Consider the following 144,179-nt stretch of genomic DNA (forward strand, 5'->3'; position numbering starts at 1 on the left):
GATTAAAATCTCCCGCAACAATAAATGCAGCCTCCGGGTGAGCAATTTACTGATGGTCGCATGAAGTTCGCTCATAGCAAGCTTGGCATCAGCACCTGGAGGAATATAAGCTGCCGTTATAATGGTGGAAGTGAACTCCTGTGGCAGATAAAACGGTCTACATTTAACCATAAACATTGCTTATAAAACTGCCAGAAAAGCGCAAACCAATATCCAAGAGCTCATGCCAGGTGTACGATATTAAGGCACAGCTGTTCTGCACGAACAGACCCGAGATGAGCAAGAAAAACATAACTGGAGAGACACTGAGCCTCGCAATGTACACGCGCCGCCATCTTTGTCTGCTATGTCTATTGAATTGAATTTTATTGTATCCAATAGTTGTTCTTGATTTTATAACTGTAATTTCGCAAGACAAGAAAGTCACTCTTTTACCAGTCTAACTTTATTAGTGGTCAAACTTGTTTATTATTGGCTGAACAAAACAAAAGGTGTGTTTGAAAATTAATCATGACTCACAACGAAGTTCTCTCTTGCTGCTTCTTTTACCTTCTGAGAATAATTGCACATCTCAAATTTAATTATTGACCTCATGGCTGAAACCTTCAATAGGTTAACAGAGAAGGTGAGATTTTAAATGACCAAAAGTAACTTTTAATTGACAGAAAACATCAGAGCTGGAATTTGTATGATGATTAAGGCTTTAAGTTTTCTTAGATGCACATGTAAATGTGGTAAGATCTACAAGACTCTGCAGTTACTTTATATAGGTAAGTTATGTAATAATCAGTTTATGTAAATCAGATATTTGCTGTTTAAAATGTCTATCAAGATATGTTCTTGTTTTAAATTTATAGTAACTATTCCCTTAATTCACATCCTCAACTATGAGGATTCTCTTTGTAAACATATTAAGCTTATATCGGATGTTGTACATTATTAGTAAGGGCTGTTCACTCATTATTTTGTCTGTTTTGTAGGGGTGTGTTAGCAAGATAATAAGGACACCAGCAGTCTGTTGCAGCAGCTGAATGTATGTTTGATCAGAGCATAAACTCAACACTACTCCCTTTGTTAAGTCTCTGCAATGTTGTTACAAGTTAGTTTCATGCTAACTGTTCAATTGCACCATTGCTACAACTTATCTAATAATCCTTTTACAAAACAGATGCTGGTATTATGTGGGTCTACTCAATGCTTATTAGAACTGTGTTGGACCCAATTAGGTGAAGCAGCTTTCACCTTGCTTCTCACTATTGGTGCAACCTAACCAAGTAGTTTTGGTGCCTAAACCTAACCAAGTAGTAAGGTTTTCTGATAGAAAGAGCTGAGGACAAACTTTATGATGGTACTTTTGTTTCATATTATTATGCAATCAAAAAATAAATTTGAGAGCAAAACTATTGACACTGCAATCATTTTTTTTACTGCAAGTGAAATCAATTTGTGATTTAAAATGTATTAATGAAAAACCAAACTTTTTGCTGTTGAAAACGGAAGGTTTTACTTTTGAAACCGAAAGCTTTGCACCTTTCCTATAGAGCAGGTCTAGACCGTACACTTTATAATATTATTTACAAAGACCCAACAAGTTCCACCATGAGCAATCACTTGGTGACAGTGGCAAGGAAAAACTTCCTTTTAAGAGGTAGAAACCTCGATCAGAACCAGACAATGCAATGCAGACAATGCAGTAGACAGAGGTGCATTATGGGAAGTCTCCCGGCAGTCTAGGCCTATAGCAGCATAATTAAGGGATGGTTCAGGACTCACGCAAGCCGGTCCTAACTATAAGCTTTATCAAAGAGGAAAGTCTTAAGCCTACTCTTAAATGTGGAGACGGTGTCTGCCTCCCAAATCCAAACTGGGATCTGATTCCACAGGAGAGGAGCTTGATAACTGAAGGCTCTGGCTCCCATTCTACTTTTGGAGACTCTAGGAACCACAAGTAACACTGCATCCTGGGAGCGCAGTGTTCTAATGGGGTAATACGGTATTATGAGCTCTTTAAGGTATGATGGTGCCTGACCATTAAGAGCTTTGTAGGTGAGGAGAAGGATTTTAAATTCTATTCTGGATTTTACAGGGAGCCTGAGGAAAAGAGATCATATTTCTCCAATATTAGCTCCTCTGCACTGGCTCCCTGTAAAATCCAGAATAGTTTATTTAATATCTAATAAATCTCTTAATAGTCAGATTCCTGCGGAATCAGATCCCAATTTGGGTTCGGGAGGCAGTTTTGTGCTTTCTCGTTTCTCTCCTTGTGTCGCTTTCAGCAGGTATTTCTACCTCCGGAGCTGCAGAGACTGGATATGTGGTTGTGGGCCACCTGCTGCCCCTGTGTTCCTGCTCGACTACTGCTACTACAGTTGTTGTTATTGGTTCTGTTGCTATTATTGTCATTATTATTCCTATGACTGTCATTCCTCCTATTATTATTATTATTATTATTATTATTAAGACGGTGTAGTCCCTCATTCGTCCAGGAGTGTTCCATTGTAGAAAAGGTTTCAGTCGTAGTCATCTGGACACTGTTTTCAGAATCAAGACGTTTTGGCTCCCATCCGGAAGTCATTCTCAATTCGAAAGAAAATCGAGAACTCAGAAATTTAAGCTACTCTGTGTTGCTTAAGCCCTAATCAGGCCTATCGTTTTATGTTTTTCTATTGTTTCAGAAAACAATAGGCATGATTACTGGGCCATCATGGAAACAAAGAAGGTCAGTTTCAGGTGAAACTAGGCAGGGTAAACAGCACTCAAAAAGATTCCTCCCTGAGGGCAGGGCTTAAGCCGAAATATCTTGATTCAGAAAACATTGTCCATTATTATTATTATTATTATTATTATCATTATTATTACTACTGCTTTATTAATATTACCACTACCATTACATTATTGCTATTTTAAAATTCTAGGTGGAATTTGCATTCTATATCTCTGCCTGTTAAAAGGAAGTTTTTCCTCGCCACTGTTGCCTAGTGCTTGGTCATGGTGGTATTTGTTGGGTCTCTGTAAATAATATTATAATCAGTATGGTCTAAATCTTCTCTATAGGAAAAGTGTAATGAGATAACTTCTAATATGAATTGGCACTATATAAATAAAATTGAATCAACAGTCACAAAATGTTAACAGTCAACTCGTAATTCTTGGGGTGAATTTTCATCCCAAAATGCAAAAAACTGTAAGAATTGATTCTACAAAATTCATACTTGAACCAACTTTATTTAAGCACAACATAATAAAGTAAGGTGATCAAACAAGAACTCGAAACAACTTTTTTTTGTTCATACAACCAAAGATATTAATACAGGTTTGTTGGTTTGACTAGTCACTTTATGTTGTCTCAACTAGAATTTAGGTTAGTACAACTTCAAATGCCTTGTTGATACCACCAAAAAGACTTGTTGATTTAACTTTAAAGTACTGAGTTAATGCAACTGTTTAGTTAGCGTCACCTTTGTCACCCCAGCTTCTTATTTTAAGTGGAATGATTTCAGATAAAAATGCGAACAGCTAAAGATCCTTAGCTTGGCTAACTCAAGATTTTAAAAAGGCAGCAAGGTTATAAAGTATTTTAAGTTGAACCAGCTTGTTAATTTTTACAGTGGCTTATTTTGAAACTTTTCCCAAGGGCTAAGCCAATTTATAGGATAGGCTTTTTTCTGAATTTCTTTCCCCTGAGAGTGTGCAAAATGTATTTTAGTACCTAGAAATCCCTCAAATAAAATGTTTTTTATACTGTTAATTATTATTATGCAAATTCCCTAACACATTTGTAATTAATCAAATTAACAACAAGACTAAGTCTACAGCCACACTAGCAGCTCTGTGAGGCTATACTTACCTGTACGCACAGCAGAGCTAAATGCTGACATGGTCACAATGACAAAGGCTGTGTTCGATATTGCATGCTAAAGTACTGCCTACTACATACACAATCAGTATGTACTACATAATGTAACATCTAGTGCTAAACAGGGCAACAGGGAAAACACAGATTAGGAAGTAGAGTTGGTGCAGTTCACAGTATTTATTAACAAAGAACAACAGGCTTACGATGCACTGAGTCAGTCCAAACACGCAAACAAATCCAACAGGGAGCAGGCAGAAAATACAATGTCCAATAAACAGGCAAGGTCCAAGAAATCAGTCCAAAACAAAACAAACACGGAAAAATCACTGGACCGTACACCAAGTCAAACTAACAATGAGGGAGTGAACTAAATACTCAGGTGAGGGGAGATAAGACACAGGTGGAACTAATTAAGGCGGGGCAAACAATCAAAACTGGAGGGAAACACACTGACAGGAAGTGAAGTTACAGAGAGGAGAGGAGAGGAGAAATACAAAATAAAACAAGAAACAGACAGAAAAACATGAAACAAAGGAAAACAAATTAGGAAGCAGAGCAGGTCATGACATATAGACCTACTGCCTACTAAATGAATGAAGTATGCCATTACCAGCAGACTATTTGCACTGAAGTATACTCAAGCAATACTTCTTCTCTCCATTACGTGACAGCAGCACAACATTAGCGGTCCGAGCTACCGTTGAATGAAAATTGTTTATTACAAATGTAAGTAAGTAAACATTACCTCTTCCACTCAATGTAATATTTTCAAGTATTATTTTAAAGCAAATTAAGAAAAAGGGGTAAAAAATATTATAAAGGCTTTGTTTGTGGTTCATGTTTGATTTAAAGAAGAATAAAGAATTAAGGTAAAATAACTATTAAGATCAAATATGGGCCGGGCAATGTCAGCTGCTACCATCAGTATACTTTACTGAGAAGCAGAAGAAGAGGGATGGAACACCGTTCTTAGCGTTTGTCTCTGGCTATATACGTTATCTTGTAATGTTTACCTAAAGCAGGGCTTAACTAAACAGAATAAATATGATACAGTAGATAGAAATGTTGGCTGCAGTGGTCTTTGTGGGGCAAGAGGGGTCTGTAAGCGTAACTGGCCTGCTGTCTTACTAGCTACCCCACAGGCGCTTGTGGAACTTCTCAACTCCGAAAACGTTGGAGCACATTTTCATAAAACTGCCAATATTTGAAATCTACTCTGTTGATGTCTCGCCTCAAAAATTCTCAGAAGTTAATTAGTGATGAAATAGAATACGAAAATTGTAAAAAAACAAAAAAAAAACCTAAACAAACTACAGTGTGGTGCTAGAACTGTCTGTCTCCCAGTCCACCATTGGACAGTTTGAAGAGACGCAATGCATTTTGGGGCAGTTGAGTATGTGTAGTAATCTCACGCCGCATATTAAGAAATTCTTGCTAATCTAGTATACATCAGGGGCATTTCTCGCATACACAAAATCCATATACTATGCAGTTGGAACACACTACATACTCAATTTGACGTCACACAAGAATGTCATTAGCTTTGCCGGTATTTCGTCATAAACCAAAGCATTAATCAATTTGAAATTTTGACCAGATGATGACGTTACATGTAAAGTCAAGTGATCAAAGTTTTTACAATTCCTCCTGAGGGGGACATGATCATCATGTCTGCACCAAATTTCAAGGCAATCTATCAAATAGTTGTTGAGACATTTCTGCCTGGTCCAGACTAACAGTGGCAGACTAACCGACCAACATTGCCATCCGAAGAGCCACGCCGCTAGTGTGGCTAAAAGTCAATTGACGCGCAGTGAATTTGGGGCTTTTTGTGCCCCTTGGGATCTCCAGCCTTTGGATAGTTGCCCGCTTTGTCCATGCTGGTAATCCAGTGATGATTTCTTAGGGTGATACTTTGCCTTTTACCATAGTATTTAATGTTTTTCCCAAATGCAGTTCTTTAACTGTCAGGCTATTCCAAATTAGACACTGTATTGGCAGTTTAAAACCTTATTCACTTTATACTATCTTACATTAGACAGAATACTGTTTAAGGCCTTGTCTCTTTCTGCCTTCTGTGGACTTCAGCCTTCAGCTTCTCAGCCAATGTTGTCAAAAGCAAAGTCTTGTAAAGTCTGGAATTCAGCCCTTGACTTCCCAGTATATGATACAAGAGTCTGAGATGTTTCCAGTCAGGATGCTTTCTATTGCTTCTGTATAAAAGTTAATAAGAACTAGGCATGGGAATTTTCACGACTTCATGTGCTGTCTGGGCATTGTATTAATCTGTACCGAAGAAGGGGTAAAGGTCTGCAAAATATCAGATATGGTCTTAGACCCTCAATTACATTATGCATCACAATTTGTAAAATACAATCCAAGAAACCTACTTTGTGTGTATGAGTGCCAGCTGACGGGAAAAGACACAAGGACTGTGAGTGCAGAACTAGTAAAACAGGCACACGCACACATGCAGAAACAGGAAGTACAATACATGAAGCAAGAGGATTTGCACTGCAGCACACACATCTCTTATGAACAGGACAATAACAGGGATGGTTTAAAGCATGTGCAGAAAGTGACAGATTGAGTAAGAGGTGGATGTACCAGATGACCTCAAACATCGATTTTTAAAGATGCATGACTCAACTCCATATTTCTCTTTAGCAAAAGGGCCAATCAGAAACTGGGAGGACTTCGGTCCCTGGGTGAAAGACCTGGAGGATCTAACCTTACCAGGGAGGAGTGCTCTCTTGCAATATGTTGATTTGATGATCTGCTCACCAACAAAAGAGGCCTGTGAAAAAGACAAAACAAAACTATTACAGCATTTGGCTGATAATGGTCACAAAGCTAATTTAAGCTAATTACAATGGGTGCAACAGCAAGTGACCTATCTGGGGAATGGGATCACGGACAAGGGTAACCTCTATCTCCAAAACGTGTAGCAACAATCCAAACCATTCCAAAACCACAAACAAAGAAGCAGGTCTAGGAATGACCTCATACAGTGGAGTCCTAATAATACAGAGCTACAGGCGCCAGTTAATAACATGATACATGGAAAAGGACTGACTGCACATCAGAAGGTGACATGGACTGAAGAAGCTGACTTTTTAATGACTTAAAAAGAGCTCTACAAAATACACCGACATTAGGGCTAGCAGATATGACTAAACCATTCACACAGGCAGTTGAGGAGAAAAATGGCTATATGTCGTCCGTGCTCCTACAAAAGCATGGTGACAAAATGAGACCAGTTGCATATTTCTCATCAAAACTACAGCTGCAGCTGCAGAAAAGGCCATTATGGCATCCAGAGATTTGGTAGGTTACCAAAACTTGACACTATTAGTACCACAATCTGTGTCAATCATTCTGCTAGAACAGAAAACTGGTAATTTCTCTGCAGCAAGATGGTTGAGATATCATGCAATGTTGTTGGAAATGCCACTGAAGGCAGAACGACTTCTGCACAAGCAGCAGAAATAAAAGCACTCACAGAAGCATAGAAATTGGACAAATGAAAAATGATTACTACAAGAGTTCATAGTATGAAGTACAACGAATGTTTGCAATGTGCAAGAGTAGTCCAGAAGATGTGCATTAATGTAACACTTGAGTCAGGTGTGTAGATTTTACATTAATATAATGTATTGTTGTGATATAAAAAAGTTAAAAAGGGGAGCACCCACTTGTGTAGGTGCGATCTATTAATTATGGCAGATCAGATTTATAAAAGATGCTCATAAATAACTTTAATAAAGTCCTCGGGTCGCCACTCTTCTTAAAGAAGATAAATGATTAATTAATTGATAGTCTCAAAAAATCCCACTAAACTATCAAATTGGAACTCAGATTAATAATTAAATTAATAACTATAACCAAAATTACCATTGATAGTTTCTAGATTGAAGGATTTGGAGTTTAACATAGAAGAGGTTGGAACATTACTCACTTGTTTATTTATTTAAAAGATAAACAAGCAAAACACACACTATGAAGACTAACTCTAAACACTAAACTACAGAACAAAGGGTGTGTGTGTGTGTGTGTATCCGCATGTCTGGGTGCGCGTCAAAAGGAATGTGTGTATGAATTCATCTGTGTAGTGAGGGGTTAGGGGGTTATGAGTCGGTGCCAGTGGGGGGCCTTGTTTATGAGGCTGGCAGCAGTAAGGAAGAAACTGTTTTCGTGGCGTGAGGTTTTGGTCTTGATGGACTGCAGCCTGCTGCTGGAGGGGAGTGACGGAAATAGTTTGTAGGTTCACCCACAATCTTCTCTGCGCACCTTCACCTTCTCTGCGGAGTGAATGATACGCTGCAGTCTGCCCTTGTCTATGGCAGTGTCAGCAGCGTAACAGATGGTGATGGAGGAGGTGAGGATGGACTCGATGATGGCAGGTTGAACTTCTTCAGCTGCCACAGGAAGTACCTCCTCTGCTGGGCTTTCTTGGTGAGGTCCTGGGCTATGATGGTGCCTAAGAAGCATAAGGTCTCCACAGTGTTGACTAGGGAGTCACAAAGGGTGATGGAGGCAGGTGTGGCTGGGTTCTTCCTGTAATCCACAACCATCTCCACTGTCTTGAGAGCATTGCACTCCAGATTATTCTGACTGCACCAGGTCACCAGGTGGTCAATCTCCCACCTGTAGGCAGACTCATCCCCATCAGAGATGAGCCCAATGAGGGTGGTGTCATCTGCAAACTTCAGGAGCTTGACGGACTGGTGACTGGAGAGCTGTTGGTATACAGGGAGAAGAGCAGAGGGGAAAGAATGCAGCCTTGAGGGGAACCGGTGCTGGTGGTCCGGGAGTCAGGGACATGTTTACCAAACCTCACATGCTGCCTCCTGTCAGACAGGAAGTCTGACAGGAGGCAGTTTAATGCATGTTTAATGCATCGTCTACAGAGCTCTTGGCTCTGTAGGTGAACTGCAGAGGGTTCAGGAGTGGGTCTGTGATGGATTTGAGGTGTGACAGCACAAGGCGCTCAAAAGACTTTATTACCACAGAGGTCAGGGTGACGGGTCTGTAGTCATTAAGTCCTGTGGTCCTTGGATTTTTGGGAATGGTGGTGGAGGTTTTGAAGCAGACTGGGACATGGCATGTCTCCAGTGAGGTGTTAAAGATGTCTGCACACACAGTTCTTTATTTATATATCAAAAGCAAATTAGCCTTGAATAACTGAAAAGTCAGTCTGACAGCCAGTATCATAAAAATAGAATGGATAAAATCAATGGTTAGACTCGATTTAATCTAACATCTGGTGTGTAGAAACTGGGACATCGCTACAGCATTATTCACTGGCAAGGACCACACCGTCAATGGGATACATTTAAATGATTTATTGATGACACAAGATTGTGTGGGAAGCTTGACTCGCTGTTCACTTGGTTGGTTACTATGTGTGGGGGAAGCTTCGGTGGGGAATCCACCGTAGCACCCGGGCATCACGGACCCCCTTCAAGACCCTACAAGGGTGGGGGGAGGGTGCAGAATACAAAAGCAAAGAGGAGGATATGGGTTAAATAGGTATTTATGGAAGTGCTGGAAGGGGCATTGTTGTGGTGTGGTCCTGCTCCTGAAACTCTGCTAGATAGCTCCAATTAAGGACAACAACATCAATGGGATTCATTTAAATGATTTATTGATGACACAAGACTGTGTGGGAGGCTTGACGCTGTTCACTTGGTTGGTTACTATGTGTGGGGGAAGCTTTGGTGGGGAATTCGCCGTGGCACCCGGGCACGACGGACCCCTAAAAGCCTCCACTTATTTTAGACAAGAATGAGCAGATCTGAGATCTTTGAGATCAGAACGAATGAAGTGGTGATACGCTTGGGAGGACCAACGGCCCATGATTTGTATTAAATGCTCCTATCCTGAGGGAGTGACCAGAGTAATGGATGGGAGAAATGCTGGTGGAACCGGAATTGAGTAGCCACTTATCCAGACTTGGAGATGAAGAGAGGTTTTGACATGGTTATGCTCTGGGATTTCTGGAATTGCAAGTAGTTAGCAAGTGTCTTGAAAGGGTTCAGTGGTGAATGGCCCTTGAAGTAGAAGACGAGTGTAGGATGGCCAGATTTATTGGATTTGGTTCGTTTAAGGTACAATACTACGGTTTTGTCTGAGAAATGTGACAAGTCTGAAATGCAGGTGTGACAGCATGGGTCGAAGTGAGTAGAGGGTAGAGGCAGTGAATTTGGAGCATCTTAGGAAACCAAAGAAAGCCAGCAGAAACATAGGCTTCTAAGGTTTGAGCAACATAAGGGATGCTGAATCCAGAGTGGATGGTGTGGATGCAGACTGACATCAAGTCGGCTGTAAGGGGAAGACGGCGAGGATTTTGAGCTGGCTCTTGATGTTGGAGTCCTCTGAGAAGTAAGGTTATCTGAGGATAGTTAGAGGCTGGGCCAGGGCTGCCAGTTAGAAGTTTGGAGAACTTGATGGTGTGGGCATAGGTAATGAAACAGGACAAGGTGATGAGATCAAACGACGGGAAGGTTATGTTGTACTGGTTGTGAAAGTGGCGGAAACTCTTCCAAGCTGACGAGTAAGACGAGAAGGTAGAGGGCGCTAAGCTGTTGATGAATGAGTTCTGGGAGTTGACGATCAGGTGTATGAGGGTTGGATTTACATGTTGAACGCTAGTGCTGAATATGGAGGAACCTGTGTTGGATGAGTGTCTGCATGGGGGGCCAAGCTTCTGAACTTCTGGAATGAGAAACGAGAGAGAGAGTCAGCGATGGTGTTCGTATGACCGGGAACGTGAGCTGCATGAAGTACGTATTGGTGAGTAATAGAGTGCCAGGTTAAGCGCTGCATGAACGGCCTGATGGATGGGGTGTTGGAGCGACCCTTGTTTATCATGTTAACAGCTGCAAGGTTGGCGGAGTACATGAGGATGGACTTGTGGGACCATTCATGGCCCCACAGAATGGCTGCAGCTGCTATGGAGTAGATTTTGAAGAAAGCAGAGGAAGTGACCTGGCTTTCACTTGCAACCTCTGGAGACCATGCTCCTGCAAACCATCTTCCGTTGTAGAAACCCCCAAAACCGACAGAAGGAATGGCATGTACAGGAGTACAGACTGATGTCATGTGGGTGAGTCAGTTGGCCAGAAGGTAGAGCCAAAGACGGAGTTTGGCACAGCTTGCTCTGTCCAGGGAAATGGAACTCAAGAGTGATGGGATGGAAGAAGAAATTGACAGGTGGGAGATGAAGGCTCATCCTTGTGGAATAATACGTAAGGCAAAGTTGAAGTGGCCGAGAAGAGAGAGAAGTTGGCGTTTGGTGCAGGATGGAGCGAGGAGGAAGTTGGAGATCAGAAGGCTGATATGGTTGAGCTTTTCGAATGGGATAGAAGCCTGGAACAGATTTGTGTCAAGGGTGATTCCCAGGAACTCTAGAGATGTGGAGGGGCCCTTTGTCTTCTTTTCCTTTGACAGTGGAACCCCAAGGTCTGAGAAGACTGAAGTCAGTGTGACCAGACCCAATGTGGGTGGCGATGAGAGAGGGGAAATGATGAGGAAATGGTCCAAGAGATGGATGAGGAATGGAATCTTATGGTTATCCGACAAGATCCAACAGAGAGCTTCTGACAGGGTGTTGAAGAGTTTAGGGTTGCTTTTGAAACCAAAGGTGAGCCTGATGGCAAAGTAATAAGAACCTCGCCAGTGGACTCCAAAGAATTGCCAGAAGATCGGGTGGATGAGAAGAACTTTGAAAGCACTGGTGATGTCCGCTTTTGACAGCCACGACCCTTTCCCGGCGAGTTTGATGACAGTGAAGGCATGCTTGATGGTGGAGTAGTGAAGGGAAAAGTCTTTGCTCAGAATCAAGCTATTGATGGTGGGAATGGTACTGCCATGGGGTGCTGAAAGATTGATAATGAGACATTTCTTGAATGAGAGTATTTCCTTGTTGCAACGCCGAGGGGGCTGATGCGGAAGTTAGGAAATGAAGAATGAGTAAAAGGGCCAATCATGAAGTCTTCTTTGACTTCCTTGGTGATCGGGTGATTGACAGAATCTGGCTCGTGAATGGCAGACTTAAGATGTTTGCTTGAAAAAGACGTGAAGGTGGAAACCTTCTCTAAATCCCTTGATGAGGAACTGAGCAAAAGCTGAATCAGGATGGTTTTGGAGTGCTGCTGCTAAGGCTGGGATGTTAATGGGTGTTGAAAGGTGCTTACCTAGCTGCAAGGTGGCCTCCACCGCAGTAGGAGCAGACGTAGAGGAAGCGGCACGTGGACATGGTATATCCAGCCTCGTTGAAGTTGTTGCAGATGGGCCAACCTCCTTGGATTATGATTGGCCTGCCTTTTTTATCTGTACCTTTGTTTATAGGGAAGAAGATGGTTGGAGCTGACGATAGATGAGAGAAAGCTGAAGTTCTTGTTTGGGCTTGGTGTGGCTTAGCATGAGTGAGAATGGAGCAGGAAGAGGCCGGATGGGATGGGGCACTACACAGGGAGCATAGCAGGGCTGCACGAGCAGCGAAGATACAGCAATAGATTTCATTATCGAGTGTGCCCCAGTAAGTGTTCTCATTGAACTGTGGATAGGGTGAAGTTGCTGGTTGCCTGAGGAAGGGAATGGCTGCTGCAAGTGCTGTGGAGGAAAGCTGGGTGCCGGCATCTCGGTGCCAGACACTCCAGCTTGTGTGGGCTGGTGGGAGATGGAAGATCCTGGCATCTCAGTGCCAGAAGCCCCTGTTGGAACCGACTGCTGGACTCACCCGCTTCGTGGTCGTCTTTTGGATAACGTTAGCAGTGAGCAGGATCTCAGGCATGGAGGTGTCTCTTTGGGAGTAATCCTGTGATTCCTGATTTCATCCAAAAAGGTCTTTGTCAGATGGGGACAACGAGATGGAATCCATACTTGGATGAGCTGAGTGGCTGGATGGGATTGAGTTGGTCGTATATATGAACTGGAAGATAGCTAGCGTGCTCGATATGGTGTAGCTCGATCTCGGTTCAAGTGCAGAATACAAGAGCGAAGAGGAGGAGATGGGTTAGTTAGGTATTTATGTAAGTGCCAGAAGTGGCATGGTTGAAGTCTGATCCTGCTCCTGAAACTCTGCTTGATAGCTGATACAAATATCAACATACAAGTGGAAATGTCATAAACATATTCAACTACATTTTTAACACTGAGGCCTGGATTAACCTGATGTTTGAAGAGAAAATAGCATGCTACTATGAGAATTATGACTTTCATAGTATTCACTCATGTGCAATGAGGGGAAAGTGCTAAGTACCACTGGTCAAAAAATTAAGACTATTTGTGGTTTACATGTGTCATGCATATACTGTCTGGAAAGTATATGTAAATTTAAAAAAAATGCCCACATTTCTATTGTAAATGAGGCTGTGCAATTTGAGATTCTGTCCAGAATTCTCTTAAATTTAGCTTGTCCAAAGTACTGTTGTACATACAAAATCCTTTAAAAAGGTGACATAAAGGCTGCACAAAGATTCAGCATCATTATCAGCAAGTCCAGTAAGTGAAGGATACAGTTTCCATACTGGAAACATGGAGCTTTGGTAGATTACATTTAAAACTGAGGTAATGTTGTGCCTGCAGTAGGTTGTGAAGGGGCTATTCCATGCTGCAAAACTTGATATGCTTATTAAAAGATTTCAAGTTGTCATACTTGATACTGAACTTAAGAAGCTGTGACCTTAGCTCAAAATATGTGGACTGCGTTCTCAACACAGTCTCAGGTGATCAAATATATAGGATTAAAGCTGGAGTTGTGATGCAGACGCTCTCCAATTCTGATCAGGTTAGTCAGGATGCACCTGTCTGCTTATGATGCCAGTGCTGTCTAAATCACTTCAGTAAATATATACACATTGACATATTGACACATTGTCATTGACATATTGATATTTTCACTGCATACCATTGTTGTGAATCACTAGGAACAGATGAATTTGTTCATGTGTGTGACTTAAACTGAACTTTTATTCTGAAACTGAGCCATTGAACTCAGTTACCCACAATCCTCCAGACTTTACAACTGTATGTGAACTCTGCCCCTAGACCCAGCTTCCTGTTACCATTGGCCAGTCTGACTTGTGACCAGTGATGTCACCAGGTCAACAAAAAAACCCAACTCATGCCATTGTTCTTTCTCTTTCCTCCTGGCTTTATCTCCAGCACTGCTATGACAGCAGCATCTGCCACTGCCGTGTAATCTGCTCGGAGCAGAAACACAGAACCAAACTCTCTCTCTTACTGCAGCACTGCAAGAGCATGAGTAAGATACCTGCAGCCTAATTTAATTTGTGCCAGTGGTTACAACAAACAGTCGGCCAACAAGCAACGGGAGCAACTAGCGAGCTGCTAATTCTGAGGAATACAAAATGCGGAGAAATCATTTCCTCTGATCTGAAAATGGACACTGCACAGCAAAGCCTGCAATCCGAACCCCAATTCTTCCTTTACTGGCCCAGCCTCAACGGAACCGCCAGCTAAAGCACGCCAAAGCAACTTTCTTCCTTTACGGACTGGTAATGTACCTAGGCATTATATAGCTTCACATAATTTAACAGTGTACTTGGCTATGCACAGGACTGTTTAGTTTTTATCAGTCTACATGTAGAGGTTTTATTGTAGTGATATTCTTCCTGGTTAACGCAAGGTTATTATTGTAACTGTAACTGTTCTCAGCCACCGCTAAATTGATGTTAGTAACATTATGCTCCACACAGACACAGAGTCTTTGCATGCTAACTCCTTTTAACTTGGCACCATTATCCGACATAGAACACACACACCTCTAATTTGGCCTACACAATCACACGTGGCGGACAAAAACTGAATTGAATTGAATTGTAGCCACTTTCGACTCCAAAGTCATCATCACTTTTGCTGAAGACACAGCTGTGGTGGGCCTGACCTGCAACAACCTACTCCATAATGTCCGCAAGACTAAGGAGCTGATAGTGGACTTTGGGGATAAGTAGGGAAGGAACTATGCACCCCTCAATATCAACGGGTCCTCGGTGGAAAGGGTGGACAGCTTCAAGTACCTCTGTGTCCACATCATCGAGGGCCTGACCTGGGCACTGCATACTGACTCTGGTGAGAAAGGCAAGGCAGAGACTGTTTCAACTCAGATGCCTGAGGTAATTCCAGGTATCCCCTCAAATACTGAGGAATTTCTACTCCTGCACCATCGAGAGTGTCCTGACGGGGAACATCGAACAGGAATGCAAGGCCCTGCAAAGATTGATTTCGTTCTGCTGAACACACAACAGGCAGTGCTTTACCCTGCCTTTACACCAGGCACTGCAAGAATAAGGTTAGGAGAGTCATTAAGCATCCCAACCACCCGGATATGGACCCGATAGACCAGGAGAGGCTCAGCTTCTAACCTTACCATTCCCAGTATAGTATATAGTAGCAGTCCATCAAAGTTCTACATAGTGCAAGCTTCCTGAATGAGAGTTGTTTTGAATGTAGCAAAGCAAAAAATTTAGAGATGCTGGATGGGAAGAGCAGCAAAGAGATGAGAAAAAATGAGAAACAAGACGCCAAAAGAGAAAATACTGTATGACAGAAAAGATCCTTCCATTTCATAGAGATGCAACTACAGCTTATAGCCATGTTGTGTTTGATTTTTTGTTGGTATAACTCGATTCTATCACTCCTCTAAAAAAGAAGATAATAAAACAAAGAAGGTTAGCTCCATGGTATGACCCCCAAACCTGCAAATTAAAGCAAACGAAAACTTGAAAGGAAATGGTATTCCAACAACCTGGAAGAATCTCGTTTAGTCTGGCAAGACAGTCTTAAAACATACAGGAAGGCCCTCTGTAATGCCAGAGCAGCTTACGACTCATCATTAATCAGCACTGTAGCCAGGCTGACATAGCTCTGTTGAACCATGTATTCCTATAGCGCTCAGTAGTAACGACTTCATGAGCTTCTTTAATGATAAAACTTTAACTATTAGAGAAAAAATTCATCAAGTCCTGCCCTCAACCGGTGGCAACATGTCTTCAAACACAGGAACCTTGGAAATAGCTGTAGAACCTGATGTGTGTTTTGGCTGCTTTGCTCCTGTCGACCTTCTTCAGCTGACTTCGACAATTAATTAATCTAAGCCATCAACCTGTCTCTTAGACCCCATTCCAACTAGGCTGCTTAAAGACATTTTACCCTTAGTTAGCACTTCTTTACTGGATATGATCAATCTGTCTTTATTAACAGGCTATGTACCACAGTCCTTTAAAGTAGCTGTAATTAAACCGCTTCTTAAAAAGCCTACTCTTGATAAAGGGGTTTTAGCCAACTATAGACCTATATCTAACCTTCCCTTTCTTTCTAAGGGGGCTCCTGAGATTGCTGAGGGCAACAAGAAGTCATGCACACACACACACACACACACAGCTGTGCACACACACCAGCATGCTTCAGTGAATTGAAACAGTGACATTTGACGTGATGAAGTGGAAGCTCATTATTCTATCAGACAGGCAGTTATCTCTACTCCATAGTCATCATTAGTTCACCACATACTGTCCAAATGGTACTTACTGTAACTTAACTGTATGACTTGTCAAGTACATTATAGATATTTTTAGCAACAATATTAAAGACGATAATGAACCAACCTACTTCGTGGTGGTGAATATTGGCAACTTTCAAATACTAATTTGCCAAGTCTCTTTAGTCATTGTATACATACAGCTAACCAACATCATAACATGAACATGCAATTTAGTAATGCAGGGTTATTCTGTTTAATGAGTACTTTTAATATTCAGAGCTTCAATCGCTTTCGCTCTAAAAGCTCTAATTAATGTTTTTTATATTAACAATGGATCAAATGACTATGATGTGAAAGGGCTCAACAGAATTATCAACAACTCTGCAGTCCCCCCTCAGTTCTATGGAGCTTTATGGAGTATTTCAGATCACTGTATTGGTTTTACAGCAAATATGTCAAATCTGTGTGTTTGATGTTTAGCTTGTGGCGGAGTTCTGCCCCTAAGTGGCCAAAAAAAACTTTGTGCTGCCTTTAGTACATTTGTCTAATAATACTTTGACTTAATTAGAAGTAAAAGTCAGAATTCATTCAGTTTAACATTGTGGTTTTTACAGTTATACTTTTACTTAAAGTGAGACTAACTTTTGAAAGAAGAAATAATACATTATTCCTTTTTCAAACAAAAACTTTTTATAAGCAATAAAATTAACCTTTGCTTAACTTAATATGCTTAAGGGTTTTATCGCTACAGTCATTCTGTTTACAAATGTTACTGTTGTTGTTTTTTGTACTTGAAATATATATCTATATTGCACATAGTATCTTAATGTGCACATAGTAGCTTAATGTTTGTCTACCTGTTGAGCTTGTTGTCCTTGTTTTTAGCCATATTTATGTTTATTTCTGTGTATGTACATAGAGAGCAACGAAAAACCTGAAACCATACATTTCTTGTATGTGTACATATACCCGGCCAATAAAGCGGAATCTGGTTCTGATACTTGGTCTGGTATGACCAGTAGCTTATTATGGTGGCTAATGCTAACTAAGGGTAGAAATCTTTATATAGATTTTGCTATGTAAATGAGACTACTGAGTCAATTTGTGCTACTGTCACGCTTCGTTTTTATCATTTGCCCTTATCAAATAGTTGTCACTTGTGGTTACAGTGGCCACTATAAAGCAAAAGTTACATATTCTTGCTTTAAGTAAATGACCTGAATCCTGAATTCCTCCACCAAAGAGGTAATGTCTTTGTGAAGCTTATATTTTTTGTTGAGAGTGTGTCAAAAATATTGGGATTAAATTTATAGGTGTTTTTAAGGTTGTGGCTTGTGGTGTTTTGGATTGTATTATACTGTTTGTGTACAGTCATTGGTGTTTTTTTGCACCTACTGCCTGTGCATACAATATCAAAGTGCAATTCCATAAATAAAGGTACACCTTTTCGTTGCTAGAATAAGTGGAGACCATCACAGAATTTATCAATCCTGCATTTGGATGATGTGCATTTACCCTGCATCTATTCTTTATTAGGGACTCTCATGTATTTAACCCATACAGCAACTGCTGAGCAGTGACCATATATCTTTAGTAATGTTTTAAATCTTTGCAGGAGGAAAAGCACAGCAATGTTACAACATAAAGCTTATATAGCTCAATGTTGCAACTGAAGATTGTTCACATGCTGGTGAATCTAGTGACAACAGATTCATATTATGTACAATTCTGCTCTCTAGTGGGCAATTGATAGAATGGCTGTTAAGCTGGTAAATCATTGGTGTCAAACTAAGGTGTCAGATATTCCCAATATTCTCACATAAATCAAAAGTATGCATGGGTCACCATAAGGGAATAATGTGAGGAACTTACAATTCATTTGAGAACTTTCTGAGAGAGAAAACAAATGTTTTAAAAAATAACACTCTCCATACTATGGAGTAATGCAAGACAGATATAAAGTCTTCTGCACAGCCAGTCAATTAGCCAATGTTACAGAAGTGACGTCAGTGTTGGTTCTGAGAGTCTCCTCTAAAAGGTGGATTAGTGACATATCCGCGTGAACTCTGAATTCATTAATATTATGAGTTTATATAGAGATAATGATGTATTCAGTATTCAGTATATTTATTCATCCTAGTTGGGCATAAAAAGTGTATGTAGCTGATCACTGGCACATCTCTTAATATAACACATAGGACTGGATAGTAACCAGTACTACTATTACTATATGGAAAAAGTAATAATACTGTAAAAGAGGCATTTGTAGAATGATAACACAATGTTGGGACTGACCCCAAATATAAGTAAGTAAAGTATAAGTAAAATTTCCTCAGGAAGTATGGCACTGCTGGTATTTTTTTAGCCATTTCATCAAACTCTGTGCTGACTTATACTTTTCTACCACCCCAACTGGCTGTGTGTTGATTATCAAAGGCCACTAGTTTCTCATGTGTGTCATTACATCTTTACTCACCAAGTTATTGCACTATAAAAGGCTAAAATCTGGCGTTTTTGAAAGCTTGTCTACACATTCATTTTAAACATCTTATTGTATTCAAAACTGGGAGCAACCACTTCCCCATGATTTAGGGGGAGACCAAGGTCAAGATCACTTTTTATTCTTTTGTTGTATTTTTATGTGATATCATAGCACTGTATTACTGCCCTCCACTTCCTGCAATGTGTCTATCTCTATTCAAATTATGATTTAAATAAACTTTTGTTTCCTTAATTCAAATTACCGCTACCACTACTATTAATGAAGCTCAGCGTAAGTTAAATCATATCATAATCATTAAATCATAATGTCTCATTCATCTCTCTCTCTCTCTCTCTCTCTCTCTCTCTCTCTCTCTCTCTCTCTCTTTTTTTCTTAATCAGCTGATTATGGGCATTTACCAGATTTTGCCACGATCTCCATCAGCCAATCATCTGACTGCTGTCAAACATTGAATCTGTTCTCCTCTCTGCTGCTGTCAGCTGTCATTTCAGTGTGAAATCAATGTGACCCTCCTCCTCCCCATTCACCTACAGTTCATCACATCCAGTGTCTGGGTTTGATCTCATCAGAAGTCCACTTCTTATCACATCCAGATCTTCAGCCATCCTTTCACCACCACCACCGGTGTCTAGACTCCAACAGGGGGGTATCCTACTCATGGCTTCACTACGCCCAAAAAATACGATGATGTCACGATGGGGTCTAATCACCAAAGACTCTTCACATTTCTCATCTTAATTGTGCACGTCAATAAAAATATTTATTCACTCATAATGAAGTCTCTCCTGATTGACATACATTTTTACTATAGAATGTTAAAGAACATGCAAAACATGAAAGACTGCAAAAAAAAGGTTGTATGAAGGGGTAGTATAACCTAGTAGGGAAGAATATTATTCATCGTCAACATAGCTGGAAACATGAACAGATGCAAGAGCCAAGTGGCCAAAGTATGCATGGGGCTGCATTATTTTACTGTGACAACTAAAGAGCACCCAAGCTCTTTACCAGCAGCATGTCTAAATGCAACTTCTTCTATCCTTCTTAGATACCAATAATACAAACACAAGTCATTAGTCTGCTGATTGCTGTTATGATGGTAAATGTTAAATGTCTCAGCTTTGAAAATGCAAAAATGTTCCAGATGTACACCCAGAGTTGTTAGAGTTGCAAAATAATACAACAGAACAGTTATACTGTTAATAATTGACACCTTGACACTGACAGGTGTTCAAGTGGGCCTTGAGTTAAGATTGTTTTGTCATATTTAAATGTTTGACAGCTGGGTAGCTCTTCTTTAAGAAAATACAACTTGCACCACAGGATTTGTGGAGAGCAGTGTCAGTGTGGATCTGCTATGGCAGGACACCTGGAAAGGACTCCCCTCTTGTATGAAGAAGGCCTTTTAAGTTTCTTTATATCATGGCCACTAACAATTCTTGATTATAATTGGCTGGGAGTAGTGGATAAAGTTCTAGTAACAGGACAGTATCCCTAGGACACAAGTAGTTGTTCGCAGTTCTAAACAAATGCACCATTATCAAACTGTAGGTAAGGACATCAAAAGTTAGGCTTATCTAAAAAACTCGGACCTAGGGTTATTTGTGTAAAAGTAGACAAATGTACAAGTATCTCAGTCAGAACCACACAAATTTAATTTACATTTTTTTCTTTCTGATATTTATGTGAATCTGGAAGTTCAAGGCAAACTGCCCTTTGTACCAGGTGGTTCTTAGGCTCCATGCCATCCATTACAATCAGAGAACGCACTACTTGTCAAGTAATATCCCTTGTTTGTCAAGTACACATGCAAATAAGAAAACCAGTATCTCTAATGTTCATTAATTAACAGGTTATATCTTGTTTGTTTAATTCGTACACAGAATTATTGAAACTACAGGTTGTGGTTTACAGAGGGTTATATCCTGTAACTATTTCTTGGCGACTCCAAGTGATAATGAGATGCAAAAAAATTATTGATCTCAGGTCCAAATTGTGTTCAGTGCAGCATGGCACAACTGTAACTTTAAACCCCCCAAAAAAAAATCAAAAAACAATAACACCATAAAACAATTTTTACTTTTGGTGTCGTCAAACCTATTACCTGCTGTCATCACACCTACTAATTTAAAACAGAGAAAAATAACCAGCTGCAACATGTTCCAGCGCCGGGATACATTCATTTAAGATGACATATTTATGTACATAGCTATATATTTCCGGGGTGATGTAAAACAGTAATGTAACAGACTGTAATTAAATAATCAACACCTGAGCCACAGGTTAGGAACTCAATTAACCTCTTTTTTGGGAATTTTTGCCCATTTGGCATACCCAAATGGAAAAGCTTATAATAGAAGAACTGTGAGGCCCAAATACATTTATGAGGCTTTATTTGAAAGGTAACATCTTTTAGTTTCTGAAAATGCTTGTTTATCATGTGGCTAAAACACATGAGTTCAAACAATTGGTCCTTGTCTATAATAGGTAATTTTTGAATAACAATAATTATGAAATGCGTGATGCCATAACTATGCAAATCACAACATACCTTCTACATCTTGTCAGCCACACCTGTGTAAAATTCCAGACCTGTAGGCCTAACCATATGGGAGCTAGGGAGTTTTTTGTTTGTGGTGGCACTGGTGTCCAAAACGAAAACAAGCATACCCAACAACATGGTGCAGGAAGAAGAGAAAATATTGTTTGTCAGTTAAAGTGCGGTCTTTGTTTGATGAACAAAGTTAGCAGACAAGTGAGCAATGGACTTCACATGATAATATCCACAACTTGGATTATTTTTTTATGAAAAAAACGTTTTGATTATTTTGATCGGTGGATCCTTACGGTCTAAAGGAATATATATAATCAAGGAATGGACACATAATCAGACTTTATGACCACTTCAAAGGTAATCTACCAGCTGTTTTATCAAGGCAAGAGGATCCACAAAGTCACCGTGTACCAAGTCACACATGTACATGCCTCCACGGCCAACCACGGGAAACGTGAGCACAAAGTCCCTGGTCTTCACCGTAATGGAGAACACTTCTCGGGACACAGTACCGGAGGGTGCCGAGACAACAACGTCTCCATCACGTCTCATAGGTCTACTCATGAAAGACTCAATCCGCTCTCTAGTGACAGAGCCCCTGATCCTCCTCAGAGTCATGCTCCATGGCATTCTACGAGTCCCGGGTCTCCTGTTTGTAAGGAGATCAAGTATCCATTTTTGACTTTGTCGATCAGCTCTGCTAGCATATCGTCATCCGAAAATGCATGTTGTACAAAGTCGCTGCATCTGTTCACGCCTTCCAGTGTGATCACAGAACAGCCTAGGATGGCATGGAGGGTCTTCATCGTAAGACTACACAGTCCTACAGGTAGGGGCCCGCGGTACGCAGCGATGGCAATAGCTCCAATGTCGACCCTCGGGTCGCTCAGGGCAGACTCGATCTCCTCTTCAGGGACCGAACCCCACCATTTGTTGCCCAGTGATCCTACGAATGACCCCCACAAAAGCAAACACTTGCATAGCATCTGCTCAGCCTCCAGAGCAGGGTGTCGGGTGGCATTGGTGTCAGCAAAATCCCACAAAGAAACCGGAGCTCTGCGGTGATCCACACCACGGTACCAGTCAAGGTCATCAAGCTCATCGTCCGTCTGCCAGTGATCATCCTCCCGTCGCCACAGGGTTGTACCGAAGCTCTCTACCTGTGGACTGGCTAACATACCCAACTTCAGAGTCAGTCTCATCTCCCCTTGTAGGATCATAGCTCGGGGATGCAGGGCAGCAGTGCGTGTTTTAGGAAAGGACCAGTGATGGGCTGAGGGCTCGGGGCAGCGCTGGGTTTTTTAAGAAAGGATACCTGTGATGACGGGAGGGCCACAGCGTGTCTCTTTGACCCACTGCTCGGGGATGCAGGGCAGCACTGGGTGTTTAGGAAAGGACGTGTGTGACGGGAGGTCTGCAACGGGTCTCTTTGAGAGCTGCTTCCATCACTTAGTCCTTGGTAACGTCTTCTCTGATCAGCGTGTCATACAGTCTGAAAAGTTTGTATTCAATGTGTCTCGTCAGTTTGAGGTTGTGAAGACAGGCCTTGTTCACCTGTGCAATTGTTTGTGTCAGTTTTTCTTTTGTTGCAGGTTCCTTTCCTATGGTTGTTTGTTGCTGCTGCTCTGCTGTTTTTTGTACGATGCTACCTCTGAGATAGTTTGAAGCCAATAGATTTAACACTGCCCAGTCCGTTGATGTGAGCATTGCTTTGACATTAATGGGTCCAAAAGGTTCCCCTTCCTCCAACTGGTAAAAACAAAGTTCATTCACGCTATAGTTGAACACATACCCCCAGACACCTCCCGCTTCTAAAGTCCATTCCTCCTTTAGCGTGTCAGCTGGAGGTGTCTGGATCCGGCACAGATACAATACCTGTTTCTTGGGTGCCCCCCCGGTGTTGAGTCAACAGTTCTCTTGGTCATCTTTAGTTTTTTTCAATGTTTCAGACTAACCCTACGTTCTTTTATTTTCATCAAATCCAATCATTGGCTCATGCTAACTCCACCTTCTCCTCTCTCATTGGCTGGGACTGGGAGGGTTGGGTCAGGGGAACGTCAAGGTCAAAGGTCACCATCCATCATTTTGGAGACAGATGTAGCTCAGGCTCAGCGAGTTGCTGCAGTACAGAACCTGGGGACAGGTGCAGCTCAGCAGAAACAGGAGATTGCTGCAGTGCAGAAACTGGATACAGCTGTAGCTCCGCAGGAACAAGAATCAACTGCAGCTCAGGCTCAGTGGGTTGCTGCAGCACAGGAACTGGTATCGGCCAGGCTGCCAACTGGATACCAGGAGCAGGAGCTGGACTGCAGACTGGGAAGACTGGGGACCAGGCAGGACTGATGACAGTTCTGTGACACTGATCAGCTGAGACTCTGGGACACTGGGCAGATGATTCTCTGGGGTGCTGGATAGCGGTGATAATGAAGAGCTGGGCAGCGGTGAGGACGAAGAGCTGGGCGGCTGAGAGGCCCGACGTTGGTGAGAGCCATGCTTCCTCCTGGAGGGCCTCCCAGCCGGAGGCTAGCAGGCTGGATGCTAGCAGGCTGAGGTACAGACTGGAACCCAGCAGGCCGGTAGCTAGCAGGCCGAGAAGCAGACTGGAGGCTTGGCAGGAGACAACATAGCAACTGAGACGAACTGACAGAATCACACCGACTAAATACACAAGTGAGGGAAGGATAATTAGACACAGGTGAAACTAATCAGAGCAGGGCAAACAATCAAAACTGGCGGGAAAAACACAAAGACTGGAAGTGAAATTACACAACACGAGGAGAGGTGAGTATACAAAATAAATCTGGAAACAGACAGAAAAACAAGAAACAAAGGAAAACATAACCTAAAGAGCAGAGCAGGTCATGAAAAATACGTTTTGTAGGAAACATAATGTTACCCAGATTAGATTTCTTATCAGCATAATTGGCAGGCGGACCAAAGAGTTTAAACTGGACTAAAGCATGACATGAATAAAAACCTAATATTGTGAGACATCCCTTAATTAATGTTTGAGATTTTATTTGATGTAAGCATTAAAAAGATATGGACCAAGTTTAGGCTAGGAAAAGATGGTGGTCTAAAAAGTCAACACTGACTTAGTAAGACAGGATGCAGACTTTTTCAACATTTAACCAAAATCAAAATCTTTCCCTAACCTGCCGTAATCAATATTTTTTTGAAACAATGGATCAAATGATGATGTATAATGTGTAAGGTGGTACCATTTAAACCACAGAAAATTATCAGCCAAGTATGAAGTTACCCATTAGAAGTTACACTGTGACACTCTTCCATCTCACTTAACAAATATACTTCCATTTTATCAAAATAACAATCAATAACAACTCTGAGAGACACGCAATGGGCATTAATTCACAAACCTGTCACATTTTTTTTCTTGCTTTTTTTCTGTGGCACACTTACTGAAGAGTGATCTCCACTGACTACCCTTTAAATTTAAACTCCCATCTTACATTTGCACTTGGATTGCACAGAGATCTGAGTGTAGCTACAGTTTGAGATGTCATGATATGGTCCTGGGAAAGAAAGCTTTCATGTATTCTGCTCACCTTGTTGGAACAGCCTTCATAAAGACTTGAAACTAAGAGAACTGGTCACTCTACCTGACTTTGAAGCTCTTATAAGTACAATGGTAAATGTATTGGTCGGTACTTGTCATTGTGCGTAGGTATTTTAATTTATTTCGACACGTTAATGTAAATTGTATATGTTGTCCTGTGGTATTTGTTGTTGTCTGTAACCTTTTTTATGTTGCTGTCTTGGCCAGGTTGCCCTTGTAAAAGAGGATTGCTGATCTCAACTGGCTTTACCTGGTTAAATGATGGGTTAAATAAAAAATTTTAAAAAAATCACAAAATTCTCACAAATCTCCTACTGTTCATATGTTGGAAAGTTATAAAAAATAACAAAGTATTGATCAAGGCCTGTAGTTTCGCAATGACCTTTCTGATTTCATCATGGGCATATAGAGCTATGGTGGGTAGAGTGAATAATATAAATGAACAAAAAAACAACAACAAATAAATTCTGCTTTCTTCCTTCTAATACTTCTCATGGACCCTACTTTAAAAACAATTTTTGTCCATGTTACTCACCTGGCCGGTGGTGGTGTACTGGTGACAGGACAGCTTGTTCTGAGGACAGAGACACCGTAACAGAGGTCAATCTTGTGTGTGGATTAAACAGATGGGTGCTTCAGTAGTGCTTACACAATGCTGGCATCTTGCGCCTGGTGTGAATTCCCAGTAATACGTTAACAACTTTACAAGGTGATAATATGGATATGTTTTTCAGCTTGTTCCACTGGCCCCAAGTGGGAAAATACATTAGTTCAGCTTTAACCGAGTGTTTTAGTAACCTAAACCTTACAACATACAGGAAACAACCACATAACCCAGGCAGTAATTACATCTCCCCAATAATGTTTTGGCACATCAAATTAGTAATATATACTGTAAACATATTTAGGAGACAGGTTTGAGATCACAAGCTGATCACAAGCAATCACAATTCATTTCTATTAGATGTTAATGCCTCTCTATTCTTCTGTCTCATATAGATGTCTTACCCCGCTCAGTCCCTCTCTCCCACAGGGTGCATGGAGCACTTAGATTGCAAAGTGCATAGATTAGCAGTTATGAGATGATAATAGCAAAGTGTGTGTTCATAAGAAGAGAAATTTAATAGGAAAGTAAGTAGTTCAGTAAAACTGAATTAATTATTTTGTCAGATCATAATCTAGTAAGGTTTTTAAGAAGCTGTAGACAAAGAACTTATGCCTATATAGTAAATGCATTTAAATAACCATTTTGTTGACCACTACACTTGTCTTGGTCAGAGATTGGAAGCAGGGAAATGGATCGAGGGAGAAAGGTTTTGTAGTTAGCAATCCTCCACTCTTCTTTCTACTATTCTACCATCTCGTCCTCCTTACTGTGGCTGTCAACTTCACTTCCCTGCACTGCTCTGTCTAATCTGAGTAGAAAGCAGGTGAGAAAGGCTGATGATGAGACATCTGACTGCATGAGCGGATGTAAAGAGGGAAGCGGAGGAGGAGGGAGAAATGGAGGCAAAGAGACAGAATACACGATCAGTACAACACCAAGCTAACTAAACCCTCCTGCCACTAAAACTAAAACAGGATGAACCTGACAGTTTTATAGAGTTCAGCCAATACAATTTGACCTCAAACATATACTGAGCAAAAAAGATATACTCAACATTTTGTGCAAATCTACCATCAGCATGTAAAATCCTGTTACTAAAATAACGCAACAATGTCAAGCGATGCGGTCTACCATCATGGTATGTAGAGCATCCGTTTGGAAACAACACGGAAGCTTTTGGCTTTTAATTTTAATTATCAGACAACAATTTTACAGGACAGTTCCTTTCTGATGGAGCCAGATTCAATATATCATCAAAATATTGATCCAGCGCTTCTTGACCAATATCAACAGGCATGAGACACGTGTCCTGAAACACACAATATTGCTGTCTGTCTATCACGTAGAAGCTCATCTTCACCAACATCAGCAGATGTTTCAACACTTTCTAAATTAGAATCCCAGTCTTTTTCTAAAACATCAGTATCCGGTTCCCTACAAAACCCATTTAACCATGCTTCATTAAACACTACATCTTTATAATGCACATTTGTTTATTTTAAGTACTGCAATGTCTCCCTTATGTGCATAATATCAACATACTGATATTCATAATGTCCTTTATATGTTTATGTTTCAATTTCACAGGCAACAAAGATCCTTCCATGTTAGAACGTTGCAGCAAATTGCTCTTTTGCACAATAATTGCTGGAACACACGTTACAGGTCCATGTACTCAATTTTGTCCACCTTTAGGTAATGCTAACATCATCATGAATTGAATATGTAACGCAATTAAATGTTGCTCTAAACTATTCAAACACGACAATTCTCTTGGAATAGGATGAACCTTTATCTAACTTATGACACGTGTAACAGATCTACAGCTGACCTCTAGCCGTATCCAACCACTGACACGGCATTACACAGTCCTTACTGCATTTGTGTAAATATTATTCAGTTATACATTTATCTGCAATTGAAGCCATTTCTTTCCTCTTATTATATTCATCGCTCTTACAATTTAAAACCTGATGTTTAAACAATCTATAGCAGATGCCACACACAAAATTGGCCCATTTTTTGCTTTAGCCAAAAACTGCTTGATAACAAAATGAAAGTGCGCTGACCTTTCTTTAATTTGTTGCATCCTCAATTTGCTACCTGCTATAACAAGCTTCTTATGCTCAGGCTTTCCATGATACTTTCTTGGACTCATGGCTTTTACATTTTGCCTGTGCAATGTATTTAACCAATATTTCCTTTTGCTCGTTTCCTTAAGTTTCTACCTATGCAACACATTTTGCTGATATTTCCTTATCCTCATTCCCTAAACCTTCTGCCTATGCAAGAACTTCAATTCTTCCTTTCTTTCTTCAAAGAACTTCTTCCTTTTCAAATACTTTCAAGTATTTATACTTTGTTTCAAGTATATTCCTTAATTTTACAACACTGTACTCTTACAACTGTGTTTGAGCCATCTTCCACCCCGTATGTAAATACATCCACTCCAAAAGCATTTGCTGTAGCCTAAATTTCTATTTCTGTGGCACAATATCCAACATATTTCATCTGTGACTTAATATACTCTGACATCGAAGCATATCCTTTTCCCACTAACTTCATCAGTTCTTCACTGTGATTCTCCATATTCTTATTACAGCAAATCTTATCTTCCAATGACTCTTCTGAGAACCACTGATCACTTGAGCTACTGCTCTAAAGAAACTATTACCTCGGATGGTAATAGTTTCTTACAAATATCATATAGTGTCTTACAAACATCACCTAAAGATCCAGACACTGGCGGTCCTTGTACATTCTGCTTTTCAAAGTCCACATTACATTTACTGCATCGTGATTTTGCAACTTCAGTGCACAAAGGATTCAATTTAAATGTGATTTGGTCCTTTGTAGAGAATGTACTATGCTGCTGTTCTGTTACATCTGTAACATCATCTTCAATATTGATTACCTTTTCAACTGGACTCAAACTCTCTACACAAAGAATACTAGTTTTTTCTTCACTTTGCTGCCTAATGTGCCCTCTGGAACAAGACGCGCCCACTTTGCAGTAACCATAACAACTCTGCATTTGAGGCTGCTGAACACAAACAACAGTCTCATAATGGTTACCATTGCAATTTTCCAAATACACTCCCTAATTTGACAACTGCCTATTCTTGCAAGTATATTCAAGCCAGCGATCATCATAGTATGTGAATATATTTACCCCTAACCAATCTGCTGCTGCTTCAATCTCCATTTCTGTCGCCCAACTGCCAACATAGAACATTTTTGACATACAGAGGTATTCAGCCATTGAGGAATACTCAATACACATATACACATATTATATAGAGTAAGGTCTAGACCTACTCTATAGGAAAAGTGTAATGAGATAACTTCTGTTATGAATTGGCGCTATATAAATAAAACTGAATTGATTATTGCACATCATTGCTTTCCTATTGCTTAACCACACCAAGTCTAATTTTTCTATGATACTTCTGTGTACCACTCACAGCTTGACTGACTGCTCTAAAAAACTGTTTCCATCAGCAACTATTTTCTCATTCATACATGGAACGCCTAACAGACCAACATTTGTAGAAACTACATCGACTTTCTCTGACTCAACATTCAATGTGCATAGAGCTTGTGCAACTTCATTACAAAGGGGATTAAACTGCAGTCTTTTACTCGTGATATCACTGACAAATAAAAGATCAGAATTAACTGCAGTAACGTCACTCCTTTCCAACTTCTTTAATGTACACGTTCCCATTGAAAACTTAGGCTTTTCACCTCTCTGACTGATGGTGCAGCCAGGTGTTGCCTGAAAACTAAACTTCTGAGGTAAACTACTTGGACCCAAGGACAAATTACTGTTTTCAGTTGGGCCTTAGTGAATGACACGAACACCAACAATCTCAAACACCTTCTGAGTTTTCTTAAGCACTGTTGCAAATTTGCATATGTGATCAAACACATGTTCAAGGCAACTAAAATACACAACAACACTCTTTTTCTCACCCCTTTTTCGTCTACCATCCCATCCACACTACGTGCATGGGAGTTGACCACTGTGTAATGTCCATCTTGACCAATGATTGCACATCTATTGCCATTCAATGTCAGAAAGCATGTTTCATATTTCCATATATTTTTCAGTCCTTTTCTTGGAGTGGTGTGCACACCTGCCTCAATAAGGTCTCCCTCAACCACAGCAACATCTCCAACGACATAGTCACCATATTCAAACTCAAATTTGTGTCCATCAATAACCGACTGTTTGGGCAAATCTGGAACACAAAGCAGCCATGACAGATCTTACAAGACTTCCAAGCCTGACAGAACTGCTACCCAAGCTCAGCTGAAACTTTGATGTCAATATTATTGTCTGTAAACACTGTCGCACTCTCTATGTCAGGATCAACTGGACCTGTCTTCACAGAAATGCTACTAATGGCATACGAATTTGCATCTAAAGACTTGATATGAAACATCAGGTCATTAAGGCATGTGTTGAAAACAGCCACAGATGTGCCAATATTGGATGCTAACCCAGATGCATCGTGTGTACCACTATCAACTACCACAACATAATCTTTATGATGAATAATGGCAATAACTACAACGTGGAGATTTAACAGACACATTCCATCTCTCAATAAATGTTCCTGCAGCTTTTCATTCATCACAGTCTCCTCTTCCAACAAACCAAAATCTCTGTACACTGGCGGATATCTACCTTCCACTTCCACTCCAAACACATTGTGCTGTTCAATCAACTTACACAAGTCCTTCTGTTTAACGTCACTTGCTTCAGCTACATAACTCGCCAACTTGCTGCCCTCTACACGTATGTCATCAACATCTGTCCCTTTCCATGTAAACACAGGAGCAATCGCATGTTTGATCGCAGCTGTAGCACTACATGCAATCGATGCATTCACATCAGAGGTCAATGGTGCAGCTCTGACATCATTCCCAGCAACAACAGATGACTGCAGTTTTTCTGAACACCTGCAAGAATTAGGGTTAGCATCGGTCTGACCTTTGACGGATGTTGGTGTGCGCCAAATATGAAGACCCTTCTCCTTCAGCATCTACAATAAAGGGAAAAAGACAAGAGCAACCAACTTCCATCATCATCATATGTATATAATCAGTAATGTTGCTATGTACTTGTCCGGCATCTCTGATGGATTACAATCCGAAAGGACGCAGTAAACTCACTATCAATGTGTCCAGAGGACGCACCCTATTTTTCTTGTAAACTTACTGCTGGCTGAGACAAACCAGTCCCTCTTCCTTCTAACAGCGGTAACTTACTTGTAGATAATGAATCACATCAGAAAATCTATCAACATCACTGATATCATATATTATTTACACATACATACACACTGAATATATGACTATAGAAAGGGTACCAACTAAAACTATTTATAAATGAGCATGAATAACATTGAAGAGTTGTTTTAATTATAACTGTGTAATTTTATAATTGCCTCTATATTTCCCTCCATGTCCACCTCAGCTGATGTGTGGTGAGCGCTCTGGTGCAAAATGGCTGCCATACAGCACCCATGTGGGTACTACACATTGGTGGTGGTTGAGGTGATTTTTCCTCCTTCACTGAAGCACTTTGATTATCAAAGATAAAGTGCTATATAAATGTAATCCATTATTATTATTGTTATTATTATTATTATTGATTTATACTGCATTACCAATGACAATGAAATAGCTTTGCATGCTCCATTCAAAAAACATTTGCGAAATCTGTGGGACATCCTTCACACCAAGTGCACTAACCTCCTCCTCCACTACCACTTTCACAGCAGTGGCAGGTGATGACTTTGTAGACACCTTCACTTGGTGTCACCTCCGCCTAGAAAAAAAAACAGTTGAATGAACTGCATGAATAAAACAAAACCATGTATTTTCATTGTTAATTGAGGGGGCATCTACAATAAGGGGGGGAAAGACATATTCAGCAACCGACTTCCATCCTTATCATCATGTATGGACAACATTGGATAGACGTATTACACATTTTGATTGTTTGGATGGTGGATGGATATGGCACGATGACCTCGCCCTTCAAAACCACTTTAGGAATGACTTTTTGAATAGGCGGTGATGTCCTGGGAGCAGCCTGTGGCTTTGGTGGTGTTGTCTCCAGTTGCTGATAAGCAGCAGCCCACAGCAACTGAGCAAGGATCGGCATCCCATAAGTATCACTCAAGTGAACCTGCAAAAAAAATTGATTTACATAACAGAAATTTTTGTCTCAATTTGTTATCTACCATGAACTGAACTTGTTATATTAACTACAAAGAAGTGTACATCAAAATTTTTCATTTGCCATGTCACAATTCAATTCAATTTTATTTATATAGCGCCAATTCATAACAGAAGTTATCTCATTTCACTTTTACTATAGAGCAGGTCTTGACTGTACTGTAATATTATTTACAGATACCAATGCACAATAAGAATTCCACCTACAATTTTGAAATAATAATGTAATGGTAGTGGTAAAATTAATATTAATAAAATAATAATAAAAGGAATGATAGTAATAGGAATAATAATCATAATAATAGTAATAAGACTAATAATAACAATGGTAGTAGCAGCTGTTGAGCAGGAACATGGGGGCAGCAGGTGGCCGACAATCACCAATCCAGACTCTGGAGGCAGAAATACCTGCTGAAAGTGACAGAAGGAGAGAGGACGAGAGACGAGAAAGCACAAAACTACGGGAGAGAGAAGATGTTTTGTTAGTAACATGCATTAATGAGATAAAAATGCATACAGATAGAGAGGGAGAGGAGCTTAGTGCATCAGGCAATGGCTCCCAGCAGTCTAGGCCTATAGCAGCATAATTAAGGGATGGTTCAGGCCTCACCCAAGGCAGCCCTAACTTCAAGCTTTATCAAAGAGGAAAGTCTAAAGCCTACTCCTAAATGTGGAGATGGTGTCTGCCTCCCAAACCCAAATTAGGATCTGATTCCACAGGAGAGGAGCTTGATATCTGAAGGCTCTGGCTCCGATTCTACTTTTGGAGACTCTAGGAACCACAAGTAACCCTGCATTCTGGGAGCACAGTGTTCTGTAATGGGGTAATAAGGTATTATGAGCTCTTTAAAATACAATGGTGCCTGACCATTAAGAGCTTTGTAGGTGAGGAGAAGGATTTTCTATAAATTCTACTCTGGATTTTACAGGGAACCAGTGCAGATAAGCTAATATTAGAGAAATATGATCTCTTTTCCTAGTTTTTGTCAGTACACGTGCCGCAGCATTCTGGACTCAACTGGAGAGCCTTAAGGGACTTATTCGGGCAGCCTGATAGTAAGGAATTGCAATAATCAAGCCTAGAAGTAAAAAATCCATGGATTTGTTTTTCAGCATCATTTTGAGACAGGATGTGCTTGAGTTTTGCAATGTTGGGTAGGTGAAAGAAGGAAGTCCTTGAAGTTTGTTTCATGTGGGAGTTAAAGGATAAATCCTATTAAAAGATAACTTACGGTGGTGTAGGAGGCCAGGGCAATGCTATCTAAAGAAACTATATCTTTGGATAATGTGCCTCGTAGGTGTTTGGGGCCAAGTACAATATCTTCAGTTTTGTCAGAGTTTAACATCAGAAAATTGCATCCAGGTCTTTATGTCCTTAAGGCATGCTTTAAGTTTAACTAACTGGTTAGTTTCATCTGGCTTGATCGATAGATATAATTGGGTATCATCATCATAAAAATGAAAGTTTATGGAGTGTTTCCTAATAATATTGCCTAAATAGCCTTTTCTACACTTCTCTATCTCTCTTTGTTGATTTGCCTTCAGATACACTTTTTTTGACACTGACAGCAATGAGGGCTACATTGCCTCGAAGCTTAAAAACAGGGATAACTTAGCAGTGGCGGTAGCAATGGGGCTAGGAGAAGGAGCTCTCACACCTCAGACAGCACCAGACCATAGCTGGGAGAGAGAATTGACTAAAGAGCAGCAGTTGGAGGGAGACCATTGTCACAAGGCCATATCTTGACTGAAACACAGCAAAGACAACGAAGAGAACTTCTTAAAAATGAGAGCAACCTTCCAGCACAGACAAAAGTTGATCCACAATCCTGAGCAATGCAACACAGTGCTTACAGTGCTCTGCTTGACCACCTCATGTAGTTTGCAGAGTGGAACCCCGATGAGGATGACGAGGTCCCAGGTAAATGATTGACATTAACCTGGTGTGTATCTGGCCACCTTTTCCAATTTTGACTTATTTAATTTATTGACATGGCAAATGGTTGTGTAGTCAAATAGTATTTTTATTGACAAGAGTCTTTTGTAATTTAATATTGATGTATCAAGTGCTTTTGTTTGGTGTATTTCATGCTGAAAGCAGCTGCTCTGCCCCCTTCTTCTCAGGTTGGGATAGTGACATGGCCTCACTGCTACTGCTGGTCGTATCCAAGATGTGTCAAGTCAAGTCATGTTTCACAAGGTCAGTGTGTCCTGATATCCATTTTTAGTCATCCAATAGGCAATAATATAACCCCCACTCCAAAAACAAAAAAACATTTTGGCCAACTATCATGCCCTCCACTGCAAACAAAGGAACTATACAGGTGGATTGTCTCACAGGTAGAGATTCACATGATGGGGTCACATGACAACAACATACACACTGAATAGAGTAAATTTCAGTGAGGAAATATGATGCTGAATTTTGCTCATTGCCTGTTGTCAGTCTTTACATTTCTATTGACCTTGTGCGTATTACCAGTTATCAGACTCAACAAATATGTTGCCGTTAGCCATTTTTGCTCATATTTCCATAGTTTTTGCCCATTTCCAAGTTTTGCATTGACTGTACCACACCTTATAATGCACTGCTGTAGAAATAATGTGTGATCAGTATTACCACCATTTGTATTGAATACCAAGGCACACTGGATTCCTGCACTTGAGGTCATTCATTGCCAGACCCCTTGTGTACAACATACAACTACATAGTTAACATTGAGTGGCATTGGATGCTGAGCTATATGTTGGGTATGGACCAAGTGTCCTATTGGAATGGATTGCACTACATCAGTTAGTTTTGTATTATTTGTCATTGTCAAAACACAATTACAATTTTAGCCTGCTGCGTGTTACTCTATTTAGTTTTCTTACTTGGTCCAATTTTATATCCTTTCAGTTCCCACACACGGCCTTATGACTGTTCCCCCAGTGAAGCATCCAAGGTCCAGCCTTCCTCACTCAAGACATGCCTGAGACAAGAGTGACTGTATTCCAGGTAGAACAATGCACTGGAGGCATGTGAATTTGGGCAGTGTGATTTGGAACTGTATAGTAAATAATGTAAGACTCAACTCTGCTCTTCTAACCTTATTAAATAACTAACATGGAAAGCATAAATGCTTTCTACGATGTAACATGGAAAGCATTTTTGGAAATTTTGTAACATGTAAAAATGAATAAGTGACATGTCTTTATGTCAAGGTTACAGCCGTGACACTAGTTTTCCCTTATGTTTCCTTGTGTACCCCCTCTCTGATGTCTCTGGTGTTTTTCTGTCTGTCTTTCTGTGTGTATGTGTGGCGTGGATGTGGCACTCCTTCCCTGACTCCCCTGGCTTCCTGCTGATTAAGCACACCTGCCTTCGTCACTCTCATAATGCTGTAGTAATATATATTATATATATATATATATATATATATGCTTCAGGCCTCCTGTGATTCTAGTGTTCTTAGTGATTTGTTTCCTCATGTGATTTTCCTGCCTAATCGTGTCTCTTTTTTGCTTCAGGATCATACCTCACCTGTCTGCCAACCAGCCTGCCTACCTGCTCTTAACCCGTCATCCACCAGTCATCTCCAGCTAGCCACGCCATTCCCTCTCACTCATCCACCTTGCTCCTCCTCCTCAGCCAGCTGACTCCCTGCTCATTTCACCTCCAGTCCCCGCTTCCCTTACAATAAATACCCTTTTTGATTCATCTATGTCTGTGTGTGGGTTTAATCTGCAAATCATAACACTTACTTTATTGATCCCCGTAGGGATACACCGTATTTCTGATTCTGATTCTGATTAAAGAATGTTTGCAAGCCCTTAAAATGTCTTACATTTATTTTTGTTCATAAAGGTGTCTAATACATCATGACAAAATATATTATGGTGATAAAAGTCTGCAATGTGTCCTTTTCTTGAACCAAAATAAACATTTGGACAAATGTTGATGTTGTCATTTAGATAATTGTCAAAATGTCAAGTAGCTAAGACTACAACTTGCATGTGCTTACTTGTGTGGCAAACTGTCTTAAATGCTTCTTCTGCAGATGTCCTATTTTAATATGTGGGGTCCCTAACTGAAATATAGTTCACCACTTGAAAAAGACAAAAATAATCAACACTGATGATGTTGAAATCATTGGTCTATGGTTGTGTCTGTCCTGGAACTACAACAATGCAAGACAATGCATATTTTACTGACAAGCAGTTTTGGGTGCATTAATGTAGTTCTTGTGCACTTTAATCTGTTGACATATCAAGAAATTGCAATGACGGTGATGACGTAATTTTATAAGAAATATACTAGGGAGGAAGTAGTCATCATATTCTGTCAATATGCTGCAGTTGATGCTTATGATGGTGGTAGAGATCATTATTATGGTGATGGGAGTTACTGCATGTTATACTAGCACTTATGCTTTGGGGGACCTGCTATGGACATTGCACTAGTGCAAGTTGCCCTTTTTATGTTGTTTCTGTATCTAGTTTTGTATGTTTGTCTTATCTTCTGTACAATAATTATGCTTGCTGTAGCACATATTGCCTACCTAGAAATGTAACTTGCACTTGATCTCAATGGCACTTGTACTTGATATGTGTATTTTTTACTGCTGCACTGAGTATGTTTGAAAATAATTTTTGAGGTCATGAATTACGGAAACAATGGTATTTCACTGGTAGGATAGTATAGAAATTAAATTACAACACCATGATATGCCTTTTTTAATACACAAAATCTAAAAGTATGGTCAGAGTTTAGAAAGTAAGTGACCAATCAGCAATGCTGTAGAAAGGTAAACGATATCTCAGCAACGTAAATCTATAATATTATGATGGACGGATTCACAACGTTATGTGAGGACTGTCTGCTGACGTAATCACAACGTTGAGGTATGGTTATTATATTACCTCGTGAAATTTAAAGTTTTTAGAACATAATTGTAACATATCCACAACGTTGTTTTTTGATGTTGCAGTGACGGGGCCCTGGTCTTCCATTTTTACGTAAATACTACGTAATACATTTTATACATAAAGCAGACGTTATTATACCAATAGAGGACGTTAATAGTACATTGCCCCAACTACATTTTGTTTGTAGAGCGTGCATACTGTGATAAGGGCCCCTTGAGACGAGCCCACAGAGAATTATCCCCAACACTGCAGACTGCAGATCCTCCCCAGCTCTACAGAGCTTTTTGGCCTCTTTTAGCTTTTTGTTTTTGTTCCTCAGCCTACAAACTCCACTACCTGCCCAGCACCTAACAGCAGACAAACAAAGTTAGTAACTAGCTAGTGACATAATGGAGCTTTCAGCAGCTAAAGAACCAAAGTTGGTAGAGACCAAACAGAGCTAAAAGGAGAGTGAATGAATGCTGCTGTTGCTCTGTGTCTATTGTATAGTAAGTAAAATAAATAGCTAATTGTTTGCTAACATTTTCACCATAACTTTACAAGGGGCTCTTCTCATTTCTCTTTTTGTGCCTCCTCAGAAATCAATCTCAGCACGCCATCTTGAAGGACATCTCAATTCCTAAAATGCATCTCGAGGAGGCTTGCCGGAGGAGCTATCAGCTCAGTGTATGTGTTCAGCAATAATTTGCTGTTTTTCATGTTGTCATGTAGTTTGTACAGTCCTGTCACGACAGTTGCAATTGGGGCTGTGGGCTGCATTTGAGATCAATTTTACTTTGTCAGTGTGTTTGTGTGTAGGCCTATATAATATACTGTATAATGCCTATATAACTCAGAGTTATATGAGCTACAGTATATTATATATATATATTTTATATTATGTACAATATACTGTGTCACTTTTGTATAGTACTTTAAAAAATTGGTGTAGTGATTCACACAATAAAATATATAAAGGCTATACTGTATGTAAATAACCATAAGTAAATTTTTGTCATAGAAAAGGTAATTGTCTTTTATTTTGAAATTTATATAGTGAAATGGTTGACTTCCGGTTTTAAGCTACGCGCATTTCCTCTTCTTTTGGAAGCGCGCGCGCCCTAGCTAGCGCAGTTTTTACAGTGTACAGCTTGTTAGCCCAAATATGACAGTAACTTGACACGGAGCAGTGATGAACGTTAAATTCATATTTGCAGCCCCTCCAAGGAGGCAAAAGGTATTTAAATGAGTTGAGATACGATCATTTTGTTTGATAATGTGTTCGTTTTTGCATCAATGTAAGACAACAGTATGTGAACAATGTGAGCTAATCGGTCACATGTTTTGTATGCATTTCAGCTCTTACGTTGGTGATATGGTGTATGGTTTAAGGTTCAAAGGAAAGTATTAAACATCATAAAACCACCAGTAAAAGTCTCATCCTTGTACGGGGGGCCTGCTACACTGTATGTGTGTGTTAAATAAAAGAAAAAGTATGACATCTGTACATTCTTGTCACATTATGCCACATTGTGAATTTAATTAAAAGTAAATATATAAGTTTTCATGAACCGTGTAGTGTTTTTTAGTATGGTGTTAATCTAAATTTTTCTAATTTTCAAATCCTATGAAAAAACCAACAGTGTGCTAGGGTGCGTCACACAATACTTTCTGACTTCCCTACCCTGGCTGTGGCTCTCAGCCCAAGAAAAAAAATCTTTAAAAGATTTATTTTTTTCTATGTCAGATATACAGCTTAGTTGTAAAAAAACAAAAACAAAAGGCTCAGTAATCCTCTAAAACAGCTGGCCACTGTAGTTTTTAGCAAGCGTTACTCAAACGGGAGGACATTTTTCATTTATTGAGGACTATTTTCAGCTGCGGATTAATCCACATTTGGTGCTCTAGTGAGTATTCCTGGCAGCAGGATGGTGTATGTGGGACTGAGTCAAAATAAACCACAGTGTGTGTGTGTGTTCATGGTCATGAAGGAACATGTCACCCAATGCAACTGTGTGGCTCACTGATGTGTTTTTAATAGTTTTTGGACAACAATGGGGCTCTATGGCACAGCAGAATAAAATATATCAGTCTTTGGAAACACACTAATACTTTTTAGTAGGATCAGTTCATTGTTGGTTTGGAACTTTTCAAGTCTTGTGAACTGAAAAATATAGAATATAACCAGAAGTTTATTGTAAAATCATGAGAGGTTACTAGGGCAGGCTAGGGTGGGGCAGTGCAATATAACAGGCAAACATAGAAGGTGTCAAAATCAAAGTCCAAGAACAAACTTAAAACATCCCGGAGGAGAAAAAGGTTCTTTAAAAACTCAACAGAACTCCAGAAGTGTTCAACATAAAATATCAGTTTTCCCCTTTAAAGGTGTCTTCTTCCACTTGAACAGTTCTTATTCATTAAGGTACATTCCTGAATATAGGTGGTCTTTTCAAAGTCTGTTTGCCCAGCTCCCACCAGCCGTGAGCTCACTGTCACTCTAGTCCTCCTGTTCTGGCGTTTGTGAAGGTCCTAAGTCCTGTTTCAATTAGGTGGCTGAAGCACCTACACCTGTGTGAGTGGTGAGGCATTCTGGGAGATGTAGTGTGTGCAACGGCGGCCATTTTTTGATGTGGCAGCTGATTCTGTATGGGAATATAGCACCCCATACTACATGATCCCTTATGATGCCACAGTATATGGTCTGAAACAAACCAGAAATCAAATTAATTTTCACCTTTATCAATACTTGCTACAATACATATTGTGCCATAATCCAAAATGAGCATTTATATAGAGGGCAAGTTTGCAGTATGAACTAGCACTATAAAACAAGTAGCAGCATTCACCACTTACCTTCTCCACCTTTCAGGGTGAGTGAGCATCAGCATATTATTGGGGTTAGCAGGTGGTCACCTCCCTGCAACCTGGTTAGTGCACCGTCCTGGTCAGTGCAGATCACTGAAGACCTCACCTGGACAAAAAAACACCACCACCATCACCAAGAAAGTCCAGCAGTGCCTCCACTTTGGATACTATATTTGATTTTAGACCTTGAGGTCCAGAGGGAGAGAGAAAACAATTTAACTATCCTTAGAGAAACATTTTCACTTCCTTTGGAAATGATGTTATGTCTGAAAACCTGCAGAAAACGAGAGAAATATGTTATTCCAAAACATTTTTGCTCAAATGTTGGTGTCCATTAACTTGGATCAACCTTGCCCCTGGTCTGTATGCCCAGTTATAATCTTGGCAGTGACCAAGCATCATATCACTGACAAAAAACAATGCATTTATCTCATGTCGCAGAAAGCACAATATCTCCAAGTATAATAAATAGTCATAGTCATCAGACTGTTGTTCTTCTGGTTTGTTTTTGCCATAGCAACACTGCCCTTCATCATTATGACCATCGTGTTCAAGCCATATCAAAGAGGGGTTTACTGTGACAACAAGAGCATCATGTACCCCCCAAACCAGACACCATCCCCGTGGCATCACCATATCAATGATGACCTGCTCTGTCATCACTGTAAGTTTTTACCCAGAGCATCAATATCCCCTCTTTCTCACAGGGAGCTACCTCAGTATCACCTCAGTAAAGCCAAAAGCTACAAGGTTTACAGGAATTCACTCATTTAACAACACCCTGTGGCCTTAAGGAATCGGCCAAAGTATTGATGTATAAGGAGGAAAAGTTATTTCATTCTAATGATGCAAAAAATGCAAAGAAATTGGGAAAACAAACTTTTCACTGTGTGCCCTCTTCCCTCAGATCTTGTCTGGAGAAGCTTATCTGGTCCACAGCAAGAGGATTTACTCTAATTCTGACCAGTATGTAGCCGCACTCTACAAGGTAGTGGGCACCTTCTTGTTTGGAGCAGCTGTTAGCCAGTCGCTGACCGACTACTCTGTTCACTCCTCTTTTGGAATGTACTGCATGCTCTTCCTAGCGGTAAGTACAACACAAGACTAAATCCATCACTAAAACATAGTGTAAATATGCGTCTCTATGTAGTAAATATAGAAATATCTCCACGTGATTTCCATGCAAATATCTCGGTGTGAATCAGGGATAACAGTCCTCAGATGGGCTTATCTGAGACAGACAGACATACATTTGCATTTGGATCTATACTCAAGGGCTAATTGTTGAGAAGGAGAAAAGGCTCATAGAGGCAGTTTGAGCCTGTGGACATAAAAGGACAAGGACAAGAGTTCAGAGGAAGAATGTGTATACTGAGAGAAACGATCTGGAGGCCTCTGCTGCCTTTTTCCCAGCAATGTTGAAGGCAAAGCATGTGCTGTGTTCTGTCTTCCAGGCCTATCTAGTTCATATCCCAAATGCATACTTGTACATGGATGGGTTGACAATAAAGAGAATCTGAGTCTGAGTCTGAACCTGCATGTTTTATTCAACTGGGTCCATGACAGCTCAAAAAAGGCTTTTCAGGAGGTCCCCAGAACATCATCCTCCACCTCCTCTTTTGTCAGAACCAGGTTCCCAAGAAGTTTTCAAGTTTCTTTCTAGGCATCCTTATATATTTATGCTATTTCCTTCTGAGACCTGTGTAACTGATTGATGATTAGATAGATCTATTTAGGTGTTACCTACCTTATATCCCTGTATTTAAATGAACTTGAACTTGAATTAAAGAAACATGATCACACAGGGAGCCTGCTTACTCAGGCACTTGCGAAGCTACTGTGAAAATCATCCCAACAAATATGCTATTGTACAAGATTTCTACAGTGCCACCCACTCAGAATTGCTGCTTCCAGTTCCATAGGCGTAAGCGGGGGGGGGGGGGGGTTGGTTTTCTTAATTCATTAATCATCACAGAATAATAGGGATTAAGTACAGTTACATTGTGGCATAACTATCAAATGGCTGAATAGATGTTGTGGACACACTCCTCTGTCGCCTGGGAAGAGGAAGTCCCCTGATCCTCTTAAAAAATTGTGGAGTTTTGTGATTTGTTGAGTTAGGGGAAGCTTTACAAAAAATTGAAACGCTGTCTTTGTCAAATTCTTAATTATTTGTAAATTTGGCAAATGTAAAACATTAAGTAATTTCTTTATTTGGGTAAAAACATTATGTTAGCTTGTCCCATGGCATGTTGCTGTACTGGTGTGTAGCGGCACACAGTAATTTCTTACTATATATCATTCTACCCATATTTCTTTTATTTTTCACATAGTTCTGTTGAATAATGCAATTTTTGGTGCTTTCATGGCACAGAATAGAAGGTATAATCAATAACTACTGGCATGTCTCTTTCAACTTTCTGGAGTTGGTGAGCTGGTCAGCTGGGGCCTCATTTATAAAACAAAATTTTGCATATGTACAAATGAGGAAATGTACGTACGCCAAAAATATTCTGATTTATAAAATCTTGTGTACACCTGCCAGTTCTTAATTTCCTTTAATAAAGCCCAAATGACCTTGGAATTGTTCGCACATGCACAAGCCCAACACACCAGCCAGAAACACGCTTAATTAATATTGATAGGCATATAAATGTCTTTGATAATTTCTATGTAGACTATGTCGTGCAAAAATGGCAATGTCAGAGCGCAAAGGTAAGAAGAGAAATTTCTCAGACTGTGAGATTGAGATGCTTTTGGGGGATATTGAGGCCAGAAAAAGAGTTTTGTTTGCTAGCCATAGCCCTGGCATTACTAACAAAATGAAATTTGTTGAGTGGCAACATGTAGTAGCAGCTGTCAATACTGCCAGCTCTGAGAGCCGAATCATGTCGGAGGTGAAGAAAAAGTTGTCTGACTTCAAAGTTAATGCCTAAAAGCACATCACTCTGCACAGGCAGAGCATCAGTGCCACTGGTGGGGGCACGGGGACACTGGACCTCTTTCCCTTAGATGGCATCAATTCTTGGGGACGCAAGGGGGGTGACGTAGACATGGCTAAAGATAAGAACGTAGATGATCCAGGTAAACAACCCAAGGTTTAAAATTTGTGTGTAGTGCACCAAGGCTAATCATTATTTCACATTTGTTTTCACACTAAGATGCACTGATTTATTATCTAAGCATATTTCTTCACTTTCAGATTTTGGGCATCACTCAATGGGTGCGAGTGGAAGTGAGGAGGAAACTGTGTTGCGGGTCCCCGCATCTCCAGTGCACCCCGTCCCTTTAGCCAGCCACGTTTAGCCAGTGGCCACGTCCTGAATGATGCTGTGTTACAGACATAAGTTGATCAAATGGAACTGTGGAAGTGAGAGAAATAAGAACAGTATTGTCTGACATTTGCTCCACTCTCATAGAACTTGAAAAAATAAATATACGTGACAATTCTAGGGTTCAAGCCAACACAGACCATTAGAAGTTTAAAGGTTTTGATCTGGACTTAGTCAAATGTGGCCTAGATGTGACAAAAGCGGTGAAATCTCCCTTTTTTGCATTTTCACAAATAGAATAAAGAAAACAAACAATTTCTGATTTATAGTCTGGTTTGTGTTATGCCACGGCCAGTTTTTTGCACAATGTGTTTCTGAGTTTCTGTAAATGTACACAAATTTCCTCGTCAATTTTTTTTTAATAAATCCCAATTTATGTTTAGAAAGTGGTGTATGTACATCATAAGCACTTTTCTGTAACCTAATGCTAGGGGAAAAGAGTCTTGATAGAGCTCTCCAGAGATTAAGCAGGGTTTTAGCTGACGATTCCATTGTAGGGAACTAGGCAGGGAAGAATGTTGGTTTCCGATGCAGTCTTTGCTGCGCAGTGTTCCGATTGCGCAGGTCGGAGGAAACCGGTCGCTCCTTCCTGTTTTCCTTACAGAGTTAGCAGCTCAGCGCTAACTGGCTTTATTGCTTCTGTTGCTTGTAAAGTTAACTAGCAGACTTTGTGTCTTACCTACTGACGCTAACTAAACTTGGTTGCCGGGATCTTAGGCAGGCTCTTGCATCGCTGCTGTAAGAAAGCGAGTCGGGTAGTGTTACACGGTCGGGGGGATAATCCCGGGGATATCCAGTTACAGGAAGTGACCGGAGGAGAGGTGTGACTGTACCACTAAAAGATTCAGTGCCAATACACACTACCAGGAAGAAGGGACAGCTCTGCCTGCCAAAACCCACATACAACAACCTGTCACGATCGTATTTCCAACAACAAAACACATCTGCTAACAGTAGGTCAACATAAACAACAGTTAGTTTACTTATAAATTGCTTCTAAATTGTTCCAGTCTGTTTGTTGCCCAGCACAGACCTGTGGGTTTTTAATCCGTGCTGGAGGGAACCCTGCTGCCTTTCCAAAACTGCTGTGGATTTTTGGCAGGCGTTTCTTGCAAAAATCTAGTAAAAGGACAAAATAAGTCGTGATGTTTCATGATGTTCAGTTTTATTCCAACAACCATGTTTCTACAGTAGCCCAGAATGGACAAACCAAACACTGGTTCTAGATAGGGCCTCTCATTCCACAACCTGAGGGACAGTGAATTACCTACACACACACATTCATAAAATAAAAAGAGTATTTGTAGTTGTAACTTTTTGTATTTGTATTTTAACTGCAAGTCTACAATTTATTATTATTATTATTATTATTATTATTATCATCTTAACTTACCTATCAGTATATATTTGAATATCAGAATTCTTCTGTTTATGTATGTTTTTATTTTACACACTTTAGCAATGTTAACATGTGTTTCCTATGCCAATAAAGCCCAATTGAATTGAATTGAACTGAGAGAGAGAGGTGGTGAGAAAGAAGGGGGGAGGGGAGAAAGAAGCACAATGCAAATTCCACCTAGATTTTAAAATAATAATAATGTAATGGTAGTGGTAATATTAATAAAATAATAATAATAGGAATGATAGTGATAGGAATAATAATCATAATAATAAGACTAATAATAACAATGGTAGTAGCAGTTGTCGAGCAGGAACACAGGGGCAGCAGGTGGCCCACAACCACAGATCCAGACTCTGCAGCTCTGGAGGCAGAAATACCTGCTGAAAGCGACAGAAGGAGAGAGGAGAGAGACGAGAAAGCACAAAACGACAGGAGAAAGAGGATGTCGAGTTAGTAACATGCATTAATGGGATAAAAATGCATACAGATGGAGGGGGAGGGGAGGAGAGAGGAGCTCAGGCATCAGGCGACAGCTCCCGGCAGTCTAGGCCTATAACAGTATAACTAAGGGATGGTTCAGGACTCACCCAAGCCAGCTGTAACTATAAGCTTTATCAAAGAGGAAAGTCTTAAGCCTACTCCTAAATGTGGAGTTGGTGTCTGCCTCCTGAACTCAAACTGGGACCTGATTTCACAGGAGAGGAGCTTGATAACTGAAGGCTCTGGCTGGCATTCTACTTTTGGAGACTCTAGGAACCACAAGTAACCCTGCATTCTAGGAGCAGTGTTCAAATGGGGTACTAAGGTATTATGAGCTCTTTAAGATACGATGGTGTCTGACCATTAAGAGCTTTGTAGGTGAGAAGGATTTTAAATTCTATTCTGGATTTTACAGGGAGAGATGCTAATATTGGAGAAATATGATCTCTTTTCCTAGTTCTTGTCAGTACACATGACACAGCATCTCAAATGGAGAGTCTTAAGGGACTTATTCGGGCAGCCCGATAATAAGAAATTGCATTAATCCAGCCTAGAAGTAACAAATGCATGGAGTAGTTTTTCTGCATTATTTTGAGATAGATTGTGCCTGATTTTTGCAATGTTACGTAGGTGAAAGAAGGAAGTCCTTGAAGTTTGTTTCATGTGGGAGTTAAAGGATAAATCCTGATCAAAAATAACTCCAAGGATCACTCCCTGCGTTTTCCTCCTACCTCTCACTCAACAAAGGAACTCATGCAGCTAGGCCAGGTTCATCTCTCTCCTGCAGAGCGTTCCTGCATGATGAGTATGGGGAGATGCATGTATTGCGGTCAGCTTGGACATCTCCTGGTTTCCTGTCTCGTCTGGCCAAAAGATCAGGTTCATCATTAGCCATGGGGGTAGTGGTGAGTCAGATATCATCTTCAGCCCCACCATGTTCTCTCAGGCATCTGCAAGCCACTATCTGCCATAATAATTTTACTTTGCCTCTCCTTGCTCTCATTGACTGTGGTGCAGATGATATTTTTTGGGACAGAGAATTGGCTTTTGGCCATGGCCTTGGATGGTAGGCTCCTGCTTGGGTTACCCATCGTACTGTTCCTGTATCACTGGTTATGTCTGGTAATCACAGAGAGACAGTTCATCTGCATATAATCTTTCTCCTGATGCCCTGCTTGTTTTAGGTCACACTTGGACGAAAATAATGTAAGCCACATATCGATTGGTCTGTAGGCAAAATCATCAGCTGGAGTTGTTTCTGTCTACCTGCTTTCAATCTGCGCTGCCACCAACAGAGGGTTCTGATACTCCAGTTTCCGAAGCCCCTGACTTGTCTTCCATATCTACCATGACATGGATGAAGTATTCGACAAAGACTTGGCTCTTTCCTTACCCCCTCATCGTCCATACAATGGCACCATAGATCTTCCTGGTTCCATTCTTCCCTCTAGCAGACTGTATAACCTGTCTTGCCCTGAAAGAGGCCATGGAGACGTGCATCAACAAGTCTTTGGCTGCAGGCATCATCCGCCCTTCCTCCTCTCCTGTGAGCGCTGGTTTCTTTTTTGTGGCTAAAAAGGATCACTCCCTGCGTCCCTGCATCGACTATCACGATCAAGAATAAGTACCCCCTTCCTCTAATCAATTGCATCTTTTAACACACCCCGACCAACCGTTTTTTGTTTTTTTTTTTGTTTACTGAAAAAGACATATTCATTTTTTCATCAGATTTTCCATGTCTGCCAGGTTCTCCAGAGGCTGTTGGAAAACAAGGCTCTTGTGTAGGCCAAAAAATGCGAGTTCCATGCCAGTTCTGTGACATTCCCGGGATATAATTTAGAGCGGGCGGGTGAGGACAGAACCAAACCTTCCACACGTAAGCAACTCGAGCGGTTTTTCGGTTTCGCCAATATTTATCGCTATATCCACAACTACAGCAGGGTGGCAGCCACTTTAACCAGACTCACATCCTCCTCCATTCCACTTGCCTGGACCCCTGCAGCAAAGCTTGCTTTCACTAAACTCAAGAGCTTGCTCACCTCTGCCCCTGTCCTGATTTAACCTGATCACTCTCTGCAGTTTATTGTGGAGGTGGATGCTTCAGACACGGGGGTTGTGGCGGTCCTTTCCCAGCACTGAGGTCCTGACCGTAAGCTTCATCCCTGCGCCTTTTTCTCCTGTAGTCTCTACCCAGCTGAGCATAATTACGACGTTGGGAACAGAACTCCTCACAGTCAAGCTGGCCTTGGAGGAATGGAGGCACTGGTTGGAGGGGTCAGACCTTTTGTGGTATAGACCGATCACACAAATATGTCTTATATTCAATCTGCCAAAAGACTCAACTCCCGACAAGCCCACTAGGCCTTGTTTTTTGGTTGCTTTAACCACTTTCACAAACTGGTCAATATGTTGCTGAGGACTCACCCTCTAACCCAGACACCATCCTCCCTTCTTCCTGCATCATAGCTGCAGTCAACTGGGAGATTGAATCCGCAGTGAGAGAGGTGCAGAAGACACAGCCTGACCCAGGTAATGGCCCACCTAACTGCCTGTTTGTTCCAGATTCTGTGCGTGCCCAGGTTCTCCAGTGGGTCCACACCTCTAGATTTGCCTGCCACCTGGGTGTTAGCACCTTGTCACTCCTCAGATGAAATTTTTGGTGGCCCACCATGGAGGCTGACACCCATGGTGTCGTGGCTGCCTGTACCATCTGCACTCGAGGGAAGTCTTCTCATCATCCTCCTGCTGGTATGTTACGTCCTCTGCCAGTTCCATGTTGCCCCTGGTCCCACATTGACCTGGATTTTGTTATCTGTTTGCCTGCACCACAAGGTAACACTGTCATACCATGTCGACCATCTTTCTAAAGCAGTTCACTTTGTGGCTCTCCCCAAACTTCCCACAGACCGTCAAACTGCTGATGTCCCGGTACACCAAGTTTTCCGTCTTCATGGCATTCCCCTCGACATTGTCTCTGACCGGGGTCCCCAGTTCATCTCCCAGGTATGGACGGCTTTTTGTCAAGCTCTTGGTGCTAATGTGAGTCGCTCGTCTGGTTTCCATCCACAGACTAATGGCCAAACTGAAAGCAAACCTCAAGACCTCAAGGCTATTCTGCGTAACAGCCACTAATCCCACCTCCTGGAGTTCCCATCTTACCTGGGTGGAACACCCGTAACTTGCTGACTCTGGTCCTTTGGCTGCTGGATGTGGGCCGCTGTGGAAGAGGACTCCAGTACCTGGTGCACTGAGAGGGCTGCAGTCCTGCACCCCTCGATCCTTCATCATGGATTCCCAACTCATCAAAGACTTCCATCAGTCCCATCCTTACAAGCCTGAGGCTCCCATTGAGGGGGGAGGGTACTGTCATGGTCTGTGTGAGTCCTGTGCTGCTCTGCTGAGGATCCTAGACACCTGTCCACACATGTTTTCCATCCACCAATCAAGACCCTGCAGTATATCTACCCGGCTCCTCACTCCAGTCTTGCCAGATCATTCGTTATAGCGTCTCAGCCTCAACCAAATTCTTTCCTTGTGTTTTTTTTCTAACTTCCAGACTAATTTTATGATTTCCTGTGCTCAGGTTCACTTCTTGGCTCTGACTCCTGCATTCTGAATGGCTCGTTGCCTCAGCAAATAATTACCTACCCCTGGACCCGATCTAGCCTTCTGCCTCTGCTCTGCCAACCTGCCCCGCTGGACATTCAGCCAGTTCCCGGAACTGCTCAGCCTCTCGTCTCTGTTCTACAGATCTGCCCCGCTGCCCACCCAGTTTATCATCTCATCTGATTTGTCAAATAAACTGAGAACTTTCACCACACTAACCTCTTGAGTCTTGCTTTTGGGCCCAGATTCCTCTGCATATCATAACATGTTCTGTTACTTCAGGGCTGCATTCTCTGAAGCCAGCCACAGGAACATTTCTGACATTCAGGTTGACATTTATAACCTGCCATTCATTTGTCCTTTCAAAATTTCCCATTAAAATGTATGAGAGGTGTCACGTATTGCTCGCAGCAATGCTACGTGCTAGAGGGTCCGGACAAAGATGGGCGTGGCCTGGCAACAACATACTAAAAAAGCAGAGCACTGGCATGAAAAAAATCTCACTAATCTTTCACAGAGGTTCTAAGATTCGTCATGTCTCACGTCATCCTCACTTGATTGTTCAAATATACCAGATTTTTTTCTAGATGCTGCAGAGGGGATTTGGTCATGTGGGCTTGTTCTAGGCGCTACCCACACTGTGTGTGCAAAATGTGGGATCTCTGAAATGTTTCTAAGAGAAAATACAAATATTTTAAATATGAATAAAAAAACATTAGGGAACCTGGTGACCTCTTGACCTTTATGCAGGGTTTTAGACACCTTAACATGAACTCAGGACAACCAATTTTTTGTCAGCTCATCACTGCAACACCAACTTTCAGTGGGAGAAGGCTGCAACTTTCTAGCTCCATGATAAAATATAAAATTTAAGTGGATTAACCCAAATGTCAAAATTGACTCAAGGGACAACTTGCAACCTTTTGACCTTTTGTGTAGGTTTTTAGGCACGTTAACATGCACCCAGAACCACCAAATTCATGTCAGATCTTCACTGCGCAATGGGAAAAGGTTGCAAGTTTCTAGTTTGAGTATAAAGGGTCAAGATTCAGTGAAATGAACTCAATAAGCCCTTTTGAGGCCTCAGATTCCCTTAGGTCTGGGTCCATTCGGGAACATTTTTGATGTTTCGGATGAACAGTGGGGGTGTTCCCAAATGTCAAGAATGTTCCTGTTTGTCATGATATTCGGGAATCCCATCCAGGCCATTCAAAGGTGTGCCAAATGTCAAGTTTCAGGGGTCAATTCCTTACATTCTGACATTTGGCACACCTTTGAATGCAGTGGTCCGGGTTGCCATTTGAACAACTGCCATGTCAAAAACGTTTCTGGGCATCAGTGGGTGGGGGTGGGCATCGCACTCTGGTTGAAAATGTGAAATTCAGCCTGTGCAGGAAGGGGGCTGGTGGTTAAGTCCTAAAATAATGACTTGTAATAGAGATATTGTTATGAAATTAACATATTTTACACAATTGCCTGACTATACAATACAATACAATACCTACCATAGTACCAACTCTGAAGAATGTTCTGGAAAGAAGATAACCAAAGGGCCGACAGAGTCAGCACTCGATTTGCTAAAAGAATGTCCTGGGACAAGGTGATTGGTGCAACTTTGAAGTCAATTATGCCATTTAAAATATGCTGTTAAAATATGACCATATAATGGATGGGATGTCCCCATTTGTCAATAATTATTATATATGGACATTAATAACAGTAATATCAGTGACTGGAATGTCAAAAACGTCACCATTCGTCAATATTTATTACATATGTACATTAATAACAATAATATCCCGTTTCTCACCTCTGTTTCCCAAATGTCATAAAGGAAATTGTATGAAAGCACCCCCCTTGGATTTGACACGCTGGCTCTCTCCCATAGTTTTGTGCTTTCTCGTCTCTCTCCTATCTCCTGTCGCTTTCAGCAGGTATTTCTACCTCCGGAGCTGCAGAGACTGGATATTTTGGTTGTGTGCCACTTGCTGCCCCTGTGTTCCTGATCGACAACTGCTACTACAGTTGTTGTTGTTGGCCTTGTTACTATTATTGTCATTATTATTCCTATTAACAGTCGGAATTTGGCTTTAAGTCAAACATAGTCTAGCCAAGTTCAGCCTTTTAGTTTAATGTCCCATCTGACATTTATTTTCATGCAAGTACATGCTTCCAGTGAGATCAGGCTGCTCAGCATCTCAACTCAACTTTCTCTGGTTCCCCTTTACCTATAGATATAACATAGGCGCCTAAAATGAATGAAAATAATTAATTCAATAAACTGCAACTGTTTGAACACCGGCCTTTATATATGTTCTGTGTGTGTGTGTGTAGCACGAAGGGGCTACAACTTTAATTTCATTGTGCAGCTCTGTGTTGTAGAATGACAAATAAACCTACCTTGATGTTTCTTCTGTCTTTGAATTTGCTGCTACTTAGCTAGAATTGCTCCTCTTTGGGTTTGCGGAAAGTCAAAGTCAAGCTTCCAGTCACCCATGTTAAAACGCCCAGTTGCAAATATTCAGTTTGCAAAAATTATTCAGTTTCTTAATCTTACTCTTTATCAAGTTTAGTCTGAAGTTTTCAAATGCATAACTCAAGGTTGAGTGGAGCAAGGGTCATGACCAATTCCTGGAGTTTTGGTATTAATATTTTGAATTTGTTGAAACAAATCACTGACAGAAGAATATCTAGGGCAGTGTAAAATGGAAATGGATCACATATTCTTTGTCATTTTGTACACTGTGATGGTTCTCTTGTCATGAATGCTTTTTTTTTTCATTAGCCAAGCAATGTTCTCCATTTTGACTGTTTTTATAGTTTCTTCTTTATTCTTTAAAAATATTCACTGTAAGAAGGTATTCAACAGTTTCAGCTTTTTTTCAGTTTTTAAGCTTAAGTTTCTTAATTATCAATTATGTGTATTTAATATTCTGTTTTTATCATTTAACATTTATTTATTATACTTATTTACAGCATGTTGATGTGCTTTAAAGGTTCCCCTAAAATGTTCTATTTCAGGGAGCTTCTACTGTCCTTATCGAAATACTATTGAATGTGCTTTTAGAATATATGCTACAGTGTCCTGCTATTTAACAAGTCAATTCTCAGTGAAGTTCAATTAACAGAAGTGAGAAACCATCAAAAACACCAAAGCTGTATCTCAGTTCCATACTACATAGTAAATCTAAGCAGGTTTTGAGTGTGTGGTGTGTGGAAAAGTGACAAAACGCATTTCACAAAGGAAATGGAGCAGCTACTGCTGGCTACAAATCATTAATTGAATTGTGAATTCTGGTGAAACAACTCCAGAAAGATCTTATATATTTGGAAAACATTTTACTTTCTCTTTGTGTGTCTCTTTGTTTAATTGATGTGCATCAGTGCATGTGCTGTATCATTTCCTGTGCAAAACGGTAATGTAGGTTGATTGGATATATAATAACTGTTCAATTTAAGTATACAGTGTAGTGAATATTTGAGTTTTGGTTTACTGGTAGCTATTGGTGATGCCACAGTTTACGACCATGTGACATCAATGTCCATGTTCTGCAGGTCTTCCATATTTACTGAAAATAGTAAAAAAAAAAAAAGAAAAATTCAACTTTCAAGCTTTGGGGTGGTATAACATTTTTAAAGACAAAATTCACAGCTCAGGGGTCTTGTTAGGAAATGTCCAGCCTCGGATTGAAGAAGTTACACACATTTTACTCTAGAAGCCTCCTCATAAAACCAATTTCCAGTCCACAAGAACCGCTGAGGATTTAAAAGCCTAGTTCAAGTACATTTCCACAGTAGGCTTTAAGAGATAGTGGTTGTGCTGTATTTGTGACAAAAAATAAATGCATTTGACTCGATAGATGGTTGGACAACTAAAGATCTTTAAAGGAAACTGCGAATGTTGAAGCTGGGGACAAATTAATTGAAAGATTGAAGAATATATTTGGAGTTGTTTTAGTAATTTGCTTTGCATTAGTAAATGGATTAACCAAGTATAATTTGAATGTCTTTTAAAACAATTTTGCAATTTGAATAAAAAATTAAACTATATTGATAATTTAATGACAAAATAATAAAAACAGAATTATCATTTAGCACGCTGAATGACACATTGACACACTACTTTTTATATTTTATTTTATATTGAGTTGATTTAATTATATTATATAATTATTTAATACTAAGGCTGATACCAATAATTCAGCAGTACTGATTTAGCACATAAAAAACATTCAGCATGCCAATCTGTACACACAGTAAATTAACTAGAAGATACAGTTTAAAACCACAATTGAACCTAAATGTAGCATTAAGCTCACCTTTGTCACGTATATGCCAGGCTCCACAATCACCCAGGCACAGCGCACTCCCTCACCTGAGTTCTAATCACACACCTGTTCCCAATCGCACACCTGAGCCCAATCTGCATCACATCACCACCGGTATAAAGACACCCAACTCACCTCAGTCAGTTATCCGGTCTCATTTATACAAGGACTAACTTTCCTACAGAACAAGACTTCGTTTGGACTCCAATCTGGAGTGTTCCTGTCTCCTGACCCATGTTCCCTTCACGCCAGTGTGTGAGATTCCAGCTCCCGAACTCCAATCCCAGCCTCCCAAAGGACGGGCACTCCTGTGTGCCATATACTATCATCCAATGTTTGCCTCATTGCTGTGTCGTGAATAAACTATCTCTGTCTCCACCTCGGTGTCTCCAGCCTGTCTGTCCATAACAGAAGACCGGACCACCAAAGGCCGACCAGCACGAGTGCCCCGGATCTGTTCCAGAGGCCAGCGGATCTCCCGATCCAACACGCCAGCGCTTCGCTGCCAGCCTCTCCACCAGCCTCCACTTCCGCATCCGCCGGCATCACTCCACCGCCCATGGGGTACATCAGTTCTGCGCTGCCTCCACAGCCCTTCTCTGGCTCGGCAGAGGAGTGCAACAGCTTCATCCGTCAGTGTACTCTGGTCCTGGAGATGCAGCCTTACCTATACCCAACCGAGCGGTCCAAAGTAGCGTTTATCATCTCGCAGCTCCAGGAGCGTGTGCTACAATGGGCCGAGACAATCTGGTCCCAGAACAGGCCAGTGATCCAATCCCTGTCTGCCTTTCTGTCCCACTTCAAGGAGGTGTTCGGAAGACCAGCGGGTGACTCCTCCACAGGGGAACGCCTCTACCACCTCAGGCAGGGTTCCCACTCTGTGAAGGACTACGCCTTGGAGTTCAGAACCCTCGCCGCAGCTAGTGGGTGGAACAAGCAGTGCCTGATCACCACCTACCGTCAGGGATTGGATCCCCGGGTAAGACTGCATCTCGCCGCATACGAGGACATCGGCCTCGATCAATTCATCCAGCTATCGATTTGAGTCGCCACCCATATGCAGGCGTGTTTGGCAGAACACCAGGATCAGCAGTCACCCGTGTCCGTCCTTCGCCAGCCAGAGACTCATCGCCCTCCAAAACCAGCACAAGAACCCATGCAGCTGGAAAGTCACCGGTTGACCCCCGTGGAACAGCAGAGATGGCTGTCCCAGGGATTGTTCCTATACTGTGGAGCTGCTGGGCATGTCATTCCTTCCTGTCCCGTCCGTCCTCTCCGGTCCATGGTAGGTGTCATTATTCCATCCATAAAGAATAGGAAACCCCTATCCACCGTGATAACTCTCATTACTCCAACAGTATCCACCCCAGTACAAGCCCTCATCGACTCCGGGTCCGTAAGCAACTTCATCTCCGGTGCCCTCTGCCGTTAGCGCCACCTCAAGACCACATCCATGCCTTCCATCTACCAGTTTCATGCCGTGACCGGCAGACCTCTCAGCCGTGCCCGGGTTATGACCGCTGCAGGCCCAGTTACCATCCAAATAGGGGTACTGCATGAGGAACAACAACACCTGCTGGTTCTGGAGGGCTCGACCGTGGAGGTAATCTTGGGATGCCCCTGGCTCGAACAACATAATCCCATAAGACGGTGTAGTCCCTCATTCGTCCAGGAGTGTTCTATCGTAGAAAAGGTTTCAGTCGTAGTCATCTGGACACTGTTTTCAGAATCAAGACGTTTCGGCTCCCATCCGGAAGTCATTCTCAATTGTGAAAAAATGGGACGGGAACTAGAAATTTAAGGTACTCTGTGTTACTACTACTCTGTGATCACCTACCTCATCACTGTTAAGTACCTGATTAGCATATGATTGGCGTGACCAAGGTGCTAATACACTGTGATAGACTTTGGGCAGATTGAATCTCAGACCACTATTTCGAAATGGTGGTCTGGTAACAGTGATGAGGTAGGTGCAGCCAGAAAACAATAGGCCTGATTACTGATTACTGAGCCATCATGGAAACAATTAGGTCAGTTTCAGGTGAAACTAGCTAATCAACAGATACTCAGGTAGATTCCTTCCTGAGGGCAGGGCTTATGTAACACAGAGTAGCTTAAATTTATAGTTCCCGTCCCATTTTTTCACAATTGAGAATGACTTCCGGATGGGAGCCGAAACGTCTTGATTCTGAAAACAGTGTCCAGATGATTACGACTGAAACCTTTTCTACAACATAATCCCATCATCTCCTGGAGCACTGGCGAGGTGCTGAAATGGGGCAATTCCTGTTACCCAGACTGTTTCCTTCGCCTACCTTCACCGTCTCCGCCTCACCTGAAAGCTCTCACTGTATGCGCCACCTCCATCGAGAGTCCGCGAGAGAAACAGTCTGTGGAAATACCACCGTGCTACGCAGCCTCCCGTGATGTGTTTTGCCCCCAGTGAGCGGCCAGATAGCCACCACACAGACCTTGGGACTGTGCCATAGATCTCCTGGGTGAACCAGTGCCCCGAGGAAAGATCTACCCTCTGTCCATCCCTGAACAAAAGGCCATGGAGGAGTACATTGAGGAGGCCTTAGCCCAGGGCTATATGCGACCCTCTACTTCTCCTGCTGCATCCAGCTTCTTCTTTGTGACTAAGAAGGACGGAGGCTTGCGGCCTTGTGTGGATTATCAAGGACTCAACCGTATCACTGTAAAATTCTGTTATCCTCTTCCCCTCATCCCAGCAGTCTTGGAACAGCTCCGTGGTACCACTATCTTTACCAAGCTGAACCTCCGCAGTGCATACAATCTCATCTGGATATGTGAGGGGGACGAGTGGAAGACAACCTTTGTGACGCCAACGGGCCATTACGAGTACCTCATCATGCCATATGGTCTGGCCAATGCCCCCTCCTTATTCCAGCACTTCATCCACGAGGTGCTCTGGGAGTTTCTCCATAAGTCTGTGCTAGTCTACATCGATGACATCTTGATCCACTCCTGGAGCCTCGCCATCACGTTGCGGAGGTCTTGCAACATCTGAGGGAGTTCCAGCTCTTCCTCAAAGCAGAGAAGTGGACCTTCCACCAACCCTCAGTGCAGTTTTTGGGATACAACATCAGTAACAGTGGCATTCAGATGGATGAGGGGAAGGTGGACGCCATCCAGACCTGGCCCACACCGACCACCATCAAAGAACTCCAAAGATTCCTTGGTTTCTCCAACTTCTATCGACGCTTCATACAAAATTACAGTACCATCGTTCATCCATTGATATGCCTACTCCGCAATAAGCCCAAGTCTCTGTCCTGGTTGCACGCCGCCAATGATGCCTTCAATAGGTTGAAAGAGGCATTCACTAGCCTGGCTCATCCCGTTCCCGAGTTACCATTTGGTAGGAGTGGAAGTGGTGTTATTCCAGCAGCAATGCACCCCAACCAAACTCCACCTATGCGCTTTCTTCTCACTCAGCCCGGTGGAGAAAAATTATGACATCGGGAACCGCGAACTCCTCGCCATCAAACTAGCCCTAGAGGAGTGGAGGCATTGGCTGGAGGGTGCCAAACATCCCTTCACTGTACTCACCGACCATAAGAACTTGGAATACCTTCGAGACGCCAAAAGATTAAACCCCCATCAGGCTCGCTGGGCCCTCTTTTTCACACGCTTTGACTTCAACATCTCCTATCGCCTCGGTTCCCGGAACGTGAAGGCAGACACATTGTCCCAGTTGTACGCTTCAGAAGACTCCAACAAAGAACCCGAACCCATCCTTCCAAAACAGTTAATCGTGAACCCCATTCAGTGGTTCGAGACATCCATGCCTCCCTCCAATGCCTCCACCCAAACTGCACCGGGCTGCCCCCCAGGTCTACAATATATCCCTAGAAGACAACGCACCCCACTAATCCACTCATCCCACACATCTCTGGGCACTGATCATCCAGGGGCCAATGAAACCCTCTCGCTGCTACGAGAATGCTTGTGGTGGCCTAATATGGAAAGGGATGTGAGGAGGTACGTACAGGGATGTCAGGAATGCGCCATGTCGAAGACCCCACACCACCTTCCATCCGGCAAGCTATGCCTGCTGCCCGTTCCCAATTGACCCTGGTCACACCTAGGAGTGGATTTCATCACCGATCTGCCCCCTTCCGACAATAACACCTGCATCCTGGTAGTCGTGGATAGGTTCTCCAAGGCATGTCGACTAATTCCTCTCAGAGGACTACCCACAGCTCTGGAGACTGCGGAACTGATGTTTAATCACATCTTCCGATATTACGGCATCCCCGAAGACATCGCATGCGACCGAGGACCCCAGTTCATCTCATGGGTATGGAAAGCATTTTTCTCCCTCCTAGGTGTCTCCGTCAGCCTCTCTTCCGGTTACCATCCTCAGACGAATGGGCAGACAGAGAGAAAGATCCAAGACATCAGGCGCTTCCCTCATACCTTCTGCCATAGCCACCAGGACTCTTGGAACTAGTTCCTGGGTTGGGCCGAGTATGCCCAGAACTCACTCCGCCAACCTGCCACTGGACTCACTCCCTTCCAGTGCATGCTCGGCTACCAATCCCCTCTCTTCCTGTGGTCGGGAGAACCGTCAGAGGTCCCTGCAGTCGACTACTGGTTCCGAGAGAGTGAGAGGGTCTGGGACGCAGCCCATCACCAGCTGCAAAGAGCGCTCTGCAGACGCAGGCTGACAGCCAACCAGAGATCGGCTGTCGGTCAGAAGGTCTGACTGTCGACCCGAGACATCAGGATGCGCCTGCCCTGCAGAAAACTCAGTCCCAGGTACATCGGTCCCTTCACCATCACCAAGAACATCAACCTAGTCACGTATCAACTCCAATTGCCACCACAATACAAGATTCACCCCACATTTCATGTATCACTCCTCAAACCTCACCACCCTTCTATCCTGTTTCCACAGAGCCTGGCGTAGCAGCAGCCTAAAAGCCTGTGCTGACCACCCGGCCCCATTCTTCATGCAGATCTTCAATAGATCACTGGAGCTGTGTGAAGTTCCCTCATGCTTCAAACGGTCAACAATCATCCTGGTCCCCAAGAAAACCTCTCTCACAGGATTAAATGACTACAGCCCGATCACCCTTTGTGGTCATGAAATCCTACTAAAGACTGAGGCTGGGAAAACTCACATCCAGCATCAGCACCCCCAGGGGTATGTGCTCTCCCAACTGCTGTTCTCCCTCTATACCAATGACTGCACCTCAGGAGACCCATCTGTTAAACTCCTGAAGTTTACAAACGACACGGTCGTCGGCCTCATCTGGGAAGGTGACAAGTCTGCATAGAGATGGGAGGTTGAACAGCTTGGTGCAGTCAGAACAACCTGGAGCTTAACATGTTCAAAACTGTAGAGATGACAGTGGACTCCACAATCTCCCAGGACCAAAAGTGGGCGTCCAACATTGACACAACTAACAAAAAGGCCCAGCCATGCTCTGCACATGCTCTGCTTCAACCTGCCTCAGGAGCTGCTGATCCAGTTCTACAATGCAATAATCCAGTCTGTTATTGTGGACCCCAACATCAAGTTCACACAAGAGGATGCCAAAAGAGAACCGCCTGGCCTTTCTTGATTGTTCTACACTCATTGGAGAGGACGGAAAGCTCCAGATAGAACTGTACAGGAAACCAACACATACGGATCAATACTTGCTCTTTGACTCACACCATCCATTACAGCACAAGCTGGGTGTATTCCGGACATTACAACATAGATGTTACGGTGTTTGGTTATGGAATATAGATGTGGGGATTGATCTGTCGGATCAGCCACTTATACTTCAACTCACGACTCCCTATGAGTGTGTGGGGGTGTGTTGGTGTGTGTGGCTCTCAAAGAAAAGTGACACAACATTCACCCACAAGATTTTGTTGGACTACTTTTACCTGAGGTAATTTTACTGAATATTTCAGAGAAGCTAAAAGAGTCTTGAATTTTACAGGGCATGATCTATCTTTAAAAATGGTTTAGATAGGAACAAAATTTTACATATAAAAGTTACCCCACCCAGTTAAAGGAATCAAATATTTTTGGAAATCTTGTTGGTCAGAGGAGAAGATCAATATCAGTTTTATTTATGTTTCCGCTACACAAATCCTGTAAATCCACAGCATGTTTATCCTAGCTTAACACAGACTGGAATTAGGGGTGACACAGTTAACTCCATCAAAAGTGAAAAAATACACCTTCCAACTTCAAAGACTTATTAAACCTCTACATCCATAGCACCCCAGAGCGCCTGTTCTATATTTCACTATAGCACCCGGGAGCAGCCATCATTTTAATACCATTCCCAGTGTATCAAAACACAGAAAGTCCTGAGCTTTGTATTGTAAATACTTTAAGTTGTCATCAATACCCGGAACCGGAAATGTACATCGGAACGTTGAGATCTCTGATTTTTTTTTTTTGGCAGATTTCCACCCGGTTTCCACAAAAAAATAGCATCCCCATATTTACAATCCTATGGATGCCGTAAGACTGTTGTGATGGAGATCCTGACACACCAAGTATTGTGGAAAGCGACACTGACAATGTGAGTTTCAAAATTCTTGCTCGAAATCACATCACATAATCACCGTCAGTAAGCAGTGGGACCTACCTGGTTCTCACTGCCGGAGACGCAGCCCAGAAAAAAAAGATCAATTGTACGTTTCTGCAAATAACAGATACGTGCAATCTGTACATTTTAATATATCTAATATCTATCTTATCAGCATTTGCACAATACATATCATAGAGATGTAGTTAAGATGACGTCTTTAAGAGCTGATTTTCTTACTTGAAGGTGGAGGGGTTGGGTGGTGTTGAGATCAGCAGTCAGAGGGCATTTTGAGACCACAATTTGCAGCCACTTTTTGACAAAACCGGGTGTTTTTACTGACAAAACTGTATGTTACTTAGCGAGGTGTCAGGACATTTGCGGCCGTTTTTATGGCGACAACACTGGGTATTTTAGCCCAAATCATGATTTTTTTCCTAATCCTAACCAAGTGGTTTTTGTGCCTAAACTCTACCAGGCCAACCACAGTGTTTGAAATGTAGAGATTAAATGTTTTTGCACGTATCTGTGGTTTCCTAGTAAGAATATTTTCCAGAGATAACCATTTAAATTGAAGTGTATAAGTCATTTTCATACAGTGATAACACATATTGGTATTGTTTCTGGAGTTGAAAATCTATTAAAACTTAACCTTCCTCACAAGCGTTGTTAAGTAAGTAATATTTTTACATTCTGGCAGGGTAATTACTATTGGTGGGCAAAAAGAACAAAATAAGATAGCTAGCCTGATGATAATCACTGAATTTGTCATAACGTTGCCTTGGTACCTGTGTCGAACTGAAATGTAGAATAAAATTAGTTTAGCGTTAGCTGTACATTACTTAATAAAATAATATTAGTGGTTGGTTGAACTGAGAATGATGTGCTGTATTAATTAACGTTAAGGTTATAACAATAGGGTAATTTGAGAGCCCTATCTGTAACATGAAACTTGTATTCTTTTTTTCACATATCCCAAACATAAAAAGTGAAAACATTAGCATTGTTGGAAGTATTAATTTAGGCCATTTCCACACTAATGTGGAGAAATGTGAAAACACATCTTTATTTCTCCATTTTACTCTTCCTTCAACATTAAAACGACGTTTTTCAAAAGCGCTCTCACAAGTAGATAACGTCAAATTTAATAAAGCCAGGGTTTGGCACTGTAGTATCACGTAGCCAGCAAATACGGGGAAACGCAGGATTTCTTCAGTGTTGTAAAGTGTTTTTGATGAAATGTTGAATCAGTTCACTATTAACCTACTGTACGTACTGTAGTGGCAATTTCTTCGGAATAAAGAAACACTCAAGGCAATCACTTGTCTTTCTGTAGGTTTACTTCAAGCGTCTGCAGACTGACTCACAGCAGCAAAAACATACAGTACATCAGTATAATCTGCTCTGAATGAGTACAGAGGAAAAAGAGCATCAGTTATTTATCCAGTCTTCAGGGTCAGGCTCCTCAACCCGGGGAGAAGAGTGTCCCTGAAGTCTGGACATAACAGTCACTAGGATGTTTTGTATTTCTATGTCTTCATTATCAGTGTACTGTTCTCATCTCGCACACCAAACAATCATACACAAATGAAGTATTGACGCCAAACAATTATAATAACATCTATATGTTATTATATCAGAGAGTCTGTTTGTTCTTGCCATTACAATTCCTCCCTTTTTAGCATAAAATCATCTTAAAATAAATGCTAATCAAAATAATTAAGAACAAATGTTAGGTAGGAAAGGAAAAATCAAATAACCAGACAAGTGGGGAAAACCTCAGGTGTCAGAGGAAGAACCTTCAATTCAGTAGCCTGTCATTAGCAGTCAAGTAAATAGAAATGAACTAAAAAATTTAATGACAGACTAAACCAAAGAACTAAGTTATAAACAATAAGCATGCGTGAATCAACAAAACAACAGAACTATTATTATTATTATAACTGTAACCACACCAGGTAAACAGCTCTAGCAGTAATATATGAGCATGCATGAGCATTTTATTCTAAATTCGCATCATACTTCAAAATCCAGTGTGGTTACATGCAATTTTATTCTCCTCAAATCATCTCATTGTCAAACGGTGGAATCCATTCAACAGAGCTGAATGTTTCTATTGGCATATTCATATACTGACCCATAGATGATTTAATTGCTGTAACAATCATTGATCTGAAGCAGGGAATTACACAGCAGGTCAAAAGGAGGAAGAGCACAATAACTAGGAGCACGGGTGCCAACATTTTCATCAACACATTCTTCCATCCTCCCATGGTCAGCCATGACCACATATCCCATCCTCTCACACTCTGGGAGTCTAGGCTTTTCTTCTCATGCAGTAGGTCGTTCAGGTGGGAAACAACATGAGTCATATTGTCAGTGATGTCTGGAACATAGGTGCAGCAATCAGTCCCATAATATGACAAACTCCTCCTTGACTAGCCAGCATCAAGTCCAAAACCATTCTGTTCTGCAGGGCCACGTTTTTGATCCCCTGCATGGTAGGAGTGAGAGTGGAAAACCCTACCTCTACCAGTGCCGTCAAGTTCTCAAGATCTATGGCCAGGTGATCTGTCTTGTGTGCATTATTCACAGTCCCCCACCAAGGGAGGATGCCACTGATTCCTTTCTCCCCTGGTGACACTCTCGTAGTGGATCGCCATGCTCCACACGTGCTCTCTTAGGGATCCAAATCCATCCTCCGTAGTCATCAGGACGATGGGATTGTCGCTTCCTGGGTGGTGTAAGCTGGTGGTGTCAGATTCAGCTGAGCGATGTATGGCTGAGGTCCCCTGCATTTGCTTTGGGCTCCCTTGTTCCACTCGATGCCACATGTTGTAGTGACAATCTGTTTGCATGCTGAAGTCTCTGGGAAGTGATCTCTAGATGTGTAGCACTGTCTGGTGAATCCAACCATACCGGCCTGGGATGTTGGATTGGTAGTCATGATGGGCCGATGAATCCCTTGCTGTTATTTGGCTCATGTTCCAAAACCTTGCTGTGGAGCCGTCGTAGTTGGTGATGCTGATGTTACATGTCTCTGGTTAGTCACTTTTCTGGGAGTAGTCAGTATAGTTGCATACCATGTGTTGTCTTCCAGCTGAGCTGGGATGTTGGGGAAGATGGATGGCACCTCCCTTTTGACCCCTCCTTCTTCTAGGGCTAGTTGTGTTTCGAATGTTTCCATTAGTGAGACTGATGACAGGACAATGATGACAACGAGCAGCACCCCGCCTCCGTGGCCTCTAAGTCCATCACCCCACCATCGCCATCTTTCTCTGGTCTCAAGTGTCATCTTATCAGTTGTGACACCTCTGCCTACCCCCTAATCGGTGCCTGTGATGTTGGTTCGGGAGGGTAGCGGTTCTAGGTGGTCCCAGTGGAATTTCTGTGCTCAGAGAAACTCCCCCACGGGACCGCAATTCCCCTCCAATAGCCCCTGAATGCTCAAGGGGAGGAAGGTTCGGTTCACTCACTGATCTTGATCTCACTTGTCTGGTGATTGGCTGCTGGCCCCGGCTCGGGTACTCATTTGCAGTGGGTGGCGTGGATCCACGTAGCTCTCTCTGCCACCTTTACAGCGGTTTCAGTGGTGCGCAAGATCTGGTAGGGACCATTCCACCCGCGAGCCCGCCAGTTCTTTCATCTGAAATCCTTCACCACGATCCAATCACCAGGCTCCAAGTCATGCACTTTCCTCTCTGCAGCCCTTGGAATGGCTTCCTTCACCTGTTTGTGAATATCAGAAAGCACAGAGGATAAGATTGCACAATAGCGTAGCATCTCATCCTCACATTGGCTGGTGTCAGGAAGTTGTCTTTTCACTGGCTCAATACCAGTGTTTAATGGTCTGCCAAATAGGGTTTCAAAAGGGCTGAGACCCCCCAGTCCCCCCAGGCCCCCCCCCGCTTCTTATCCTGGACCTCATGTACATCAGAACAATGGGCAGTGCTTTTGTCCAGGGCAGCCCTGTCTCATCACAACACTTAGCAAGCTTGTTTTTCAGAGGACTGTTCTCCCTCTCCACGGCTCCTGCGCTGGCTGGGTGATAAGCACAATGATGTTTTAAATCAATACCAAGATACTCTCCTACACTCTTCAATGCTGCGCTCATGAAAGGTGTACCGTTATCACTGGAGATCTTATCTGGAATATCCCAGCGTGGGACTATATCTCGTATAAGACTCCTTGCTATTACTGCTGAATCCTGTTTGGCCTCTACACATTTAGAGAACATGTCAACAATGACCAAACAATATTTCTTTCCCTCACTGGGTGTCAGCTCAATGAAATCCATCTGCATTTTTGGCAAAATTAAATTTTTGAGAAAAGTTCAAGCAATATGGTGTTGTATCTTAACCACCTGGCTGTTGAGAGATGTGATGTTTTCTGTTCAAGCAATATCATTGAGACAGCGTGCGGAACCAACAGTGTCAGATCAGCATAACCCACAATGTCACGTGAGGCTATAACAGCTTTCTCTGTAGCCGCCGAAGCCTTCAGACAATTTGGCAGCCCAGCTGCTACAAGGTCAAGCTTGCCGGAAAAATAGCCCACTGGTCTCAGCCTCCCCCCATGTTCTTGTAGTAGTACAAAAGTCATGAACCCACCCCTCTCGTCAACAGTCTGTGTGAAAGGTCTGTTACTGTCAGGGAGACCAAGAGTTGGGGGTGTCTGGAGGGCCAGCTTTAAGTCCACAAAAGCCTTCTCTGCTTCTGGTGTCCAGTGGACTTTGTCTTTTGCTGCAAGACCTTTCCCGTGAACAATATCTGCAAGGTGATTGAGCAGAGCTAGTGTGTCTTTTACACAAGCTTCTCTTGTTTTTGAGCAGATCATAAGATCATCTACATATTGTAGGAGCGCACTTCCTTCTGTCAGTTTTAACATTTCCTAATTGTTTTTTTTAATGCATCATTAAAGATTCCAGGACTCTCCGAATACCCTTGGACGAGTCTGGTGAATGTAAAACTCTTACCTTAAAAAGAGAACGCAAACCAATACTGGCTGTCAGGATCCACTGGGATGCTGAAAAAAGCATTAGCCAGGTTAACAACTGAAAACCACTTTGGTGGCACCTGTGAGAGTATTGTGTGTGGGTTGGGAACATTGGGTGCTCTTGCATGTACTGCTGCATTTACCGCCTGCAAGTCCTGCACGAATCTCCAATGTTGTTGCTCTCCGGCGTCCCGGAGTTTTCGTACGGGGAAAAAAGGTGTCCGGACCGGAGATTTTGCGCATGGAATAATCACTCCTGCTTTTAAAAGAGAATCAAACACCGGTTTAATACCGTCAACAGCTTCCTTCTTCAAAGGATATTGGTTCTGACACGGCCTGTATGAAGATTTTGGTGTGATTACTACAGGCTTAACATCTTTGATTAATCTTACATCATACTTGTGTTGTGCCCGCAAGCAGGATGGTACCTGATATAACTCAGGAATTTCTGAGACGTCTTTCACAAAAATGTTTTTGTCATGACTTATTTCATCATCTGATGTTACCAAACTGGCCATTAAAAACTCTGAACCTGGGATGAGCTCAATGCTTCTTAGCCCTGTTGCTATAGCTGAAAAGCTTTTCCGGAATACCTGAAGTTGGCTGTGAAAATCCACACCTGAGTTTGATGTCTTTACCCAACCAGCAGCTTCCTCACAACGTCTGGTCCAAGGGCCCAAGCATTCCCATATATCCTGCTTTGCTTTGACCAGGGGGACATGAGGATATGTGTTAGGGACCTGAAACAAAGCTTTAAAAAGTGGATCATTGAAAGCTACTGATCATTCCAGTACAACCAGGTCAGCTTTAGTGTTTTTCTCTCTTTGTCTTGCCTGAACCATGTGCCCTAACTCTTGTGGCGACTTGATGTCTATCCGTGTATAGTTGACTGGAAAGAGAGCTTTGACCTCGGTAATCAGAGTGTTATTTACAGAGCCAGCAGCTGTGTGAGGCAGCTTCCATTGAGAAGAGTACATCAGCTCCCTGCTACTGTGTTTAACATATTGTGATGCAGTGTCAGAAATTCTGGCCACAATGATGCCTTCCGGAGTGGAAATCAGAATAATTCCTAATCTTATCATATCTCTTCCGATAATGTTGATCGGGCATCGTTTAGATAACAAGAATGAATGTTTAAAGTGTTTCTCAATTTCTTCAATGCATGGCAATAGTGTGGTACACCTTTCCACCAGGGGTGTGAAACTCCTACTGTCCTCACAAATCTGCCGCTCATTTTTGGAAGGACTGCAAATTCTGACTCTCTGATGACAGAATCAGTTGCACCAGAATCCACAAGAAAAACAATATCTTTTCCAGCAACATTGATTTTGTGTTCAGGCATGCGTTTGTATGGATCATGTGTATATTCGGTGTATATCTCTGCTGGGGCTTTGTCATCAGTGGCTTGTGTGTGCTCAAGGTAAGAGATAGCCTCACTTATCAATGTCTGTGTTGTCTGTGTGTCATGTGTTCACATGCTCTTTTGTGTCAGTGTGGGTGCTCTTACGTAACTGATGTAAAGAATGCTCTGTCGTCTCCAATTCAGTGTTCAAGCCAGCTCCTTCCCAACCTGGCGTCGACACCCCTACTCGTGATTCTTGCCCAATGTCCCATTTTGCCACATTTGAAACAAGCGTCACTCCTTTCTCGTCCTCTTCCTCTTCCTCCACGTCCCCGTCGGCCTTGGTCTCAGCCTCTGTTCTGATCATACGCCCTCAGCTGCACCATCTGTAATCTGTCCGTCAGCTGTGTACTTTTCTTCCTTTGCTCATTTTTGAGGAATTTTTCTGCATGGATAGCGTGCCTCTCTATGGTCTCCAGGTTACCATACTCCCAGGTCAGCATATGTCCATGGTATGAAAATCAGTTGTGAGGTCCCATCTCCTGCTGCCCCCTCCATCATCGGTGCAATCACTTTTAAGGAGGTGCCGGAGTTTGATCTGGGCCGGAATTCTTTGTTGCTTCGAGTGCAATGAGGGCTGGAAGGGCGATTGGGGGTGTTTGGGCCACCCCAATGTGATTTGTAGGCCTCTTTGGGTGTTGGAGGTGCGGGAATGAATGATCCTTGTCCTCCTGTTGCCTCATCTGGGTATATTGAGGCCGCAGTTGGTGGTTGTGCCTCTGCTGGTGCTGCTGCTGTAGCTGCTGCTCATTGTTGAGGCTGACTTCCTTTGACGGGGGCCGAGTCCAGGTCCAGATCCAGCTTGGCACACTGTGGGACGGTAATTCTAAAGGTCTTGTACATCAGAATAGGTGATTTAATTTATTTTGTCTCATTAGTTAGGTTGAAGTTGTGTAGGTCTGTGCTGAAGTGACTGAACTGCATAGTCCCCTGAATCATAAAATTGCAAGTTGCACCACTCTTAACAGGTGCACTGGAGCCTGAATAGAGAACTTAATGAGCTTACTGAAATGGTGTGGGTGTATTACACATTTAGGGAACATGACTCTTTTGGAAAGTGTTTTTGATGAAATATTGATTTGTGTAAAAATAAAAATCGTACTTTTTTATTTGCTTCCAGCTTCATCCAAAACTTTGTAGGGAAGGTACATCGCAAAAAAACTGGTCTGTGCACCCTCCAGCGTCTCTGCACCCTCCAGGGCTTCCGAAGCCTCCATCGTCTGTGCACCCTCCAGTATCTGTGCACCCTCCAATGTCTCTGCACCCTCCAGGGCTTCCGCAGCCTCCATCGACTGTGCACCCTCCAGTGTCTCTGCACCCTCCAGGGCTTCCGCAGCCTCCCTAGTCTGTGCACCCTCCAGCGTCTGTGCACCCTCCAGTGTCTGTTAGTTATTATTATTCAGTTCAGAAAGTTATAAAATATTGTGCAAAATAACACATAGCTACAAGTGAGTGGGCAAATACATATAAAAACCCCATATGCCGCAGAGCCAGAAAATAATGGCATCTTGGCTTTGAATTTTTAACTAAACTATAAACATTCACCAAACATCACAAATTGAAATCTAATGTTGTAGGAGCATCAGTGTGTATTTTTCCTTGAAAAGGTGTCCAAGCTGAGTAACCTGGGAATTGTTTGTACCTGTATAGGGACAGCATTATCAATGTGATGTAAAAATAGATTTAATTCTGTTCTCTGAAGCTATTTGGTTACATTTACTTCATTTACATATACATATACATATAACATATACATTTATTTGACTAAATACCCTTCTGCTTGTCTGCATAATTTTTATAACATAGCAGGAAGAGTACAATTGTCATACATTGTAAATATTGACAATATTGACTTTGGCAATTTGTACACATTCATTATGTGCAGTGAATTTATTGTTATAGCCCACATGTAGGTAAAAAGCCAGTACATTCGATGATTGGGCTAGTAATGGAGATGTAGTTGATTTCCTGTTTTATTTTGAAATACTCTCCTTCCCTCATGTGTCTGGTAGTTTTGCTTCCTGTTGTTGATTGCTGTGATTGTTTTCACCATTGTCAATTAGTTTCACCTGTGTTTTGTTGTCGTCCCTCGCTGAGTGTATTTAAGTCTGTGTCTTTCCTTTGTTCAGTGTCAGATTGTCCTTGTACCTTGTGCTGAGTGGTTCAGCACTTTCCTTGTGTTTTGGACTACTGCGTTTGGATTTTACCTGTTTCCTCATGGACTCATTTTCCTGTTCGGACTTCTCTACTTGCTTTTTTTTATTATCTCTGACTACCCATGTTACCATTGTCCATTAATTTATTTATTTTGGGTCCTATGCATGCTTTGCTGCTCGACACACCATAACACTCTGAGACGGAAACTCAGAGTTTTTGGTTCCAGAACAGCTGATAGTCAGTTTAATTAACTCTGATCAAATCAATCAATGTGTCTCTGATATTACGGTTCATCATGGTAACAGGTAAATAAACTGTGCCTGTTTCTTTAAGCAAAGAGCCTGAGTCAGAGCGGGGAGCAGTGTCAATAAGTTAACAAAGTTTTATTCAGTGTTGTCCATTAATTCATCATTTACATCATCAATGACTTACATTTCCTTAATGGATGATAAAGTGGTGGAATCTGACTATTAGGCTGCAGCCTATATTACATCTTAAATATATGTTCAGCTTTAATATGACAAAACACAGGGGCCAGCAACTGAAGATGAAATATACAATGATCAAAGACATAGAGATTATAAGATCACAACCTGATCCAGTAATGTGTTTGGTGGTTTACACTTGAAAAAGTGTCGAGGTTAAAATACAGTAAATGGTAGACATCTATTTTACATCAACAGCATTCAGAGATTTATTTCAGCTACTTAAACAAATGTAAATTAAACAGTCACTGAAATGTTGTGAAAACATGTTCATACTACACACAGCCAATTTATAAAAAACAAAACGCTCTCTAACTACATTCTACAGCTGCACCACGATCATGCTCACTCAGAAATATTAACATAAAATCTCCAATATTATAAGAATGATGTTCCATCAATGGGACCAATCACATCATGAGTGATAGATAATTATTCCTAGTTTTCCTACATGTCTAAACTTTAATACCAGTTTTTTTGTTTTTCAATTTAAACTGAGATTACACTATGTGCAGTAAAGATTTTGGTGGAACTGCTCTAACAAATTGACAGGTGTCCTGTGTGCACAGTCAGTGTTATAAAAACAGAAGGACATGTAGAGGTTTTATTCTGAGCTGAGGGTGACTTGATGTTGTGTAATACTTGAATGTGAGGGCAAAAAACGCTGTTCTAAGAAATGACTGACAGCGCATAAAAGCGGTAACTAGAGAACAAACTAACCAGGATTTTGATTGTGACAGTAATCCTCTGCTAATTAATGTGCTTCTATATGCACTTTGATATGGACTGAATCAATGAGGAAATGAAACAGTGCGTCTGGCTCTGTAAGAGGGAGGAGACAGAGAAACTCAGTGTTTGTTGAAGAAAACCTGCCAGCGAGCAGGTTGGGTTCAGTTAGTTACCATGGTAACTGAGTCAAAGTTTGAGCTCTTTCTAGAACTAAAAGAACTTGATGAATAATTACCACCACTACACAAATAAATGTTTTAAAAATATATCAATTTAGTGTTGTGAAACTAGTTGCAGAACCTTTTTTTTTCATGTTTTTTTTTTTTTTTTTTTTAAATCAGGTTGTGATCTGTCAAATAGTTCTACTCTTCATTCTTTATGCAATTATGCAAATTCTGCGTTTGAAATGCTCATTGAACATGTTTGGCTTTAGCTAGGTCAGGTTTGGTTATCAGCAAAATATCACATTTTTGAATATTAATAAATTTAAATATTGAAATTATAAACATTAAAAGCTGTGTGGGTTAGTGGAGAAAGAAAAGGTAAAACACAATAGCTATCCCTTATGACACAGGAACCTGGCAGCGAACTTTCATTCAACAGCCGTGTTACTGAACTTGGGTCTGATGAAGCACAGTTATTGGCTTCCACAATGGCTACAAAACTAACAGCTAAATGGTCCAGTGACGTGGTACCAATACACAATGGAGCGTGTTAAGCATGAAAACACAAAGCAGAAATGGGACACGGCAGTCTGTTACTTTCCACAATAATGCAAAACACAATTCACAACAAATTAAACTTAGATGGAATAAAAACAGTTATAAAATCTATCTCTCTAGCTCTCTATCGCTCTTGATAACGTTTTAATGCGTCAGTCCGTTGGGATTATCTGTCGAAGTCCCCTCAGGCTCAGATGCTGACGTGGCTGGGGTCCGCTGTGTCGGCGGTTTCAATGGCGAAACTGTTCCTTCGAGTGGCAGTGGAGTGAAGCAGCAGTTGACTTTAGTGGGGTTCAGCGGTTATCGTCTCTATGAAGAAAAACAGTAAAAACAAAAGTTTGTTGCTGGTCCAGCGTCCAAGACTTCACCTAGGGAGTTAAAGTTCACGTGATGTGTCCCCTGAAGCAACCGAAGTTACAGTGGAAAGACAGGGTTTTACCGGTGTGCTGTGAGATTATAGGCATGATGACGTCATCGGGGGTTCCTGCGTTCCGGTGATGGCTTGTCCAGTAGGAATCCAGGGTTTGGATTCAAGCTTAAATCTTACACACAGGTGTGACTTAACCGACCTGAGGGGATTTGGCGCTATTTCTACTAGTTCAGGCTTTTTGTTCACATGCAGGCCTTTGTTTTTTGTTCTCCACACATGGTGAGGCCCAACAATGTAGAACATCATATTATTCTTCAAAGACGGTGTAGAGCCGAAATGTCTTGATTCTGAAAACAGTGTCCAGATGACTGACTGAAACCATTATTCTTCAAAGTAAATATTTTCTTCGTTTTTTTTAGGAGGGGGGGGGGGGGGTCATATGAAAGCCAGAATGCCCTCGGAGGGTCATACAGAAAGAAGTGAGCAACTTGAAGGCGCGGGACCTGGACATAATGGCGGACCTCTGCAAGAGGCACCTCTGTAGCGGAAATTGGTCTTCTTCGTGTTGTTTTTGCTTTGCTACAGTTCTGGAACAGCAGAGGCCCAGGGCGTCCTAGTTGCTGCTGACACCAAGGTGGCATTGGTGGGCGGTGTTTGGTAATAGCCATACTGTGGGTGAATGGGATAATTTTGATTCCAAACTTCACCAAGTCCTCTATCTAGCTTGTGAAACTAAGAAGAGAGACAGGGGAGCATATGGATGCTGGAGAGTCCAGGTCAGAGGTGGGGGGGTGTGTGGAAAGAATATTCACAGGAACAACAGGTGGAGCAGGGTCACTGTTGTCATCCTGGAGCTGGCAGTCTTTCTGTGGAGGAGCCTTTCGCTGGTGGAGAGTAGGGCAGAAAGTTGTTTCAACTCCTTAACTCTTGGAATCTGTAAAAGGCCAGTGCCAGAGGACCTGAGAGACCTGACTGGCTCATAGCTGACAAACAAGTTTGAAATATAATTTGGTGTGAGAGCTTTATAAACCATCATAAACATTATTAGTGGATAAGTAATAGTGTAATTGTTTGTAAATGGAACTCAGTGCCCCGGCACACTCTGTTTGATCAGCCCAATTGGTTAACATGGGCGGAGCAAGGAAGCGGGCAGCACTTCGGGGTGCATCCAGTGTGTCTCCGCTGTAACCCGGTACCAAGCAGAGGTCACCATGGCCAGAGGGAGACATCTTTAACCCTCCTATTCTGTTGACATGACACACAACACAGTAAAACCAGTGTTTGTCAGAGGGAGGGGGTGGGATTTTTTCGGTTGGGTACTTTCAAAATCTAGCTGTCTCTTGCCAGCTTCTCCAATTTACCCACCGTAGCTTTAATAATTGTTTTAGAATAAGTTGTTTGATAAATAAAATAAATAAATATGATTTAAACATTACTTAAAATATTTAAAATAATTTGTCTTTTTAAAGACTTATTAAATTAACTTTATATATATTTTAAAATTGTATAAAGCCTTCAAGAGATTCAACTGACTTTTAAAATGTATTTATAATGAATGAACTTTGTATATATTTTTTAATCTGTGTGCTACTTTACAGGGAAAGTACAGCATTGAGTTTGTCACTGTACTTATCTTCTGTGTTTATATGAAGTTGCAATAAAAAAACTTCACTGTACTTATGTTCTATGTGTTTATATAAGAGGCTAAATAATCCCATTTTCTCTGTTTGGTGACAAACTAATTCAGCGGTTCACTCAGCAGCATGACTCTGCTCACTTACTATGTGGTTGAGCCAAAATGTTACCCTGGCTGCTTTTCCCTCCAACAACTGTGGAGGGACTGTTAAAATAATTTGCTTATATTGGAACAGTTAGCTATGTCCTCTTAACCTAGTGCCAGCATTTCCCTAAAACAGGTAGCAAAACCATTTACCTTTGGGCATTTAAATTACATTGAAACACACTATACTTAGTTCAACTGTACATTTGATGTTATACCGGAGAAAAATGTACTCCTTAATTGACTGCTGTTAACTGCTCCTTAGCTAGCTAGCATGTCAAGCAAAATTAGCATTAGCTAGTATCCACCAGCTTCAATGTCACATATCACTTGACGTTAACACATAATGTTATATAACAATTAATGGCCTGTCTAATTTTATATATATATATATATATATATATATATATATATATATATATATATATATATATATAGGTTCTTACCTTTTCAAATAATATAGTCTAGCCACTGGGTTTTCTCCACCGTCCGTTCCAGAAAAAGTGCTGTTAAAACCGGATATAGAATTAACTCAGGAGTGGATGCACTCTTCTCTCTTAAAGAGCACTGCCCCCATAGCTATTTCAGCACTGCAAGTGCTCAAACACACAAATCAACATCCATCAAAATAATTTTCACTGGAAAATGAAAACCAATTCACAATACCAATTTTGCTGTGTTTTTGCCTCACTTATCAATTTGTAGAGACAATGAATTAATGACAAGCTATACATTTTTAACCAAAATGAACCAATACCTTTCCCATATAAAATTAGTCTGATCAGTGAACTAGTCTACTTTAAACAGATTAATATTAGCATGTCAATATTACCAACTGCAGTGCTAATGCAGTTTTAAGGTTAGGGTTCAAGAAGCTGTTCATTGGGAATAAATAGGAGAAAACTAAATTACCTTACGAGTATAAAGGCAGACAGTGTGCGTGTGTGTGTCTGTAAATACGACAGTGTAACCCCTAAACTCCAGAAGTAGGACATTGAAGATGCTTTTCATCATTTCAGTCTGAAGGAATGAGGACAGCATTCATTTTAAATCTGTCCTCTGTTTTCGCTCTCTCTCTCTCTTCAGTGGGAACTGGAGTACAGCATTGACAAATGCTGAATGTGCATAAATGTAGAACACAATACAGATATAGTAATGAATTTTCACCAATTAACACATTATATTTTGTTTGTTTAATCTATACCAAACAACAAGTTGTTGTTTTATGAGGAGTTGTGTCCGGGACAATTTGTGGTCAGACACAGTGACTTCCTGGATTTTCCGTAGGTTGGATGGAAACCTTATGGTGACAACAAGTCTTCAGGAAGTCATTGCAGATTAAACAAAAAATATATAGTGTTAATTAGTGAGAATCAGAAGTGCTGGTAGACACTTTTTTATCCTTTAGACAGAGCCAGGCTAGCTGTTTCCCCCTGTTTACAGTCTTTATGCTAAACTAAGCTAACCGCCTCGCTCTAGCTTTACTGTAGAGACATGGCAGTGGTATTGATCTTGTCTAACTCTCAGCAAGAAAGCAAATAAGTGTATCTCCCAAAATGGTGGACAATTCCTTTTTGTTTGTTAAAAAAATGAGTGGTAGGCCTACATCTAAGCTTTCAGCAGCTGATTTTGATCTAAAAATTGGTCTAAACAAGACAATAGTCTATAGCCACGCTAGTGGCTCTTGCAGGATGTCTACACTGGAAGTGTTTCAGCAGCGGTTTCAGTTGTCTGTCTCAAATGTCTTACCAAACAGGTACACTCAACATGGCTGTCCACACTAGTCGTGTAATGGCTTGCGTTTCACTACGTAGGCCTATTTATATTTCCACAAAACCAAAACTACCTCATAGTGGCTCTTGAGGAAAAGTCAAGGGATCAACAAAGTCAGTAGGATTCATTCTCTGGGGACCATGAATGTCTACAGTTGTGTGAAAAAGTGTTTGCCCCCTTCCTGATTTTATTTTTTGTTGCATGTTTATCACACTTAAATGTTTTAGATCATCAAACATGAACAAAATTTTGGCCACTCATCTTTGCAGAATTGTTGTAATTCCGCCACATTGGAGGGTTTTCGAGCATGAACTGCCTTTTTAAGGTCATGCCACAGCATCTCAATAGGATTCAGGTCAGGACTTTGACTAGGCCACTCCAAAGTCTTCATTTTTTTGTTCTTCCTCATATTATTATTATTATTATTATTATTATTATTATTAAGTATTGCAACGTGTTTTTTTATGAGTGTGTGTTTATGTCTGTGTAGGTCATTCACTGTCCATCAGGTTGTGTCATGTTGATATATATTGGGCAGCAAGATATGCCTTATCTCCTTCTCCTAGAAGTATGTTTAATTTTGAAAGGTAATTTAGGTCTTTGAAATCTGAGATTAGAGTTGAACTTGTTAAAGTAAATGTTCCTTATTTCATTGAATGTTGTACATTGTAGGAGGAAGTGCATCTCTGTCTCAACCTCACCTGTCGAACAGTGACCACATATTCTGTTTTCCTTTGGTTGCCATGATTTTTTGTGTCTTCCTTTTTCGATTGCCAGTTTGTGGTCACTGAGCCTGTACTTCGTTAGGTTCTGTCTCTGCTTTCTCTCTCTGATAGTAGAGAGATATTCTACCAATACATAATCTCTATTTAGGGCCAGATAACTTTCTAATCTGCTTTGGCTTTTAGTTTCTTCTTTCCAATGTTCCAAATAGGTTTCTTTACATTGCGTTATAATTTGGTTTACTCTGATTGGTGTTTGGAAAGCAGTGCTGTTGTGAGATTTTGGGGGGGGGCAGTTAGTGTCAGCACCAACTGACAGAGGGAACTCTTTTCTGGGCTCAGCTCTTGGGTTTGGAGGGCTTTGGAATGGAGGGTGTCTAGGGGTTGGATTTAAGGTGATTTTAACGCTCTTTTAAATGTTAATTATAAGTGGATATATGCCTAATTCTGCTCTATATGCATTTGTTGGTGTTTTTCTGTGTATGTGTAAAATGTATTTGCAGAATTCTGCATGTTAAGATTCTGTTGGATGTTTGTCCCAACATATAGCTATGATTACTGAGTGGTATCTCTGTAGAGGCTCAAGCATACAGGGTGTATAATAGACTTTTTTCCCCTCTTTTTAAAAAAAAAAAAAAAAAAAAAAACATTACACGCAGAAGAAAAAAGCTATTCAAAACTTCTCAGGCCATTACTGTGTTATAATCCACTTTTCCATTAATAGTAATAAGATTCAAGAAGAGTATCACTTTTAGTCAATCGAAGGTAGCAGCCAATTTCTATGATAAACAAGATGTGACTAAAGGCAGCCACTCCCGTGTCTCCTTTACTGCTAAATTTACTCGTGCTGAGATTAGACTTGAGATTAGTCGATTAATTGATCCATCAGAAAAGTAATCAATGACAATTTTAATAATCCATTAATCTATGGAGTTACTTTTGTGTTTTTATTCTGCAATAAAAAATAAGTTTGAGAGCAAAACCATCCACACTAACACATTTTTGATTTAAAATGTCATCCAAAACTTTTGGATGTGCAAACAAAACTTGGATTCACAACCAAAACTTTTGGATGACATTTTTAATTACAAATTAAAGTGTGGATAGTTTTTCTCTCAAACCTATTTTTGACTGCATAATAAAGACACAAAAGTAACTCCATATTAATCATGGGGTGTACCATGGAGAACAAAAATTCTGCAGATTTTCATTCCAACGAAAGACTCCACCCACCTATTACTACTCCTTCAAAATTCGGGGGAAGAACGTGCTGTGGGCATCTTTTGGCATGAAAACCTGCAGACTGCAGACTCCAGTGGCTTATTTAGATGAGATTGTCCTGACAACCTTTACAGTTAATTTTGTACAACACAATTATTAGCCTACAAAGTTGCATATTTGCAGTGTTGGGCCTCACCACATGTGGAGAACAAAGGCAGCGGCCTACTTGGAAAAGGTAAAGCCTTGACCAAGAGGCTTGAAAGGGAAACAAAGGCCAAACAGTAAAATAGCACCAAATCTCCACCAGCCATTAAGTCACACTTAAACGTGAGATCTCAATTGAACCCAAACACTGGATTTCTATTGGACGAGCTGCCAGACAGAGCGCAGAAGACCCTGGCACCCCATCCATGACATCATCACCTCCATAAAGCCAGCCGCACCAGTCTGCTTGCAATTTTTCCATTGTAACTTAGGTTGCTTCAGGAGACATCTGGAACGCACTGGATCTCGATTTTTATTTCCCATACAACAATCCGTACTTGAAGAAGGAAGATTCAGGTTTTACCGTTTCTTCGGAGTGAAAGACAGCCGCTGAGCCTCTCTCTCTCCCCACTGAAAGTTGACTGCTGCCTCCCGAAGGAACAGCTTCGCCGTTGAACCCACCGATAGTGCGGACCTGGCCCCGTCAGTATCCGAGCCAGAGAGGACTTTGCCGGACAATCTGAAAACGAGCAATCCCAAGTAAGAGGCTTGTGTCTGGGCAGAAATAGATTGTATAACTATGTTATTTAATCTAAGCTTCATTGTCGTGAATTGTGTTTAGAATAAACGATAGTGGTTGTTGGCTTAAGTTATTAATTATTATTCAGTGCTAAGGTTAAATAAACACTATTGTATCTTTAAAGAGCAGTTGCCTATGGTTATTTTGTGTATGTGTTGTAATAATAGCTGGTTGTGACGGCCAGTGCTCAGATTCACCCTTCACTGTCTACTATTAATTCATGTAAGATAGTACCTTAATATTAATAATTGATATTTCTGCTAATAACCAAACCTGTCCTACCTGAATCCCAACAGCAGCCAACTTGGCTGGCCAGTATTACTAAAACTGTTGTATGGGGTGCAGTATGTGGACCCAAATGCAGATGACCAGGAAGCGGTATGAGGATGAAGTAGCTGGATGGCTACAGTGTTTATTGGGGTGAAGTGGCTTACAGACAAGTACAGGCGGACAGACCGGTAGGCAGACACAGGTCCAGGTACAGGAAAATGGTTACCGGCTGGCAGTGGTGTAAACAAGGAAGTGAGTCCAATGAGGCTAGGGAGACAAAGAATCCAAACAACAGAACTCACGGACGGCTTGAGGGACAAGAAAAAATGTAATAAATGTGATAACCTAACAGTATTAATATGAAGGAATGGATTCAATATTTGTATGCATCCCAAACACAGCTGTTAACCAGCTGCTAACACCAGAGTAGCTGCAACACCAAAATAAAGGACAATTTAAATAAAAGTTATTTATTAAAACTTGGATTTTTGTGGTTTTGCCATCATTGTAATTATACTCTTTTCTGAGATCTAGGGGTGAGGCAACATCCCTAATGTCATGTCCTGCTCTGCTCCTTAGTTCAGGTTCTCCTTTGTTTCATGTGCTTCTGTCAATGTTTCCTGTTTTATTTTGTATTTCTCCTCTCCTCTTTTGTCAGTAACTTCACTTCCTGTCATTGTGTGTTTCCCTTCAGTTTTGATTGTTTGCCCCGCCTTAATTCAGTGCGTATGCGCCAGCCCGCATGCTACCTGTTGCTGTCTCGTCATCTTACTTTTTCCAACTTTTAACTTTCCTTTTTCTTCCAAACTTGAGTAACTTGTGTGTAAGTGTAATTTAAACTACGCTCTTTACAAAAATGAGAGTAGAAAGTGTTTTGGTACTTTTTTTCGCCACGGAACTTCTTCTTCTGCTACTCGGTCAGGGCACCGCTGCAGATCAGCTGTTTGGCCGCATTGTTTACACCAGGCAACAGCTGATCGCGCTGAAGCTGAGCGGCATGGCGACCAGGACAACCGATGTCCCCACTGAGATCTGGAGGAGGACACACCAAGGATGCAGAAGTGGAACGAAGCGGCGAGGGAAGAGAGAGGGGTGCAGACAAAAGAGACTTAAGAATAAGAGATTTAATCCGTGTCTGCCTTCTCTCGTCATGGGCAACGTGAGATCGCTGGCGAATAAAATGGACGAGCTAACGGCGTTAGCCCGGAGTCAGACAGAGTTTCATGAGTGTAGTTTGATGTGCTTCTCAGAGACATGGCTACACCAGGATATCCCGGACCATAACGTTTCCATCGACGGCTTCCAGACTTTTCGGGCCAACAGGGATCACACCGGGAGCGGTAAGCGGAAAGGCGGTGGGCTTGCGGACATTGAACTGTTAGCTGTGGGACTCCGGCCATATTATCTGCCAAGTGAATTTTCACATGCCATTGTTGTGGCTGTTTACATCCCCCCCCTCTGCTAACCCGGCATCGGCATGCAACGCCATTCACACTGCCATAGCACAACTCCAGACTCAACACCCGAGTGCACTCATATTAATCTCGGGTGACTCCAACCATGTCAGTGTTTCAACAACACTGACTAATTTAACCCAGTATGAGTTGAGTAGGAGAGGACACTGGACCTGCTGTATGCTAACGTTAAGGATGCATACAGCTCTTCCCCCCTCCCCCCTCTGGGTAGGTCAGATCACAACCTGGTTTACCTTAAACCCTGCTATGTGCCATCCTGTCCTGGATTGTGTACTACCTGACTGGCAGACCACAGCATAGACAGCGTGGTCAGCAACACTGGGGCCCCTCAGGGGACTGTCCTCTCTCCCTTCCTCTTCACCATCTACACCACGGACTTCAGCTACCACACAGAGTCCTGCCACCTTCAGATGTTTTCTGATGACTATGCTGTGGTGGGATGTATCAGCGGTGGTGATGAGATGGAGTACAGGGCTGTGGTGGGGAACTTTGTTTCATGGTGTGAGCAGAACCATCTGCAGCTCAATGCGACAAAGTCTAAGGAGCTTATTGTGGATCTATGGAGGGCCAAGGCACCAGCGACCCTGGTTTCCATCCAGGGGGTCAGTGTGGACATTGTGGAGGACTACAAGTACCTGGGAGTACACTTGGAAAACAAACTGGACTGGACCAAGAACACTCAAGCTGTATACAGGAAGGAGTAGAGCCGCCTCTATTTTCTGAGGAGGCTGAGGTCCTTCAACATCTGCCGGACAATGCTGAAGATGTTTTGTGAGTCTGTGGTGGCCAGTGCTATACTGTATGCTGTTGAATGCTGGGGCAGCAGGTTGAAGGTAGCGGATGCTAACAGAATCAACAAACTGATCCGTAAGGCCAGTGACATTGTGAGGGTAGAGCTGGACTCTCTGGCGGTGGTGTCAGAGAGGAGGATGCTGGCCAAACTACATGTCATCTTGGACAGTATCTCCCACCCACTCCATGACGTGCCGGTCAAACAAAGGAGTACCTTCAGCGGAAGACTCATCCCACCAAAAAGCACCACAGAGCGCCACAGGAAGTCATTCCTTCCTGTGGCCATCAAACTCTTTAACTCCTTCCTCTAAGGGTTAGTCTGTATGACCCTAGGTCACTAAACTGGACATTGATCATTACATCTCTGCCATAAATGAATAATTGTGCAATATTCTGTGTACTACTCCCGTGCAATATTAGTTTTCCCATGTTAGTTTTTCTTATTTATTGTTATTGATATTATATACCTCTATTACTCTTGACAGTACACACACCTCTGCTTATTACTTATTTTATTACATTGTATTATTATACTGTATTATCATCATCAACCGGTAAACCCACTTGGTACTTCACACTTAGTTTATCTTATACTTATACCCACCTGATACTTAATTTATTTTCTGACCTGTTTTATAGTGTTTTATAGTGTATCATATTGTTTGCTGATTCTGATTAGTTCCACCTGTGTCTTGTTATCTTCCCTCACATGAGTATTTAGTCTGTGTGGTTTCAATCCCTCAGTGTCAGTTCTTGGTTCCTTGGTTAAGGAATTCGATACCTGCTTGATCACAGACTTCCTTAGCCTTTCAGCCTGCCTCTTGGTCTGCTTGCCTTCACTCTGCTCTCCAGCCTGATTCCCAGCCAGATAGCCCTCAGTCAGCTAACCTCCAGCATGCTAGTCCCCAGCCGGCTTCCTGGCCTGCTTATCTTCAGCTTGCACCTCAGCCGGCTATCCTCCAGTCAGCCAGCAACCATCCAGCACTCCAGTCGATGATACTCGGGTTTGTAAGTCTGCAGCCTGCCAGTCCTGAGCTAGTCCCAACCCTGAATCCATACCTGGGCACCCACCTGGCTTTGGGAGGTCCTAGCAGTGTCAGCCAGTTCTCTAGTCTTCATGGCAGATGACAAAACCTCTCCTTGGGTTTCCTTGCCACCATGTCTGTCCAGTTCAGGCCTACTCCAGCCAGCTCCTCGCCCTCACCCCCCTGTCAATTGAATTAAACTGTAAACTGTGCACTGGGCAGCCTTATTATGTAAGGGCAAATAATAGCTAATGTAATTTGAAAAAGTGCTTTCAGTTTAATGTCAGATTATTCTCTGTAGGGTCTGTAGGGTAAGTTATGGAAAATTATACTATCTCTTTCACAGTTATTGAGATCTGGATCTTTTTAATCAGGTGGAGTTGTGTATATTGTCTGCTCTTTCGGCATACACTGTAAGTGAAGGGTTAAACAGTCGTGAGAGTATTTAGTGTTAGTTTAGTGTGTTAATTTTAATACTCTTTCGAAAACAACACAACTTTTTACCAGAAAATACATAACACAAAAGCATCATCCCTGTGCAACTTGTGTTTTATTCTTTGTTCGTGAGCCCTCTGTTATATTTTACCCAACTTCGCACAGACACTGAGGCCAGCAGTTCCATGGAGCAATGTGTGATGTGGCATGTGTCATACAGAGGGAAAATGGAGCTCTTCAGTGGAATGGGGAGCATTGTCCTTGCTTTCCTTGGACGTGATTTATTTGAACTGATATGCTACTCAAATGCATGAAGTATTTGTTTGTATCCCAGGCAGGATGGGTTTTTCCACTGAGTTGAAAAGATATCCCAAAGTACTATTTGATAATTTAGTGTAAGATTTCTATTTCTATTCTACACATTTGTGGAGTAGTCACACTTTTGACCCAGTTCAGTTTCACAAAGAACATTTTTGAATTTTACCTTTTTATGAGTGTTTTTGTTGCTACTGTTTTAGAGAGGTATTTCCATTATTTAGTCCAATCAATTTATATCAGAGGGTTGACCAAATATTAACACCTCTTGGTATAACTCAACAGCACCACAAACTACATCCTCCAAAATGACCATACAGTTATATCAGCACCTCTCTAAAACAGTAGATACAGGTATGAGATACAGGTCTGAATTCAGTATTCTCCAAATAAGAAACTGATTGATTTCTGATGAGACAAAGAAAAGACTATTGTGAGCAGCAAAATTTTCCTCTGGGAATGTTATAACCATTGGCAGAAACAATGGCCAAACCTACAAAAATAAAACCAACCAGTTTTCATACACAAGAAAAATACTTTTAGTAATCAGAGAGCTTGAATTACTAATTAGTTGTAAGTTGCTTGTCAGCAAGTATTATGGATATATTAATTAGCTAAAGTCTTGTGACTGAAAATCTCCCAGCAGTTTAGTGGCTTGCAGGACATAAAGGAACAGCAGCAATTTGACTGTGAGGAAAACCTTTGCTGCAGAGCTGGAGAATGATTACCATACATTTCATGTACCTTGTACATACAGTATGTATTATGAATTTCCAGGAAAAACTACAGCTGCCAAAGTAAAAGTCTGAAATAACAGCTTTACAGCATCAAAGCCTGGCAACCAACCTGCTTATCCTTTGGTGCTGAATCACAAGGTAACATCATTCACTTTATTCTTATTTCTGCTGCACGATAATTGACTACTGATTGTCAAAAGCCCCACTTCCTATTCAGCCATACTCTGTGTGTGTGGTGGTGTGGGTGTATGGATGCACGTCTCCTTGTTAGTCTGTCATGTATGTGCATGTGTTTCTGTGAGCATGCACGTGACTGAGATCAAATAATATGATTAGGCTAAAGCAACTATTTGATCTCCGTGCCTGGTAGGCTACAGAACTAAACCAGGGATGTTTCATGTGAACACTGCTTCATTATTTCATTACAATCCTATGCAGTCTTTGAACCCTACAGCTGAATGATTAATTCATGATTATTTTTTCTGAGGCTAAAGGTATGTCTCTGGCAAGAGTGTTAAAGTAAAGCAAAGAAAAGTAAGTCAAACTAAATGCATTAGCATCACTAAATGCTACAAATCAGGATTGTTAGCTTACCAAACAAAGCTTATTAAATGTCACACAACAGAAAAAAGGGCAAATGCAACAGATAAAAATAACAAGCCAACTCAAACAGAATGAATTACAACAAAAAACACTGTGCTAGAAAGTAGTAGAGCAGCACTCCATAAACAAGGGGAAGTAAATATGTAGAGACTCAAATCCTAGAGGGGTTGAGTTTGGGGTATTGAGCAGAAGGGTTTGAATGTGAGTGTCCATGTATTCAAGGAGAGAGGAAAAGTTTGGGTGTTGAACAGTAAAGGAAAACTGCAGGAGTGGTGTCCTCTTGTAACACAATGTTCATTCTACTGTATAGTCACATGCTAAAAAACTAAAATAACATTCAATCAGCAGAGACTTGCATACAGATATACATCCTTGTTGATAAAATATAAAGATTTAAGATTTTTTTTGTGTAGACACCATTGGGGATTAATGTCCACAGCATAACCTCAGCATTATGATTCTAGATGGAGTCTTGATGCTGGTGGTGGTAGAGAAGGTGGTGATTTGACACTGGTATCAGTATCATGAACTGGAAGCAGTGTGATGAAGTAAGTAAAATGTATTTACATAGCACTTTTCAAGAGCAGAGGTCACACAGTGCTTCACAATAACAAAAAATAAATGGAAAGGAAGTGTTGTAAAGTAATAAGACAAAAACACCAACAAAAGACATAATAGATATTTCAGTCAGCCAACTCATGGAATGGATTATTATGTGAATGTAGAATATGTACAACATTAATTGGTTGTCCAGGCTCTGACCTTATCCCACAAAGAGGCAAGTCAACAGGGTGTTCATAAGTTCATCCCAATGATCAAAAGAGTGCGTTGGATATTACATTACATTTATTTAGCTGACGCTTTTATCCAAAGTGACTTACAATAAGTGCATTTCAACCATGTGGATACAATCCAAAAATTGCACAAATCATGCATCATGCAAGTACATCAACTTCATCAAATAATAATATATAAAATAAGTGCTACATTTAGAATCAATAAGATATGGTGTGAAAGTGAAAAAGTATGAATCATTAGAGAAAGGTTTTTTTATTTTATGGGCTATATGCAGTCTGAACAGATGAGTTTTTAATCTGCGACAGATGATGTGTAGAGTTTCTGCTTTCCTGGTGTAATTGTGGAGCCAGGACAGCAAACAGTCGTGATTTTGTTGAGCAGTAGCTGGGCCCCCCTCGTAGTGAGGGAGTAGCAAGCTGATTGGCAGTAGCAGAACGTAATGGACGGGATGGGGTCTATGATTTGTCCATGTCCTGGATGTAGAATGGGCCATAAGACATTTGCAGCACGACAAGTACCAGTGTCTCGAATCGGATTCGAGCAGCCACCGGTAGCCAGTGTAGGATGCGGAGGAGCGGTGTAGTGTAGGAGAACTTGGGTAGGTTGAAGACTAGCTGAGCTGCTGCATTCTGGATGAGCTGCAGAGGTCGGATGGCACCTGGAGGCACACCAGGAGCAGGTTACAGTAGTCTAGGCACGAGATGACAAGGGCCTGGACCAGAACCTGTCGCCTCCTGGGTGAGGAACGGACGTATCCTCCTGATGTTGTGGAGGATGAATCTGCAGGTTGTCGCAGTGATGTTGGCAGCGAAGGACAATTGGTCATCTAGTGCACCCAGGTTCCTTGCAGTCTGAGCCGGGGACACCACAGAGTTCTCCAAAATAATGGAGCGTTTGTGGATGGGAGATGCCTGGAATGGAAGGAAGAGAGAGCTCAGTCTTGTTGATGTTGAGCTTCAGGTGGTGAGCAAATATCCACTGAGACATGTCAGTCAAACACACAGATTTGTGCTGCCACCTGGGCCCGGTTTTTCAAAAGGTTTAATCCGGATAAAATTGATCCGGATTTAGTAATCCTTTTTTTGCGATCCGTGATCCAGCTTACTTTTGGAGCCAGTTTTTTAAAGCAACATTGGATTGGATCAATCTGATCCGGATAGGAACTTTACAGGATCACCAAATCTGGATAACCAGTGCTCAAACAGGATAGGAAATCACAATGTAGAACTATAGATATGTAAAGAGCAACAAGTAGAATAGCCAGTGTGAGGTCAATATAAGTTTATTTTTATTTGAAATGAAAACACACACATTTAAAAAAAAATAAAAACAAGAAAAACCCCACCCCATCCTCTTCCAGCAGTCCGCTCATCTGAGACCTACAACACAAACACTGTACATTGCGGATATTTATAACAAGTATCAAGTATAGATGTATTGAATTTAAAAAAAAAAAAAGACTTAATGTCAAATACTCCACAATAATTTCAGACTTCCTCATCTGATGTGGAGAGACCAGCTTGTCTGAGCATAGCCTTTAGGAGGCGGATCTCAAGTCTGGCCTTGGTTTGCTGCAGTTTGGTCAGAGTCAGTTGTTCCTCTGCCAGACGAAGCTGTGCTTCTGCCCTTTCAGTCTCTTTTTGCAGAAGTGCCTTGTAATCATCATCTTTGTTTGATGAAGGGCGCTTCAAGCCTTTCCTCTGAGATCCTGTGGCAACTACCACTGGCTCAACCAATGAGGATCCAGCTTCTTCCTCAGGAACAGTGCTGAGATTCAATATATTCAATATAAATACGCTTTCTGGATCAGCCTCAGGAGGAACTGGCAGATTCTCCTCCTCCTCCTCAATCCAAGGCTCGCCATCCCCTACAACACCTTGAATACCATGGAGAGCTTGCGACTTCTCACCTCCAATGATGTCGAGGACCACATCTGTGTAATCTCCCCTCTTAAATGGCTTGTTGCCTGTTTGTGGGGTTTTGGCTTCAGCATGGTCCTTTGTTGCCCTGGCCTTAAGATTCTTCCACCGCAATTTGATTTGGTCTGTGGTCCTCCTCTGGCCAGACCCTATAGCATTCACATTTTCTGTGATTAAAATCCAAACATCATTTTTCTTTTTGTTGGTATCCTTAGCAGAATTAAAACTTCCCACTATTGTTCCATAATGGCACCGAACACCCTCTAGTAGTGCATTGGTTTCAGCAGCAGTGAAGTTACAGCTTCTTGAGTCCATGGTTCCGTTGCTTTACTATAGTGAACATTGTTCATCAATTATAGGCCTTGGGTCCAATTGCCTCAATTGAACACAAGTCAAAACTAATCAGTTGTAATAGGTGTGTTTGGAAAAGACCAACTACACAGCCATATAAATCAGAGAGACAGTGAAATGGCAGGTGTTGTCCACCGCCACCACCACTTTGCCAGGATAGGATATCGTCAAAGGGTGTATGTTGAACGTACCAAGCCACTGGAGCAATACACCACTGAGGAGCTGTATGTCCGGTTTCGCTTTGGGAAGGCTGATATAAAGTACTTTGTGAACCTTCTCAGGCCAAAACTTCAACACAGAACCCAAAGGAGTCACGGTCTGTCTGTGGAAGACCAGATCCTCATTGCTCTCCGATTTTATGCATGTGGGACTTTCTTTCAAGTTGTTGGTGACTATATGGGAGTGGTGAAATCAGCTGTGTGTGATGTGGTGAGAGATGTGTCAATCGCACTGGCCAGCCTGGTCAATGAATTTGTTTCTTTTCCAAAGGACAACGAGATTGCCCAGGCCAAGCGCAGCTTTTTTCTTTTGGGGAATATGCCCAATACTATTGGAGCAATCGACTGCACACATGTGCATATACAAGCATCTCGTGAGAAGGAATGGGAGTTTATAAACAGAAACCTCATCATGACCAACTGCGTTGTCAAGTGGCCTGGGTCTGTCCATGATGCACGCATCCTGAGGGAGTGCGCTCTATATAGAGACCTCCAAACCAACCGACCGGATGGCATAATATTAGGAGACAGTGCCTACCCACTCCTTCCATTCCTGATGACTCCTTTTCTAACAGCAAATACACCGGCACAGGCATGCTTCAACACTGCTCATTGCAGAGCAAGATGTGCAATTGAGCGTTTAAATGGAGTTCTTAAGAGGCGCTTTGCATGCCTTAACTACCTGAGAGCGGAACCACAGAAAGCATGCAACATAACCCTTGCCTGTATTGTCCTGCACAACATCGCTACTAAGCGCAATGTCCCTCTCTGTGCTGACAATGATGCACCTGAGCCCCTTGGAGACCCTAACCAACCTCCTGCATTCTGCCAGAACGAGCAAACAGGACGTGCAACAAGGGACGCAATAATTAGACACTATTTCTGATTTGGATTTGTTTTGGAGTTCAAAAATCAGTGATTGCCATTCTTTGCATTTTTTTGGTTATTCTGTAATCATTGCATGCATCACTAATAAATATTCTAAATACAAATATTTTGTGATTGTGATGAATATATATATCAATTAGTGACAGAATAAAATGTATTGTTTTTGCTCAATTTTGACAGCTGTTTGGGGGATTATTTTATGAGGCTAAACTCTTTGCTGTAGGCCTATACTGAAAGGCTGAATACGTTAAAGCCTACCTAATCACTGTAGCCTGACGGATGAACAAATAAAATTAAAACCTTATGAATAAATAGGATATCTTGTAAGATACTGTATGATCCAAATATAGTATTATTTGATACATTTTTAAAGTTTTCATTACATTTTGGCCATGAAATCCACGCTGAATCCACCCTTCTGATGGGATCAGTTTAATCCAGATTTTTTGGATCAAAGTGATCCAAATCCTACAAAAAAGTTCTGAAAAACCCAAACTAAAGGTTTGATCCGGATCAAAACCAAGATTGGATTACGTGATCTAATCTGATTATGTAATCCGTTTTTTCTTTTGAAAAACACATTTTCAAGATTTGATCCAATCCGTTATCCAAAATCCTAGTGGATTACTTTTAAAAAAAAAACCGGGCCCTGGGTTTCAGACCAGGGAAAAGATAGAATTAGTTGAGTGTCAGTGATATTAGTTGAGTGTCTGTGGTAGGAAAAGCCATGCAAGTGAATAACGAGAAAGAGGAGGGGACCTAAAACAGAACCTTGAGGGACTCTAGTAGTGAGGCTACAAGGACACAGAAGTGGGGTCCTTGAGGTAGGATGTGAACAGGGAGAGTGCAGAGCCTGAGAATCCCAGTCCTTGGATGGTGGAGAGGAGGATGTGGTGGTTCACTGTGTAGCTGAAATGTTCAGCAGGATGACAACGGAGGAGAGGGAGGATGCTCTTGCAGTGTGGAGTTCCTCTGTGACGGCAAGGAGAGCAGTCTCAGTTGAGTGACCTGTGGGAGGTTACCAGGTTTAGTAGCTCATTAGGAGAGAGCAGTGAAAAGGAGATTATATTAGGAGATGAAGAGGTGGATGTAGGTTAGGAGCAGTCAACAGATGGGTGGGGAAATGAGGAGCGTATGTCAGCTATCTTTTTTACAAAGTAGTTTACAAAGTTGATCGGTAGATGAGAGGAGGGAGGTGGGGGAGTGGGGGGATCAAGGAGGGTAGAGAAGATAGAAAAAAGTTTTTGGGGGTTGGAGAAAGAAGATTAAAGTTTGGATTGAAAGAAATAGCTTTTAGCTGCAGAGAAAGAGGCAGAGAAAGAGGAGAGAAGAGTTTGATAGCGAAGGAGGTTCTTGGAGTCCTTCTATCAGCTGCCTGTAGGGTGGTTCTGTCAGCACACACTGAGTTAGACAACCACAGAGCTGGAGGGCTCAAGCGAGTGATGTATCTTGCAGTGAGAAGAGTATGCCATGTGAGTGTGGCAGTGGACTTGAGTTAAACAACTCAGCTAACTCACAGTCTTTGATCCAAATATGTAACAAGACTAAGAGTCTACAGCCATGCTAACATTCATTAGTTTCCATTCAATAGTTAGTTTTGCAGGTATTTGGACATAAACCAAAGTATTGGAAAAAATTAAAATTTTACCTGATGAAAAGAAATGAAAAGCCAGGGGATCACCAAAATCATAAGATTCCTCCTCAGGGGACCATGAATAAGTCGGATTCTGCCCAAGGTTTCTGCCTGTTAAAAAGGAAATTTTTCCTTGCCACAGTGCTTGTTTATGGTGGGATTTGTTGGGTCTCTGTAAATAAAATTATAAAGAGTACGGTCTAGACCTGCTCTAAAGGAAAATTGCAATGAGAGCTTCTGTTATGAATTGGTGCTATATAAATAAAATTTATTGAATTAACATTTTATGGCAATACATCCAAAATTTGTCACGATGTTGCAGTCTGGACCAAAGGTGTTGGCCAACAAACCAACCAACCAACTGATATTGTCATCCCTAGAGCCCCACCACTAGATTAAAACTAAGCAATGCAGTTCTACATCAGTGGTTATTGAGCTGCCTTGGATCCATAGATCCAGTCCAGTGGAAGTGAGGAGTAGTAGCAACAAGTTACTCAGGAATGTAATCAGACTACACAAAATATTTAGAGATGATCACTGTGTCAGTTTAAGTGATCAAAGAGTAATTCATTCTTGCTGTAACTTGGCTGACAAACATGGCAGACTACATGTTGGACCATGGCCAATCATATCTTGCTGTCTTTCACAATTTGCACATAGTTATGCAAAGTATTTTGTTGACCCATAGCATAAGTAAACTAGGAAAGAGAAAGCAACAAAATTCTAACAAGCTAGTCTTTTGTTGGGACATCATCAGACGTCCCAGATGCTATTTGAGTTGTCTTTGACTATGACAGACTACATAGGATAAAGCAATTGCCGGGCCCAATGGTCATTTTTGTTGCAGAAGCCCCATATCTGTTGAGTCAGGCCATTTACAGATAGATATTGTGTAGTCTGATAAAGGCATAAATGGAAGCCTGATCTGTCAGACCTCTGAAAGTAATAAATAAGGATTGGGAATCTAATTCAGAATTTGATGGGAAGCCAATGTAAAAATATCAAAATGGGGGAAATGTGGTAAGTATAACCATTAAACCTCAGATATTGTACGGGAATCAAGTAAAAATCTTGACCATGACACGGTCAATACAAACATTTTGCATTGGTATAGACAGTGTGCACATCCATGCTCAATGCAAACATTTCTTTGTCATGTTGATAAAAACACAACTTGGGTTATCCTCCAAAACAAATTAGCCAGTACAGTTGTACATGAATGGTATTCTTAGAAGATAGGGTTGTCTCACAAGAATGGAAGTGCAAGAACTTGTTGAGTCAATTTATGTTTTTTGTACAAATAAATCTAACCTTTTGATTCCATAAGGCAGTTAATTTTTATTTTTTTATTGAGTGTGTAAGTGTACAATACATTCAATATTTCAATATATATGATTTCCTGGAAACTTAACGTAACCTTGACCTACCCCTAACCAAACCACCACTACCACTGACCCAAAAATCAGCTTTTTCCCCAATCGGAGACACAGCTTTTGTCCCATTTGGAAAAGCCGTCCATGTTTTCCATTTTTTAAATTTTAATATGAGCTTCTTGTAAACTAATGACAAAAAAATAATTTGCCATCCAGTTGGGTATCTTATTTTCCCAACATTTTGAGAGACAAATCATTGGTGAAAATGCAACTTTTATGCAATTTCTTTTTTCAAGAAATTACAAGTTCTTGAAATCCATCTTTCAATGTTCTCCCAAGTCTTTTTAATTTTCTCACAATACCAAAAGGCATGTATGAGAGAGTACCTCTGAGTGCCACTGTTACGCCCATAACCTGGGCGCAATGCAAAAAATGACCTCCCACTTTCCCCGATACTAAGGATGTCCAGTCCCACTGCCTAACCTGGGATCTTGGTTGCATGACATCACCTAATTTACAAGCCCTGGCATGCGTAACGGCACATACATGCAAAACGGAGGACGAGTTGTCACAGGGGGAACAACACACACATCAACAGTAGGATTTTCAAGAAACCTCAGGAGTAATAGGTACACTTTTTCTCCAGCCAGATCATTCAGAATCAGAAATACCTTATTGATCCCAGAGGGGAAAATCTTTTGTTACAGCTGCTCACTATCACACAGTTATTTCAAGTACTGCAGTACTGTTAATGGTCCTATGTCCAGTTTAATGACTTAGGGTCATACAGACTAACACTTAGAGGGAGGAGTTAAAGAGTTTGATGGCCACAGGTAGGAATTACTTCCTGTGGGGCTCTGTGGTGCATTTTGGGGGGATGAGTGGGTACTCCTTTGTTTGACCGGCACGTCATGGAGTGGGTGGGAGACACTGTCCAAGATGACATGTAGTTTGGCCAGCATCCTCCTCTCTGACACCACCAACAGAGAATCCAGCCACAGTAAACAGCCACAACAAGGGCGTGTGAAAATACACGTGGCAGAAAATATGGCCGGAGTCCCACAGCTAACAGTTCAATGTACGGGTTACAGATACTCTGCTTGATAGTAACGTGACCAGGATTACACCATCTGGTGTTGACCAGAACAGCAAGTCCGTCGCCTTTCCGCTTACCACTCCCGCCGTCGATGGAAACGTTATGATCCGGGGTATCCTGGTGTAGCCATGTCTCTGAGAGGCACATCAAACTACACTCACGGAACTCCATCTGACTCCGGGCTAACGCTGGTAGCTCGTCCATTTTATTCGCCAGTGATCTCACGTTGCCCATGACGAGAGAAGGCAGACACGGCTTTTCCCGAGAATGAGATCAACGCCTACAACAGGCAGCTGATCTCGCACACCAACTCGCACTGTGCTAGACACCAAGGAGGAGGAGAGAGTAACTATGTGAAGCGGCACATGTAAAACACGTTTAATCCCCCACACCAATAGGCCAGAACCACAGTACAGCTGGTAGTTGGAACTCTGTCCACCTCAATGCCAGTCAGAGAAAAAAAAACCCTACCCTGAAAGGATTATTTATGATCAATATCTCGTTTTGGCAACTCTTCTATCAAATGTTCATGCTGGCTATCGACTGATTAACACTGAATTAACCCCACTGCAGAGGGACTCTCATTCTTTGATTCTTTTCTTTAACACAGCAATGAGGTGACCAAGTTCATGACAGTAAAAACACACGACTTTCAACAGAAGGATTGCGCTGGAAGACTTTAGGTGACTGTGTTTTTACATTCTCAGTAAGTGAGGGACGCAACGAGGGACGTTCTTTTAAATGCTCTCTGGTACACACTCTTTAATTTCCTCCAAAAGCACAAGCTCCTGAAGCTGCGCAAAATCCTTGGCTTTACTGGTTTGACACCATTAATCAAAAAGCACCCAAGCAAAAGGATGACATTTCTCTCACAATTTCAAAAATTTATGTGTGTATGCTTCAGGCTCTATTTCATAGGCACGTCGCACAGTAGCCTTATCTACATCATAATTCAGACTCTGGTCAATTGTGAGGGTGGCACACACCTCCTGTGCCTTCTCCACCAATCTACAATGAAGCAACAAAGTCCACACATCCTTTGGGCAATTTAAAGTGGTTGCAATGCACTCAAATGCATTAAAATACGAATCCACCTTAGACTCCCTAAATGGTGGCACAAGTGTAATTTGCCTGCTCATATCAAAGCTGTTTCGGGGGAGTGCAGGGCTTACTGTATGACAGGTGACTGGGGAGTGACACTAGGCTTTAAAGCTCTCACCCTAAGATGCATAGCCTCCACCCCTAACTCACAATTCCTCACCTCCATATCCTTAATGTGGAATGTGAGCCGGAGCTCTTCAGCTGACATCCACGGAGTAATGGGAGGATCTGTGGGAGTGGGCGTGACAGGCGGTACGGGATCTCGAAGTGGGCAGCAGACCCACAAACAAACCCCTCTCCCCTAGATTCTCAACCAAGAGCTGTTTCAGCTTCTCTTTCTTAGAATTTACTGGCACATCAAACACGTCAGCAACGAGCATCAAATCCACCTTCTTACATTTATGTACAGTGGTGTGAAAAAGTGTTTGCCTCCTTCCTGATTTCTTATTTTTTTGCATGTTTGTCACACTTAAATGTTTCAGATCATCAAACAAATTAAAATATTAGTCAAAGATAACACAAGTAAACACAAATTGCAGTTTTTAAATGAAGGTTGTCATTATTGAGGGAAAACAAAATCCAAACCTACATGGCCCTGTGTAAAAAAGTGATTGCCCCACCTGTTAAAACATAACTTAACTGTGGTTTATCACACCTGAGTTCAATTTCTCTAGGCACACCCAGGCCTGATTACTGCCACACCTGTTCTCAATCAAGAAATCACTTAAATAGGACCTGCCTGACAAAATGAAGTAGACCAAAAGATCTTCAAAAGCTAGACATCGTGCCAAGATCCAAAGAAATTCAGGAACAAATGAGAAAGAAAGTTGTTGAGATCTCTCAGTCTGGAAATGGTTATAAAGCCATTTCTAAACTTTGGGACATTATGGAAAAGTGGTGAACCTTCCCAAGAGTGGCCGGCCGACCAAAATTACCTCAAGAGCGCAGCGACGACTCATCCAAGAGGTCACAAAAGACCCCACAACAACATCCAAAGAACTGCAGGCCTCACTTGCCTCAGTTAAGGTCAGTGTTCATGACTCCACCATAAGAGAGAGACTGGGCAAAAATGGCCTGCATGGCAGAGTTCCAAGACGAAAACCACTGCGGAGCAAAAACAACATTAAGGCTTGTCTCATTTTTGCCAGAAAACATCTTGGTAATACCCAAGACTTTTGGGAAAATACTCTGTGGACTGACAAGACAAAAGTTGAACTATTTGGAAGGTGTGTGTCCCATTATATCTGCCGTAAAAGTAACACTGCATTTCAGAAAAAGAACATCATACCAACAGTAAAATATGGTGGTGGTAGTGTGATGGTCTGGGGCTGTTGGCCACAGCATCTCAATAGGATTCAGGTCAGGACTTTGACAAACATGCAAAAAATTAAGAAATCAGGAAATCACACTACTGTAGTTGTTGTAGTGTAGGATTTCTTCCAAGTGTCCAGATCGAACTCCAAAGTGCCACTACAGAAAAATGTCAACCGGAAATCTATGCCAAAAATACCTCATCCAATGAAACATGAGGGGGAAAGAAAAACGGACAAGCCCCCCATTATGTTACGCCCGGCCTAGGAGATAACCCGATAACATAAAAAATTACTCCCCTCTTTCCCCACTCCCAATGATGTTCAGTGCCACAACAGATGCAGTCCAAAAGAGGTTGATTTATTCATTAATCAAGGTAAAATAAGCATTGAGGAGTGTATGGCCAACACAACAAACAAAACAAACTATATTACACCCTAAAGTTACCTACCAAAACAAAATAACAAAAGACAATAGTTACCTACCTATAAACAGGAGAAAAGAGAGATCAAACAAAAAGCCCCCACCACACACATACATACATACATACATACATACATACATACATACATACATATTTACTTCAAAGTAGGCGCCATCAGTCTCCAATCCAATCGGCATCCACCACCTGCAACTCAACACGCTGGAAAAAGCACAGCAGGGTGAACAGCACCACCCTCAGGCAGGGAGGGAAAACAGCAACAAGAATACGCAGTCACACTCAAATTCAAATGACTCAGGGTTGTAACACCCATATTTTAAACATCTATCTAAGGAGCTGGTGTCAAACTTAGGAATGTTTATAGTATATTCTTGTCATTAATTTATACTGAATAATAATAATAATAATAATAATAATAATAATAATAATAATAATAATAATAATAATAATTAATTAATCTTTATTTATATAGCACTTTTGAAAAACAAAATCCTTTACATGGTTGAACCAGGATTAAAACCTTTCAGGACTGAGCTGCATTTTGTCCCAGCATGGGAATTAAAATGGTTTAAAGGGGCACCAAATTGTGTAGGTACAATCAATTATATTGTGGCTATTAGAATTAAATTAAATAAAAGACAATAATAAATAATTACTTTAATAAAGTTCCTCGGGGCACCACCCTTAAAGAAGGGAAAATGATAGCCAATTAATTAATTCAGTCTCATAAAATATACTAAACTATTCATTTGCAACTCTGATTAATAATTAATACTGTTTATTGTTTTGCACCAAAATACCAAAGCAAATTACTTGTATGTATAAACCTACTTGACAATAAAGCTGATTCTGACTAACAAATTTAAATACAACCAAAATTACCATCAATAGCTAGTAAATGTTGAGTTCATCATAGACGAGGTTGGCTTTATCCACTCTTGTGCAACATTAAAGAAACCAGCATGTATATCCACAAGCATTTATTAAAAAGATAATAAAAGCAAAAACACACTATGAAATCTAACTAAAATGCACTAAGCTAAAGAACTAAAGGAGTGTGTGAGAGAGAGGGAGCGTCTGTGTGTGTGTGAGGGTGCACGTTTTGAATAGTTATTGATAGGTTATTCCAAATTTGTATATATTTGGGGATATCTATTTCTTGACCTAGTATTTTTTTTCCCCCCAAGCATTTAATATTAATTAAAAAGTTCTATTCAAACGCGCTGTAGACTTCATGCTTGGTACCTCGTCGTTATGTGGCAATGTTCCTGAAAACAAGGTGTTGGAGCCGTACTTCATGGAGTCACTGGTATTATTCATACCTCTTCAATTCTTCCAGTCTTACATTGATTTCTTTGTAGTGAAGAACAAGGTCCTCCCTGTATAACATGGCTTGACTGATATCACAGTGAAGAACCAGTACCAATCATTTCCTCCACCTATGAGTATTTGCAGGGGACACCATTTTCCCTAAGCTTGATTTGCCAACTCCTACCACCTGACACAAATTTGTGAAGGGGATAAGGAGAACACTGCCTTCAACAAACCAAGCCACTCAGTTGCTGTAAAGTTCTGCCATATATTCCACCTTGCCTGTTTTTCCCACCCACCTGCTTGAGTGTTGAGAATTTCTTCTTTGCGTGCTGATAATTCTGGGTATTGTTTGCCTTTTTTGCCTGCCTGATGCCAACCGTATGGCCTGTCTAAATCTCAAGTCTTGTCAAGTACACTAGTTCTGCCTCTCAAGGCCCCATTTGGTTCCTGAATCCTGGACTATGTGTCACACTTAGTATTGGTCTGAGAAGTGGTGGTATTTAATTTCCAACAAGTCCTCCAAATTACACGAAAAAATATAGTCGCCACTATCGACAGGGCGAACTTTATTAAAGTCTGAGGTTTTTTTGACCCATCCATCCACCCTGACCTCCTCCCCATGTGCCTCTATAACAGTCACACTACTTCCTTTGCTCCTGAAAGACAAGTGCCATAATTCCTACAGCCACTAGAGGGATTTGTTTAATTCAACATAAACATGTCATTTTGGGCCATTTGCTGAAAAGACTAATGCTGTTGTTTTTCTTGGGAGGACAGCATCTTCACTTCATGGTCGTTTTGTTGAACCATCAAACCCAGGTGTGAACCAAGATACTGTCCATAGTTCTAGCCAAACAATGACACTTCATGTGTCAGAAAGTCCCACAGAGAGTAGAGAATAACCTTCATGTGACATCTTGATATCACATGAAGGTAACTAATCATTCACACACGCACCCCACAAACACACCGAAGGCACAGCCCTTGGGAGCAATTTGGGGTTCAGTGTCTTGCCCAAGGACACTTCAACATGTGGGCTGGAGGATGACCCACTCTACCACTAAGCCACAGTCACACCTAGTGTAAAAACAGGCCTGAGTCATTTGAATAGAAAGTAACAAACTGCATGTCTGAGATGTGACCATTGACCGATTTACAACAAAAAGTAGTTTGACTACACAGTACAGCTGATCTGACCCTGAACCACTGTTTAAATATTAATAGCAAGGACAAGTGTGTGTGTGTGTGTCTAAGGTTACTGATCTATGGATTTCATCAATAGAGGTTGGTTTTGCTCTCATGTTGTTTCTGTATATAGATTCATAAAACTAAGAAAGGATTGCATTCAGGAATTTGTCATTCAATTAAGTTTACATCTTTATATCAGTAGGCACTGAACTAAAATGTTTTGTATATTACCAGACGTAAAGTAAACTTAATTGAATGATAAATTCCTGAGTGCGACCCTTTCTTCGTTTTATGTACATATGCATCTAGGATAACGGACCAGTTGGTTTGAGCGCAATGACAACCCCACAAATAGAATATGTATTAAAGGATGATTCATCCAGCACACTGGTCTCAGCTTCTACTGTGTACAGGATAGATAAGATGGAATGTGTGGATGTGTTTTTAAATACCATATTTCTAACAATGTTTTCCCTTTTATATTCTCAATGGTGGGAAGAGTAATGGTGGGTATTTCAATTCTTTAGGGCATCTAACAGTAGTGCTTTTAATAGCCAACAGCACTTTAGGCTAAAAAGTGGAACCAGTTTGAATGTTTACTGACTAAAGTGAACAAATGACACACTGTATGTTGTATACACTGTATGTATACAATTTGCATGTTTATGCCATGTCTTTTGCCCAAATGGTGTTGCTGATTTGTTCAGTCTAAACTGAAATCTTTTTATCTGATGCAGTCAAAGGTAGATTTTAGGGAGATGACAAGGAATGGTATCCTCTGTTGGACACACTGAAATTATTCATCCAACATAAAAAAAAATTATAATCTGGGCACATCCTGTCACAGTTGCCCCAATTTCCTCTTTTACGTAGTTTTTTTGCACGAGTCTGCAAAATTTTAGCTTAAATTTGACTTCCGGATGGGAGCCGAAACGTCTTGAATTTGAAAACATTGTCCAGATGACTACGACTGAAACCTTTTCTACATTTGTTTATATTGTTTGTTGCATGTTTGAGGACCAAGAAGCCATTATGCTTTACTAAGTTTTTATCCTTGATGCTTTGCATGTAATTGCAGTACTGAGTTACAGTGTAATCATAAATTGATTTTGTCCATTTCCTTCTACTTCACTGCTGTTTATGGTGATCTGTGGCAAAGGCAGGGGTGGGTAGTAATTCTAATGAGTAAAAAAGTTGTTTTTTTTAGGAACATTGTCACTTTGACATCTCCTTTAGAAAAAAAAACTCCAATGCCTCAGCTGCACTAAACGTCTTTTTTGCCATGTCTTTGTATGTCTGTATCTCTTTCGTTTCTGTACAAACTTTTCCTCTCTGCTTTGCTCCTCTGTCATTACGATACACACAACAACGCACAGCCAAGCCTCTGAATCAGACATTTCGATTGGCTGTGGCATCATCCACTGTGGCCAATAGAAGTGTCCAATTCAGACATGTGACTCTTACATCACCAACAAAGATGGTGGATGAGAACTGATTGATATACACACAGAAAGAATGAGCAAGGCAGAGGGTAAGATTATCCAGTTTTTTTTTTACAACTTTTTATATTTATTTTACAGATAGAAGTAAATTACTCACATGCACAAACAGGGACTCTCCTGTTTGTGTAGTAGTAGAAAACAGCATGTCTCCAGCTCAAACCGTTGAGGAATAATGGCACTCTAAAGACAATGTGACAATGCGAAACTCAACAAAAGCGGAGAGCTGAAATGGAGGACACACTCTATTTGTCCTGGAGATGGCGTAGGGCGTAGCTAGTTGTGCTACCACGTTATCTGGGTCATTTGAGATGTGTGTGAGTGTGCATATGTACGTGTAAAGGTGTGTGGGTTAGTGGAGAGGAAAGAGAAAGAAAAGCGCAATAAATCTCAAATGCCATGGGCAGAGCACAATAGCTGTTCCTTTATAACACAGGAACCCAGCAGCAAACCTTCATTCAACAGCTGTGTTACAGGACTGGAAAAGCACAATTATTAGCTTCCACAGTGGCTAAAACTAACACAGTTAAACGGTCCAATGGCGTGGTACCAAAATGGAACGTGCACAAAAAAAACCACACAGCAAAACAGGACGTGGAGGTCCGCTACTTTCCAAAATCAGCACAGCAGAGTTCACAACAATGAAGCTTAGATGAAATAACACACAGTTATAAAATCTATCTCTGCCCAGACACAAGCGGCACTTGAGATCGCTTTTGATAGCGATTTAATGCGTCAGTCTGTCTGGTTGTCCGATGAAATCCTCTCAAGGCTCTGATACGGACTGAGCTGGGTCCGCGCTGTCGGCGGTTCTAACATCGGAACTGTTCCTTTGAATGGTAGTGGAGGAAAGTAGTAGTTGACTTTCGGTGGGGAGAGAGAGAGGCTCAGCGGCAGTCTTTCTCAAAAGCGGTAAAACCTGACTCTTCCTTCTGCAGGTACGAGATTGTTATGGGGAATGATGATCAGGATCCAAAAGTGTTTTCAGCAAACACAAAGCAGTCTGTTGCTCGTCCAATGAGTTAAGACTTTCCTAGGAAAATTATAGTTCATATCATGTGTCTTCCTGTAGTAAAAGGGGTTACAGTGGGAAAAGACATCGACCAGTAACACTAGGCTTTATAGAGGTGACGTCATAGCTGTGTGCCGGGATTTCAGAATCAGAGTCAGAAATACTTTATTGAAGGGAAACTCTTTGTTACAGCAGCTCGCCTTTACGTCAGTGCACACAGGAGGAAGTACTAGCAAAAAATATAATACAATACACTATAAAAACAGGTCAGAAAATAAATTAAGTACCAGGTGGGTATACGTATAAGATAAAATAAGTGTGAGGTACCAAGTGGGTTTACCGGTTGATGATGATAATACAGTATAATAATATAAGTAATAAGTAGTGGTGCATGTACTGTTGAGTTAAGTGTAGCTTATTGAGATTATTAAGATATTGCACAGCAGTAATGGAGGTATATAATATCAATAAATAGGAAAAACATAGGAAAACTAAATATTGCACAGGAGTAATACACAGAATATTGCACAATTATTCAAGTATGGCAGAGATCAATGTCCAGTTTAGTGACCTAGGGTCATACAGACTTACACTTAGAGGGAGGAGTTAAAGAGTTTGATGGCCACAGGCAGGAATGACTTGACACAGACCTGTGGCGCTCTGTGGTGCTTTTTGGTGGGATGAGTCTTCCGCTGAAGGTGCTCCTTTGTTTGACCAGCACGTCATGCAGTGGGTGGGAGATACTGTCCAAGATGGCATGTAGTTTGGCCAGCATCCTCCTCTCTGACACCACCAACAGAGAGTCCAGCACCACCCCCACAATGTCACTGGCCTTACGGATCAGTTTGTTGAGTCTGTTGGTGTCCGCTACCCTTAACCTGTTGCCCCAGCATGCAACAGCATACAGGATAGCACTGGCCACCACAGACTCATAAAACATCTTCAGCATTGTCCGGCAGATGTTGAAGGACCTCAGCCTCCTCAGAAAATAGAGGCGGCTCTGGACCTTCCTGTAAACAGCTTGAGTGTTCTTGGTCCAGTCCAGTTTATTGTCCAAGTGTACTCCCAGGTACTTGTAGTCCACCACAATGTCCACACTGACCCCCTGGATGGAAACTGGGGTCACTGGTGCCTTGGCCCTCCGTAGATCCACAACCAGCTCCTCAGACTTTGTCCCATTGAGCTGCAGATGATTCTGCTCACACCATGAGACAAAGTTCCCCACCACAGCCCTGTACTCCGACTCCTCACCACCGCTGATACATCCCACTACAGCAGAGTCATCAGAAAACATCTGAAGGTGGCAGGACTCTGTGTGGTAACTGAAATCCATGGTATAGATGGAAGGGAGAGAGGACAGTCCCCTGAGGGGTCCCAGTGTTGCTGACCACGCTGTCCGACACACAGTGGTGCAGACGCACGTGCTGTGGTCTGCCAGTCAAGTAGTCCACAATCCAGGACACAAGGGGGGCATCCACCTGCATTGCTGCCAGCTTCTTACCCAGCAGGGCAGGCCGGATGGTGTTGAAAGCATTGGAGAAGTCAAAAAACATGATCCTCACCATCCTTGCCGGCTTGTCCAGGTGGGTGTGGATGCGGTTCAGCAGGAAGATGATGGCGTCCTCAACTCCCAGTCGGGGCTGGTAGGTAAACTGAAGGGGGTCCAGGAGGGGTCTGACCATGGGCCGCAGCTGTTCCAGCACCAGCCTCTCCATGGTCTTCATTATGTGGGAGTTCAGTGTAGTCCGACCTGTAGTCCTTGGAGCCACTGGGACGCGGCGTCTTCGGCACAGGAACGAGGCAAGATGTCTTCCACAGAACAGGGACCCTTTGAAGACTCAGGCTCAGGTTGAAGACATGTTGAAGGACTGCACATAGCTGGGGGGCACAGGCTTTTAGCACCCCGGGGCTAACGCCATCGGGGCCTGCAGCCTTGTTTGAGTGGAGCTTCATCAGCTGTCCTCTCACCTGGTCAGCAGTCAGGCACACAGCAGAGGTTACGGGGGGCTTCATTAGTGTGAAGAGGGCTATTAGCCTGATGGGAGGGGGAGCAGAGTACTCAGAGGAGCTTGAGGGCCGACAGCAGCTGAGCTAGAAGGGGGATGAGCAGGAGCCGGTGTGTCGAATCTGTTAAAGAACAGATTAAGTTCGTTGGCCCTGTCCAAGCTGCCTTCAACTCCTCTGCTGCCAGTCGGTCTGAAGCCAGTGATGGTCTTCATGCTGCTCCAGACCTCTCTCATGTTGTTCTCTCTTCCTCCTGTACTTCTCCTTGGCCTCCCTGATTTTCCCCTTCAGGTCGGCCTGGATTGCCCTCTCCTCCTCCCTATTACCATCAGTAAAGGCCCTCCTCTTGGCATTCAGGATGTCCTTGATGTCCTTTGTTACCCAGGGTTTGTTATTTGGATAACAATGGACCATCTTAGTTGGGACATTGCAGTCCACACAGAAGTTAATGTAGCCAGTAATGCATTCAGTGAGCCCGTCAATGTCCTCTCCATGAGGCTCACAGAGTGCATCTCAGTTTGTCACCTCAAAACATTCCTGCAGTGTCTCGTAGGCCTCCCCTGACCATCTCCTCACTGTCCTTGTGGTCGCGGGCTGCCTTTTAACCAGAGGCACACAGCAGGGTTTAAGGTAAACCAGGTTGTGGTCTGACCTACCCAGAGGGGGGAGGGGGGAAGAGCTGTATGCATCCTTAACGTTAGCATACAGCAGGTCCAGTGTCCTCTCCTCTCTAGTAGGACAACTCACATACTGGGTGAAATTTGTTGAAACACTGACATGGTTGAAGTCACCCAAGATTAATATGAGTGCACTTGGGTGTTGAGTCTGGAGTTGTGTTATGGCGGTGTGAATGCCGTTGCACGCCGATGCCGGGTTAGCAGAGGGGGGGACGTAAACAGACACAACAATGGCATGTGAAAATTCACGTGGCAGATAATATGGCCGGAGTCCCACAGCTAACAGTTCAATGTCCGGGCTACAGATACTCTGCTTGATGGTAACGTGACCAGGGTTACACCATCTGTTGTTAACCAGAACAGTAAGCCCGACGCCTTTCCGCTTACCGCTCCCAGTGTGATCCATGTCGGCCCGAACTGTCTGGAAGCCGTCGATGGAAACGTTATGGTCCGGGATATCCTGGTGTAGCCATGTCTCAAAGAGCACATCAAACTACATTCACGGAACTCCGTCTGACTCCGGGCTAACGCCGTTAGCTTGTCCATTTTATTCGCCAGCGATCTCACGTTGCCCATGACGAGAGAAGGCAGACACGACTTAAATACGCATTCGCACCATTACAGGTTGATTGGTGGATGGTGAGCAGCAGCAGATAAGTAGCAGGTGCGTCAGTCCCTGATTGGAAGTTCACTTGAGGCTGCGCCCCACCAGCACACACACTCACACACATAAAAACACAGGAGGGGAACCAACTGGGGACAAACAAACAGAGAACCTTTTTTTTTTTTCTAACCTTATATCTATAAAAACAGCAAAGCACAGCAAAGCATAAAATATATTAAAAATATTTTGTTGGGGCCACTGGGACTTTACAGATGAATTTGTTCATTTAGTTTGAAAGCAACCCTTCTCCCTCCATGGACTGGTAACATTAACTAAACTGGGCATAACATAGCATAGCAGTGTACACGGCTAAGCACAGGATTACAGGAACTTTTGTTAATGTACATGTATTGATTTGGTTTTTCTGAGGTTTATTGTTGTGGTGTTTTTTCATCATTAGGTTATTTGGTAGCCACATGCTAAGTTGATGTTAGTTATGCTTCACACAGACACAGGGTCTTGTATGCAAACTAACTATCCTCTTTTCTAATGTGGCACCATTATCCTACACAGATCTCATACATATTTTGAATTGGCCTTAATAATAGCAGGCTTGTCTCATTCGCTATTCGTACTTATACCTACGAAACGTAATTCACTATAAGTCATATATAACCCACGTAATCTTGAGCCAGGAGGCTGTTACGTTTATTGTCAGGCAGTGACCTATATTGGCCTCAATCAATCAATCAATTAATTGGCTAATTTTCCCTTATTTAAGGGTGGTGCCCCATAGGAATTAAAGTTATTATTTATTATTATCTTTGATAATTCTGATTCTGCCAAAATTTATTGATTGCACCTACACAATTTGGTGCCCCTTTAAACCATTTTATTTCCCAACAATTTCCAAATCAGCTTGAGTACTTGTGAAAACGTAAAATTTTATCCAAGCAGCTTTGACAGGTCACGAAATGATGAAACTAACCACACAGCCATGTCAACCTTAAACTTCAGATAAGAGCGGTGATATTCCAAAGCCAATTCCCACTGGCTGTTTGATGAAACTGTCTATTTGAGAAGCTAAGCCCTGAGGTCAGATACAAGGCAACAGATGGATGGCTAGACTGCATAAAGCCTTAAAACAGACGGTACACACATACACACACATCCAGCATCCCCTGCAGGCTAACTAAGTGGTCTTTCTTCCTCTCTAGGGGCTTTCTATCCCTGCTGTTTCACCCCTCTGACATGTAACACACACACCCACATACACTTTCCAAATGGCTATCAGATTTAAGATCAGCCATTTCTGAAGTCAGATGTGAACCAATTGAGGATGGATTGCAGACACACTCCTGCTCTTTCACGTGTAATGCAATAATGGCTGCACACAAGGGGATAGATAGGCACATTACTACATTTTTTAAATAGTAATCTGTACCTGCACACTTTTCCAATGTTTTCTCACCGCACTTATGGTATAACTGAAAATGTTTTCTCAAAATAATTCCCTTTTAAAAGGATATTTTAGTCTTTGAAAACGATTTCTAGAATGAGTATCTAATTATGTTCATTGCAGTATGAGCAATCCACACTCCATAGCATAAAGAGTTATCAGTTATCTTTTAAAATTAAAAGATTTAAAGTAGAAGAGTCGATAGGAAGTAATCTTTACTGTGATTATGGTCAGTATTTTGACGTGAAATACTGTCTTGTTTATCTCATTAATAGATTCGATTGGCGTTTGTCAGTGTAGCCAGGTTGACAGAGTCACAGCTCTATTGAGCCATGTATTTCCCTCAGTAGTTACAATTTCATGAGCTTCTTTAATGATAAAATTTATTAGAGAAAAATTTCATCACGTCCTGCCCTCAACCGGTACCAATTTATCTTCAAACATAGGAACCTTAGAAACAGCTGTAAAACCTGATATATATTTAGACTGCTATTCTCCTATCAACCTTTTTCAACTAACTTCAACGATTAATTCATTCTTATGGTGGAGTCATGAACACTGACCTTAACTGAGGCAAGTGAGGCCTGCAGTTCTTTGGATGTTGTTGTGGGGTCTCTGAATGGCTGAAGAACAACAAAATGAAGACTTTGGAGTGGCCTAGTCAAAGTCCTGACCTGAATCCTATTGAGATGCTGTGGCATGTGCTTGAAAACCCTCTAATGTGGCTGAATTACATTCTGCAAAGATGAGTGGGCCAAAATTCCTCCACAGCACTGTAAAAGACTCATTACAAGTTATCGCAAATGCTTGAAGACATACGGCTAAACATGTCATTACTGGTCAGATTTGGCAGGGGCCCGACATTGTCTTTGCATATGTATACACCGACTTAACATTAACTTTAGTGACCTCCGATTGACATAATCGGAAGTCGTTACGGCCGACGTGAATAACAATCTTACTGTATTTACGCTTATCCTTAGCCAGCAGTTTTAAGTAGGATTCAACGTCGCCCGCTCTGGTCCCAGGAATACATTTGACTATGGTCGCTGGTGTTGCTAACTTCACGTTTCTCAAATTGGAGCTGCCAATAATCAGAGTAGGTTTCTCTGCGGGGGTGTCGTTGAGTGGGGAGATGTTGAACAGGTTGGTGGCTACTAGGGGCTGGCTAACTACAGCATCTAATGATTGAGTTCTCATGGTGCAAAGTACAAAGCCAGCAATTAAACATTCCCTCTTTTAAGACTCTGCTTTGAGTTTTTGTACTTTGCTTTGTTAAATTACCCAGTTACATTACATTCTTAAATATTGTTTGGGCCAAACTATTTGTGATGTTACAAAAGCATCGCGTATGTCCACGTGTTAGAGTGAGATGTAAGGTGAGCACAGAGAAACTTTCCCCTTTCAGCAGGTGAATATGACAAACTCTGCACATACCTCATTTTGCACAGTTAAGGTCAAAGATTCAAGTGAAGTTACAATAAGCAAAACACATTTAAGAGTGGAGGAGGACTTTGAGAAGCCCATGAATCCATTTGACAACACATACAAATAAAAATGTACGTGTCAAATACAGAAATGCTGCAAGTCATACACAAATACGGAAATAAGTTATATCACAATTAAAGGGCCTCTGATTAACAAAGAAGTAGAAATGCTAGTAATTAATAAAAGACTAACACTAGTTGCATACCCAATATCTCAAATTATATCAAAATCATGCAATCAGAATGTTAAAACTAAAATAAACAGTTACCTCATTTTCTACTATGATTTCCTGCTGTGTTGTGTTGGACTTGCAGCAGTTCTGTATTTGGTTTTTTTCTGTATCTACAGCGCGTTCTTTTATACTGCATATGTGTTGTCAAAGTGGGGAAGATGTGTTTTCTCAAGTATTAAGAGATGGACTTCATTGTTTAGATTTTTGTTTTGTTTTGATGATTTTGGCCTTTTCATGGGATTTGTTTGAGGATTTGGTTTTAGTTTTATGCAAATACATGTCAAAACAACAAATAAATTTAATGTAAAAGGTCATCTGAGGCACATGTCTACTCATGTAGAGTAATTTACAAGAGGAAAACACTGCAACCAAAGATATATCTACACTACATGGCATGATGTACAGCAGAAATTCATTATTGACATCTATTGAAGGCCTTTATCTCTCGTCTCTGTCTCTCCTGATGCTTCCTCTTTTAATTCCACAACATTACCATTTTACCAGACTCCATCCCTACTGTACTTGACTCCAAGGTCAAGGTCAAATTAAGAAACTGTTTAAAATTAATCACAGACTGAAACATTGATCATATCAGCATTAACATAAATGGGCCTGAAAGTGCCTGCTAATGGATTTTATCCATATGGTGCTAAACCCCCGAATCCCTTGAGGAGAAATGGAATGTATAGAGTGGGTTGGTGATGATCGCCATGGAGTGGAGCAGATGCTGGGCTTTCTAAAGCTTTTTAAAGCTCCCATTGATCTGACCCATAGAGGAAGAAATTAGAATCAGAATCAGAAATACTTTATTTATCCCCGAGGGGAAACTCTTTTGTTACAGCAGCTCACTATCACGTCAGTACACATGCAAAGAACCTCCGTTTCCAAGCAGGCAGACAACATGACAGGATAATATATAAAAAATAATAATAATAATAATTAATAATAATAATTAATAGAAGTGCAGCAGTGCATAAATGCAAAAAGAATTTTGTGACTGTATCAGGAAAGTCATATCTAGTTAAAGGCTAAAGTGACAAAATAACTTTTTAGCTTTAAAATATAAATATAAAAATATAAAATATAAAAATATTTAGGTATAGGTAGTGTGTTCCATATGAGGATACTATTGTGTCTTTATTAAGCAATTAAACAGAATAGGTTTAAGAGCAAAACTTTCCACACTGCAATCAAACTTTTTTTTGCATGTAAAATTAATTTGTGATTAAAAATGTATTAATGAAAATCCAAAAGTTTTGTTTTTAAATCCAATAGTTCTGTTTTCAAAGCCAAAAATTTTGCTTTTGAACCCGAAATGTTTTGCATGCTGTTGAGCTGACTATTGTGGGCAGGACCTTCGCTGAAGACACATCCCTATTGGGCAGCATAGCGGAGTGGGGAAGACAAAAAATCTGACAGAAAATCATTGCACAGGTATGTTTACACATAACCGTCTGTCTTAGAAATAGCAAGAATGTTATGTTTGAACGGGTGCACGTGATAATGTAATGGGTTAAAAATACATATTATTTCGTCAACCTGTTATTTAGCTGCTAGCTTAGCTCAATAAGCTAGTCACTACTGTTACATTCCCAGGCTGCCTATTAGCCTGCATGACATTGTGCATGTCACTACTAGTTAATAGGACTTTGTGTTTAATGATCTAATGTTAGTTAATGTTATATTTGAGATGTGCTGTATTATTTTATCAGCCTCCATCTTAACATTAGTCTTCCAGTCTTAGGTGTCATGCAAGCTGAGCTTGATTTTAATAAAAGTGGCAGAACTGTGACCTGTCAGATCTGTGTAGAGAAATGAGGGGACTGTAACCTTCCTCACATTAATACGTGAAACAAACATACATGTCACATTTCCATTGTGTTTTCTACATTGTTTTTTTTCCACAGTTTGATGTTTGATTGGTGCTCACTCAATTACGTCATCTTGTTGCACCCTCTTATTCTGGGAAATTGGCACCACCTACTGCTTATCTTGATGAACCAACTCCTAATAATCACATTATGGTAGTGGATAGAATCAAAGTATTCATTCACATTTTCTTTTGCTGATTTTTGGCCAACCAATTGAAATTACCTTTGAGAATATGGCTTTATGGTTATTTAGCTTTATAACTATAGGGAAGGTGTAGTGACACGGTATTATTGATGTTACCTGCAGTATTGTACAGCTTGGGCAATCAATTGTTAATAACATTAACACCAGCTCTCATATCTAGAAATCTGGCTGAGTTTATTAGTGGACCAAAACCATGACAACTCAGAATTGAGACCAGGAGGCAGAGTTGAAGTCCTACACGCTTCCCTGCGCTTCCATTAGAGCGATTAACGATTTAATATCAGAGTATCATATTGACTTATTTGGTCTTACTGAAAACTGGCTGGGTCATGAAGAATATGTTAGCCTAAATGAATCCACTCCGCCCAGTCATATTGATACTCACATTCCTCGAGGCACTGGCCGAGGAAGTGGAGTTACAGCCATCTTCGACTCAAGCCTATTAAATCAACCCTAAACTAAATTATAAATCATTCAAAAGCTTTGTTCTTAGTCTTTCACACCAAACCTGAAAAACACGACAGACAAAACAGATAAAGTAATTATTGTAGGTGATTTCAATATTCATGTGGACGTTGACAATGATAGCCAGGCTTCAGTACTGCGTTTATCTCATTATTGGCTTCTGTCAGAGTGTACATAAACCCACTCACTGTTTTAACCACACCCTCAACCTTGTTCTGGTATATGGCATTGAAATAGAACATTCAATAGTCTTTCCACAGAACTTTTGAACTCCTATTACTGGACTACACCCCATTAATTTTTGGAAATAATCCCATCTGCATTTAATTTGGTGCTATGTCTCAATATAACAGACTCCTACGCTAATATCAGCCACTCGCAAACTAATCATCTTGTTGATAGTGCTGCAGGCTTACTGCAAACGACAATTGATTCTCTCTCCCCTCTAAAAATGAAAATAAAACAATAGGTTAGCTCCATGGTATAACCCCCAAACCCGCAAATTAAAGCAAACATTGCGACAACTTGAAAGGAAATGGCGTTCCAACAATCTGGAAGGCTCTTGTTTAGCCTAGCAAGATAGTCTTAAAACATATAGAAAAGCCCACCATAATGCTAGAGCAGCCTACTACTCATCATTAATAGAGGAAAATAAAAACAACCCCAGGTTTCTTTTCAGCACTGTAGCCAGGCTGACAGAGAGTCACAGCTCTATTGAACCATGTATTTATATAGCCCTCAGTAGTAACGACTTCATGAGCTTCTTTAATGATAAAATTTTAACTATTAGAGAAAAAATTCATCATGTCCAACTTTCTCAGAATCAGAATTAGAAATACTTTATTGATCCCCGAGGGGAAACTCTTTTGTTACAGCTGCTCACTATCACGTCATTGCACACAGGAATAGAAGTACTATGCAAAAAATATAATACACTATAATACAGGTAAGATAAATTAAGTACCAAGTGGGTATAAGTATAAAATTAAAATAAGTGTAAAGTACAAAGTGGATTACCGGTTGATGATAAGTACGTACGGTATAATAATACAATGTACAATATGTTCTCCCGTAGTTTGGGCTTTCTCCTCTCTCCTTCTGTCGCTTTCAGCAGGTATTTCTGCCTCCTGAGCTGCAGAGTCTGGATATGTGATTGTGGGCCACCTGCTGCCCCTGTGTTCCTGCTCGACAACTGCTACTACCATTGTTATTATTAGTGTCATTACTATTATTGTTATTATTCCTATCACTATAATTCCTATTATTATTATTATGTTATTATTAGTGTCATTACTATTATTGTTATTATTCCTATCACTATAATTCCTATTATTATTATTAGTATTATTATTATTATTATTATTACTTTATTAATATTAATATTACCACTACCATTACATTATTATTTTAAAATTCTATGTGGAATTTGCATTGTGGGTTTTACACAATGTTGCAGAAATTTACCTGTGTCCATGGCTGATGCCATGTTTGTAGAGTGCTTGTGCATGCCATAGTTGGTGGTACCACCTTCAACTGCATCATGCTGTAATAGGCACCCTGAAACAGCATGGCCAGAACATGGATGTATAGAACTTGAATAGGCCCTGTGCCAACTTGGATAACAATCTACAGTAAAGACATAAGACTTGATTTGATTACAAGAAATTTCATCTTCATCTTTCATCATTTTTAAAATCATAATGTGCTTATATTAAGGTGCATAACATTGTAATGTGATCATACAGAGCAAAGCATACATTTTACAGTATTAACAATTGATTCTGGTCATGCACAATACTGCAGGACAATACTGGACAACAAGTAATATATTATCTCTCACCAGTAACATCAATAATACTACACAGATAATAAATAAAGCTAAGTAACCATAAAGCCACATTCCCAAAGGTAATTTTGGTTGGTGGGCCAAAAATTGGCAAAAGAAAATGCGAACGGAGGCTTTGTTTCCATCCATTTCTGTAATGTGATTATTAGGAGTTGGTTCATCGAGATAAGCACTAGGTGGCGCAACAAGATGACGTAATCGAGTGAGCGCCAATAAAACATCAAACAGAGAAAAAAACAATGTAGAAAACACGATGGAAATGTGACATTTCTTTGTCATTTTCTATATTAATGTGAGGAAGGTTACACTCTCCTCATCGGTCCACACAGATCGGCCAGGTCACAGTTCTGTCGCTATTATTAAAATCGAGCTCAGCTTGCATAATACCTAAGACCGGAAAGTGACTAACATTAAGATGGAAGCTGATAAAATAACACAGCACATCACAAATATAACATTAACTAACGTTAGATCGTTAAACACAAATAGTCCTATTAACTAGTAGCGACATGCACAGTGTCATGCAGGCTAATAGGCAGCCTGGGAATGTAATGGTATTGACTAACTTATTGAGCTAAGCTGCAGCTACAGGCTGACAAATTAATACAGCACATCACAAATATAACATTAACTAACGTTAGATCGTTAAACACAAATAGTCCTGTTAACTAGTAGCAACATGCACAATGTCATGCAGGCTAATAGGCAGTCTGGGCATGTAAGTGTAGTGACTAGCTTAATGAGCTAAGCTAGCAGCTTACTTACATGCTGACAAAATAATATGTATTTTTAACCCCTACAATACTTTTGTATATACACATGTTAAGAGCACCAAAGCTAACGGGGGAAATCTGGCACAAGGAGACGAAGTGGGATTTATCTACACTACAACAAGTGGATATTTCACTGGGGGATAGGCTCATAACACAGATGTCAAACACCTATCTTTATCAATGTATTATAGAATGTCTTTTGAATTATGACAAGGATACTCTGCAGATGCAGTTTGGATTTGGACTCTTCTGCATGGATACTGCAGGACATATGGAGGATCTGACAGCTGGAGGAGATAATGAAGGACTTGTTAGGAGAATGGGGTATACAGAAGGAGGCCGTGTGGTAAAGTTAATTGCTCCTTTACATTCAGATTTGTTTTTTCAGGACGTTAATGATAAACGGTGTTGATATTAAGATCAAATTTAGACCTAAAAACGAATTTTGTTTAATGTGTAACACTGTAGATGACTTTTGAGTCAATATTCTGTCAGCAAGCCTGTTTGTAAAGAAGGTCACAGTATCTCCTGCTGTTAAACTAGCTCATGCCAAGGCACTAATGCACAGTAATGTGAAATACCCTATCGAGTATGTCAAAAATTTTAGCATTCCTATGGGTACTTGGGTTTGTATTCAAGAAAATATATGCTTGGGACAGATTCCTAAATATATTGTCATAGGATTTGTAGATCATGAAGCGTTTATAGGTATGCATGTAATCCATTTACATTTAATCATTATGATATAGATTTTTTATGTTTATATGTTGATGGACAGCAAGACCCAATACCAAAGTCTTCCCTATTCCATTAGGTAATATCATCAATTATATTCAATAACTGGAAACTATCTTAAAAACAACGCTGTATCCATAACCCACAACGAATTTTGTAGAGGATATAATTTGTTTTGCTTTAACTTGTCCCCTGACGAAGGCTGTGGTGATCACGTCTCTCATAAAAAACAATAATGTCAGATTAGAGGCTTGTTTTAGAAATCGAGGAATAGAAAATTTTCTGATTTTGTAATATGAATACCATAGAATTGTTGGAAATTCTTGATAAGTTGAATAACAAAGCACCTTTTAGGGGTATTTGCCTGCGGTCAGCTTCCTAAAACAATTATTAAAAAGAGACCTGCAATGCTAGTGATAAATACGGAACCTTCTTACTTGAGTGGTCAGAATTGGGTCGCTATTTAATTAATTAATTAATAAACTGGGTATGGGATCAATCTTTGACAGTTTTGGGAACCCTTTATACATACTCACATTTTCCAGAATAATTTTCTTTCTTCCTTAATAGAAATTGCGAGTCTATGCAACATTCTGTAAAACAGGTACAGGAAAAACAAATGACAAAGTTGACAACACACATGTTGTGTGTTGTCAACATTGTATTTTTTTTCTTTACCACATGGATAAAGGGTTATCTTATGATTATCTAATGATGAAATATAGAGGAGTAGGGGCGTCAGATGTCTGTCTCTTAAACTCTTTGATTTTTCCTCTTGACTTGATGATTTGGTACAACTGATAAAAAGGTATATTCAGCATAGCCAATGATTGTAAATATTCACTCCATCCTGTAGGCCGGTGACTGTCAGGCACATTGTGAGCAGAAGTCACATTTCTTATCAAATCATACATATGAGACCCTTTCATTATATTTCCATTAAATATAAATTCTCCTTGTTTAGTCCATGAAATAATGTTCTTTAAGGCTGACATTTTGTCCAAAATATGTTGCTGTTTTTTGGAATGTTTTTTAAAATTTCCTCAGAGTCTATTCTTTCTTGACCATCCATCTTAGCCTGTTCTGAACCATGACCATCCTCAATGATTGGCATAGACAAAGTTAGAGTATTCTGGTCCTGTTCTCCCTGCTTTACCATTGTAAGAAATCTCGGCAATGTGATGGAATATTTTGTATTATTTTTCATGAATATCTTCATTTTTCTGTTCCAAAATGCTTTTAATAGCACAATCCAATTCATTTTCTGTGGTTTCACGAATACACTCGTGTGGGTTTGTCTTGTTGAGACACTAGAAAAAACAATTGAGCATACCCCATGGTCTTCTATTTCTGTCTTGAGGCAATAAGACTCGATATAAAGGGTCCAGCAATATTCAGGAAATTGGTTAATCAACTTCTTTTTCTTTGAGACACACACATTTTTAATCAGCAATTAGTCTAATTCCCACCTTCTTCTTTTTAAATTTTTGATACTGATTTGTTTAAAGTAACCTTGCCTTTTAAAACTTTTAATTCAACATTATTTATATAATCACCAATTCATAACAGAAGTTTTCTCATTGCACTTTTCCTATAGAGCAGGTCTAGAACTCTTTATAATATTAATTACAGAGACCCAACAAAGAGACAGACAGACAGAGAGAGGGGAGGGGTTTGGGGGAGGGCAGTGGTGTCTGCCTCCCAAACCCAAACTTGTCGTAAAGTACGATCTAAAAGTGGAACCCACAATGCAGAACACTCGGGAGGTAGTGAAGTAAGTCACTCTTTATTGATAAGCTAGGTAGAGGGGGAAAGGGGAAGATCTTCGGAGCGGAGTCCTCTGCGTTGTCTTCAAAGACTTCAGGGAAGGTAATGGTAACCTTGGTGTGGAGACTGGTGAAATGTGTTTGCAAACACAGAGCAGGACGGATTCCCCGGGAGTCTGGCTCCGTGGAGAGGTTGATTGGGAGAAGCACAGCGGAGTACAGGAGAGGCAGGCAGGCAAACAGGAATCCAGACAGAGGCAGAAACGGCTGCAATCACTGGCACAGGATAACCCTGTGGCAGAGCAAACCAGGATTAACACGAGATACAAAGACACTTAGAAATAGGTACTTAGCTTAGAAATCTTTTTGGAGCCTTGACGTAGTGATCATACTAGTGTACGTCGACAATCTGGCGTGTTGTGGGAGAGCCTGGTATTTAACTGTGGAGACTGATGAATGATTGAAGACAGGTGAACCGGTGATCAGCAGCAGGTGGGGAACCCTGGGAGCCAGACCAGGTGACATACACACACATACACACACACACACATCGAAGGACAAGTTGGGGACGCACAAGACACATCAGGAAGGGGAAAACAACAGAGAACACAGGGCTGGGGGAGGTAAGGTGGCAAACTACCACAAAACTGGGATCTGATTCCACAGGAGAGGAGCTTGATAAAGGAAGGCTCTGGCTCCCATTCTACTTTTAGGAACCACAAGTAACCCTGCATTCTGGGATTGCAGTGTTCTAATCGGATAATATGGTATTATGAGATCTTTAAGATACGATGGTGCCAGACCATTAAGAGCTTTGTAGGTGAGGAGAAGGATTTTAAATTCTATTCTGGATTTTACAGGCAGCCGGTGCAGAGAAGCTAATATTGGAGAAATATGATCTCTTTTCCTAGTTCTTGTCAGTACATGTGCCGCAGCATTCTGGATCAACTGCAGAGTCTTAAGGGACTTATTCGGGCAGCCGGATAATAAGGAATTGCAGTAGTCCAGCCTAGAAGTAACAAATGCATGCACTAATTTTTCGGCATCATTTTGAGACAGCATGTGCCTGATTTTTGCAATGTTACGTAGGTGAAAAAAGGCAGTCCTTGAAGTTTGTTTCATGTGGGAGTTAAAGGATAAATCAAAGATAACTCAGAGGTTCCTTACGGTGTTGCTGGAGGCCAGGGCGATGCCATCTGGAGTAACTATATCTTTAGATAATGTGTCTCTGAGGTGTTTGGGACCCAGTACAATAACTTCAGTTTTGTCTGAGTTTAACATCAGAAAGTTGCAGGTCATCCAGGTCTTTATGTCCTTAAGGCATGCTTGAAGTTTAGTTAACTGGTTAGTTTCATCTGGCTTGATCGAGGTTATAATTGGGTATCTTCTGCATAGCAATGAAAGTTTATTGATGTGTTTCCTAATAATATTGCCTAAAGTAAGCATATATATGGTGAATAGAATCGGTCCAAGCACAGAACTTTGTGGAACTCCGTGACTAACTTTGGCGTGCACGGATGACTCTAGTTAAAATTTTATCATTAAAGAAGCTCATGAACTCATTACTACTGAGCGCTATAGGAACACATGGTTCAATAGAGCTAAGATTCTCTGTCAGCCTGGCTGCTGTTTTTATTTTCCTCTATTAATGATGAGTAGTAGGCTGCTCTGGCATTACGGAGGGCCTTCCTATATGTTTTAAGACTATCTTGACAGACTAAATGGGATTCTTCCAGGTTGTCAGAATGCCATTTCCTTTAAAATTTTCGTGATGTTTGCTTTAATTTATGGGTTTGGGGGTTATACCATGGGGCTAACCTTTTTTGTTTTATTATCTTCTTTTTTAGAGGAGCGATAGAATCGAATGTCGTTCGCAGTAAGCCTGCAGCACTATCAACTAGATGGTCAATTTTGGAGGGGCTGCAATTTGCATAGGAGTACTCTGTTATATTGAGACATAACATTAAATAAAATGCAGATGGGATCGCTTCCTTGAATCTAGCCACAGCAATTTCAGATTGACATCTAGAGTAAGAATTTTTGCCTAATGGCATGTAGTCCAGCAACAGCAGTTCAAAAGTTATTAAATAATGGTCAGATAAAGAAGGATTCTGTAGAAAGACTATTAAATGTTCAATTTCAATGCCATATACCCGAACAAGGTCGAGGGTGTGGTTAAAACAGTGAGTGGCTTCATGTACACTGACAAAAGCAAATTGAATCTAATAATGTGATAAACGCAGTACTACGGCTATCATATTCAATGTCCACATGAAAATTGAAATCCCCTACAATAATTACTTTATCTGTTTTAGGGACTAAACTTGATTAAAAACTTTGATAATTCAGATAAAAATTCAGAATAAGGACCAGGAACGCAGTACACTATAACAAATAGAATTGGCTGTCGTGTTTTCCAGGTTGGGTGTGAAAGACTAAGAACAAGGCTTGTGAATGAGTTTTTGAGACTTGGTTTAGGGTTGATTAATAGCCTTGAATCGAAAATGGCTGCAACTCCACCTCCTCGGCCGGTGCCTCGAGGAATATGAGTATTAATATGACTGGGCGGAGTGGATTCATTTAGGTTAACATATTGTCAACTCTGAGTTGTCATGGTTTTGGTCCACTAATAAACTCGGCCAGATTTCTGGATAGGAGAGCTGCTCCATCCAAAGTAGGATGAATGCCGTCTCTCCTAATCAGACCAGGTCTTCCCCAAAAAGTCTGCCACATCACAAAGCCCACATCGTTTGCTGGACACCACCTCGACAGCCAGCGGCAGAATGAAGACATGCGGCTAAACATGTCATCACTGGTCAGGTTTGGCAGGGGCCCAGAGAAAACTACGGAGTCCACATTAACTTTAGTGGCCGATGTGAATAACAATCTTACTTTATGTTTATCCTTAGCCAGCAGTTTTAAATAGGATTCAACGTCGCCCGCTCTGGCCCCAGGAATACATTTGATTATGGTCGCTGGTGTCGCTAACTTCACCTCTCTCAAAATAGAGCTCTGATTATTTCTCAATAATCAGAGTTGGTTTCTCAGCGGGTGTGTCGTTGAGTGGGGAGAACTTGTTAGAAACGTGAACAGGTTGGTGGTGAACCGTGGGCTTCTGCTTAGGGCTATGCTTCCTTCGGACAGTCACCCATCCTCCCTGCTTTCGAGACGGCTAACAAGAGCTACCTCTGGTTGGTCCGCACCGGCTACTGGGGGCTGGCTAACTACAGCAGCTAATGATTGAGTTCCCATGGTGTACATGTACCATTATCACTAAAGGAGACAGAGGAATAGCTAAACATTTGACACGCCGAGCAGGAGAGGGAGAGAGAGAAGCCATCACTAGCTGCTAAGCTAAAGAACGGTAGCTAGCAAAAATGAAAAGCATGTAAACTGTGGGATTAGCAAGAAAGTCATTAAAAGAAGGAGAGAGCTACATATGAGTGCTTGAGCAGAACTAGTGTACGTTTATAGCAGATAGTTAATCACTATGATGTGATGAGCTAGAAGAAGCAGAAATAGGCTGCTAGTAAAACACAAACACCGGTGAGCGGAAATGACACAATATGTGTGTAATGCAGATTTAATGATATTCTCTCTATGAGAAGGAGCAACATTTTAAATAAAGACAAGTTTCTTCTGATGTGTTCGGACATGATTTTATTTCTTCTTCGACACATACACAACAGGCAGTTCAGAAAGCAGGTCAATTCTGAGCCGGAGATGATCGGGTGTCTTGGCTTTATAATCAATCAATAGATACCCATTAGGAACACTTGTAGCATCATCAAAACATTCCATAAAAATAAAAATAAAAATTTTTAAACTTTTGCCAGGAAACATCTGCCAAAGGCAAACCTTCAACGAAATTCACATTTCTAATTGTTAACAGATAGTCATACAATGGCTGCCAGCATGAATAAATATATACATCCATCCATCCATCCATCCATCTTCTTCCGCTTATCCGGGGCCGGGTCGCGGGGGCAGCAGTCTAAGCAGGGACTCCCAGACTTCCTTCGCCCCAGACACTTCCTCCAGCTCCTCCGGGGGGATCCCGAGGCGTTCCCAGGCCAGCCGAGAGACATAGTCCCTCCAGCGTGTCCTGGGTCTTCCCCGGGGCCGCCTCCCGGTGGGACATGCCCAGAACACCTCCCGAGGGAGGCGTCCAGGAGGCATCCGGATCAGATGCCCTAGCCACCTCAGCTGGCTCCTCTCGACGTGGAGGAGCAGCGGCTCTACTCGAGCTCCCCGTGTGACTGAGCTCCTCACCCTATCTCTAAGGGAGCGCCCAGCCACTCGGCGGAGGAAGCCCATTTCGGCCGCTTGTATCTGCGATCTTGTCCTTTCGGTCACTACCCAAAGCTCATGACCATAGGTGAGGGCAGGAGCGTAGATTGACCGGTAAATCGAGAGCTTTGTCTTTCGACTCAGCTCCTTCTTTACCACAACGGTCCGATACAGCGCCCGCATCACTGCAGACGCTGCACCGATCCGCCTGTCAATCTCACGCTCCATCCGTCCCTCACTCGTGAACAAGACCCTGAGATACTTAAACTCCTCCACTTGGGGCAAGGACTCCCCACCCACGCGAAGAGAGCAAACCACCTTTTTCCGGTCAAGAACCATGGCCTCAGATTTGGAAGAGCTGATTCTCATCCCAGCTGCTTCACACTCGGCTGCAAACCGTCCCAGTGCATGCTGCAGGTCCTGGTTTGAAGAAGCCATCAGAACGACATCATCTGCAAACAGCAGAGATGAGATCCTATGGTTCCCAAACCGGACACCCTCCGGCCCCTGACTGCGCCTAGAAATTCTGTCCATATAAATTATGAACAGAACCGGTGACAAAGGGCAGCCCTGGCGGAGTCCAACATGCACCGGGAACAGGTCTGACTTACTGCCGGCAATGCGAACACAGCTCCTGCTCCGGTTATACAGGGACCGGACAGCCCTTAGCAAAGGGCCCCGGACCCCATACTCCCAGAGCACTCCCCACAAAGCGCCCGGGGCACACGGTCGAATGCCTTCTCCAGATCCACAAAGCACATGTGGACTGGTTGGGCAAACTCCCATGAACCCTCAAGCACCCGATGGAGAGTATAGAGCTGGTCCAGTGTTCCACGACCGGGACGAAAACCACTCTGCTCCTCCTGAATCCGAGGTTCGACTATCGGACTAATTCTCCTCTCCAGTACCCTGGAATAGACCTTACCGGGAGGCTGAGAAGTGTGATCCCTCTGTGATTGGAACACACCCTCCGGTCCCCTTCTTATACAGAGGGACCACCACCCCGGTCTGCCAGTCCAGAGGCACTGTCCCAGACCGCCACGCGCGATGTTGCAGAGACGTGTCAGCCAAGACAGTCCCACAACATCCAGAGACTTAAGATACTCAGGACGGATCTCATCCACCCCGAAGCCTTGCCACCAAGGAGCTTGCCAACAACCTCAGTGACTTCGGCCAGAGTGATGGATGAGTCCGCCTCCGGTCCCCAGCCTCCGCTTCCTCTTCGGAAGACGTGACAGCGGGATTGAGGAGATCCTCAAAGTATTCCTTCCACCGTCCGACAACATCCCCAGTCGAGGTCAACAGCTCTCCACCCGCACCGTACAAGGTGTTGGTGAAGCACTGCTTCCCCCTCCTGAGCCGTCGGACGGTTTGCCAGAATTTCTTTGAGGCCGACCGATAGTCCTCCTCCATGGCCTCTCCGAACCTCTCCCAGTCCTGAGTTTTTGCCTCTGTGACCGCACGGGCTGCAGCACGCTTAGCCTGCCGGTACCTGTCAGCTGCCTCGGGAGTCCCACGAGCCAACAAGGCCCGATAGGACTCCTTCTTCAGCCTGACGGCATCCCTTACTTCCGGCGTCCACCACCGTGTTCGGGGATTGCCGCCGCGACAGGCACCAGAAACCTTGCGACCACAGCTACGAGCCGCCGCATCGACAATGGAGGTGGAAAACATGGTCCACTCAGACTCAATGTCCCCAACCTCCCCCGGGATCTGGGAGAAGCTCTCCCGGAGGTGTGAGTTGTAGACCCTGCTGACAGAGGGCTCCGCCAGGCGTTCCCAGCAGACCCTCACGATACGCTTGGGCCTGCCAAGTCTGTCCGGCTTCCTCCCCCGCCAGCGGATCCAACTCACCACCAGGTGGTGATCGGTTGACAGCTCCGCCCCTCTCTTCACCCGAGTGTCCAAGACACGCGGCCGGAGGTCAGATGATACGACAACAAAGTCGATCATCGACCTCCGGCCTAGGGTGTCCTGGTGCCACGTGCACTGATGGACACCCTTGTGCTTGAACATGGTGTTAGTTATGGACAAACTGTAACTAGCACAGAAGTCCAACAACTGAACACCGCTCGGGTTCAGATCAGGGGGGCCGTTCCTTCCGATTACCCCACTCCAGGTGTCACTGTCGTTGCCCACGTGGGCGTTGAAGTCCCCCAGTAGAACAACGGAGTCCCCGGGTGGTGCACTGTCTAGTACCCCTCCCAGGGACTCCAAGAAGGCCTGGTACTCTGCACTGCTGTTCGGTCCGTAGGCCGCCACAACAGTGAGAGACCTGTCTCCCACCCGGAGGCGGAGGGACGCGACCCTCTCGTTCACTGGGGTAAACTCCAACACGTGACGGCTGAGCTGTGGGGCTATGAGCAGGCCCACACCAGCCCGCCGCCTCTCCCCGCCGGCAACGCCAGAGAAATGGAGCGTCCAGCCCCTCTCGAGGAGACGGGTTCCAGGAGGAACCCGTCTTGGGATAATATTAATACTTGAGATTAATATTCCTGTGCAATATACCCTTTTCGGTTTAAATTCCCTATTTATTGATATTGATTGCACTATTACTTCATACCATATTACTATCATCAACCGATAAACCCACTTTGTACTTCACACCTTTTTTATTTTATACTTATACCCACGTGGTACTTAATTTATTTTCTGACCTGTATTATAGTGTATTATAGTTTTTTTTTTTTTTTTTTGCTTAGTACTTCTATTCCTGTGTGCACTGATGTAAAAGTGAGCTGCTGTAGCAAAAGAGTTTCCCCTCGGGGATCAATAAAGTATTTCTGATTCTGATAATTTGTGCCTCACACTGCCTTGTTTGTTTAAGGCGGCTGTAATGAATTCAAGCCTATTATCTGATGTCATTCTGGAATTGCTTTGCATGACCTCTTCAATTTCATTCAGAAATGTTTTGGCATTGTGACTATCACCTGCATTTAACACTGTGCACACGTCACTGGACATCGATAGACCTCTCAGTACAACATTTAGAACGCCATCTGGTGTCTCTATGTTTGTTGAAAAATCTACAATGCCTGTTAATTGACTTTTTAGCATATCCAACGCGCCTGCATACTGACCATGCTGAAACTACATAAGTCTAAAGACTTTCTAATTTCAACGGCATGAAATTTTCTTCTTTCCATGATCTTCCATTCCACCCACCCTTCTTATTCATTCAGCACTGTACTGTTTGTATTGCTCTTTTTCAGTTTTGGGGTCTGTCTGTAATGGCTTTTTTTGTATTGCGACACTGAATCTGTGTCACTAACCATTTGCCCAATTTCAATTTAATCATAATCATTTTCACTGTTCCTTTCATCATCACTGATTACAATACAGTAACGTTTGCCATGTTCTGATTTACGCGTGTGTTTACGAGCCATAATTAAACACTACAAAATAGAACAAGCGATATCAGACACAAATTAAATGTTTACCATATGGTTATTCACCCATAATCATTTAATTTTACAAAAATTATGTTGAGCATTTCCATCATCATTCCCTCCTCCCTTCTAAGATGCACAACCTCTTTTTCAATTTTCTGGCATTTTCTTACTTGTTTTAATGCAACACTGGCTAATCTCTTGCCATTGTTTACTACCAAAGTCTTTATCGTAGAAAAGGTTTCAGTCGTAGTCATCTGGACACTGTTTTCAGAATCAAGACGTTTCGGCTCCCATCCGGAAGTCATTCTCAATTGTGAAAAAATTGGACGGGAACTGAATTTTTCACAATTGAGAATGACTTCCGGATGGGAGCCGAAACGTCTTGATTCTGAAAACAGTGTCCAGATGACTACGACTGACACCTTTTCTACGATAGAACACTCCTGGACGAATGAGGGACTACACCATCCTACCAAAGTCTTTGTTGTTCTATACATTAGCAGTTGCGTGTTAGTATGTCTCAGCACCCCTTCAAGTTCATTTTGTGAATAATTATAAATCTTGTTGTGATGTGGTTGTTTGACTCTTACGCTTTGTACCAATTATGTGGTGCATTGTTTTTTTACTGTGAGCAGATTGTTCCTCCTCCAGGGGAAAGTTGTTTTGTCCAACACTGTATCTGCGAATCAGTCCAGTTTAGCAGACATGAAGGGCCTGGAGCTTTTGAATCATGACGATTTTTCCCTGGGGTATATAATTCTGCCACCTCTCTCATCTGGGTGTTGTGAATCATGTATCTGTGAGTATCTGTGATCTCAATAGGACTGGTCGGGGTTGCAGGTTTGGATGTTGGATGATGGTTATTGAATGTTTGTTCCGTATCCCTGCATGGTTTTGAAACAATATGTCCTTACATAATCACATTCTGATGTTGTTTCATTTATTATGTTTAAAATGCCATATTTACCTGTATCAGCCTTTGTCTGTTGAGGGAAGGTCAGTCTCTTTTTGCAGCTTGGTATGTAGTTTGTGCCTAATATTTCTCCTGTATACCCCTATTGAAGCAGAAAACACACACAGACCCATACAGAAGTTAAATTATGAACAGTAATATATAAACAGTAATATTGATTGTGCACATTTGGATACAGAACACCAACTGTAATTTGGAGGTTTTTTGGCCGTAGATTTCTTCTTTGCTGCTGATGCCCAAGAGCATTCCCCACCACTTTGTTGCTCCTCTAGAAAAAAAATCAAGAATATGTTTGTTTTAAATCAATACATATGCTCTATATTCGTGTCATAGACAAATGCAATACTCTGTAACATCTTAAACAGCATTTAAAATAAAGTTTTGTTAATACTCACAAGATGCAAGAGCCATTTCTACAGTGTAGCTGTGTTCATGCCATGGTTTTGGGTTTTTGTCCTGTTATTTCCTGTTATTTTTTCCTGTTTAAGTTTTCTCCTCTCCTCATTTGTCTTGTTGTTTTACTTCCTGTCTTTGTTTGCTTTTCCCTCTAGTTTTGATTGTTTGCCCCACCCTAATTAGTTGCACCTGTGTCTCGTTGTCTCCCCTACTTGAGTGTATTTAGTCTGTGTTCTTCCTTTTTTCTGTGTCGGCTCATCGTTGTACCATTGTCCCTGTGTCAAGCATCCCAGCATTTGTTTCCTGTGAGATCTGTTGTTGTTATTCTTTGTCTCTCTTGGACCGTGTCTGGATTCTGGACTTTGAACTTTGCCTGCTCCCTGTCAGATTTGTTTAGTCTTGTTGGACTTATTCCCTGGTTTCAACCACTGCTCGCCTGTAACCAGTACAAGTTTTTCTTTACCAATAAAATTTATTGAACTGTACCTGCTCAGCCTCAGTGTCTGCGTTTGGGACCAATCCTTGGTTTCGCCTGCTGCCCTGCTTGACACATATCACAACAGTTCAATATTCTTCAGGTAGGAGGAAAGTAAGCGGCAGGCAGAGTCTCCAGGAGGAACTGATTAATGACATGACCCTGAAAAGGACTTCTCTCAAATTCTCATTAAATGTTATTTATATAGCACCAATTCATAACAAAAGTTATCTCATTGAACTTTTCCTATAGAGCAGGTCTAGACCGTACTTTATAATATTATTTACAGAGACCTAACAAATCCTACCATGAGCAAGCATATGGCGACAGTAACAAGAAAAAACTTCCTTTAAGAGGAAGAAACCTTGGACAGAACCAGACTCAATGGTGGGCAGCCAGTGCAGTGATGCTACCATCCTTTTGTTATGCTGCTATATGCCTAGACTTCCCATGATGCACTGAGCTCCTCTCTCCTCCTTTCCCTCTCCATCTGTATGCATTTTTATCCCATTAATGCATGTTACTAACTCGACATCTTCTCTCTCCCGTAGTTTTGTGCTTTCTCGTCTCTCTCCCTTCTCTCTTTCTGTTGCTTTCAGCAGGTATTTCTGCCTCTGGAGCTGCAGAGGCTGGATCTGTGATTGTGGGCCACCTGCTGCCCCTGTGTGAGGTTTCTGCCTCGTAAAGGAAGTTTTTCCTTGCTACTGTCACCAAGTGCTTGCTCATGGTGGGATTTGTTGGGTCTCTGTAAATAATATTATAAAGAGTACTGTCTATAGGAAAAGTACAATGAGATAACTTCTGTTCTGAATTGGCGCTATAGAAATACAATTGAATTGAATTATCAAGTATTCACTTTACAACAAGAGACTCATGATATTGTTTTGATGCAGACTAATAGCATTAAAAAAAACCCCACAGAAATGGTCAGAGACGGGAACATCACTGATATCAGAGATAGCTATTTTGATAACCCTTGTAATAACCAAATCTAATGTATTTCCATAGTTGTGGATGGCCGTCTTTACATGTTGCACAAGACCAAGACAGGCCAGAACATCTAAAAATTCCATAGCCTTAGAATCAGTAGTGTCGTTAACATGGAAGTTAAAATCACCAAATAAAATAATCTTATCATAACTGGTAAGAATGATTGACATAAAATCAGAAAACTCAGATAAAAAGTTGATGTTGTGCTTAGGGGGTCTTTGACTAAACTGCTACTCAGACCCGCCTCCTGTGGGTGCTTTCCCCCAGAGACATGCAGACAGGCGGAGGGGACGTGTAGGAAAAGCATATATGTTGTGCAGATGATTTTCTATCATATTTTACACACATTACTGGGTGCATTTCATATTTCAAATACTCAAATATTGACAATTTGTTTATTATTATTATTATTATTATTATTATTATTAGTAGTAGTAGTAGTAGTAGTAGTAGTGGGGGTTTTTTGTGGCTCAAGGAGAGCAGCGCCCTCTATTGGCCAGCCTCCACCGTAAAAAGGCATCACGGTTGCTTCTGTTTGACTTCCAGCTGTCACTGTAGGAGCACCTCCTCACATTCAGTTCTGAGACGACTTTGTCTTAGGTGTTTTACATAGATAATTTTCATAATACAAACACACACACACACAGAGAGAGAGAGAGAGAGAGAGAGAGAGAGAGAGAGAGAGAGAGAGAGAGAGAGAGAGAGAGAGAGAGAGAGAGAGAGAGAGAGAGAGAGAGAGAGAGAGAGAGAGAGAGAGAGAGAGAGAGAGAGAGAGAGAGAGAGAGAGAGCCTACAGACCATGGAAAAAATAGGATACCATGTTCCAAGATGGTGTCCTATTCATTCCTATGAAGGTTGCTCACTCTGGCCAGAAAAAAATTCAGGCATCTGAAATTTTCTGTATTTTGAGAGCCAAATAGAATAGTAATAGAATAGTAGATTGGGTCAGGATTTGGCCATGGCGAAGTACCACAGTGGTGCACTGAGATGATCTGGCGATGAGTGAAGGGTACCAAATATGCACCGTAGGAAATCACATTACACACTGGCAGCAGGATTGCCAGCCAGTTACTGTAATTTTTACAGTGACCTCACTGTAATTCAATTAGTTAGTTATTTACTGTGATTAGAGAATACAGGAATAATAATAATAATAATAATAATAATAATAATAATAATTATTATTATTAATACGGTAATTTACCAGATGCACATTTGCCAGTATAATGCTGTGATTTCTACAGTAAATTACCCAATATCATGAATGCTGTATTTAGATGAAATATGTAAAATACTGTATATCCAGTATATTTAGCTGATTTAACAGCTAACAAGCATTTTAAATAAACTACTTTAACTGCATAAGGTTTGCCATCTGTGTTGTATAATGCATATAAGTCAATTCAGCTATTGTTTCACTTAACATTTATTAACAAATCATTTGCAATCTCTGGATATCTTGGAAAAACTGGTTTAAACATTTAATTAAAATATAACTTACATTCACAACTGTTCAAAATGGTCTTACACAGTCCCTCAAGGGCATAAAGGATCTTTTAAAAATTCATTTAAAAGTCAATATTCAAAAATGGTCTCAAATAAGTCAGGTTTAAAAAAACACTGAGTGGGTTGGAATCACTTGTAACCAGCAACAGCTCATCTGCTACATATAGAAATAAAGACATGTCTCTAAAGTAACCCCAAATAAAGGCCTGGTCCCCTGACACTGAGGTAAAGAAAGGTCATCAACACCATTTGAGAACATGGTCTTACAATGTTACTTTTGAACTGGACGTGGAAGAACGCTGGAGTGGAATGTGGGGGTTATGAAGAATCTCATGTGGAGTCCTTAGTTCAACAAGGTCGGACAACTGACTGAGGTGAGTGCTAAGCCTTTTAGCCTGGCTGTGATTAGGTGCTGATGGGGAGCAGGAGTGTGATAGGGAGCAGGTGTGTGTGATTAACAGACGGTGGAGCCTGGCGTATCTGTGACAATAAGTATTTGTATGCATATATATAGAAATATATATAAAACAAAATAAATATATATATATATATATATATATATATATATATATAACAAAAGTTATCTCATTGAACTTTTCCTATAAAGCAGGTCTATATATAGAAATATATATATAAAACGATGTAACATGATTGTCATTTATGACATTTTCCTGGGTTACCAGTCGATTACGCATAAGGATGATGTCCTGTCATTCATATAATATGTGTTGAGTGTCTTTCAGCAACTAATGAGAGTTTTAACATGGAAGCATTAAATTGGTAACAAACAATTGATTCTTTAGGAAGAAATTACAACAGGAAAATAATTAAGACAGAACAGATCTGGAGTGGGAATGTTGTGCCGATGACATCACGTCACCACCCCCTGGACAGAAGACTAATAAAACAGAGAAAGCCCAATATCTAGGCTGTCTTCTCTTCAATACTTTGCAGACACTTAAAGTTCTGTGACTCGTCTGGACGGCAGCATGTGGGCTGTCTGAGACCCCAGCTCTTTTGCCCTCTGCCCTTTCCTACATTGGTAAAACAAGGCTTATGGTGAAGAGATTTGAACTGCGATTTGCTCATCCTGCCATAGTCAGGGTGAAGCCACTAACCAGGTGTAAGGCTACACATGGCTAGGATTTTATCTTTATCTTAGCCATACTCTTATCAGTCCAGTTCTTTATCAATACTGTTACTGGTTCTTTTTCATTACTTAAGAATTTGGGTTCTGGTTTGGGAGGACCAGTCTCAGCCAGCAGCTAAGTTTACAAGAATTTGACTAGTTATAAGATACGTTACAAACTAAGAAACAGTTAGGCTGCAAAAATAGAATACTATCATTTTAATATTGGGCTTCATTGCACACTGTTGAAGTAGAGGGGTTTCTTATGTTTTGGTCACTCAAGTGTGTGTACACTCTCTCAGTGTATACTTACCAAATACAATGAATCGCCTAGGTATGGTGTGTTGCTTGAATATCTGCTGCTGTGGCACACCTCTGTAAAAAACAGGATCCTCCAGTAGGAGGGTGGACACTGACCGACACAAGGGAAGCCGTGTCCATAACATAACCTAAAACAAGAATGTACTACTGTATAAAATATTTTCCTTGATATAGACATATATAGACAATGAAGTTCAATAATTATTAAGGTTGTGGTGCTAAGTGAAAAGTAATGTTTCCTGATTAATGCATAAAGTGTTGTAACAAAGCCTTTATTTTTATATAGTTTAGAATATACTGTAGATTATGAAAAGTGTCTACATTTGATAGACATACATGAGAGTTGTGAGAATAAAATGTGCATGCTCTCTGTACACACATACACATAATTCCAACAGCTGTGGGCTTTGATGTGTTTTGCCGAAGGTGTGCTCGTTTGTTGCAGAGTTATGATATGCTTCATTTTAATCAAAGATTCCATCGAACAGACCCTGGGAAGTGTTGTAATAAACTCTTTTCTGTCTGTTAAAGAGACAAAAAAGACACTCTTCTCGGTAGTCATATCTCTCTGCCCGGATCCTCCTGTTTTAGTTTCTCACAAACAACTCAATCCTTATCTTTACCCAATGTATTCAAGGACGTAATTATGTTTTTGTGTCTTTAATCAGAAATTTCCTTGTGTAATGGCAGCCTCATGCGGGTAAAGACTGTCAATGATTTCCATGTTTTGATTATGGACCAATAGGGAATATCCCAACAACCAGCCAGGAGGAGCATGTTTTGAAAATATAAGTGAATACACAACTCAGCCTGTTCAGTTGCTTCATGAACCAACTCGGTTTTACATGTACTTTGTTTTGATATTACAGTAAAATCTATATTGCACTGGACTCTATTCAACTCAAGTGTTTTATTGAAAAAGAATTAAACAGTGTGTGATAGGACCTGAAGACATCTGGTCCAGCTGAAGGTTTTTCTCCCACATTTATTGGCGAGCCAGCCAGGAGGGCAGTAAGGCCTCTGGCTTGGACGAGGCAACTGCAGCTCAGAACAATGGTGGCCACCAAACAGAGGTAAGCAGAGCCTTTTATCAAAACCTGCAAATACTGGTTGGATCTGAGTGCAGTGGGCTTTTGCCCGGGTCACAGACAGTACGTAGCCTCTCCTCTAAAGAATCTAAAATATAAAAAGAGTTCTATGTGATTCTAGTGTAACTGTGTGCAAGCATGCATTAATGAATGAATAATAATGAATACTAACCTACAAGCTATGAGGACAAGGCCTGAGAATTAAGTAGTTATAACTTGTGTATATATTGATATGTTTTATGAGGTAAGACCTGTGGATAAACGCTCATTCAAAAAGGCAGAATAAACCATCAGGTGAGGTCTGAACGAGCAGGCAATCAAGTAGTTATGACTTGTGTGTATATTGATATCTTTTTTGAGGTAAGACCTGTGGATAAATGTTCATTCAAAAAAGCAGAATAAACTGTTGGATGAGGTCTGAACGGGAAGGCGAAACTGAGGGGCCACAGTGACTACTGGTCAGAAGTGAGAAATTGTGTAGGAATGTAAGCTGCAGCAAAAGTACGGATGAGTGATCCATTTTGTGCATTGAGCGAATGTGTGACAGGCCTTATGTGTTGAAGTTAACACAGGCTCAGTTTGGAGCCATAGTAGTAAGATAGAGGGTAGAGACAGAGAGGATTACGAGGTTAAAAGAGTTTTGATAATTAAAGTGAGTGCAAAATTGTCCCTGAATCTGGAAGCACTACTGATAAAACCTCGGAAGGGGAGAAACAAAATACTGTGTGTAAGGTGATTGACATAAGACTGTCAGTGGAACATTTTGTGACTTGACCCAAATAAATTTATTTTCAAAACTGACAATAGTTTGAGCCAGAGCCATTTGCAAAAGAGTGTTATAAAAGGTGTGTGGCATACGCATCAGGTTCTGACTGCCCGCATAGTAAGAGGACAGGGTTATATTATCACCTAGCAACAGTTAGGGGCGTAAAGGAGAACAAGAGCAAATACTAAAACAACAAAACACAGTGTGGTGTAAAAAAATTCTTGTGCATTTTTGCAGTGTTGTTTGTTGCGCTGTGGATTGCCGTACTTCGATGGATAGTTTGATTTAGATGTACGATATAAAGACACAAGGAATATGCGCACATTTTTGGCTAGAAAGAACATATAAAACTTTAGAAGGAGTGGAGCAATATCAGGATGCACAGCTAATTAATTTAAAACTTTGGCAAATAACTAAGTGGGTAAATCTAAGACAAGTACAGACTAATTTTAAAGAATAATGTTCTGTGGATGCCATTCTTAAAACGACTGGACAGCGGGAACGTTGCAGCCAGTATTAGAGCAACTCTGCCGTGACCAAGAAGGGATAGCAACAATCCCTCTTAACCCATTTTTAGGGGTGCCAGACGGCCATGCTATTTAAGGAGAAAACAGACTACTGCTAAATCCACGATTGTGCCTTACCATAAACCCCAGAAAAGTCAGGTGGGAAACAGGCAAGTGGGGAAAGATTATTAGAAAAATCAAAGCTGATGGATCAGAAAAGCTGATTGATTTTGACTCTCCGAGAGAATATAAAGCTGCAGTAACAGCAGGTAAAATAATAGAGCTGATTGGAACCAGGGAGTCAGGGATACATGGGAGCACAAACAGGAAAAATGGGGAAGAGCACTTAAGTAAAGGGGTAACTACCCCAGTGAAATTGATCGTGAAAAGATATCCAAACTACAAAAAACAAGTTCTTAAGTGTACGAAGAAATGGAACAAAAGAAGAGTCACAAGCCAATAGTGGCCACCAGAGGGCACTTTTGACACAGCTTGCTGTGATGGGGTGGAAGCAAGTATCAGATATCACAAAGCATCTGACACCAGTGAGAAGAGGATAGGAAAAAGACACAAGGAGAGGGAAGTATTGAACTGAAGAGGGAGACACGGACTGGAAGTCAATAAAGAAATTGAGAGAGATAGTGGGAGATGAGAATAGGGAGTGAGGAGGTAGAAAGGAGACAGGCCTAAAGACTAGACCAGACCTGCCGCCATGGCCAGTTAATTCACCACCCTACCCTGGTGACAAAAACTCTTTTTAGAACAGGACAATTTACAGTGGTAGAGGAGGTTGATGAGCAAAAACACGTAGTTCTGACAGGTGAGATGGAGTTTCAGCTGCTCAAAGGAATGCTGAAAATAAGGGTAGAAGGAGAAAGGGCATCTCAAATTTCACCCCCTAGTGAGTCCTCTAGTATACATGACGGAGGAATCATAGATGACCTAATAGATTTGGGCCCTACCACCCCTTACAGTGAACCAAGAGCAATGCTTGACAGACAACAAGAAAAGATTTATGCAGTGCACACTCCAATCTGTCGTAAGTACGATCTTCGAACCCCAAAAAATGCAGAATACTGTGATGTCTTTGCAATCCAATACACACTTTATTAATAATAAATTTGAATGGTGGGAAGGGGTGTAGTAGTTTCAGAGCGAGGCCAGCGATGTGGAACTTGGAAATCCCAGGAAAGCGGCAGTGATGGTGAACGAGCAGTGTAGACTGATGACGACAGGCAAGGTGAAGCTGGCTGGAGAAGCAGGCAGACAGGAATCCAGGAAACAACAGGAGCGGTGATCACCAGCACCGGGTAATCCTTTAGGCAGAGCAAAAAAGACAGGATCAAAAACACGAGGGAAAAAACACACTTGCAAAAGGTACTTAGCTCAGAGAGCCTAGACGTAGTTGTCATACAATGTACGGGGACGATCTGGCGTCGGTGTTGTGGAAAAGCCTGGTATATAAGCTGTGAAGACTGATGAGTAGATAGGAGACAGGTGTGCCGGTGATCAGCAGCAGGTGGGAGGTTCCTAGAGCCAGGCAGGTAACATACACACACACACACACACACACACATATCCAAAGACAAGTAGGGGACCCACAAGACACACCAGGAAGGGGAACACAACAGAGCACACAGGGCTGGAGAGGAAAAGGTGGCAGACTACCACACAATCAGTCTGATTATTCTAAGAAGAACATAATATTGACATGATGATGTCAACTCTCTTGCAGCAAAAAGATGCTAATGCTGTGCAGCCTATGGTCTATTGGGCAAGGCTCATGCCAGAAGACTCTATGTTGAAATACCAAAAAAAAACAAGCAGTTTCCAGCTGCCCTTGCACTGTACCCTCAAATTTGATGCGGAACAAAGGGACACTATAGGGGACTATGAAAAGTGTTGGGATGAGTAGATCAACCAGCACATACATCAAATAATAACTGAAGACATCTACATTGGACCTCAAGGATCAGCAGCGGCTGTCCAACTCCCAGACCAGTTAAAATCCTGGTTTCAAGTGAAAGACTCCTCACATCACACTCTATTGCTGAATGCCATGAGTCACATGATTTGGGGCCAATGGTCAAGGCAGCACTACAAGTGCAACAATGGACATCAACAGATAACTATAACATACACACCTCACAAGACAGACTGTATGTATCTCTCAAGACAATTGACCAGTCACTGACAGAGAGTCCTGCTAGATGACAGACCACTCCCACAGATGAGCCTCACTGTAGCACAAGAAAAGCTCTTAGAACAAATACCAGACTGTTTGTGGTCGAAGCACAAGACAGATGTAGGATTGGTAAAATCAGCACAGCCAGCACACATTGCAGTGAGACCAGGTGCTGGATTACCAAACCAAAGTCAATATCCGCTCTCTCACAGGCAGTGGCAGGAATAAAGCCCACAGCTGAAGGTTTACTGCAGGCTGGAGTGTTGATAAAGACCCAAAGTCCATGCAATTCTCCAATCTTTCCAATAAAGAAACCACACAAGTAGTCCAGTGACTACAGGTTAATATATGACTTGTGTATAGTGAATGCTGTAGTGAAGGAAGAAACTCCGGTAGTTCCCGATCCACACACTTTACTGTCAAACATTCCACCAGATACCCAGTGGTACACAGTGATTGATCTATACTCTGCACTTTTCACAGTTCACCCTTGCACCCTTTTTGCATTTACCTATCAAGGTCAACAGTTCACGTACACGCGGATCCCACAAGGGTTCTGCCACAGTCCTTCGATGTTTAACAAGAGTATTGTCACAAGATTTGCAGCATTTTGACATAGATAGCACTCTGATCCAATATGTCGATGATTTGCTAATTTGTAGTTCCTCGAAGTTCCTCGTAGTTCCTTCAGTAGCAGTACTGCAGGCACTGGCACAGGGAGGTCACAAGGTCAGTAAAGATAAACTACAACTATGCCAGCAAGAGGTAGAATATCTAGGGAGACAGTTGAGTGGTGACAAAAGACCCTGCTATTAGGGATTGGCAGCAGCAGCCTTTGCCTACCAAAAAGCCTCAACAGTAACAATGGACCACCCAGTGACATTGTACACATCTCATCAGCTGCATGCGCTACTTACAAGTCCCAGATTTGTACTCAACCAGGCAAGGAAAACAGGGTATGAGGTTATTCTGGCAGCACCAGAACTTAGCATTCAATGATGTAATACCATTAGTCCTGCTACCAAAATGGTTCTGCCTTCAGACGGCTCAACGCATGACTGTGCGACACAAACAGACGCATTCTTAAAAGCAAAATCAAATATGCATGATGAGCCCATAGACACACATTTGACATTGTTTGTTGATGGCTCAAGCTTTAGAGATGAAAAAGGAAATCATGCTGGATATGGCATTGCACAGCTCAACACCGACAATCAAACATTCTCCCAAGTTTAAGTCCAGGCAGTAGATCAGCCATGTTCAGGACAGTGGGCAGAAATCAAAGCACTCACAGCAGCATGCAAATTGACTCCAGGTAAGCGTGTCAACATCTACACCGATTCAGCTTACACTTATGGTGTCTGTCACATATATGGAAACATATGGAAGCAACAGGGTTTCCAGAGAGCAGATGGAACTCCCATCATGCATGGGGCATCAATTTCACACACCAGTAGCACACAGCAACAGCTTTGCAGACGAATTAGCTAGAAAGGCGGCAATAGGTCCAACAGTAATGAAACTGGTATTAGCTGAGGACCCAGGTCCAGTGGGTGACTTGTCATCTCTCATTCAGTCACAACAGGCAGCCAGTATCTATGAAAAAGGCATCTGGCTGAAAAGAGCAGTCAGAACAAAACAAGGGCCACACAAGGACCTATGGTCGGTCCAGCTTTTCATCACCGCTTAGTGGCAACAATGTGAAAGGCACTAGGGATTAAGCACATGCTAGATTGTGTGTACCATCCGCAGAGTCAAGGAATGGTCGAGAGAGTCAATGGCAGCCTGAAGGCTAAAATAGCTGTGCAGATCTGCGCAGAAGGCCAGGAAGGCAGTAGAATGAAATGGGTCGATGCCTTACCTCTGGCACTAATGAGCATGAGAATGCAAACTAACTGCAGCACGCATCTAATGCCGCCTGAAATGCTTACGGGTCAACCCATACCAGTACCATACTTAAGAGCTCCATACAATGGTCCTCCGCTTGAGCAGCTTGAAGCAGAACTGGCTAATTATGTGTGACACTTAACTGTTATACACAAAGCCATTTTCCAACAGGTAAAAGGAGTCACAGAGGAGTGAGAGTGAGATCCCTGAGGACCTCCAGAAACTACAGCCCAGAGACTGGGTGCACATCAAAACCTTCAAGAGAACTTGGGATGAGCCCAGACGGACGTGACCATACAAAGTGGTCCTAGCAAACACCAACAGCTCTCAAGGTTGAAGGTAAAAATGTTTGGTTTCATTTGAATCACTGATGCAGAGATGAGGAGCCAGGACGAACTCTAGATGAAATCAGAGACACGCTACGTGGAGACAGTTTACAGGCAGACCCAAGCAAAGGACCTAGCGGAGTCAGGCATGGTTCATGAGGAAAGGCAAAGGACAGCAAGGAAGATGGCGGGGACAGCATGCCCATGGCATCCCCTCAGGAGGACAGGGTGTGGCCTGAGAGGAACGATGGCAGTCTGGCTCCTGATTAGCCTTATCATAGTCACCCCAATACTCCAGTTAAGTGAGTATTGTGCTACAGCTAACAAGGTTAACAAAGCCACTTACATGCCAACAACAACCGACCAGGCATACATAGACCACTGTAGAAACAGCACCAGGAACTTGACTGTGCACGCTGTAGCATAACCAAGACTATCCAAGGGCAGAACAGAATTAACAGACAAACAGAAAACTGTGCTTTAGCTGCAGGAACAGTGATGGCCTCACAAGGGCAGCTACCCCTGGGCTGCCACTTCACAAGTGTTGCGAGAAAAGAGGACATACTGTAATAGTAATTGGATGCCTGAAAGACCACTGTGTGAATGTGGAGTTAGAAAAGATCATGGGATTGCAGAGGGCACAGAATCTAATTGGTATGTGGCCAGGGAGGTCAGAAGTGAGACCGCAATGGCAGGTTAAATCAGGGAGTGAAAGAAAATGAGATATCAGTTCAGCTCAGAGCGAGGCCCACTTGAGTATGTTGATGTCACTATGGAAGCAACAAATGGTTCCAGAGAAAAATAATCTGTTTTATGAGTGGATGGAATTCTCTGCCAAACAGACAATTAAAGAAACGTGCATAACATGTTCGAGGCGATGGCATGTGGATGGCAGGCGGCAGAGTTGTCGGTGTGGCTGCTGCCACTGCTTTCCGAAGTCAGACACCGCAGATTCGGGTTGCCAGCTCTCTGACACCCTCCCCTGCCCCAGGGGCGAAATACCGCCTTCCGGTAAGAATCCAACAGGGTATACACCGGGCAATGGTGGGTTCGGGCTGCACGCAGTCCATTATTCACCAGAACCTGGTTCGACACCGGGCTTTGGTGGAGGCTTGCTGTGTGGATATTAAGTGTGTACAAGGAGATGTTCACAGATACCCTGTAGTGTCTGTAGTGGAAATTAGACATCAAGGGAAAAAATTTAGTGTTAAAGCAGTGGTTAGTTCCTGCCTGATGCACCCCCTGGTTTTGGGTACAGATTGGCTTGGGTTTGATGGATTAGTGAGGCACTATGTGGGGGTCTGTTCACGACCGTCAGGGACATGGGATATGTGTGCTGTGCTCAGTGGCGACGCAAGGTTGTTCGATGCTGCAGATGGGGAGGGGGAACCGGCGGCTCCTCCACAGGAGATATCGCAGGCTCCTGTGTTACCCTCCACGGAAAATTTTCCACTGGAGCTGTCTCGTGACGACACTCTAAGCCCAGTCATATCCACACTTTTCAGTGATCAGGGACAGGCTGTACAGAATGAGTCGTGACACTCAGACAGGGAAAGAAGTCACGCAATTGTTAATACTAAAAAGCCGTCGGGAAACGACCCGATGGCCGGGCATATGGGGTGTAATAAAACATTAGACCGGATAATGGTCCAATTCTATTGGCCTGGGATTTGGGGAGACGTTTGCCGTTGGTGTGCGTCTTGCCCCGAATGTCAGATGGTTAACCAACCAGCCATCCCGAGAGCGCCTTTGCCAAAACTTTGTCCTTGATCTGTAAATTTGTGCACAAGGATCAGCACAATTGGGATAGGTGGCTAGATCCTCTGTTGTTTGCAGTGCGGGTACAAATATGTTTCCTGATTAATGCATATAGTGCTGTAACAAAGCCTCTATTTTTATATAGTTTAGAATATACTGTAGATTATGAAAAGTGTCTACATTTGATAGACATACATGAGAGTTGTGAGAATAAAATGTGCATGCTTTCTGCACACACACATACCAACAGCTGTGGGCTTTGATGTGTTTTGCCGAAGGACGGAGGGTGCTCATTTGTTGCAGAGTTCTGATATACTTCATTTTACTCAAAAATTCCATTGAACAGAGTCTGGGAAGTTTTGTGATAAACTCTTTCTGTCTGATAAAGAGACAAAAAAGATGCTCTTCCTAGGAGTCATATCTCTCTGCCCGGATCCTCCTGTTTTAGTTTCTCACAAACAACCTTATCCTTATCTTTACCCAATGTATTCAAGGACAGTCGAGGTAATTATATTTTCGTGTCTTTAATCAGAAGTTTAATTGTGTAATGGCACCCTCATGCGGGTAAAAGCGTAATAGCACAATAATGCACAACCAATCAGAGACTGTCAATGATTTCCATGTTTTGAGTATTGATCAATAGGGAACATCCCAACAACCAGCCAGGAGGAGCATGTTTTGAAAATATATGTGAATACACAACTGAGCCTGTTCAGTTGCTTCATGAACCAACTCAATTTTACATGTACTTTGTTTTGATATTACAGTAAAATCTATATTGCATTGGACTACTCAAGTGTTTTATTGAAAAAGAATTAAACAGTGTGTGAGAGGACCTGAAGACATTTGGCCCAGGTGAAAGTTTTTCTCCCACATTAAAACAGATAGATAGATAGATAGATAGATAGATAGATAGATAGATAGATAGATAGATAGATAGATAGATAGATAGATAGATAGATAGATAGATAGATAGATAGATAGATAGATAGATAGATAGATAGATAGATAGATAGATAGATAGATAATGTGGCTTTCAGCGATGTACTTACATCTGCAAAGATCAGAAGTCCAGCCTGATCCTCTCGTAAATGTGCCAGGCCTTCTTTTTCTTCTTCGATGGATAGGATATTTTTTTATATAAACTTTATTTGTGGGTTTGCTCTTGAAGATGTCATTGAGGACTCTACTGCACTCCTGCATGGCCTGGTTAAGTGTGACATATTCCAAAACTAAACTAACCATATTAGATTTATGTGGGCAAAACTTACAAGTGATCATCTTGAACCTTGTGTTTATGCATGCTAGCTATATTTAATTCCCATGCTCAGAAAAGAATAATGCTATCTGGAGCCAGACATTGCTTTGATTTTCCCAATCATCACAGACGTAAATACTATGCTCAATTTAATATTCACCAATAATGCATAAAGGTTTAGAGTAAATCTAAATAAAATGGCTTAGCTGACAGTTGCAAAGGACCGGGTAATGACACCCAAATATATTACTTCTTGTTTTGTCTTTTCACAGTTAACTGCCCAGCATATGCAAACCTCATATCTTACATTTAAACAACACACTCGCTGGATCACATTGACACTGGAGCTACAAAGAGCGGGTGTCAAAACACATGGCCTAAGTTTAATAAAAGTGCACACTGAGATTTTCCCATAGCTAAAATCTACGACTGAATTATTCTAATAATTGCTCTACAGGCAACGTAAATGCAATGGCCACCTAAAAATAACTTTACTTTAAAGGTAACTGGAACTTGTTTCTCTGCCTTATGCTGTCAACTGCACTTACTCAGGCTGACAATAAACATGATCTGTTCATCTGTTCACGTCATCACACTGCACCCTTAGCATCACGGTACAAATTTCCTAGAACCAAATGCATAAAAACGAATCCCTGTAAACACACATGCATAATTTAACCGTACAAGGCAGACTTTGCATCAAAGAGAGATGTTGTTGTGTTGACAAATTATTAGTAACGTTAGCAGAAGTAAGCTAACATTAATAGAACAAATCCACGTCTGACTAGTTCTGTTAACTGCTTAGGAGAGCATCATAATGTTCACTTACTTGTATGAACCGTGAATGTAGACAGCCTCTGTCTGAGCCTTAGAAATAATGTTACCTTGATAATAGGACTAATATACCTTATAATTTCTGAATATCACGTTATCACTTGTATATCAATCTCTTCTTCTCTCTGGGTAACTTGTGGAGTGAGAAAGTCATGACGCTACTATATATTTTCACTTATACTTCAACAGTTTTACAACAAACTGAGACTTTCTTGACTTGAAAAATTATCTTTTAAACATCATATGTGTAATTCATGGCACAATTCAAACATGATCAAAAATGTATTTGTCTCTCACCTCTGACTACAGTACATATTTTTTCAGAAATAAGGTCCCACGGTGGTCCACCTGAAGGGGAGGGACTTCGCCTCTCTATAACGGGGCCTAAAGATCCTTAATGTTACAGATGACATTAACTAAGCTAGATAGGTTAGTATTAGCAACAGCAAAGATAACCTTGCTAGCGACAAACAGTGATATATTGTTAATGTTACATTCATAAAAGGAAGTTGCCAAGCATTAAGAGTAAAAATACTGAAATAACATTTGAATTAAAAAGAGACACTTACCTCTTCTTGCCTTGTGCCATGTACTATTACCACTCTGCTACTATGTAGCCTACCACTTCTTACCGCTGCCAATAAACCTGACCGGTAAAGATCCCACAATGCATCTAAACTATATAAACTTTACTACTTTACTACTTTACAGTAGGTTAGATCAGCTGCTCACAGCAATTTCCTATATTTTGGAGTAGCAGCCAGTTTACTATGAAATCATGATTTTACAGCAATTCATTAAGGTATAACTAGTACATAATGGGTTACTGTGATTTTCTACAGTACATAATTTGTTACTGTGATTTTCTGCAGTAAATTGTTGGCTACTGTAATTTTCTGCAATAGTGACTTGATTACTGTGATTTTTCACAGTAACTCTTTGTTTACTGTAATTTTTGTTTGAATACACAGTATTCAACTGTGAAATAGTATACATTAATGTACTGTGCACAAACACGGTAAATTACTGTGGATTTCACAGGCATTTTTTACAGTGTATGTTTTTGCTTAAAAGCCTGTTATTCCTGCTGCTGCGCCTGCCTCAGACACACCACTGTGCCACAGAAATTCATGAGTCGCACTTTGTAACACTTGAGTGACAACTGGAAAAGGTCATTAATGTTCTAACACAGTGATGGCCACGCTTTCAGTTATCAAATGCCATTCACAGGAAAAATGTCATTTTTGTCACCAGGAAAAGGCTAAATAGTGTCACCCAGTTTGTGTCTTTGATGAAGCGGCAAAGATCAGCCTTCAGTTTCTGCAGCTCAAGGCGTGAGGGGAAGAACAAAGAGCATGATTGAGGTGAACACAGGAAATCTGTGGCCCACACTTCCGCCACGTGTCTGAAATGAATCATTTTACTTTGAAAAAACTAAATCAAATCAATATCTATGTCAGAATAGGCAAAGGGAAATTCAAATTCTTGCTATCTCTTTATTCTGTGATCAAATTACAGTTACAGTATGCAGGGTGTGGATCACATTTTCTTTATATTTTGCCATTTCCTAGCAAAAGCCTGATCTGAAGCACCAGATTACAGGGACCTTTCCAGAGTCCCTTGGTACATCTGATTAAGCAGTGTTGCTATTAACAGAGCTACAAGTCTCAGCAGAGCTGCCTTTAATAGCATCAAAGAGGAAAGGCGAGAGATTAAGAGAGAGGGAGGAAAAGGAGGGGAGAAAAATTAAATATACAGCTACACTGGAGAATAGAGATGACAAAATTGTTACTTTAGTGCCAGTGCAGGTATGACACAGCAGCAGAGCAGCTCTTTTGACCTGCAGCCAATTGAATTATCACCTGGAAACTAATCCTCAGCATGTTGTAGTTTCTCTGTAATCGTGTTGATAGAGCCAGGACACAACACCATCCAGCTTCACACTCACTTGTTCTTCACAGTGCTCTGCTCTGCTAACTGACCACTGTTTTGCTGAGGTCAGCACTGTAAGGAGAACCTGAGGTAGTGCCCAGGTATGTCAGGCTTTCTGCGAATTTTGAACCAGCCCACTTATCCGACCTTTATAATTCTTCCATTTAGTTAACACAGAATGATGCTCAGTCTGTATCAAAGAGTAATCACCAAATTCATTTCAGCCACATAACAGCTAATGTTGCGCATGCAGTTCATGCACATAAGTGCGATCTGAAGAAGATTTTTATGCTTCCAGTCTAGGCTGTGAGCGCTGCCAAAACGTGTGACATGCTGCTTTTGCCACCAGGCTGAAAACCAATGTTTCTCTGCCCTTTGTGGTTGGCACTTTAAGGGATAGGGTCACAATTTTTCAAGTCTGTCTTAGTCAGGTTCCCATATGAACATTGAAACAGGTTTTTCTTGCTGTAATCATTCCTACTGTCCAGGGACATATAAAAAGGGAATTTCATACCATTCTGCTAAAGCAAAAGTTGACTGTATGAAGCCTATTAAGCCTAATTTACCACATATCTTAAAATTGAGCAAATTGTTGTAGACTTGCTGGCTAAGATGACAGCCCCCACTTCCAAACCAGCCCCCCATCCCTCCACTAGTGGTACCTGCCAGGTAGTGCATCCACATAAGGAGTAAGATAGAGGATGACAGAGGACAGGATGAATGAGTCAAAGTGGCTCTTGTTCTACATTCTTTTTAAACTTCACTCATTTTTTTAAACGAGGTATTTTTGTTAAGAATGCAGAAAAAGGACGTACATAATAATAAACGGCTACAGATCCAATAAAAAGCAATCGCCCCCCCAACCTGCAAAAACAAACAAAAATGAATTAAAGTGCAAGCAGTGATGAAAGGGCCCTCACACCTGACCGCACGTCAAGGTGTGACGCAGCCTCGGTGTTGTTGTCTCTTAATTTTTGTTCTGGACGCTGCACAAAGGAGTAAATGTCACATCCTGTGTCCGCTCTGTGGTGCTAGAGAACACCCACTAATTATACGTTATGTTCCAGTATATCAAGTGTACACCACACCCTGAAATTTTCATGTAAATCAAATGATGATTGTCACGCAAGGCTTACTTCCTGTTACCAGTAGGTGGCACAATGACTACAACTCCTAATTGACATGTAGATGTCCTCAGACTGGAACTCTTATCAAATATGTGACAGTCCGGGAAGCTTTTGAGTTTCCATCATGGTCCAATCTTCACAATGAAGCATCATCAAGGTCTTAAGACTTTGCTTAACAAATTTGAGGTGGATCTGGTTAATCTGCCAGGAGTAGTTTGTAAGACTATAGGGACTGTAACTTCCTGCTGCCAGTAGGTGGCGCTATGACTGTGAATGAATATGGGCATGTAGATGTCTTCAGGTAGGGACTGACATTAAACATGTGAAGTTCGAAATTATGCCACAGACGTTCAACAAAAGTAATATAGCATCATCAAGGTCTTAAGGCTTCAAATTTGAGGTGGATCTGTTTAACCTGCTATGAGCAGTACATGGAAATTTGATGCCACCCCACGGACATGCCCTTCAACGAAAAACTCACACTTAGCACAATTTTTCATTGTGAAGGTCTTTAGATTACACTGTAAACAAGTCGATCCGATTAATTCTCTAGGAGGTTGTTAAAGTACGGAGCCTGTAAAGTGCACATTCAATTCAAAATGGCTGACTTCCTTTTGGTCTTTAGGGTATGGCTCCAAGAGGCTTTTTCGTAAGTCTTGGGATGATACATCTGTCTCCCAAATTTCGCAGATCTAGGTGAAAGGTAGCGTGGGGGCTACTTGAAGGCTAACTTCCTGTTACCAGTGGGTGGCGCTATGACTAATATTCAATATTGTCCTATAGATTTCTTCAGGCCAGGAATCTTATCAAACATGTGAAGTATGGGACTGATTTGACCATGTACACTTAAGTTACTTCCTGTGTCATAGCGAAACATCAACATTCAACGCCACACCACGGACATGCCACGCCGTTCAACAAAAACTTACAAGCTTCACAGTATAGCATCATCAATGTCTTAAGGCTTTTCTGCCCAAATTTGAGGTTGATGTGAACCAGCTAAGAGGATTATGTCAAAGCATAAAACGTGTCTTTTACTGTTGCCAGTAGGTGGCGCTATGACTGTGACTGAATATTGGCATGTAGATGGCTTCAGAGTGGGACCCTTGTCAAACATGTGAAGTTTGGAGCAGATTTGACCATGTACACTGAAGTTATAACAACTTCCTGTTTCATGGCGAAACATCTTTGGGTCTTGGGGTGATACAAATTTTGAATATGTAGGTGAAACGTAGGCCGGGGGCTGCTTTTTTTCTATTTTGTAGGCGGCGCTATGGAGCCATTTTGCCACAAAATATGTAAATGTTCGGCACTTCTGACAAGTGTTCAAAGTTTCACGAGTTTTCGAGCACCTTTAGCCCCTCAAAACTGTGATTCACTTGCAGCAGTCGCTGCTCGGGCCCTGGCATCAATATAGAGATCATGCAGTGAGGTGATGCCACTGTTTGACCATATATCAAACGCTGCATCTATTGTAGAGGGGATGAACATATGTTTTTTTGCTACTAGTGCAGCAAGTGGAGGGTCATTAAGTTTGAAATGATGTCTAAACTGATACCAGATCTTAATAGTGTACTTTACAATCGGATGTAACTTCACTCAGATTTGATGTCAGTAACATTATTTACTAGATTTTAGATATGTTTTCCAGGGAGACATTCTTGAGTTTATATAGTGACTGACTAATAATAGTTTTTTTTTTTTTAAACGGTATTAATTTTTTAGTAATAAAGCTCTGATTGAAAATTCGGCCATGACATCAAAGCAGCCAGGACTGCCACTTGCTGTGCGGATTTCATTTACACCTGGCTGACACAATGCGAGCTAGACCACCTCCACATGTTGTCTGTTCCGATAGTATTCTGAACATGTGTTCTGCATGCTTTTACTGTACACCTGCATTAACATGCGTTTTTCCTGATCCATATAGGATATCCACAGACAGATGTGTTGATGCTAGGTGCAATTGGGGTTAAGTTAGTCATTTCCTGTGCAGAAAGGATTTCCTATTACTATCTGTGTTCATATGAAACCTTTAATTCCACTAATAATCAGAAGAAAATGCTTTCTGTTAAACACCTCAGTCAAAATAAAATGGAGTAAACAGGATCATTCTGAAAGAAATCGGTTTGAAAAGGTGGATAAAACTTTTATGATCCAATCATAAGATAAAAATGTGTCAAGTAAACACTCTTTCCTATCTACAGTAGGTTGCATCTGCATTGAGAATTGAACCCACTTATCTGTTGAAGCCACACTTGTTAATTCAGACTGATAAGCTGCTGGCGCTTGTACCCATTTGTTCCTCACTTGCAATCCAATAATCAGAATGGGTCAGAAAATACACTGAAAGCTTCTAAACATGATTGTTTTCTTTTTGTAGGGACTTTGTGTTACATCTTTTATTGGATGAAAGAAAAGAAAAAACATTGTCAGAAATTCAGAACAGGGATGTACACTTTAACAGTAATGCATCAAATTTATATTTCAGGCAGCATTATCCATTTGGCCTTTTGTTTTTCATGTTTTATCTAATAACCATTTTTCCTTATTCCACACAAATCCTCCTAGGGGAAAATAAAACTATTTAATTCTCTTTGGTGCTCTCCCTTTCTTGCCTTTTGAGGTTTTTTTTTTTTTTTTTTGCTCTTGTGTGAAGCAAACAAAGAGTGTGCAGGATAATATTTGAACTTTGGAAATTACACCATTTCCATAAGGAAACTTTAAAACTGCTGCAGAACTTCAGAGAAAAAGGGAAAGTGAACACAGTAAGTTGAAGGCTGTTAGTGGAAAAGCTGAGCTGCTGATAGATGATGCAGAACACACTGCAGCAATGAGACTTTACTCCCATCAATTAATGACTTTTCTCTTCTGTTGAAAACACTGATGAGTCTGTTATAAATCTATGAGGGGATTTTCACAACCAAACACCACAGGCACGTTAACTATGTCATTTACACCCTTCAACACACACACACACACATACACACACATTTGTGTTTCCATCACTTTTGGGGACATTCCATTGACTTAAATTCATTAATTCCCTGGAGACTTACACTAACCCTAACCACTACTTGCCTAACCCTAACCTAAACCTAAGTCCCCACATTGTAACTGTGTAAACGGATTTATGTCCCCACAACATTAGTAATAACCCCCGCCTCCACACACACACACGTGCTCAGCAAAAGAGAGATTGATGTGTGATTCTAACCATCTGTTATCCACAACAACTTGCATAGATGAAGGTCTTCACTCTTAGCTTTTTAACCCTCTTTACAGTCATCTTGTTTTTGAAAAGTGCTATATACATTAAGTTTATTATTATTATTAATATTATTATTATATGGAGGTGGTAGGTATGTTTTTAATCTTGAGTCTCTAATTGGAGTGATTTTCAAACTGTAATTACACATGCCAGAACCGCTGGTTACCATGATTAAATCTTATGTGACCAGCCCCTGGTTGTTGCAAAATAACAATTGTCCTCTTTTGCAAATTAGATTGGTTGGTCATCGATCTTTATTTTGTTGTGCAAATCATCAGGAGTGTTGGAGGCGGCTGTGGCTGTCATGTGGTCATTAATCTGTTAGTTCAATTTTGTATTGAAAGGAAGATTTCATTTTTACAGGAATTATCAGGTTATGCTACATTGTGAAGACTTGAAATTTGTGCACTAACACTCTCAAAATTTCCCACAATAGAACGAAATAGCATATACATTACCTTTTACTAACAATCCCACAATGCAATGCGTTTTAATAAATGTGAAGTCATTCAGTCACGTGAAACCAAATAATGATGATTGGTGCTTTGGTGGATGTAAATAAGTACAATGTTGTCATGAAATCAGTTAATTAATTGTGGGCTGCAACTGGAGCCCAGGTTTTTTTTGCTTATATTCGCTTACATTATGGCAAATTCGTACCACTAAAAGTATGCCGAAGTAGCTATTAGCAGTTCCTGTTTGCAATGTCCCTCTGGATCAAGCTGTGATCAAGCAATCCTTCCTGTGGAATCAGATCCCAGTTTGAGTTTGGTAGGCAGACGCCATCTCCACATTTAAGAGTAGGCTCAAGACCTTGAAAATGCTTATAGTTAGGGTTGGATTGGGTGAGTCCCAAACCATCCCGTAGTTATGCTGCTATAAGCCTAGACTGCCGGTAGACTTCCCATGATGCACTGAGTTCCTCTCTCCTCCTCTCCCTCTCGACATCTCTCTCCTGTAGTTATGTGCTTTCTTGTCTCTCTCCTCTCTCCTTCTGTCGCTTTCAGCAGGTATTTCTGCCTCTGGGGCTGCAGAGTCTGGATCTGTGATTGTGGGCCATCTGCTGTCCCCGTGTTCCTGCTCGACAACTGCTACTACAATTGTTATTATTAGTCTTATTACTATTATTGTCATTATTATTCCTATCACTGTCATTCCTATTATTATTACTTTATTAATATTAGAACAAGTCGGCTCTATGAGCCGGCTCCTTTAAGTGAACGATGGGAGCCAGCTACTAACTGAGAGCTGATTAGAGCAGGCTCATAGAGCCTAGGGAGGCACAATGCAAATACCACCTAGAATTTATTTTTCTATAGTAAAATAGTAATTGTAGTGTTAATATTAATAAATTAGTAATAATAGGAATGACAGCTATAGGAAAAA

General features: G+C 41.5%; 2 protein-coding genes, 1 long non-coding RNA gene and 2 pseudogenes across 4 annotated transcripts; 1 reads left to right on the forward strand and 4 right to left on the reverse strand.

Moving 5' to 3' along the window:
- Window positions 1–10,492: 10,492 nt before the first annotated feature.
- LOC122886720 lies at window positions 10,493–12,653 on the reverse strand (annotated as a pseudogene).
- An 8,037-nt stretch (window positions 12,654–20,690) lies between these two features.
- On the reverse strand, window positions 20,691–24,089 carry LOC122886439. The gene is made up of 2 exons (XM_044218663.1): window positions 23,286–24,089; window positions 20,691–23,223 (listed from the first exon to the last, which is right to left on the reverse strand). The coding sequence occupies exon 2, from the start codon at window positions 22,639–22,641 to the stop codon at window positions 22,036–22,038; it is 606 nt and encodes a 201-aa protein (XP_044074598.1). The 5' UTR covers window positions 22,642–23,223; window positions 23,286–24,089; the 3' UTR covers window positions 20,691–22,035.
- Window positions 23,502–30,659, reverse strand: LOC122886725 (annotated as a pseudogene).
- A 7,110-nt stretch (window positions 30,660–37,769) lies between these two features.
- LOC122886437 (cyclin-K-like) lies at window positions 37,770–70,429 on the forward strand. 2 transcript variants are annotated; one of them, XM_044218659.1, is made up of 5 exons: window positions 37,770–37,984; window positions 40,520–40,699; window positions 47,389–47,574; window positions 47,732–47,829; window positions 48,410–48,771. In XM_044218659.1, the coding sequence occupies exons 1-5, from the start codon at window positions 37,940–37,942 to the stop codon at window positions 48,426–48,428; spliced, it is 528 nt and encodes a 175-aa protein (XP_044074594.1). In that variant the 5' UTR covers window positions 37,770–37,939; the 3' UTR covers window positions 48,429–48,771. The 2 variants fall into 2 exon arrangements, with proteins under 2 accessions (XP_044074594.1, XP_044074596.1); XM_044218661.1 differs by lacking the exons at window positions 47,389–47,574; window positions 47,732–47,829; window positions 48,410–48,771 and adding an exon at window positions 66,841–70,429.
- Window positions 60,956–65,046, reverse strand: LOC122886447. The gene is made up of 3 exons (XR_006380351.1): window positions 64,462–65,046; window positions 64,299–64,348; window positions 60,956–63,052 (listed from the first exon to the last, which is right to left on the reverse strand). It is a non-coding gene; the product is annotated as an uncharacterized LOC122886447 (long non-coding RNA).
- Window positions 70,430–144,179: the final 73,750 nt, after the last annotated feature.

Source organism: Siniperca chuatsi, linkage group LG13, assembly GCF_020085105.1.
Source record: "Siniperca chuatsi isolate FFG_IHB_CAS linkage group LG13, ASM2008510v1, whole genome shotgun sequence".
Lineage (NCBI taxonomy): Eukaryota > Metazoa > Chordata > Actinopteri > Centrarchiformes > Sinipercidae > Siniperca > Siniperca chuatsi.

Coding starts and splice junctions, on each gene's coding strand:
- LOC122886439 (XM_044218663.1), bottom strand. CDS start 22,641: ATGATCCTACAAGGGGAGATGAGACTGACTCTGAAGTTGGGTATGTTA.
- LOC122886437 (XM_044218659.1), top strand. CDS start 37,940: ATGAACGTTAAATTCATATTTGCAGCCCCTCCAAGGAGGCAAAAG. Junction 37,985..40,519: donor CCCCTCCAAGGAGGCAAAAG/GTATTTAAATGA, acceptor CTCTTCCCTCAG/ATCTTGTCTGGAGAAGCTTA. Junction 47,575..47,731: donor TTCTCATCATCCTCCTGCTG/GTATGTTACGTC, acceptor AACTTCCCACAG/ACCGTCAAACTGCTGATGTC.